Below are 144,179 nucleotides of genomic sequence, written 5' to 3'. Positions count from 1 at the left end.
GGCTTATTAAATAGGCTCAATAGATAGGCTTATTAAATAGGCTCAATAAAAAGGCTCATTAAATAGGCTCATTAAATACTTATTAAATAGGCTTATTAAATAGGCTCAATAAATAGGCTTATTAAATAGGCTCAATAAATAGGCTTATTAAATAGGCTCAATAAATAGGCTTATTAAATAGGCTCATTAAATACTTATTAAATAGTTTTCTTAAATATACTTATTAAATAGACTTATTAAATAGGCTTATTAAATAGGCTTATTAAATAGGCTTATTAAAAAGGCTTATTAAATAGACTTATTAAATAGGCTCATTAAATACTTATTAAATATGTTTATTAAATAGGCGTATTAAATAGGATTATTAAATAGGCTTATTAAATAGGCTTAATAAATACGCTTATTAAATAGACTTATTAAATAGCCTCATTAAATAGGCTTATTTGAGCAACTTAGGCTTATTAAATAGGTTTATTTCAGCAACTTAGACTTATTAAATAGCCTTATTAAATAGGCTTATTTCAGCAACTTTGGCTTATTAAATAAGCTTATTTCAGCAACTTATGCTTATTAAATAGCCTAATTAAACAGGTTTATTTCAGCAACTTAGGCTTATTAAATAGCATTTTTAAATAGGTTTATTTCAGCGACTTAGACTTATTAAATATACCTTTTTAAATAGGCTTAGTTCAGAAAGTTATGCTTATTAAATAGGCTTATTTCAGCAACTTAGGCTCATTAAGTAGCCGTATTAAATAGGCTTATTTCAGCAACTTAGCCTTATTAAATAGGCTTATTTCAGCAACTTAAACTTATTAAATACCCTTATTTCAGCAACTTAGGCTTATTAAATAGCCTTATTTCAGCAACTTAGACTTATTAAATAGGCTTCTTCAGCAACTTAGGCTTATTAAATAGCCTTATTAAATAGGCTTATTTCAGCAACTTAGACTTATTAAATAGGTTTATTCAGCAACTTAGGCTTATTAAATAGGCTTATTCAGCAACTTAGGCTTATTAAATAGGCTTATTTCAGCAACTTAGGCTTATTAAAAAGGCTCATTCATCAACTTAGGCTTATTAAATAGGCTTATTTCAGCAACTTAGACTCATGAAATAGGCCTATTAAATAGGCTTATTAAATAGGCTTATTTCAGCAACTTAGACTTATTAAATAGGCCTATTAAATAGGCTTATTAAATAGGCTTATTTAAGCAAGTTAGGCTTATTAAATAGGCTTATTAAATAGGATTATTTCAGCAACTAAGGCTTATTAAATAGGCTTATTTCAGCAACTTAGACTTATTAAAAAGCCTTATTTCAGCAACTTACGCTTATTAAATAGGCTTATTTCAGCAACTTAGGCTTATTAAATAGGCCTATTAAAAAGGCTTATTAAATATGCTTATTTCAGCAACTTAGACTTATTAAATAGGCCTATCAAATAGGCTTATTAAATAGGCTTATTTCAGCAAATTAGGCTCATTAAATAGCCTTATTAAATAGGCTTATTAAATAGACTTATTAAATAGGCTAATTAAATACTTATTAAATAGGCTTATTAAATAGACTTATTAAATAGGCTCAATAAATAGGCTTATTAAATAGGCTTATTAAATAGGCTCAATAAATAGGCATATTAAATAGGCTTATTAAATAGGCTTATTAAATAGACTTATTAAATAGGCTTATTAAATAGGCTCAATAAATAGGCTTATTAAATAGGCTCAATAAATAGGCTTATTAAATTATCTCAATAAATAGGCTTATTAAATAGGCTCAATAAATAGGCTTATTAAATAGGCTCATTAAATACTTATTAAATAGGCTTATTAAATAGACTTATTAAATAGACTTATTAAATAGGCTTATTAAATAGGCTTATTAAATAGGCTTATTAAAAAGGCTTATTAAATAGACTTATTAAATAGGCTCATTAAATACTTATTAAATATGTTTATTAAATAGGCGTATTAAATAGGCTTATTAAATAGGCTTATTAAATAGGCTTAATAAATAGGCTTATTAAATAGACTTATTAAATAGCCTCATTAAATAGGCTTATTATAGCAACTTAGGCTTATTAAATAGGTTTATTTCAGCAACTTAGACTTATTAAATAGCCTTATTAAATAGGCTTATTTCAGCAACTTAGGCTTATTAAATAAGCTTATTTCAGCAACTTATGCTTATTAAATAGCCTAATTAAACAGGTTTATTTCAGCAACTTAGGCTTATTAAATAGCATTTTTAAATAGGTTTATTTCAGCGACTTAGACTTATTAAATATACCTTTTTAAATAGGCTTAGTTCAGAAACTTATGCTTATTAAATAGGCTTATTTCAGCAACTTAGGCTCATTAAGTAGCCTTATTAAATAGGCTTATTTCAGCAACTTAGGCTTATTAAATAGGCTTATTTCAGCAACTTAAACTTATTAAATAGCCTTATTTCAGCAACTTAGGCTTATTAAATAGCCTTGTTTCAGCAACTTAGACTTATTAAATAGGCTTATTCAGCAACTTAGGCTTATTAAATAGCCTTATTAAATAGGCTTATTTCAGCAACTTAGACTTATTAAATAGGTTTATTCAGCAACTTAGGCTTATTAAATAGGCTTATTCAGCAACTTAGGCTTATTAAATAGGCTTATTTCAGCAACTTAGGCTTATTAAATAGGCTCATTCAGCAACTTAGGCTTTTTAAATAGGCTTATTTCAGCAACTTAGACTTATGAAATAGGCCTATTAAATAGGCTTATTAAATAGGCTTATTTCAGCAACTTAGACTTATTAAATAGGCCTATTAAATAGGCTTATTAAATAGGCTTATTTCAGCAAGTTAGGCTTATTAAATAGGCTTATTAAATAGGCTTATTTCAGCAACTTAGGCTTATTAAATAGGCTTATTTCAGCAACTTAGACTTATTAAATAGCCTTATTTCAGCAACTTACGCTTATTAAATAGGCTTATTTCAGAAACTTAGGCTTATTAAATAGCCTAATTAAGTAGGCTTATTTCAGCAACTTGGGCTTATTAAATAGGCCTATTTCAGCAACTTGGGCTTATTAAATAGGCTTATTTCAGCAACTTAGACTTATTAAATAGGCCTATTAAATAGGCTTATTAAATAGACTTATTAAATAGGCTCATTAAATACTTATTAAATAGGCTTATTAAATAGGCTTATTAAATAGACTTATTAAATAGGCTCAATAAATAGGCTTATTACATAGGCTTATTAAATAGGCTCAATAAATAGGCTTATTAAATAGGCTCAATAAATAGGCTTATTAAATAGGCTCAATAAATAGGCTTATTAAATAGGCTCAATAAATAGGCTTATTAAATAGGCTCATTAAATACTTATTAAATAGGCTTATTAAATAGACTTATTAAATAGGCTTATTAAATAAGTTTATTAAATAGGCTTATTAAATAGGCTTATAAAATAGACTTATTAAATAACCTCATTAAATAGGCTTATTTTAGCAACTTAGGCTTATTAAATAGGCTTATTAAATACTTATTAAATAGGCTTATTAAATAGGCTTATTAAATAGACTTATTAAATAGGCTCAATAAATAGGCTTATTACATAGGCTTATTAAATAGGCTCAATAGATAGGCTTATTAAATAGGCTCAATAAAAAGGCTCATTAAATAGGCTCATTAAATACTTATTAAATAGGCTTATTAAATAGGCTCAATAAATAGGCTTATTAAATAGGCTCAATAAATAGGCTTATTAAATAGGCTCAATAAATAGGCTTATTAAATAGGCTCATTAAATACTTATTAAATAGTTTTCTTAAATATACTTATTAAATAGACTTATTAAATAGGCTTATTAAATAGGCTTATTAAATAGGCTTATTAAAAAGGCTTATTAAATAGACTTATTAAATAGGCTCATTAAATACTTATTAAATATGTTTATTAAATAGGCGTATTAAATAGGATTATTAAATAGGCTTATTAAATAGGCTTAATAAATACGCTTATTAAATAGACTTATTAAATAGCCTCATTAAATAGGCTTATTTGAGCAACTTAGGCTTATTAAATAGGTTTATTTCAGCAACTTAGACTTATTAAATAGCCTTATTAAATAGGCTTATTTCAGCAACTTTGGCTTATTAAATAAGCTTATTTCAGCAACTTATGCTTATTAAATAGCCTAATTAAACAGGTTTATTTCAGCAACTTAGGCTTATTAAATAGCATTTTTAAATAGGTTTATTTCAGCGACTTAGACTTATTAAATATACCTTTTTAAATAGGCTTAGTTCAGAAAGTTATGCTTATTAAATAGGCTTATTTCAGCAACTTAGGCTCATTAAGTAGCCTTATTAAATAGGCTTATTTCAGCAACTTAGCCTTATTAAATAGGCTTATTTCAGCAACTTAAACTTATTAAATACCCTTATTTCAGCAACTTAGGCTTATTAAATAGCCTTATTTCAGCAACTTAGACTTATTAAATAGGCTTCTTCAGCAACTTAGGCTTATTAAATAGCCTTATTAAATAGGCTTATTTCAGCAACTTAGACTTATTAAATAGGTTTATTCAGCAACTTAGGCTTATTAAATAGGCTTATTCAGCAACTTAGGCTTATTAAATAGGCTTATTTCAGCAACTTAGGCTTATTAAAAAGGCTCATTCATCAACTTAGGCTTATTAAATAGGCTTATTTCAGCAACTTAGACTCATGAAATAGGCCTATTAAATAGGCTTATTAAATAGGCTTATTTCAGCAACTTAGACTTATTAAATAGGCCTATTAAATAGGCTTATTAAATAGGCTTATTTAAGCAAGTTAGGCTTATTAAATAGGCTTATTAAATAGGATTATTTCAGCAACTAAGGCTTATTAAATAGGCTTATTTCAGCAACTTAGACTTATTAAATAGCCTTATTTCAGCAACTTACGCTTATTAAATAGGCTTATTTCAGCAACTTAGGCTTATTAAATAGGCCTATTAAAAAGGCTTATTAAATATGCTTATTTCAGCAACTTAGACTTATTAAATAGGCCTATCAAATAGGCTTATTAAATAGGCTTATTTCAGCAAATTAGGCTCATTAAATAGCCTTATTAAATAGGCTTATTAAATAGACTTATTAAATAGGCTAATTAAATACGTATTAAATAGGCTTATTAAATAGACTTATTAAATAGGCTCAATAAATAGGCTTATTAAATAGGCTTATTAAATAGGCTCAATAAATAGGCATATTAAATAGGCTTATTAAATAGGCTTATTAAATAGACTTATTAAATAGGCTTATTAAATAGGCTCAATAAATAGGCTTATTAAATAGGCTCAATAAATAGGCTTATTAAATTATCTCAATAAATAGGCTTATTAAATAGGCTCAATAAATAGGCTTATTAAATAGGCTCATTAAATACTTATTAAATAGGCTTATTAAATAGACTTATTAAATAGACTTATTAAATAGGCTTATTAAATAGGCTTATTAAATAGGCTTATTAAAAAGGCTTATTAAATAGACTTATTAAATAGGCTCATTAAATACTTATTAAATATGTTTATTAAATAGGCGTATTAAATAGGCTTATTAAATAGGCTTATTAAATAGGCTTAATAAATAGGCTTATTAAATAGACTTATTAAATAGCCTCATTAAATAGGCTTATTATAGCAACTTAGGCTTATTAAATAGGTTTATTTCAGCAACTTAGACTTATTAAATAGCCTTATTAAATAGGCTTATTTCAGCAACTTAGGCTTATTAAATAAGCTTATTTCAGCAACTTATGCTTATTAAATAGCCTAATTAAACAGGTTTATTTCAGCAACTTAGGCTTATTAAATAGCATTTTTAAATAGGTTTATTTCAGCGACTTAGACTTATTAAATATACCTTTTTAAATAGGCTTAGTTCAGAAACTTATGCTTATTAAATAGGCTTATTTCAGCAACTTAGGCTCATTAAGTAGCCTTATTAAATAGGCTTATTTCAGCAACTTAGGCTTATTAAATAGGCTTATTTCAGCAACTTAAACTTATTAAATAGCCTTATTTCAGCAACTTAGGCTTATTAAATAGCCTTGTTTCAGCAACTTAGACTTATTAAATAGGCTTATTCAGCAACTTAGGCTTATTAAATAGCCTTATTAAATAGGCTTATTTCAGCAACTTAGACTTATTAAATAGGTTTATTCAGCAACTTAGGCTTATTAAATAGGCTTATTCAGCAACTTAGGCTTATTAAATAGGCTTATTTCAGCAACTTAGGCTTATTAAATAGGCTCATTCAGCAACTTAGGCTTTTTAAATAGGCTTATTTCAGCAACTTAGACTTATGAAATAGGCCTATTAAATAGGCTTATTAAATAGGCTTATTTCAGCAACTTAGACTTATTAAATAGGCCTATTAAATAGGCTTATTAAATAGGCTTATTTCAGCAAGTTAGGCTTATTAAATAGGCTTATTAAATAGGCTTATTTCAGCAACTTAGGCTTATTAAATAGGCTTATTTCAGCAACTTAGACTTATTAAATAGCCTTATTTCAGCAACTTACGCTTATTAAATAGGCTTATTTCAGAAACTTAGGCTTATTAAATAGCCTAATTAAGTAGGCTTATTTCAGCAACTTGGGCTTATTAAATAGGCCTATTTCAGCAACTTGGGCTTATTAAATAGGCTTATTTCAGCAACTTAGACTTATTAAATAGGCCTATTAAATAGGCTTATTAAATAGACTTATTAAATAGGCTCATTAAATACTTATTAAATAGGCTTATTAAATAGGCTTATTAAATAGACTTATTAAATAGGCTCAATAAATAGGCTTATTACATAGGCTTATTAAATAGGCTCAATAAATAGGCTTATTAAATAGGCTCAATAAATAGGCTTATTAAATAGGCTCAATAAATAGGCTTATTAAATAGGCTCAATAAATAGGCTTATTAAATAGGCTCATTAAATACTTATTAAATAGGCTTATTAAATAGACTTATTAAATAGGCTTATTAAATAAGTTTATTAAATAGGCTTATTAAATAGGCTTATAAAATAGACTTATTAAATAACCTCATTAAATAGGCTTATTTTAGCAACTTAGGCTTATTAAATAGGCTTATTTCAGCAACTTAGACTTATTAAATAGCCTTATTTCAGCAACTTAGGCTTATTAAATAGGCTTATTCAGCAACTTAGTCTTATGAAATAGGTTTATTCAGCAACTTAGGCTTATTAAATAGGCTTATTCAGCAACTTAGGCTTATTAAATAGGCTTATTTCAGCAACTTAGGCTTATTAAATAGGCTCATTCAGAAACTTAGGCTTATTAAATAGGCTTATTTCAGCAACTTAGACTTATTAAATAGGCCTATCAAATAGGCTTGTTAAATAGGCTTATTTCAGCAACTTAGGCTCATTAAATAGCTTTATTTAATAGGCTTATTAAATAGACTTATTAAATAGGCTCATTAAATACTTATTAAATAGGCCTATTAAATAGACTTATTAAATAGGCTCAATAAATAGGCTTATTAAATAGGCTTATTAAATAGGCTCAATAAATAGGCTTATTAAATAGGCTTATTAAATAGGCTTATTAAATAGACTTATTAAATAGGCTTATTAAATAGGCTCAATAAATAGGCTTATTAAATAGGCTCAATAAATAGGCTTATTAAATAGGCTCAATAAATAGGCTTATTAAATAGGCTCAATAAATAGGCTTATTAAATAGGCACATTAAATACTTATTAAATAGGCTTATTAAATAGACTTATTAAATAGACTTATTAAATAGGCTCATTAAATAGGCTTATTAAATAGGCTTATTAAAAAGGCTTATTAAATAGACTTATTAAATAGGCTCATTAAATACTTATTAAATATGTTTATTAAATAGGCGTATTAAATAGGCTTATTAAATAGGCTTATTAAATAGGCTTAATAAATAGGCTTATTAAATAGACTTATTAAATAGCCTCATTAAATAGGCTTATTTTAGCAACTTAGGCTTATTAAATAGGTTTATTTCAGCAACTTAGACTTATTAAATAGCCTTATTAGATAGGCTTATTTCAGCAACTTAGGCTTATTAAATAAGCTTATTTCAGCAACTTATGCTTATTAAATAGCCTAATTAAACAGGTTTATTTCAGCAACTTAGGCTTATTAAATAGCCAGTTTAACACGTAGGCTTTCGCGACCAATACCATTCATAATAAAGGTCCCTGGGTTAGATCGCGCCCATCTACAAATGTGTCGCAACCCTCCACCACCCGACACGGCCAATCAGCAAAAAAAGTGTCACGCCGACAAAAGACAAACAATTCACCACCTCAGCCCACCGGTGTGTTGAAGAGCCAATCCACATTTACAGTTTGAGTACGACGTTTCGCTGGTAAATACTTCCAGCATCATCGGGCAATTCGCCAGAATGGTAAAGCCCTCGCTTGCTCCCGGTTTTATATAGAGCAGCAGGGTGACGTCATCACTTAACTCATCAGGTGCAGTGATTAGAGGCGGAGGGGGGGGGGGTAATGTAATTATATAATCGATTAGTAATCAGTCATTGGTTATGATTAGTAATGAGTTGTAGATTAGTAATTCTTTAAATCAAAATGTAATGTGTATTATTTAATAATACGCTTCCAGGCCGCACTAAGCCGGTAGCTGTCAGAGCGATTAAAGTTATTCTTGTTCCTCTTAATTTCAATGGATTCTCTAATGAGTCTTTGCCAGTAATAATTAGTTTTACACACCACTGCAACATTGTCAAAATCAATTGAGTGTCCTTGTTGACAAGCATGTTCTGCCACTGCCGACAGTTGTGTTTGAGATAATTTAATATTTCTCTGATGTTCTTTTAGTCTTACGCTGATGTTACGTCCCGTCTGCCCAATGTAGCAGCTGCCACATGAACAATTAATCCGATATACACCTTCTGTTGATAGTTTAGGTAATGCGTCTTTAGTGCAAGATACTAGTTTTTGAATTTTGTGTACTGTACCAAATCTTACTGTAATGTTTTGCTTTTGCAAAACGCGGGCTAATTTGTCAGTTACTCCTGAGATATATGGAATTTTTATTGTTTTAACAATCTGGTCGCTTTCAGTAGTATTGCTTTGCGATCGTGATTTGGCATTCAGTGCTCTGTTAATTTGAGCATTATTGTAGCCATTCTGTCGTAGTGCGTCTTTAATGTATTTAATCTCTCTCACTAGACTCTCACCATCTGACACTGTTTTCGCCCGATGTACGAGCGTCTTGATAAGAGAGGATTTTTGAGCTGGATGATGATGTGATTCTGCATTCAGATAGCCATCAGTGTGCGTTTGCTTTCTGTAAACGCTGTGTGTTATTTTACCGTTTAGGCCATGTCCAAGCAAAATATCTAGGAATGGGAGTGTGTTATTCACCTCCATTTCCATGGTGAACTGGATGGCCGGGTTTTGTGCATTGAGATGATTTAGAAAATCATTAAGTGTATCTTTACCATGTGGCCAGACAACCAAAGTGTCATCCACATACCTAAACCAAAAGGATGGTTTTAATGTGCTCGAGGCAAGTGCTCTTATTTCAAAGTTTTCCATGTACAAATTTGCTATAGCAGGGGATAAAGGAGAACCCATTGCTGCTCCTTCCTTTTGTTTAAAGAAATCCCCTCTCCATAAGAAGTAAGTGTTATTTAAACAATGGCCAGCAAGTTTCGGAATATCTTTTTGTAAACCGGTATTCTTTACTAGTGTATCAAATAATTTAAGCGATTCGTCCACTGGAACCTTAGTGAATAGAGAAATCACATCAAAACTTACCAGAATATCATCAGGAGTAAGTTTAATATCTTTAATCACATTCACAAGATGTTCTGAATTTTTTATGAATGAAGATGTCTTACCGATGTAGGGCTGTATTTGTTTGGTTATATATTTTGCTAATTGATATGTGGCAGAGCCAATTGTACTGACTATGGGTCGTAATGGGATGCCGATTTTATGAATATTTGGTAGCCCATAGAGTCTAGGTGGTTTTGAGGCCCTTGGCTTAATTAGGTATTGCTCATTTTTAGGGATTAATGAATTTGCAATTATTGCAGTGGTCTTACGTTCTAAAGTATTAGTTGGATCTCGTTTAATTTTAATGTAGGTACTTTCCTCTAGTAAATTTCTAATTTTATTATCATAATCGGCTCGTGACATCACTACAGTAGTGCGGCCTTTATCAGCTGCTAGGATTTGGATATCCTTATTTACACGCAGCTCTCTTAAGGCTTTTGCCTCGTTAGAGCTAATATTTACTTTTGGAACTTTGCTATTCTCAATTATTTTAGCAACCTCATGTCTAGTCATCTCTGCCTCATTATGTGGAAGGAGTCTAACTGCTGATTCTACCTCAGCAATTATCTCATCCACTGGAATTGTGCGTGGGGTAACGGCAAAGTTAAGGCCTTTAGAAAGGATAGAGACCATGTCACCGGTTAATACAGTGTTGGTCAAGTTCAGTACAGTTTTGTTTTTACATTTTTGGTTTTCAGTAGGGATTTGTTTATTATGTAGTCTAGAAAATTTATTAATTTGGTTAGTTTTTGTTAGTTTAAACACATTATCAGCCGATTGTTGTGTTATGTTATCGATTATATTCCAATAATGCATAGATACACTATTGCTTATATCTAAGTGTAACTGCTTTAGCGATTCCGAAATGTAAGATAATTCACTCCTATTATTAAATAGCATTTTTAAATAGGTTTATTTCAGCGACTTAGACTTATTAAATATACCTTTTTAAATAGGCTTAGTTCAGAAACTTATGCTTATTAAATAGGCTTATTTCAGCAACTTAGGCTCATTAAGTAGCCTTATTAAATAGGCTTATTTCAGCAACTTAGGCTTATTAAATATGCTTATTTCAGCAACTTAAACTTATTAAATAGCCTTATTTCAGCAACTTAGGCTTATTAAATAGCCTTGTTTCAGCAACTTAGACTTATTAAATAGGCTTCTTCAGCAACGTAGGCTTATTAAATAGGCTTATTAAATAGGCTTATTTCAGCAACTTAGACTTATTAAATAGGTTTATTCAGCAACTTAGGCTTATTAAATAGGCTTATTCAGCAACTTAGGCTTATTAAATAGGCTTATTTCAGCAACTTAGGCTTATTAAATAGGCTCATTCAGCAACTTAGGCCTATTAAATAGGCTTATTTCAGCAACTTAGACTTATGAAATAGGCCTATTAAATAGGCGTATTAAATAGGCTTATTTCAGCAAGTTAGGCTTATTAAATAGGCTTATTAAATAGGCTTATTTCAGCAACTTAGGCTTATTAAATAGGCTTATTTCAGCAACTTAGACTTATTAAATAGCCTTATTTCAGCAACTTACGCTTATTAAATAGGCTTATTTCAGCAACTTAGGCTTATTAAATAGGTTTATTTCAGCAACTTAGACTTATTAAATAGCCTTATTAAATAGGCTTATTTCAGCAACTTAGGCTTATTAAATAAGCTTATTTCAGCAACTTATGCTTATTAAATAGCCTAATTAAACAGGTTTATTTCAGCAACTTAGGCTTATTAAATAGCCAGTTTAACACGTAGGCTTTCGCGACCAATACCATTCATAATAAAGGTCCCTGGGTTAGATCGCGCCCATCTACAAATGTGTCGCAACCCTCCACCACCCGACACGGCCAATCAGCAAAAAAAGTGTCACGCCGACAAAAGACAAACAATTCACCACCTCAGCCCACCGGTGTGTTGAAGAGCCAATCCACATTTACAGTTTGAGTACGACGTTTCGCTGGTAAATACTTCCAGCATCATCGGGCAATTCGCCAGAATGGTAAAGCCCTCGCTTGCTCCCGGTTTTATATAGAGCAGCAGGGTGACGTCATCACTTAACTCATCAGGTGCAGTGATTAGAGGCGGAGGGGGGGGGGGGGTAATGTAATTATATAATCGATTAGTAATCAGTCATTGGTTATGATTAGTAATGAGTTGTAGATTAGTAATTCTTTAAATCAAAATGTAATGTGTATTATTTAATAATACGCTTCCAGGCCGCACTAAGCCGGTAGCTGTCAGAGCGATTAAAGTTATTCTTGTTCCTCTTAATTTCAATGGATTCTCTAATGAGTCTTTGCCAGTAATAATTAGTTTTACACACCACTGCAACATTGTCAAAATCAATTGAGTGTCCTTGTTGACAAGCATGTTCTGCCACTGCCGACAGTTGTGTTTGAGATAATTTAATATTTCTCTGATGTTCTTTTAGTCTTACGCTGATGTTACGTCCCGTCTGCCCAATGTAGCAGCTGCCACATGAACAATTAATCCGATATACACCTTCTGTTGATAGTTTAGGTAATGCGTCTTTAGTGCAAGATACTAGTTTTTGAATTTTGTGTACTGTACCAAATCTTACTGTAATGTTTTGCTTTTGCAAAACGCGGGCTAATTTGTCAGTTACTCCTGAGATATATGGAATTTTTATTGTTTTAACAATCTGGTCGCTTTCAGTAGTATTGCTTTGCGATCGTGATTTGGCATTCAGTGCTCTGTTAATTTGAGCATTATTGTAGCCATTCTGTCGTAGTGCGTCTTTAATGTGTTTAATCTCTCTCACTAGACTCTCACCATCTGACACTGTTTTCGCCCGATGTACGAGCGTCTTGATAAGAGAGGATTTTTGAGCTGGATGATGATGTGATTCTGCATTCAGATAGCCATCAGTGTGCGTTTGCTTTCTGTAAACGCTGTGTGTTATTTTACCGTTTAGGCCATGTCCAAGCAAAATATCTAGGAATGGGAGTGTGTTATTCACCTCCATTTCCATGGTGAACTGGATGGCCGGGTTTTGTGCATTGAGATGATTTAGAAAATCATTAAGTGTATCTTTACCATGTGGCCAGACAACCAAAGTGTCATCCACATACCTAAACCAAAAGGATGGTTTTAATGTGCTCGAGGCAAGTGCTCTTATTTCAAAGTTTTCCATGTACAAATTTGCTATAGCAGGGGATAAAGGAGAACCCATTGCTGCTCCTTCCTTTTGTTTAAAGAAATCCCCTCTCCATAAGAAGTAAGTGTTATTTAAACAATGGCCAGCAAGTTTCGGAATATCTTTTTGTAAACCGGTATTCTTTACTAGTGTATCAAGTAATTTAAGCGATTCGTCCACTGGAACCTTAGTGAATAGAGAAATCACATCAAAACTTACCAGAATATCATCAGGAGTAAGTTTAATATCTTTAATCACATTCACAAGATGTTCTGAATTTTTTATGAATGAAGATGTCTTACCGATGTAGGGCTGTATTTGTTTGGTTATATATTTTGCTAATTGATATGTGGCAGAGCCAATTGTACTGACTATGGGTCGTAATGGGATGCCGATTTTATGAATATTTGGTAGCCCATAGAGTCTAGGTGGTTTTGAGGCCCTTGGCTTAATTAGGTATTGCTCATTTTTAGGGATTAATGAATTTGCAATTATTGCAGTGGTCTTACGTTCTAAAGTATTAGTTGGATCTCGTTTAATTTTAATGTAGGTACTTTCCTCTAGTAAATTTCTAATTTTATTATCATAATCGGCTCGTGACATCACTACAGTAGTGCGGCCTTTATCAGCTGCTAGGATTTGGATATCCTTATTTACACGCAGCTCTCTTAAGGCTTTTGCCTCGTTAGAGCTAATATTTACTTTTGGAACTTTGCTATTCTCAATTATTTTAGCAACCTCATGTCTAGTCATCTCTGCCTCATTATGTGGAAGGAGTCTAACTGCTGATTCTACCTCAGCAATTATCTCATCCACTGGAATTGTGCGTGGGGTAACGGCAAAGTTAAGGCCTTTAGAAAGGATAGAGACCATGTCACCGGTTAATACAGTGTTGGTCAAGTTCAGTACAGTTTTGTTTTTACATTTTTGGTTTTCAGTAGGGATTTGTTTATTATGTAGTCTAGAAAATTTATTAATTTGGTTAGTTTTTGTTAGTTTAAACACATTATCAGCCGATTGTTGTGTTATGTTATCGATTATATTCCAATAATGCATAGATACACTATTGCTTATATCTAAGTGTAACTGCTTTAGCGATTCCGAAATGTAAGATAATTCACTCCTATTATTAAATAGCATTTTTAAATAGGTTTATTTCAGCGACTTAGACTTATTAAATATACCTTTTTAAATAGGCTTAGTTCAGAAACTTATGCTTATTAAATAGGCTTATTTCAGCAACTTAGGCTCATTAAGTAGCCTTATTAAATAGGCTTATTTCAGCAACTTAGGCTTATTAAATATGCTTATTTCAGCAACTTAAACTTATTAAATAGCCTTATTTCAGCAACTTAGGCTTATTAAATAGCCTTGTTTCAGCAACTTAGACTTATTAAATAGGCTTCTTCAGCAACTTAGGCTTATTAAATAGGCTTATTAAATAGGCTTATTTCAGCAACTTAGACTTATTAAATAGGTTTATTCAGCAACTTAGGCTTATTAAATAGGCTTATTCAGCAACTTAGGCTTATTAAATAGGCTTATTTCAGCAACTTAGGCTTATTAAATAGGCTCATTCAGCAACTTAGGCCTATTAAATAGGCTTATTTCAGCAACTTAGACTTATGAAATAGGCCTATTAAATAGGCGTATTAAATAGGCTTATTTCAGCAAGTTAGGCTTATTAAATAGGCTTATTAAATAGGCTTATTTCAGCAACTTAGGCTTATTAAATAGGCTTATTTCAGCAACTTAGACTTATTAAATAGCCTTATTTCAGCAACTTACGCTTATTAAATAGGCTTATTTCAGCAACTTAGGCTTATTAAATAGCCTAATTAAGTAGGCTTATTTCAGCAACTTGGGCTTATTAAATAGGCCTATTTCAGCAACTTGGGCTTAATAAATAGGCTTATTTCAGCAACTTAGACTTATTAAATAGGCCTATTAAATAGGCTTATTAAATAGACTTATTAAATAGGCTCAATAAATAGGCTTATTACATAGGCTTATTAAATAGGCTCAATAGATAGGCTTATTAAATAGGCTTATTAAATAGGCTTATTAAATAGACTTATTAAATAGGCTCAATAAATAGGCTTATTAAATAGGCTCAATAAATAGGCTTATTAAATAGGCTCATTAAATACTTATTAAATAGGCTTATTAAATAGACTTATTAAATAGGCTTATTAAATAAGTTTATTAAATAGGCTTATTAAATAGGCTTATAAAATAGACTTATTAAATAACCTCATTAAATAGGCTTATTTTAGCAACTTAGGCTTATTAAATAGGCTTATTTCAGCAACTTAGACTTATTAAATAGCCTTATTTCAGCAACTTAGGCTTATTAAATAGGCTTATTCAGCAACTTAGTCTTATGAAATAGGTTTATTCAGCAACTTAGGCTTATTAAATAGGCTTATTCAGCAACTTAGGCTTATTAAATAGGCTTATTTCAGCAACTTAGGCTTATTAAATAGGCTCATTCAGAAACTTAGGCTTATTAAATAGGCTTATTTCAGCAACTTAGACTTATTAAATAGGCCTATCAAATAGGCTTGTTAAATAGGCTTATTTCAGCAACTTAGGCTCATTAAATAGCTTTATTTAATAGGCTTATTAAATAGACTTATTAAATAGGCTCATTAAATACTTATTAAATAGGCCTATTAAATAGACTTATTAAATAGGCTCAATAAATAGGCTTATTAAATAGGCTTATTAAATAGGCTCAATAAATAGGCTTATTAAATAGGCTTATTAAATAGGCTTATTAAATAGACTTATTAAATAGGCTTATTAAATAGGCTCAATAAATAGGCTTATTAAATAGGCTCAATAAATAGGCTTATTAAATAGGCTCAATAAATAGGCTTATTAAATAGGCTCAATAAATAGGCTTATTAAATAGGCACATTAAATACTTATTAAATAGGCTTATTAAATAGACTTATTAAATAGACTTATTAAATAGGCTCATTAAATAGGCTTATTAAATAGGCTTATTAAAAAGGCTTATTAAATAGACTTATTAAATAGGCTCATTAAATACTTATTAAATATGTTTATTAAATAGGCGTATTAAATAGGCTTATTAAATAGGCTTATTAAATAGGCTTAATAAATAGGCTTATTAAATAGACTTATTAAATAGCCTCATTAAATAGGCTTATTTTAGCAACTTAGGCTTATTAAATAGGTTTATTTCAGCAACTTAGACTTATTAAATAGCCTTATTAGATAGGCTTATTTCAGCAACTTAGGCTTATTAAATAAGCTTATTTCAGCAACTTATGCTTATTAAATAGCCTAATTAAACAGGTTTATTTCAGCAACTTAGGCTTATTAAATAGCCAGTTTAACACGTAGGCTTTCGCGACCAATACCATTCATAATAAAGGTCCCTGGGTTAGATCGCGCCCATCTACAAATGTGTCGCAACCCTCCACCACCCGACACGGCCAATCAGCAAAAAAAGTGTCACGCCGACAAAAGACAAACAATTCACCACCTCAGCCCACCGGTGTGTTGAAGAGCCAATCCACATTTACAGTTTGAGTACGACGTTTCGCTGGTAAATACTTCCAGCATCATCGGGCAATTCGCCAGAATGGTAAAGCCCTCGCTTGCTCCCGGTTTTATATAGAGCAGCAGGGTGACGTCATCACTTAACTCATCAGGTGCAGTGATTAGAGGCGGAGGGGGGGGGGGTAATGTAATTATATAATCGATTAGTAATCAGTCATTGGTTATGATTAGTAATGAGTTGTAGATTAGTAATTCTTTAAATCAAAATGTAATGTGTATTATTTAATAATACGCTTCCAGGCCGCACTAAGCCGGTAGCTGTCAGAGCGATTAAAGTTATTCTTGTTCCTCTTAATTTCAATGGATTCTCTAATGAGTCTTTGCCAGTAATAATTAGTTTTACACACCACTGCAACATTGTCAAAATCAATTGAGTGTCCTTGTTGACAAGCATGTTCTGCCACTGCCGACAGTTGTGTTTGAGATAATTTAATATTTCTCTGATGTTCTTTTAGTCTTACGCTGATGTTACGTCCCGTCTGCCCAATGTAGCAGCTGCCACATGAACAATTAATCCGATATACACCTTCTGTTGATAGTTTAGGTAATGCGTCTTTAGTGCAAGATACTAGTTTTTGAATTTTGTGTACTGTACCAAATCTTACTGTAATGTTTTGCTTTTGCAAAACGCGGGCTAATTTGTCAGTTACTCCTGAGATATATGGAATTTTTATTGTTTTAACAATCTGGTCGCTTTCAGTAGTATTGCTTTGCGATCGTGATTTGGCATTCAGTGCTCTGTTAATTTGAGCATTATTGTAGCCATTCTGTCGTAGTGCGTCTTTAATGTGTTTAATCTCTCTCACTAGACTCTCACCATCTGACACTGTTTTCGCCCGATGTACGAGCGTCTTGATAAGAGAGGATTTTTGAGCTGGATGATGATGTGATTCTGCATTCAGATAGCCATCAGTGTGCGTTTGCTTTCTGTAAACGCTGTGTGTTATTTTACCGTTTAGGCCATGTCCAAGCAAAATATCTAGGAATGGGAGTGTGTTATTCACCTCCATTTCCATGGTGAACTGGATGGCCGGGTTTTGTGCATTGAGATGATTTAGAAAATCATTAAGTGTATCTTTACCATGTGGCCAGACAACCAAAGTGTCATCCACATACCTAAACCAAAAGGATGGTTTTAATGTGCTCGAGGCAAGTGCTCTTATTTCAAAGTTTTCCATGTACAAATTTGCTATAGCAGGGGATAAAGGAGAACCCATTGCTGCTCCTTCCTTTTGTTTAAAGAAATCCCCTCTCCATAAGAAGTAAGTGTTATTTAAACAATGGCCAGCAAGTTTCGGAATATCTTTTTGTAAACCGGTATTCTTTACTAGTGTATCAAATAATTTAAGCGATTCGTCCACTGGAACCTTAGTGAATAGAGAAATCACATCAAAACTTACCAGAATATCATCAGGAGTAAGTTTAATATCTTTAATCACATTCACAAGATGTTCTGAATTTTTTATGAATGAAGATGTCTTACCGATGTAGGGCTGTATTTGTTTGGTTATATATTTTGCTAATTGATATGTGGCAGAGCCAATTGTACTGACTATGGGTCGTAATGGGATGCCGATTTTATGAATATTTGGTAGCCCATAGAGTCTAGGTGGTTTTGAGGCCCTTGGCTTAATTAGGTATTGCTCATTTTTAGGGATTAATGAATTTGCAATTATTGCAGTGGTCTTACGTTCTAAAGTATTAGTTGGATCTCGTTTAATTTTAATGTAGGTACTTTCCTCTAGTAAATTTCTAATTTTATTATCATAATCGGCTCGTGACATCACTACAGTAGTGCGGCCTTTATCAGCTGCTAGGATTTGGATATCCTTATTTACACGCAGCTCTCTTAAGGCTTTTGCCTCGTTAGAGCTAATATTTACTTTTGGAACTTTGCTATTCTCAATTATTTTAGCAACCTCATGTCTAGTCATCTCTGCCTCATTATGTGGAAGGAGTCTAACTGCTGATTCTACCTCAGCAATTATCTCATCCACTGGAATTGTGCGTGGGGTAACGGCAAAGTTAAGGCCTTTAGAAAGGATAGAGACCATGTCACCGGTTAATACAGTGTTGGTCAAGTTCAGTACAGTTTTGTTTTTACATTTTTGGTTTTCAGTAGGGATTTGTTTATTATGTAGTCTAGAAAATTTATTAATTTGGTTAGTTTTTGTTAGTTTAAACACATTATCAGCCGATTGTTGTGTTATGTTATCGATTATATTCCAATAATGCATAGATACACTATTGCTTATATCTAAGTGTAACTGCTTTAGCGATTCCGAAATGTAAGATAATTCACTCCTATTATTAAATAGCATTTTTAAATAGGTTTATTTCAGCGACTTAGACTTATTAAATATACCTTTTTAAATAGGCTTAGTTCAGAAACTTATGCTTATTAAATAGGCTTATTTCAGCAACTTAGGCTCATTAAGTAGCCTTATTAAATAGGCTTATTTCAGCAACTTAGGCTTATTAAATATGCTTATTTCAGCAACTTAAACTTATTAAATAGCCTTATTTCAGCAACTTAGGCTTATTAAATAGCCTTGTTTCAGCAACTTAGACTTATTAAATAGGCTTCTTCAGCAACGTAGGCTTATTAAATAGGCTTATTAAATAGGCTTATTTCAGCAACTTAGACTTATTAAATAGGTTTATTCAGCAACTTAGGCTTATTAAATAGGCTTATTCAGCAACTTAGGCTTATTAAATAGGCTTATTTCAGCAACTTAGGCTTATTAAATAGGCTCATTCAGCAACTTAGGCCTATTAAATAGGCTTATTTCAGCAACTTAGACTTATGAAATAGGCCTATTAAATAGGCGTATTAAATAGGCTTATTTCAGCAAGTTAGGCTTATTAAATAGGCTTATTAAATAGGCTTATTTCAGCAACTTAGGCTTATTAAATAGGCTTATTTCAGCAACTTAGACTTATTAAATAGCCTTATTTCAGCAACTTACGCTTATTAAATAGGCTTATTTCAGCAACTTAGGCTTATTAAATAGGTTTATTTCAGCAACTTAGACTTATTAAATAGCCTTATTAAATAGGCTTATTTCAGCAACTTAGGCTTATTAAATAAGCTTATTTCAGCAACTTATGCTTATTAAATAGCCTAATTAAACAGGTTTATTTCAGCAACTTAGGCTTATTAAATAGCCAGTTTAACACGTAGGCTTTCGCGACCAATACCATTCATAATAAAGGTCCCTGGGTTAGATCGCGCCCATCTACAAATGTGTCGCAACCCTCCACCACCCGACACGGCCAATCAGCAAAAAAAGTGTCACGCCGACAAAAGACAAACAATTCACCACCTCAGCCCACCGGTGTGTTGAAGAGCCAATCCACATTTACAGTTTGAGTACGACGTTTCGCTGGTAAATACTTCCAGCATCATCGGGCAATTCGCCAGAATGGTAAAGCCCTCGCTTGCTCCCGGTTTTATATAGAGCAGCAGGGTGACGTCATCACTTAACTCATCAGGTGCAGTGATTAGAGGCGGAGGGGGGGGGGGTAATGTAATTATATAATCGATTAGTAATCAGTCATTGGTTATGATTAGTAATGAGTTGTAGATTAGTAATTCTTTAAATCAAAATGTAATGTGTATTATTTAATAATACGCTTCCAGGCCGCACTAAGCCGGTAGCTGTCAGAGCGATTAAAGTTATTCTTGTTCCTCTTAATTTCAATGGATTCTCTAATGAGTCTTTGCCAGTAATAATTAGTTTTACACACCACTGCAACATTGTCAAAATCAATTGAGTGTCCTTGTTGACAAGCATGTTCTGCCACTGCCGACAGTTGTGTTTGAGATAATTTAATATTTCTCTGATGTTCTTTTAGTCTTACGCTGATGTTACGTCCCGTCTGCCCAATGTAGCAGCTGCCACATGAACAATTAATCCGATATACACCTTCTGTTGATAGTTTAGGTAATGCGTCTTTAGTGCAAGATACTAGTTTTTGAATTTTGTGTACTGTACCAAATCTTACTGTAATGTTTTGCTTTTGCAAAACGCGGGCTAATTTGTCAGTTACTCCTGAGATATATGGAATTTTTATTGTTTTAACAATCTGGTCGCTTTCAGTAGTATTGCTTTGCGATCGTGATTTGGCATTCAGTGCTCTGTTAATTTGAGCATTATTGTAGCCATTCTGTCGTAGTGCGTCTTTAATGTGTTTAATCTCTCTCACTAGACTCTCACCATCTGACACTGTTTTCGCCCGATGTACGAGCGTCTTGATAAGAGAGGATTTTTGAGCTGGATGATGATGTGATTCTGCATTCAGATAGCCATCAGTGTGCGTTTGCTTTCTGTAAACGCTGTGTGTTATTTTACCGTTTAGGCCATGTCCAAGCAAAATATCTAGGAATGGGAGTGTGTTATTCACCTCCATTTCCATGGTGAACTGGATGGCCGGGTTTTGTGCATTGAGATGATTTAGAAAATCATTAAGTGTATCTTTACCATGTGGCCAGACAACCAAAGTGTCATCCACATACCTAAACCAAAAGGATGGTTTTAATGTGCTCGAGGCAAGTGCTCTTATTTCAAAGTTTTCCATGTACAAATTTGCTATAGCAGGGGATAAAGGAGAACCCATTGCTGCTCCTTCCTTTTGTTTAAAGAAATCCCCTCTCCATAAGAAGTAAGTGTTATTTAAACAATGGCCAGCAAGTTTCGGAATATCTTTTTGTAAACCGGTATTCTTTACTAGTGTATCAAGTAATTTAAGCGATTCGTCCACTGGAACCTTAGTGAATAGAGAAATCACATCAAAACTTACCAGAATATCATCAGGAGTAAGTTTAATATCTTTAATCACATTCACAAGATGTTCTGAATTTTTTATGAATGAAGATGTCTTACCGATGTAGGGCTGTATTTGTTTGGTTATATATTTTGCTAATTGATATGTGGCAGAGCCAATTGTACTGACTATGGGTCGTAATGGGATGCCGATTTTATGAATATTTGGTAGCCCATAGAGTCTAGGTGGTTTTGAGGCCCTTGGCTTAATTAGGTATTGCTCATTTTTAGGGATTAATGAATTTGCAATTATTGCAGTGGTCTTACGTTCTAAAGTATTAGTTGGATCTCGTTTAATTTTAATGTAGGTACTTTCCTCTAGTAAATTTCTAATTTTATTATCATAATCGGCTCGTGACATCACTACAGTAGTGCGGCCTTTATCAGCTGCTAGGATTTGGATATCCTTATTTACACGCAGCTCTCTTAAGGCTTTTGCCTCGTTAGAGCTAATATTTACTTTTGGAACTTTGCTATTCTCAATTATTTTAGCAACCTCATGTCTAGTCATCTCTGCCTCATTATGTGGAAGGAGTCTAACTGCTGATTCTACCTCAGCAATTATCTCATCCACTGGAATTGTGCGTGGGGTAACGGCAAAGTTAAGGCCTTTAGAAAGGATAGAGACCATGTCACCGGTTAATACAGTGTTGGTCAAGTTCAGTACAGTTTTGTTTTTACATTTTTGGTTTTCAGTAGGGATTTGTTTATTATGTAGTCTAGAAAATTTATTAATTTGGTTAGTTTTTGTTAGTTTAAACACATTATCAGCCGATTGTTGTGTTATGTTATCGATTATATTCCAATAATGCATAGATACACTATTGCTTATATCTAAGTGTAACTGCTTTAGCGATTCCGAAATGTAAGATAATTCACTCCTATTATTAAATAGCATTTTTAAATAGGTTTATTTCAGCGACTTAGACTTATTAAATATACCTTTTTAAATAGGCTTAGTTCAGAAACTTATGCTTATTAAATAGGCTTATTTCAGCAACTTAGGCTCATTAAGTAGCCTTATTAAATAGGCTTATTTCAGCAACTTAGGCTTATTAAATATGCTTATTTCAGCAACTTAAACTTATTAAATAGCCTTATTTCAGCAACTTAGGCTTATTAAATAGCCTTGTTTCAGCAACTTAGACTTATTAAATAGGCTTCTTCAGCAACTTAGGCTTATTAAATAGGCTTATTAAATAGGCTTATTTCAGCAACTTAGACTTATTAAATAGGTTTATTCAGCAACTTAGGCTTATTAAATAGGCTTATTCAGCAACTTAGGCTTATTAAATAGGCTTATTTCAGCAACTTAGGCTTATTAAATAGGCTCATTCAGCAACTTAGGCCTATTAAATAGGCTTATTTCAGCAACTTAGACTTATGAAATAGGCCTATTAAATAGGCTTATTAAATAGGCTTATTTCAGCAAGTTAGGCTTATTAAATAGGCTTATTAAATAGGCTTATTTCAGCAACTTAGGCTTATTAAATAGGCTTATTTCAGCAACTTAGACTTATTAAATAGCCTTATTTCAGCAACTTACGCTTATTAAATAGGCTTATTTCAGCAACTTAGGCTTATTAAATAGCCTAATTAAGTAGGCTTATTTCAGCAACTTGGGCTTATTAAATAGGCCTATTTCAGCAACTTGGGCTTAATAAATAGGCTTATTTCAGCAACTTAGACTTATTAAATAGGCCTATTAAATAGGCTTATTAAATAGACTTATTAAATAGGCTCAATAAATAGGCTTATTACATAGGCTTATTAAATAGGCTCAATAGATAGGCTTATTAAATAGGCTTATTAAATAGGCTTATTAAATAGACTTATTAAATAGGCTCAATAAATAGGCTTATTAAATAGGCTCAATAAATAGGCTTATTAAATAGGCTTATTAAATAGGCTCAATAAAAAGGCTTATTAAATAGGCTCATTAAATACTTATTAAATAGGCTTATTAAATAGACTTATTAAATAGGCTTATTAAATAGGCTTATTAAATAAGCTTATTAAAAAGGCTTATTAAATAGACTTATTAAATAGGCTCATTAAATACTTATTAAATAGTTTTCTTAAATAGGCGTATTAAATAGGCTTATTAAATAGGCTTATTAAATAGGCTTATAAAATAGACTTATTAAATAGCCTCATTAAATAGGCTTATTTTAGCAACTTAGGCTTATTAAATAGGCTTATTTCAGCAACTTAGACTTAGTAAATAGCCTTATTTCAGCAACTTAGGCTTATTAAATAGGCTTATTCAGCAACTTAGTCTTATTAAATAGGTTTATTCAGCAACTAAGGCTTATTAAATAGGCTTATTCAGCAACTTAGGCTTATTAAATAGGCTTATTTCAGCAACTTAGGCTTATTAAATAGGCTCATTCAGAAACTTAGGCTTATTAAATAGGCTTATTTCAGCAACTTAGACTTATTAAATAGGCCTATCAAATAGGCTTATTAAATAGGCTTATTTCAGCAACTTAGGCTCATTAAATAGCTTTATTAAATAGGCTTATTAAATAGACTTATTAAATAGGCTCATTAAATACTTATTAAATAGGCTTATTAAATAGACTTATTAAATAGGCTCAATAAATAGGCTTATTAAATAGGCTCAATAAATAGGCTTATTAAATAGGCTCAATAAATAGGCTTATTAAATAGGCTCAATAAATAGGCTTATTAAATAGGCTCATTAAATACTTATTAAATAGGCTTATTAAATAGACTTATTAAATAGACTTATTAAATAGGCTTATTAAATAGGCTTATTAAATAGGCTTATTAAAAAGGCTTATTAAATAGACTTATTAAATAGGCTCATTAAATATTTATTAAATATGTTTATTAAATAGGCGTATTAAATAGGCTTATTAAATAGGATTATTAAATATGCTTAATAAATAGGCATATTAAATAGACTTATTAAATAGCCTCATTAAATAGGCTTATTTTAGCAACTTAGGCTTATTAAATAGGTTTATTTCAGCAACTTAGACTTATTAAATAGCCTTATTAAATAGGCTTATTTCAGCAACTTAGGCTTATTAAATAAGCTTATTTCAGCAACTTATGCTTATTAAATAGGCTTATTAAATAGGCTTATTTCAGCAACTTAGGCTTATTAAATAGGCTTATTTCAGCAACTTAGACTTATTAAATAGCCTTATTTCAGCAACTTACGCTTATTAAATAGGCTTATTTCAGCAACTTAGGCTTATTAAATAGCCTAATTAAGTAGGCTTATTTCAGCAACTTGGGCTTATTAAATAGGATTATTTCAGCAACTAAGGCTTATTAAATAGGCTTATTTCAGCAACTTAGACTTATTAAATAGCCTTATTTCAGCAACTTACGCTTATTAAATAGGCTTATTTCAGCAACTTAGGCTTATTAAATAGGCCTATTAAAAAGGCTTATTAAATATGCTTATTTCAGCAACTTAGACTTATTAAATAGGCCTATCAAATAGGCTTATTAAATAGGCTTATTTCAGCAAATTAGGCTCATTAAATAGCCTTATTAAATAGGCTTATTAAATAGACTTATTAAATAGGCTAATTAAATACTTATTAAATAGGCTTATTAAATAGACTTATTAAATAGGCTCAATAAATAGGCTTATTAAATAGGCTTATTAAATAGGCTCAATAAATAGGCATATTAAATAGGCTTATTAAATAGGCTTATTAAATAGACTTATTAAATAGGCTTATTAAATAGGCTCAATAAATAGGCTTATTAAATAGGCTCAATAAATAGGCTTATTAAATTATCTCAATAAATAGGCTTATTAAATAGGCTCAATAAATAGGCTTATTAAATAGGCTCATTAAATACTTATTAAATAGGCTTATTAAATAGGCTTATTAAATAGGCTTATAAAATAGACTTATTAAATAGCCTCATTAAATAGGCTTATTTTAGCAACTTAGGCTTATTAAATAGGCTTATTTCAGCAACTTAGACTTATTAAATAGCCTTATTTCAGCAACTTAGGCTTATTAAATAGGCTTATTCAGTAACTTAGTCTTATTAAATAGGTTCATTCAGCAACTTAGGCTTATTAAATAGGCTTATTCAGCAACTTAGGCTTATTAAATAGGCTTATTTCAGCAACTTAGGCTTATTAAATAGGCTCATTCAGAAACTTAGGCTTATTAAATAGGCTTATTTCAGCAACTTAGACTTATTAAATAGGCCTATCAAATAGGCTTATTAAATAGGCTTATTTCAGCAACTTAGGCTCATTAAATAGCTTTATTAAATAGGCTTATTAAATAGACTTATTAAATAGGCTCATTAAATACTTATTAAATAGGCTTATTAAATAGACTTATTAAATTGGCTCAATAAATAGGCTTATTAAATAGGCTTATTAAATAGGCTCAATAAATAGGCGTATTAAATAGGCTTATTAAATAGGCTTATTAAATAGGCTCAATAAATAGGCTTATTAAATAGACTTATTAAATTGGCTCAATAAATAGGCTTATTAAATAGGCTTATTAAATAGGCTCAATAAATAGGCGTATTAAATAGGCTTTTAAATAGGCTTATTAAATAGGCTCAATAAATAGGCTTATTAAATAGGCTTATTAAATAGGCTTATTAAATAGGCTTATTAAAAAGGCTTATTAAATAGACTTATTAAATAGGCTCATTAAATACTTATTAAATATGTTTATTAAATAGGCGTATTAAATAGGATTATTAAATAGGCTTATTAAATAGGCTTAATAAATAGGCTTATTAAATAGACTTATTAAATAGCCTCATTAAATAGGCTTATTTGAGCAACTTAGGCTTATTAAATAGGTTTATTTCAGCAACTTAGACTTATTAAATAGCCTTATTAAATAGGCTTATTTCAGCAACTTAGGCTTATTAAATAAGCTTATTTCAGCAACTTATGCTTATTAAATAGCCTAATTAAACAGGTTTATTTCAGCAACTTAGGCTTATTAAATAGCATTTTTAAATAGGTTTATTTCAGCGACTTAGACTTATTAAATATACCTTTTTAAATAGGCTTAGTTCAGAAACTTATGCTTATTAAATAGGCTTATTTCAGCAACTTAGGCTCATTAAGTAGCCTTATTAAATAGGCTTATTTCAGCAACTTAGCCTTATTAAATAGGCTTATTTCAGCAACTTAAACTTATTAAATACCCTTATTTCAGCAACTTAGGCTTATTAAATAGCATTATTTCAGCAACTTAGACTTATTAAATAGGCTTCTTCAGCAACTTAGGCTTATTAAATAGCCTTATTAAATAGGCTTATTTCAGCAACTTAGACTTATTAAATAGGTTTATTCAGCAACTTAGGCTTATTAAATAGGCTTATTCAGCAACTTAGGCTTATTAAATAGGCTTATTTCAGCAACTTAGGCTTATTAAAAAGGCTCATTCATCAACTTAGGCTTATTAAATAGGCTTATTTCAGCAACTTAGACTTATGAAATAGGCCTATTAAATAGGCTTATTAAATAGGCTTATTTCAGCAACTTAGACTTATTAAATAGGCCTATTAAATAGGCTTATTAAATAGGCTTATTTAAGCAAGTTAGGCTTATTAAATAGGCTTATTAAATAGGATTATTTCAGCAACTTAGGCTTATTAAATAGGCTTATTTCAGCAACTTAGACTTATTAAATAGCCTTATTTCAGCAACTTACGCTTATTAAATAGGCTTATTTCAGCAACTTAGGCTTATTAAATAGGCCTATTAAAAAGGCTTATTAAATATGCTTATTTCAGCAACTTAGACTTATTAAATAGGCCTATCAAATAGGCTTATTAAATAGGCTTATTTCAGCAACTTAGGCTCATTAAATAGCCTTATTAAATAGGCTTATTAAATAGACTTATTAAATAGGCTAATTAAATACTTATTAAATAGGCTTATTAAATAGACTTATTAAATAGGCTCAATAAATAGGCTTATTAAATAGGCTTATTAAATAGGCTCAATAAATAGGCGTATTAAATAGGCTTATTAAATAGGCTTATTAAATAGACTTATTAAATAGGCTTATTAAATAGGCTCAATAAATAGGCTTATTAAATAGGCTCAATAAATAGGCTTATTAAATTATCTCAATAAATAGGCTTATTAAATAGGCTCAATAAATAGGCATATTAAATAGGCTCATTAAATACTTATTAAATAGGCTTATTAAATAGACTTATTAAATAGACTTATTAAATAGGTTTATTAAATAGGCTTATTAAATAGGCTTATTAAAAAGGCTTATTAAATAGACTTATTAAATAGGCTCATTAAATACTTATTAAATATGTTTATTAAATAGGCGTATTAAATAGGCTTATTAAATAGGCTTATTAAATAGGCTTAATAAATAGGCTTATTAAATAGACTTATTAAATAGCCTCATTAAATAGGCTTATTATAGCAACTTAGGCTTATTAAATAGGTTTATTTCAGCAACTTAGACTTATTAAATAGCCTTATTAAATAGGCTTATTTCAGCAACTTAGGCTTATTAAATAAGCTTATTTCAGCAACTTATGCTTATTAATTTGCCTTATTAAACAGGTTTATTTCAGCAACTTAGGCTTATTAAATTGCATTTTTAAATAGGTTTATTTCAGCGACTTAGACTTATTAAATATACCTTTTTAAATAGGCTTAGTTCAGAAACTTATGCTTATTAAATAGGCTTATTTCAGCAACTTAGGCTCAATAAGTAGCCTTATTAAATAGGCTTATTTCAGCAACTTAGGCTTATTAAATAGGCTTATTTCAGCAACTTAAACTTATTAAATAGCCTTATTTCAGCAACTTAGGCTTATTAAATAGCCTTATTTCAGCAACTTAGACTTATTAAATAGGCTTCTTCAGCAACTTAGGCTTATTAAATAGGCTCATTTAGCAACTTAGACTTATTAAATAGGCTTATTAAATAGGCTTATTAAATAGGCTTATTTCAGCAACTTAGACTTATTAAATAGGTTTATTCAGCAACTTAGGCTTATTAAATAGGCTCATTTAGCAACTTAGGCTTATTAAATAGGCTTATTTCAGCAACTTAGACTTATTAAATAGGCCTATTAAATAGGCTTATTAAATAGGCTTATTTCAGCAACTTAGACTTATTAAATAGGCCTATTAAATAGGCTTATTAAATAGGCTTATTAAATAGGCTTATTTCAGCAACTTAGGCTTAGTAGTTAGGCTTATTAAATAGGCTTATTTCAGCAACTTATGCTTATTAAATAGGCTTATTTCAGCAACTTAGACTTATTAAATAGCCTTATTTCAGCAAATTACGCTTATTAAATAGGCTTATTTCAGCAACTCAGGCTTATTAAATAGCCTAATTAAGTAGGCTTATTTCAGCAACTTGGGCTTATTAAATAGGCTTATTTCAGCAACTTACGCTGATTAAAAAGGCTTATTTCAGCAACTTAGACTTATTAAATAGCCTTATTTCAGCAACTTAGACTCATTAAATAGGCTTATTTCAGCAACTTATGCTTATTAAATAGGCTTATTTCAGGAACTTAGACTTATTAAATAGCCTTATTTCAGCAACTTAGGCTTATTAAATCGGCTTATTTCAGCAACTTAGACTTATTAAATAGGTTTATTCAGCAACTTAGGCTTATTAAATAGGCTCATTTAGCAACTTAGGCTTATTAAATAGGCTTATTTCAGCAACTTAGACTTATTAAATAGGCCTATTAAATAGGCTTATTAAATAGGCTTATTTCAGCAACTTAGACTTATTAAATAGGCCTATTAAATAGGCTTATTAAATAGGCTTATTAAATAGGCTTATTTCAGCAACTTAGGCTTAGTAAATAGGCTTATTAAATAGGCTTATTTCAGCAACTTAGGCTTATTAAATAGGCTTATTTCATCAACTTAGACTTATTAAATAGCCTTATTTCAGCAAATTACGCTTATTAAATAGGCTTATTTCAGCAACTTAGGCTTATTAAATAGCCTAATTAAGTAGGCTTATTTCAGCAACTTGGGCTTATTAAATAGGCTTATTTCAGCAACTTACGCTGATTAAAAAGGCTTATTTCAGCAACTTAGACTTATTAAATAGCCTTATTTCAGCAACTTAGACTCATTAAATAGGCTTATTTCAGCAACTTAAGCTTATTAAATAGGCTTATTTCAGGAACTTAGACTTATTAAATAGCCTTATTTCAGCAACTTAGGCTTATTAAATAGGCTTATTTCAGCAACTTAGGCTTATTAAATAGGCTTATTCAGCAACTTAGGCTTATTAAATAGGCTTATTTCAGCAACTTAGGCTTATTAAATAGGCTCATTCAGAAACTTAGGCTTATTAAATAGGCTTATTTCAGCAACTTAGACTTATTAAATAGGCCTATTAAATAGGCTTATTAAATAGACTTATTAAATAGGCTCATTAAATACTTATTAAATAGGCTTATTAAATAGGCTTATTAAATAGACTTATTAAATAGGCTCAATAAATAGGCTTATTAAGTAGGCTTATTAAATAGGCTCAATAGATAGGCTTATTAAATAGGCTTATTAAATAGGCTTATTAAATAGACTTATTAAATAGGCTCAATAAATAGGCTTATTAAATAGGCTCAATAAATAGGCTTATTAAATAGGCTCAATAAATAGGATTATTAAATAGGCTCAATAAATAGGCTTATTAAATAGGCTCATTAAATACTTATTAAATAGGCTTATTAAATAGACTTATTAAATAGGCTTATTAAATAGGCTTATAAAATAAGCTTATTAAAAAGGCTTATTAAATAGACTTATTAAATAGGCTCATTAAATACTTATTAAATAGTTTTCTTAAATAGGCGTATTAAATAGGCTTATTAAATGGGCTTATTAAATAGGCTTATAAAATAAACTTATTAAATAGCCTCATTAAATAGGCTTATTTTAGCAACTTAGGCTTATTAAATAGGCTTATTTCAGCAACTTAGACTTATTAAATAGCCTTATTTCAGCAACTTAGGCTTATTAAATAGGCTTATTCAGCAACTTAGTCTTATTAAATAGGTTTATTCAGGAACTTAGGCTTATTAAATAGGCTTATTCAGCAACTTAGGCTTATTAAATAGGCTTATTTAAGCAACTTAGGCTTATTAAATTGGCTCATTCAGAAACTTAGGCTTATTAAATAGGCTTATTTCAGCAACTTAGACTTATTAAATAGGCCTATCAAATAGGCTTATTAAATAGGCTTATTTCAGCAACTTAGGCTCATTAAATAGCTTTATTAAATAGGCTTATTAAATAAACTTATTAAATAGGCTCATTAAATACTTATTAAATAGGCTTATTAAATAGACTTATTAAATAGGCTCAATAAATAGGCTTATTAAATAGGCTTATTAAATAGGCTCAATAAATAGGCGTATTAAAGAGGCTTATTAAATAGGCTTATTAAATAGACTTATTACATAGGCTTATTAAATAGGCTCAATAAATAGGCTTATTAAATAGGCTCAATAAATAGGCTTATTAAATAGGCTCAATAAGTAGGCTTATTAAATAGGCTCAATAAATAGGCTTATTAAATAGGCTCATTAAATACTTATTAAATAGGCTTATTAAATAGACTTATTAAATAGACTTATTAAATAGGCTTATTAAATAGGCTTATTAAATAGGCTTATTAAAAAGGCTTATTAAATAGACTTATTAAATAGGCTCATTAAATACTTATTAAATATGTTTATTAAATAGGCGTATTAAATAGGCTTATTAAATAGGCTTATTAAATAGGCTTAATAAATAGGCTTATTAAATAGACTGATTAAATAGCCTCATTAAATAGGCTTATTTTAGCAACTTAGGCTTATTAAATAGGTTTATTTCAGCAACTTAGACTTATTAAATAGCCTTATTAAATAGGCTTATTTCAGCAACTTAGGCTTATTAAATAAGCTTATTTCAGCAACTTATGCTTATTAAATAGCCTAATTAAACAGGTTTATTTCAGCAACTTAGGCTTATTAAATAGCATTTTTAAATAGGTTTATTTCAACGACTTAGACTTATTAAATATACCTTTTTAAATAGGCTTAGTTCAGAAACTTATGCTTATTAAATAGGCTTATTTCAGCAACTTAGGCTCATTAAGTAGCCTTATTAAATAGGCTTATTTCAGCAACTTAGGCTTATTAAATAGGCTTATTTCAGCAACTTAAACTTATTAAATAGCCTTGTTTCAGCAACTTAGACTTATTAAATAGGTTTATTCAGCAACTTAGGCTTATTAAATAGGCTTATTCAGCAACTTAGGCTTATTAAATAGGCATATTTCAGCAACTTAGGCTTATTAAATAGGCTCATTCAGCAACTTAGGCTTATTAAATAGGCTTATTTCAGCAACTTAGACTTATGAAATAGGCCTATTAAATAGGCTTATTAAATAGGCTTATTTCAGCAACTTAGACTTATTAAATAGGCCTATTAAATAGGCTTATTAAATAGGCTTATTTCAGCAAGTTAGGCTTATTAAATAGGCTTATTAAATAGGCTTATTTCAGCAATTTAGGCTTATTAAATAGGCTTATTTCAGCAACTTAGACTTATTAAATAGCCTTATTTCAGCAACTTACGCTTATTAAATAGGCTTATTTCAGCAACTTAGGCTTATTAAATAGCCTAATTAAGTAGGCTTATTTCAGCAACTTGGGCTTATTAAATAGGCCTATTTCAGCAACTTACGCTGATTAAAAAGGCTTATTTCAGCAACTTAGACTTATTAAATAGGCCTATTAAATAGGCTTAATAAATAGGCTTATTTCAGCAACTTAGACTTATTAAATAGGCCTATTAAATAGGCTTATTAAATAGACTTATTAAATAGGCTCATTAAATACTTATTAAATAGGCTTATTAAATAGGCTTATTAAATAGACTTATTAAATAGGCTCAATAAATAGGCATATTAAATAGGCTCAATAAATAGGCTCAATAAATAGGCTCATTAAATAGGCTTATTAAATAGGCTTATTAAATAGACTTATTAAATAGGCTTATTAAATAGGCTCAATAAATAGGCTTATTAAATAGGCTCAATAAATAGGCTTATTAAATAGGCTCAATAAATAGGCTTATTAAATAGGCTCAATAAATAGGCTTATTAAATAGGCTCATTAAATACTTATTAAATAGGCTTATTAAATAGACTTATTAAATAGACGTATTAAATAGGCTTATTAAATAGGCTTATTAAATAGGCTTAATAAATAGGCTTATTAAATAGACTTATTAAATAGCCTCATTAAATAGGCTTATTTTAGCAACTTAGGCTTATTAAATAGGTTTATTTCAGCAACTTAGACTTATTAAAGAGTCTTATTTAATAGGCTTATTTCAGCAACTTAGGCTTATCAAAAATAAGCTTATTTCAGCAACTTATGCTTATTAAATAGCCATATTAAACAGGTTTATTTCAGCAACTTAGGCTTATTAAATAGGCTTATTTCAGCAACTTAGGCTTATTAAATAGGCTTATTCAGCAACTTAGGCTTATTAAATAGGCTTATTTCAGCAACTTAGGCTTATTAAATAGGCTCATTCAGAAACTTAGGCTTATTAAATAGGCTTATTTCAGCAACTTAGACTTATTAAATAGGCCTATTAAATAGGCTTATTAAATAGACTTATTAAATAGGCTCATTAAATACTTATTAAATAGGCTTATTAAATAGGCTTATTAAATAGACTTATTAAATAGGCTCAATAAATAGGCTTATTAAGTAGGCTTATTAAATAGGCTCAATAGATAGGCTTATTAAATAGGCTTATTAAATAGGCTTATTAAATAGACTTATTAAATAGGCTCAATAAATAGGCTTATTAAATAGGCTCAATAAATAGGCTTATTAAATAGGCTCAATAAATAGGATTATTAAATAGGCTCAATAAATAGGCTTATTAAATAGGCTCATTAAATACTTATTAAATAGGCTTATTAAATAGACTTATTAAATAGGCTTATTAAATAGGCTTATAAAATAAGCTTATTAAAAAGGCTTATTAAATAGACTTATTAAATAGGCTCATTAAATACTTATTAAATAGTTTTCTTAAATAGGCGTATTAAATAGGCTTATTAAATGGGCTTATTAAATAGGCTTATAAAATAAACTTATTAAATAGCCTCATTAAATAGGCTTATTTTAGCAACTTAGGCTTATTAAATAGGCTTATTTCAGCAACTTAGACTTATTAAATAGCCTTATTTCAGCAACTTAGGCTTATTAAATAGGCTTATTCAGCAACTTAGTCTTATTAAATAGGTTTATTCAGGAACTTAGGCTTATTAAATAGGCTTATTCAGCAACTTAGGCTTATTAAATAGGCTTATTTCAGCAACTTAGGCTTATTAAATTGGCTCATTCAGAAACTTAGGCTTATTAAATAGGCTTATTTCAGCAACTTAGACTTATTAAATAGGCCTATCAAATAGGCTTATTAAATAGGCTTATTTCAGCAACTTAGGCTCATTAAATAGCTTTATTAAATAGGCTTATTAAATAAACTTATTAAATAGGCTCATTAAATACTTATTAAATAGGCTTATTAAATAGACTTATTAAATAGGCTCAATAAATAGGCTTATTAAATAGGCTTATTAAATAGGCTCAATAAATAGGCGTATTAAAGAGGCTTATTAAATAGGCTTATTAAATAGACTTATTACATAGGCTTATTAAATAGGTTCAATAAATAGGCTTATTAAATAGGCTCAATAAATAGGCTTATTAAATAGGCTCAATAAGTAGGCTTATTAAATAGGCTCAATAAATAGGCTTATTAAATAGGCTCATTAAATACTTATTAAATAGGCTTATTAAATAGACTTATTAAATAGACTTATTAAATAGGCTTATTAAATAGGCTTATTAAATAGGCTTATTAAAAAGGCTTATTAAATAGACTTATTAAATAGGCTCATTAAATACTTATTAAATATGTTTATTAAATAGGCGTATTAAATAGGCTTATTAAATAGGCTTATTAAATAGGCTTAATAAATAGGCTTATTAAATAGACTGATTAAATAGCCTCATTAAATAGGCTTATTTTAGCAACTTAGGCTTATTAAATAGGTTTATTTCAGCAACTTAGACTTATTAAATAGCCTTATTAAATAGGCTTATTTCAGCAACTTAGGCTTATTAAATAAGCTTATTTCAGCAACTTATGCTTATTAAATAGCCTAATTAAACAGGTTTATTTCAGCAACTTAGGCTTATTAAATAGCATTTTTAAATAGGTTTATTTCAACGACTTAGACTTATTAAATATACCTTTTTAAATAGGCTTAGTTCAGAAACTTATGCTTATTAAATAGGCTTATTTCAGCAACTTAGGCTCATTAAGTAGCCTTATTAAATAGGCTTATTTCAGCAACTTAGGCTTATTAAATAGGCTTATTTCAGCAACTTAAACTTATTAAATAGCCTTGTTTCAGCAACTTAGACTTATTAAATAGGTTTATTCAGCAACTTAGGCTTATTAAATAGGCTTATTCAGCAACTTAGGCTTATTAAATAGGCATATTTCAGCAACTTAGGCTTATTAAATAGGCTCATTCAGCAACTTAGGCTTATTAAATAGGCTTATTTCAGCAACTTAGACTTATGAAATAGGCCTATTAAATAGGCTTATTAAATAGGCTTATTTCAGCAACTTAGACTTATTAAATAGGCCTATTAAATAGGCTTATTAAATAGGCTTATTTCAGCAAGTTAGGCTTATTAAATAGGCTTATTAAATAGGCTTATTTCAGCAATTTAGGCTTATTAAATAGGCTTATTTCAGCAACTTAGACTTATTAAATAGGCCTATTAAATAGGCTTAATAAATAGGCTTATTTCAGCAACTTAGACTTATTAAATAGGCCTATTAAATAGGCTTATTAAATAGACTTATTAAATAGGCTCATTAAATACTTATTAAATAGGCTCATTAAATAGGCTTATTAAATAGACTTATTAAATAGGCTCAATAAATAGGCATATTAAATAGGCTCAATAAATAGGCTCAATAAATAGGCTCATTAAATAGGCTTATTAAATAGGCTTATTAAATAGACTTATTAAATAGGCTTATTAAATAGGCTCAATAAATAGGCTTATTAAATAGGCTCAATAAATAGGCTTATTAAATAGGCTCAATAAATAGGCTTATTAAATAGGCTCAATAAATAGGCTTATTAAATAGGCTCATTAAATACTTATTAAATAGGCTTATTAAATAGACTTATTAAATAGACGTATTAAATAGGCTTATTAAATAGGCTTATTAAATAGGCTTAATAAATAGGCTTATTAAATAGACTTATTAAATAGCCTCATTAAATAGGCTTATTTTAGCAACTTAGGCTTATTAAATAGGTTTATTTCAGCAACTTAGACTTATTAAAGAGTCTTATTTAATAGGCTTATTTCAGCAACTTAGGCTTATCAAAAATAAGCTTATTTCAGCAACTTATGCTTATTAAATAGCCATATTAAACAGGTTTATTTCAGCAACTTAGGCTTATTAAATAGCATTTTTAAATAGGTTTATTTCAGCAACTTAGACTTATTAATTATACCTTTTTAAATAGGCTTAGTTCAGAAACTTATGCTTATTAAATAGGCTTATTTCAGCAACTTAGGCTCATTAAGTAGCCTTATTAAATAGGCTTATTTCAGCAACTTAGGCTTATTAAATAGGCTTATTTCAGCAACTTAAACTTATTAAATAGCCTTGTTTCAGCAACTTAGACTTATTAAATAGGTTTATTCAGCAACTTAGGCTTATTAAATAGGCTTATTCAGCAACTTAGGCTTATTAAATAGGCATATTTCAGCAACTTAGGCTTATTAAATAGGCTCATTCAGCAACTTAGGCTTATTAAATAGGCTTATTTCAGCAACTTAGACTTATGAAATAGGCCTATTAAATAGGCTTATTAAATAGGCTTATTTCAGCAACTTAGACTTATTAAATAGGCCTATTAAATAGGCTTATTAAATAGGCTTATTTCAGCAAGTTAGGCTTATTAAATAGGCTTATTAAATAGGCTTATTTCAGCAATTTAGGCTTATTAAATAGGCTTATTTCAGCAACTTAGGCTTATTAAATAGCCTAATTAAGTAGGCTTATTTCAGCAACTTGGGCTTATTAAATAGGCATATTTCAGCAACTTACGCTGATTAAAAAGGCTTATTTCAGCAACTTAAACTTATTAAATAGCCTTGTTTCAGCAACTTAGACTTATTAAATAGGTTTATTCAGCAACTTAGGCTTATTAAATAGGCTTATTCAGCAACTTAGGCTTATTAAATAGGCATATTTCAGCAACTTAGGCTTATTAAATAGGCTCATTCAGCAACTTAGGCTTATTAAATAGGCTTATTTCAGCAACTTAGACTTATGAAATAGGCCTATTAAATAGGCTTATTAAATAGGCTTATTTCAGCAACTTAGACTTATTAAATAGGCCTATTAAATAGGCTTATTAAATAGGCTTATTTCAGCAAGTTAGGCTTATTAAATAGGCTTATTAAATAGGCTTATTTCAGCAATTTAGGCTTATTAAATAGGCTTATTTCAGCAACTTAGACTTATTAAATAGCCTTATTTCAGCAACTTACGCTTATTAAATAGGCTTATTTCAGCAACTTAGGCTTATTAAATAGCCTAATTAAGTAGGCTTATTTCAGCAACTTGGGCTTATTAAATAGGCCTATTTCAGCAACTTACGCTGATTAAAAAGGCTTATTTCAGCAACTTAGACTTATTAAATAGGCCTATTAAATAGGCTTAATAAATAGGCTTATTTCAGCAACTTAGACTTATTAAATAGGCCTATTAAATAGGCTTATTAAATAGACTTATTAAATAGGCTCATTAAATACTTATTAAATAGGCTTATTAAATAGGCTTATTAAATAGACTTATTAAATAGGCTCAATAAATAGGCATATTAAATAGGCTCAATAAATAGGCTCAATAAATAGGCTCATTAAATAGGCTTATTAAATAGGCTTATTAAATAGACTTATTAAATAGGCTTATTAAATAGGCTCAATAAATAGGCTTATTAAATAGGCTCAATAAATAGGCTTATTAAATAGGCTCAATAAATAGGCTTATTAAATAGGCTCAATAAATAGGCTTATTAAATAGGCTCATTAAATACTTATTAAATAGGCTTATTAAATAGACTTATTAAATAGACGTATTAAATAGGCTTATTAAATAGGCTTATTAAATAGGCTTAATAAATAGGCTTATTAAATAGACTTATTAAATAGCCTCATTAAATAGGCTTATTTTAGCAACTTAGGCTTATTAAATAGGTTTATTTCAGCAACTTAGACTTATTAAAGAGTCTTATTTAATAGGCTTATTTCAGCAACTTAGGCTTATCAAAAATAAGCTTATTTCAGCAACTTATGCTTATTAAATAGCCATATTAAACAGGTTTATTTCAGCAACTTAGGCTTATTAAATAGCATTTTTAAATAGGTTTATTTCAGCAACTTAGACTTATTAATTATACCTTTTTAAATAGGCTTAGTTCAGAAACTTATGCTTATTAAATAGGCTTATTTCAGCAACTTAGGCTCATTAAGTAGCCTTATTAAATAGGCTTATTTCAGCAACTTAGGCTTATTAAATAGGCTTATTTCAGCAACTTAAACTTATTAAATAGCCTTGTTTCAGCAACTTAGACTTATTAAATAGGTTTATTCAGCAACTTAGGCTTATTAAATAGGCTTATTCAGCAACTTAGGCTTATTAAATAGGCATATTTCAGCAACTTAGGCTTATTAAATAGGCTCATTCAGCAACTTAGGCTTATTAAATAGGCTTATTTCAGCAACTTAGACTTATGAAATAGGCCTATTAAATAGGCTTATTAAATAGGCTTATTTCAGCAACTTAGACTTATTAAATAGGCCTATTAAATAGGCTTATTAAATAGGCTTATTTCAGCAAGTTAGGCTTATTAAATAGGCTTATTAAATAGGCTTATTTCAGCAATTTAGGCTTATTAAATAGGCTTATTTCAGCAACTTAGACTTATTAAATAGCCTTATTTCAGCAACTTACGCTTATTAAATAGGCTTATTTCAGCAACTTAGGCTTATTAAATAGCCTAATTAAGTAGGCTTATTTCAGCAACTTGGGCTTATTAAATAGGCATATTTCAGCAACTTACGCTGATTAAAAAGGCTTATTTCAGCAACTTAGACTTATTAAATAGGCCTATTAAATAGGCTTAATAAATAGGCTTATTTCAGCAACTTAGACTTATTAAATAGGCCTATTAAATAGGCTTATTAAATAGACTTATTAAATAGGCTCATTAAATACTTATTAAATAGGCTTATTAAATAGGCTTATTAAATAGACTTATTAAATAGGCTCAATAAATAGGCATATTAAATAGGCTCAATAAATAGGCTCAATAAATAGGCTCATTAAATAGGCTTATTAAATAGGCTTATTAAATAGACTTATTAAATAGGCTTATTAAATAGGCTCAATAAATAGGCTTATTAAATAGGCTCAATAAATAGGCTTATTAAATAGGCTCAATAAATAGGCTTATTAAATAGGCTCAATAAATAGGCTTATTAAATAGGCTCATTAAATACTTATTAAATAGGCTTATTAAATAGACTTATTAAATAGACGTATTAAATAGGCTTATTAAATAGGCTTATTAAATAGGCTTAATAAATAGGCTTATTAAATAGACTTATTAAATAGCCTCATTAAATAGGCTTATTTCAGCAACTTAGGCTTATTAAATAGGTTTATTTCAGCAACTTAGACTTATTAAAGAGTCTTATTTAATAGGCTTATTTCAGCAACTTAGGCTTATCAAAAATAAGCTTATTTCAGCAACTTATGCTTATTAAATAGCCATATTAAACAGGTTTATTTCAGCAACTTAGGCTTATTAAATAGCATTTTTAAATAGGTTTATTTCAGCAACTTAGACTTATTAATTATACCTTTTTAAATAGGCTTAGTTCAGAAACTTATGCTTATTAAATAGGCTTATTTCAGCAACTTAGGCTCATTAAGTAGCCTTATTAAATAGGCTTATTTCAGCAACTTAGGCTTATTAAATAGGCTTATTTCAGCAACTTAAACTTATTAAATAGCCTTGTTTCAGCAACTTAGACTTATTAAATAGGTTTATTCAGCAACTTAGGCTTATTAAATAGGCTTATTCAGCAACTTAGGCTTATTAAATAGGCATATTTCAGCAACTTAGGCTTATTAAATAGGCTCATTCAGCAACTTAGGCTTATTAAATAGGCTTATTTCAGCAACTTAGACTTATGAAATAGGCCTATTAAATAGGCTTATTAAATAGGCTTATTTCAGCAACTTAGACTTATTAAATAGGCCTATTAAATAGGCTTATTAAATAGGCTTATTTCAGCAAGTTAGGCTTATTAAATAGGCTTATTAAATAGGCTTATTTCAGCAATTTAGGCTTATTAAATAGGCTTATTTCAGCAACTTAGACTTATTAAATAGCCTTATTTCAGCAACTTACGCTTATTAAATAGGCTTATTTCAGCAACTTAGGCTTATTAAATAGCCTAATTAAGTAGGCTTATTTCAGCAACTTGGGCTTATTAAATAGGCATATTTCAGCAACTTACGCTGATTAAAAAGGCTTATTTCAGCAACTTAGACTTATTAAATAGGCCTATTAAATAGGCTTAATAAATAGGCTTATTTCAGCAACTTAGACTTATTAAATAGGCCTATTAAATAGGCTTATTAAATAAACTTATTAAATAGGCTCATTAAATACTTATTAAATAGGCTTATTAAATAGGCTTATTAAATAGACTTATTAAATAGGCTCAATAAATAGGCATATTAAATAGGCTCAATAAATAGGCTCAATAAATAGGCTCATTAAATAGGCTTATTAAATAGGCTTATTAAATAGACTTATTAAATAGGCTTATTAAATAGGCTCAATAAATAGGCTTATTAAATAGGCTCAATAAATAGGCTTATTAAATAGGCTCAATAAATAGGCTTATTAAATAGGCTCAATAAATAGGCTTATTAAATAGGCACATTAAATACTTATTAAATAGGCTTATTAAATAGAATTATTAAATAGACGTATTAAATAGGCTTATTAAATAGGCTTATTAAATAGGCTTAATAAATAGGCTTATTAAATAGACTTATTAAATAGCCTCATTAAATAGGCTTATTTTAGCAACTTAGGCTTATTAAATAGGTTTATTTCAGCAACTTAGACTTATTAAAGAGTCTTATTTAATAGGCTTATTTCAGCAACTTAGGCTTATCAAAAATAAGCTTATTTCAGCAACTTATGCTTATTAAATAGCCATATTAAACAGGTTTATTTCAGCAACTTAGGCTTATTAAATAGCATTTTTAAATAGGTTTATTTCAGCAACTTAGACTTATTAATTATACCTTTTTAAATAGGCTTAGTTCAGAAACTTATGCTTATTAAATAGGCTTATTTCAGCAACTTAGGCTCATTAAGTAGCCTTATTAAATAGGCTTATTTCAGCAACTTAGGCTTATTAAATAGGCTTATTTCAGCAACTTAAACTTATTAAATAGCCTTGTTTCAGCAACTTAGACTTATTAAATTGGTTTATTCAGCAACTTAGGCTTATTAAATAGGCTTATTCAGCAACTTAGGATTATTAAATAGGCATATTTCAGCAACTTAGGCTTATTAAATAGGCTCATTCAGCAACTTAGGCTTATTAAATAGGCTTATTTCAGCAACTTAGACTTATGAAATAGGCCTATTAAATAGGCTTATTAAATAGGCTTATTTCAGCAACTTAGACTTATTAAATAGGCCTATTAAATAGGCTTATTAAATAGGCTTATTTCAGCAAGTTAGGCTTATTAAATAGGCTTATTTCAGCAATTTAGGCTTATTAAATAGGCTTATTTCAGCAACTTAGACTTATTAAATAGCCTTATTTCAGCAACTTACGCTTATTAAATAGGTTTATTTCAGCAACTTAGACTTATTAAAGAGTCTTATTTAATAGGCTTATTTCAGCAACTTAGGCTTATCAAAAATAAGCTTATTTCAGCAACTTATGCTTATTAAATAGCCATATTAAACAGGTTTATTTCAGCAACTTAGGCTTATTAAATAGCATTTTTAAATAGGTTTATTTCAGCAACTTAGACTTATTAATTATACCTTATTAAATAGTCTTATTTCAGCAACTTAGGCTCATTAAATAGCCTTATTAAATAGGCTTATTCAGCAACTTAGGCTTATTAAATAGCCTTATTAAATAGGCTTATTTCAGCAACTTAGACTTATTAAATAGGTTTATTCAGCAACTTAGGCTTATTAAATAGGCTTATTCAGCAAATTAGGCTTATTAAATAGGCTTATTTCAGCAACTTAGGCTTATTAAATAGGCTCATTCAGAAACTTAGGCTTATTACATAGGCTTATTTCAGCAACTTAGACTTATTAAATAGGCCTATTAAATAGGCTTATTAAATAGGCTTATTTCAGCAACTTAGGCTCATTAAATAGCTTATTAAATAGGCTTATTAAATAGACTTATTAAATAGGCTCATTAAATACGTATTAAATAGGCTTATTAAATAGGCTTATTAAATAGACTTATTAAATAGGCTCAATAAATAGGCTTATTAAATAGGCTTATTAAATAGGCTCAATAAATAGGCTTATTAAATAGGCTTATTAAATAGGCTTATTAAATAGACTTATTAAATAGGCTTATTAAATAGGCTCAATAAATAGGCTTATTAAATAGGCTCAATAAATAGGCTTATTAAATAGGCTCAATAAATAGGCTTATTAAATAGGCTCAATAAATAGGCTTATTAAATAGGCTCATTAAATACTTATTAAATAGGCTTATTAAATAGACTTATTAAATAGACTTATTAAATAGGCTTATTAAATAGGCTTATTAAATAGGCTTATTAAATAGGCTTATTAAGTAGACTTATTAAATAGCCTCATTAAATAGGCTTATTTTAGCAACTTAGGCTTATTAAATAGGTTTATTTCAGCAACTTAGACTTATTAAATAGCCTTATTAAATAGGCTTATTTCAGCAACTTAGACTTATTAAATAAGCTTATTTCAGCAACTTATGCTTATTAAATATACTTATTAAACAGGTTTATTTCAGCAACTTAGACTTATTAAATATACCTTTTTAAATAGGCTTAGTTCAGAAACTTAGGCTTATTAAATAGGCTTATTTCAGCAACTTAGGCTCATTAAATAGCCTTATTAAATAGGCTTATTTCAGCAACTTAGGCTTATTAAATAGGCTTATTTCAGCAACTTAAACTTATTAAATAGCCTTATTTCAGCAACTTAGGCTTATTAAATAGCCTTATTTCAGCAACTTAGACTTATTAAATGGGCTTATTCAGCAACTTAGGCTTATTAAATAGCCTTATTAAATAGGCTTATTTCAGCAACTTAGACTTATTAAATAGGTTTATTCAGCAACTTAGGCTTATTAAATAGGCTTATTCAGCAACTTAGGCTTATTAAATAGGCTTATTTCAGCAACTTAGGCTTATTAATTAGGCTCATTCAGCACCTTAGGCTTATTAAATAGGCTTATTTCAGCAACTTAGACTTATTAAATAGGCCTATTAAATAGGCTTATTAAATCGGCTTATTTCAACAAATTAGACTTATTAAATAGGCCTATTAAATAGGCTTATTAAATAGGCTTATTTCAGCAACTTACGCTTATTAAATAGGCTTATTAAATAGGCTTATTTCAGCAACTTAGGCTTATTAAATAGGCTTATTTCAGCAACTTAGACTTATTAAATAGCCTTATTTCAGCAACTTACGCTTATTAAATAGGCTTATTTCAGCAACTTAGGCTTATTAAATAGCCTAATTAAGTAGGCTTATTTCAGCAACTTGGGCTTATTAAATAGGCTTATTTCAGCAACTTACGCTGATTAAAAAGGCTTATTTCAGCAACTTAGACTTATTAAATAGGCGTATTAAATAGTCTGATTAAATAGGCTTATTTCAGCAACTTAGACTTATTAAATAGGCCTATTAAATAGGCTTATTAAATAGACTTATTAAATAGGCTCATTAAATATTTATTAAATAGGCTTATTAAACAGGCTTATTAAATAGACTTATTAAATAGGCTCAATAAATAGGCATATTAAATAGGCTTATTAAATAGGCTCAATAAATAGGCTTATTAAATAGGCATATTAAATAGGCTTATTAAAAAGACGTATTAAATAGGCTTATTAAATAGGCTCAATAAATAGGCTTATTAAATAGGCTCAATAAATAGGCTTATTAAATAGGCTCAATAAATAGGCTTATTAAATAGGCTCAATAAATAGGCTTATTAAATAGGCTCATTAAATACTTATTAAATAGGCTTATTAAATAGACTTATTAAATAGACGTATTAAATAGGCTTATTAAATAGACTTATTAAATAGGCTTTTTAAAAAGGCTTATTAAATAGACGTATTAAATAGGCTCATTAAATACTTATTAAATATGTTTATTAAATAGGCGATTTAAATAGGCTTATTAAATAGGCTTATTAAATAGGCTTATTAAATAGGCTTATTAAATAGACTTATTAAATAGCCTCATTAAATAGGCTTATTTTAGCAACTTAGGCTTATTAAATAGGTTTATTTCAGCAACTTAGACTTATTAAATAGCCTTATTAAATAGGCTTATTTCAGCAACTTAGGCTTATTAAATAAGCTTATTTCAGCAACTTATGCTTATTAAATATACTTATTAAACAGGTTTATTTCAGCAACTTAGACTTATTAAATATACCTTTATAAATAGGCTTAGTTCAGAAACTTAGGCTTATTAAATAGGCTTATTTCAGCAACTTAGGCTCATTAAATAGCCTTATTAAATAGGCTTATTTCAGCAACTTAGGCTTATTAAATAGGCTTATTTCAGCAACTTAAACTTATTAAATAGCCTTATTTCAGCAACTTAGGCTTATTAAATAGCCTTATTTCAGCAACTTAGACTTATTAAATAGGCTTATTCAGCAACTTAGGCTTATTAAATAGCCTTATTAAATAGGCTTATTTCAGCAACTTAGACTTATTAAATAGGTTTATTCAGCAACTTAGGCTTATTAAATAGGCTTATTCAGCAACTTAGGCTTATTAAATAGGCTTATTTCAGCAACTTAGGCTTATTAATTAGGCTCATTCAGCACCTTAGGCTTATTAAATAGGCTTATTTCAGCAACTTAGACTTATTAAATAGGCCTATGAAATAGGCTTATTAAATAGGCTTATTTCAGCAAATTAGACTTATTAAATAGGCCTATTAAATAGGCTTATTAAATAGGCTTATTTCAGCAACTTAGGCTTATTAAATAGGCTTATTAAATAGGCTTATTTCAGCAACTTAGGCTTATTAAATAGGCTTATTTCAGCAACTTAGACTTATTAAATAGCCTTATTTCAGCAACTTAGACTTATTAAATAGCCTTATTTCAGCAACTTACGCTTATTAAATAGGCTTATTTCAGCAACTTAGGCTTATTAAATAGCCTAATTAAGTAGGCTTATTTCAGCAACTTGGGCTTATTAAATAGGCTTATTTCAGCAACTTACGCTGATTAAAAAGGCTTATTTCAGCAACTTAGACTTATTAAATAGGCGTATTAAATAGGCTGATTAAATAGGCTTATTTCAGCAACTTAGACTTATTAAATAGGCCTATTAAATAGGCTTATTAAATAGACTTATTAAATAGGCTCATTAAATATTTATTAAATAGGCTTATTAAACAGGCTTATTAAATAGACTTATTAAATAGGCTCAATAAATAGGCATATTAAATAGGCTTATTAAATAGGCTCAATAAATAGGCTTATTAAATAGGCTTATTAAATAGGCTTATTAAAAAGACGTATTAAATAGGCTTATTAAATAGGCTCAATAAATAGGCTTATTAAATAGGCTCAATAAATAGGCTTATTAAATAGGCTCAATAAATAGGCTTATTAAATAGGCTCAATAAATAGGCTTATTAAATAGGCTCATTAAATACTTATTAAATAGGCTTATTAAATAGACTTATTAAATAGACGTATTAAATAGGCTTATTAAATAGACTTATTAAATAGGCTTTTTAAAAAGGCTTATTAAATAGACGTATTAAATAGGCTCATTAAATACTTATTAAATATGTTTATTAAATAGGCGATTTAAATAGGCTTATTAAATAGGCTTATTAAATAGGCTTATTAAATAGGCTTATTAAATAGACTTATTAAATAGCCTCATTAAATAGGCTTATTTTAGCAACTTAGGCTTATTAAATAGGTTTATTTCAGCAACTTAGACTTATTAAATATCCTTATTAAATAGGCTTATTTCAGCAACTTAGGCTTATTAAATAAGCTTATTTCAGCAACTTATGCTTATTAAATATACTTATTAAACAGGTTTATTTCAGCAACTTAGACTTATTAAATATACCTTTTTAAATAGGCTTAGTTCAGAAACTTAGGCTTATTAAATAGGCTTATTTCAGCAACTTAGGCTCATTAAATAGCCTTATTAAATAGGCTTATTTCAGCAACTTAGGCTTATTAAATAGGCTTATTTTAGCAACTTAAACTTATTAAATAGCCTTATTTCAGCAACTTAGGCTTATTAAATAGCCTTATTTCAGCAACTTAGACTTATTAAATAGGCTTATTCAGCAACTTAGGCTTATTAAATAGCCTTATTAAATAGGCTTATTTCAGCAACTTAGACTTATTAAATAGGTTTATTCAGCAACTTAGGCTTATTAAATAGGCTTATTCAGCAACTTAGGCTTATTAAATAGGCTTATTTCAGCAACTTAGGCTTATTAATTAGGCTCATTCAGCACCTTAGGCTTATTAAATAGGCTTATTTCAGCAATATAGACTTATTAAATAGGCCTATTAAATAGGCTTATTAAATAGGCTTATTTCAGCAAATTAGACTTATTAAATAGGCCTATTAAATAGGCTTATTAAATAGGCTTATTTCAGCAACTTAGGCTTATTAAATAGGCTTATTAAATAGGCTTATTTCAGCAACTTAGGCTTATTAAATAGGCTTATTTCAGCAACTTAGACTTATTAAATAGCCTTATTTCAGCAACTTACGCTTATTAAATAGGCTTATTTCAGCAACTTAGGCTTATTAAATAGCCTAATTAAGTAGGCTTATTTCAGCAACTTGGGCTTATTAAATAGGCTTATTTCAGCAACTTACGCTGATTAAAAAGGCTTATTTCAGCAACTTAGACTTATTAAATAGGCGTATTAAATAGGCTGATTAAATAGGCTTATTTCAGCAACTTAGACTTATTAAATAGGCCTATTAAATAGGCTTATTAAATAGACTTATTAAATAGGCTCATTAAATATTTATTAAATAGGCTTATTAAACAGGCTTATTAAATAGACTTATTAAATAGGCTCAATAAATAGGCATATTAAATAGGCTTATTAAATAGGCTCAATAAATAGGCTTATTAAATAGGCTCAATAAATAGGCTCATTAAATAGGCTCAATAAATAGGCTTATTAAATAGGCTCAATAAATAGGCTTATTAAATAGGCTCATTAAATACTTATTAAATAGGCTTATTAAATAGACTTATTAAATAGATGTATTAAATAGGCTTATTAAATAGACTTATTAAATAGGCTTTTTAAAAAGGCTTATTAAATAGACGTATTAAATAGGCTCATTAAATACTTATTAAATATGTTTATTAAATAGGCGATTTAAATAGGCTTATTAAATAGGCTTATTAAATAGGCTTATTAAATAGGCTTATTAAATAGACTTATTAAATAGACTAATTAAATAGGCTTATTTTAGCAACTTAGGCTTATTAAATAGGTTTATTTCAGCAACTTAGACTTATTAAATAGCCTTATTAAATAGGCTTATTTCAGCAACTTAGGCTTATTAAATAAGCTTATTTCAGCAACTTATGCTTATTAAATAGCCTTATTAAACAGGTTTATTTCAGCAACTTAGGCTTATTAAATAGCATTTTTAAATAGGTTTATTTCAGCAACTTAGACTTATTAAATATACCTTTTTAAATAGTCTTAGTTCAGAAACTTAGGCTTATTAAATAGGCTTATTTCAGCAACTTAGGCTCATTAAATAGCCTCATTAAATAGGCTTATTTCAGCAACTTAGGCTTATTAAATAGGCTTATTTCAGCAACTTAAACTTATTAAATAGCCTTATTTCAGCAACGTAGGCTTATTAAATAGCCTTATTTCAGCAACTTAGACTTATTAAATAGACTTATTCAGCAACTTAGGCTTATTAAATAGCCTTATTAAATAGGCTTATTTCAGCAACTTAGACTTATTAAATAGGCTTATTCAGCAACTTAGGCTTATTAAATAGGCTTATTTCAGCAACTTAGGTTTATTAAATAGGCTCATTCAGCAACTTAGGCTTATTAAATAGGCTTATTTCAGCAACTTAGACTTATTAAATAGGCCTATTAAATAGGCTTATTAAATAGGCTTATTTCAGCAACTTAGACTTATTAAATAGGCCTATTAAATAGGCTTATTAAATAGGCTTATTAAATAGGCTTATTTCAGCAACTTAGGCTTAGTAAATAGGCTTATTAAATAGGCTTATTTCAGCAACTTAGGCTTATTAAATAGGCTTATTTCAGCAACTTAGACTTATTAAATAGCCTTATTTCAGCAACTTACGCTTATTAAATAGGCTTATTTCAGCAACTTAGGCTTATTAAATAGCCTAATTAAGTAGGCTCATTTCAGCAACTTGGGCTTATTAAATAGGCTTATTTCAGCAACTTACGCTGATTAAAAAGGCTTATTTCAGCAACTTATGCTTATTAAATATACTTATTTCAGCAACTTAGGCTTATTAAATAGGCTTATTTCAGCAACTTAGACTTATTAAATAGGCCTATTAAATAGGCTTATTAAATATACTTATTAAATAGGCTCATTAAATATTTATTAAATAGGCTTATTAAACAGGCTTATTAAATAGACTTATTAAATAGGCTCAATAAATAGGCATATTAAATAGGCTTATTAAATAGGCTCAATAAATAGGCTTATTAAATAGGCTTATTAAATAGGCTTATTAAAAAGACGTATTAAATAGGCTTATTAAATAGGCTCAATAAATAGGCTTATTAAATAGGCTCAATAAATAGGCTTATTAAATAGGCTCAATAAATAGGCTTATTAAATAGGCTCAATAAATAGGCTTATTAAATAGGCTCATTAAATACTTATTAAATAGGCTTATTAAATAGACTTATTAAATAGACGTATTAAATAGGCTTATTAAATCGACTTATTAAATAGGCTTTTTAAAAAGGCTTATTAAATAGACGTATTAAATAGGCTCATTAAATACTTATTAAATATGTTTATTAAATAGGCGATTTAAATAGGCTTATTAAATAGGCTTATTAAATAGGCTTATTAAATAGGCTTATTAAATAGACTTATTAAATAGACTAATTAAATAGGCTTATTTTAGCAACTTAGGCTTATTAAATAGGTTTATTTCAGCAACTTAGACTTATTAAATAGCCTTATTAAATAGGCTTATTTCAGCAACTTAGGCTTATTAAATAAGCTTATTTCAGCAACTTATGCTTATTAAATAGCCTTATTAAACAGGTTTATTTCAGCAACTTAGGCTTATTAAATAGCATTTTTAAATAGGTTTATTTCAGCAACTTAGACTTATTAAATATACCTTTTTAAATAGTCTTAGTTCAGAAACTTAGGCTTATTAAATAGGCTTATTTCAGCAACTTAAACTTATTAAATAGCCTTATTTCAGCAACGTAGGCTTATTAAAAAGCCTTATTTCAGCAACTTAGACTTATTAAATAGGCTTATTCAGCAACTTAGGCTTATTAAATAGCCTTATTAAATAGGCTTTTTTCAGCAACTTAGACTTATTAAATAGGCTTATTCAGCAACTTAGGCTTATTAAATAGGTATATTTCAGCAACTTAGGTTTATTAAATAGGCTCATTCAGCAACTTAGGCTTATTAAATAGGCTTATTTCAGCAACTTAGACTTATTAAATAGGCCTATTAAATAGGCTTATTAAATAGGCTTATTAAATAGGCTTATTTCAGCAACTTAGGCTTAGTAAATAGGCGTATTAAATAGGCTTATTTCAGCAACTTAGGCTTATTAAATAGGCTTATTTCAGCAACTTAGACTTATTAAATAGCCTTATTTCAGCAACTTACGCTTATTAAATAGGCTTATTTCAGCAACTTAGGCTTATTAAATAGCCTAATTAAGTAGGCTCATTTCAGCAACTTGGGCTTATTAAATAGGCTTATTTCAGCAACTTACGCTGATTAAAAAGGCTTATTTCAGCAACTTATGCTTATTAAATATACTTATTTCAGCAACTTAGGCTTATTAAATAGGCTTATTTCAGGAACTTAGACTTATTAAATAGCCTTATTTCAGCAACTTAGGCTTATTAAATAGGCTTATTTCAGCAACTTAGGCTTATTAAATTGCCTCATTTCAGCAACTTAGACTTATTAAATAGGCTTATTTCAGCAACTTAGGCTTATTAAATAGGCTTATTCAGCAACTTAGGCTTATTAAATAGGCTTATTTCAGCAACTTAGGCTTATTAAATAGGCCTATTAAATAGGCTTATTAAATAGACTTATTAAATAGGCTCAATAAATACGCTTATTAAATAGGCTTATTAAATAGGCTCAATAGATAGGCTTATTAAATAGGCTTATTAAATAGGCTTATTAAATAGACTTATTAAATAGGCTTATTAAATAGGCTCAATAAATAGGCTTATTAAATAGGCTCAATAAATAGGCTTATTAAATAGGCTCAATAAATAGGCTTATTAAATAGGCTCAATAAATAGGCTTATTAAATAGGCTCATTAAATACTTATTAAATAGGCTTATTAAATAGACTTATTAAATAGGCTTATTAAATAGGCTTATTAAATAGGCTTATTAAATAAGCTTATTAAAAATGCTTATTAAATAGACTTATAAAATAGGCTCATTAAATACTTATTAAATAGTTTTCTTAAATAGGCGTATTAAATAGGCCTTTTTAAATAGGCTTATTAAATAGGCTTATAAAATAGACTTATTAAATAGCCTCATTAAATAGGCTTATTTTAGCAACTTAGGCTTATTAAATAGGCTTATTTCAGCAACTTAGACTTATTAAATAGCCTTATTTCAGCAACTTAGGCTTATTAAATAGGCTTATTTCAGCAACTTAGGCTTATTAAATAGCCTTATTTCAGCAACTTAGACTTATTAAATAGGCTTATTTCAGCAACTTAGACTTATTAAATAGGTTTATTCAGCAACTTAGGCTTATTAACTAGGCTTATTCAGCAACTTAGGCTTATTAAATAGGCTTATTTCAGCAACTTAGGCTTGTTAAATAGGCTCATTCAGAAACTTAGGCTTATTAAATAGGCTTATTTAAGCAACTTAGACTTATTAAATAGGCCTATCAAATAGGCTTATTAAATAGGCTTATTTCAGCAACTTAGGCTCATTAAATAGGCTCATTAAATACTTATTAAATAGGATTATTAGATAGACTTATTAAATAGGCTCAATAAATAGGCTTATTAAATAGGCTTATTAAATAGGCTTATTAAATAGACTTATTAAATAGGCTTATTAAATAGGCTCAATAAATAGGCTTATTAAATAGGCTCAATAAATAGGCTTATTAAATAGGCTCAATAAATAGGCTTATTAAATAGGCTCAATAAATAGGCTTATTAAATAGGCTCATTAAATACTTATTAAATAGGCTTATTAAATAGACTTATTAAATAGACTTATTAAATAGGCTTATTAAATAGACTTATTAAATAGGCTTATTAAAAAGGCTTATTAAATAGACTTATTAAATAGGCCCATTAAATACTTATTAAATAGGTTTATTAAATAGGCGTATTAAATAGGCTTATTAAATAGGCTTATTAAATAGGCTTATTAAATATACTTATTAAATAGTCTCATTAAATAGGCTTATTTTAGCAACTTAGACTTATTAAATAGCCTTATTTCAGCAACTTAGGCTTATTAAATAGGCTTATTTCAGCAACTTAGGCTTATTAAATAGCCTTATTTCAGCAACTTAGACTTATTAAATAGGCTTATTTCAGCAACTTAGGCTTATTAAATAGGCTTATTCAGCAACTTAGGCTTATTAAATAGGCTTATTTCAGCAACTTAGGCTTATTAAATAGGCTCATTCAGAAATTTAGGCTTATTAAATAGGCTTATTCAGCAACTTAGACTTATTAAATAGGCCTATTAAATAGGCTTATTAAATAGGCTTATTTCAGCAACTTAGGCTTATTAAATAGCCTTATTTCAGCAACTTATACTTATTAAATATGCTTATTTCAGCAACTTAGGCTTATTAAATAGGCTTATTCAGCAACTTAGGCTTATTAAATAGGCTTATTTCAGCAACTTAGGCTTATTAAATAGCCTTATTAAATAGGCTTATTAAATAGACGCATTAAATAGGCTCATTAAATACTTATTAAATAGGCTTATTAAATAGACTTATTAAATAGGCTCAATAAATAGGCTTATTAAATAGGCTTATTAAATAGGCTCAATAAATAGGCATATTAAATAGGCTTATTAAATAGGCTTATTAAATAGACTTATTAAATAGGCTTATTAAATAGGCTCAATAAATAGGCTTATTAAATAGGCTCAATAAATAGGCTTATTAAATAGGCTCAATAAATAGGCTTATTAAATAGGCTCAATAAATAGGCTTATTAAATAGGCTCTTTAAATACTTATTAAATAGGCTTATTAAATAGACTTATTAAATAGACTTATTAAATAGGCTTATTAAATAGACTTATTAAATAGGCTTATTAAATAGGCTTATTAAATAAGCTTATTAAAAATGCTTATTAAATAGACTTATAAAATAGGCTCATTAAATACTTATTAAATAGTTTTCTTAAATAGGCGTATTAAATAGGCCTTTTTAAATAGGCTTATTAAATAGGCTTATAAAATAGACTTATTAAATAGCCTCATTAAATAGGCTTATTTTAGCAACTTAGGCTTATTAAATAGGCTTATTTCAGCAACTTAGACTTATTAAATAGCCTTATTTCAGCAACTTAGGCTTATTAAATAGGCTTATTTCAGCAACTTAGGCTTATTAAATAGCCTTATTTCAGCAACTTAGACTTATTAAATAGGCTTATTTCAGCAACTTAGACTTATTAAATAGGTTTATTCAGCAACTTAGGCTTATTAACTAGGCTTATTCAGCAACTTAGGCTTATTAAATAGGCTTATTTCAGCAACTTAGGCTTGTTAAATAGGCTCATTCAGAAACTTAGGCTTATTAAATAGGCTTATTTAAGCAACTTAGACTTATTAAATAGGCCTATCAAATAGGCTTATTAAATAGGCTTATTTCAGCAACTTAGGCTCATTAAATAGGCTCATTAAATACTTATTAAATAGGATTATTAAATAGACTTATTAAATAGGCTCAATAAATAGGCTTATTAAATAGGCTTATTAAATAGGCTTATTAAATAGACTTATTAAATAGGATTATTAAATAGTCTCAATAAATAGGCTTATTAAATAGGCTCAATAAATAGGCTTATTAAATAGGCTCAATAAATAGGCTTATTAAATAGGCTCAATAAATAGGCTTATTAAATAGGCTCATTAAATATTTATTAAATAGGCTTATTAAATAGACTTATTAAATAGACTTATTAAATAGGCTTATTAAATAGACTTATTAAATAGGCTTATTAAAAAGGCTTATTAAATAGACTTATTAAATAGGCCCATTAAATACTTATTAAATAGGTTTATTAAATAGGCGTATTAAATAGGCTTATTAAATAGGCTTATTAAATAGGCTTATTAAATATACTTATTAAATAGTCTCATTAAATAGGCTTATTTTAGCAACTTAGACTTATTAAATAGCCTTATTTCAGCAACTTAGGCTTATTAAATAGGCTTATTTCAGCAACTTAGGCTTATTAAATAGCCTTATTTCAGCAACTTAGACTTATTAAATAGGCTTATTTCAGCAACTTAGGCTTATTAAATAGGCTTATTCAGCAACTTAGGCTTATTAAATAGGCTTATTTCAGCAACTTAGGCTTATTAAATAGGCTCATTCAGAAATTTAGGCTTATTAAATAGGCTTATTCAGCAACTTAGACTTATTAAATAGGCCTATTAAATAGGCTTATTAAATAGGCTTATTTCAGCAACTTAGGCTTATTAAATAGCCTTATTTCAGCAACTTAGACTTATTAAATATGCTTATTTCAGCAACTTAGGCTTATTAAATAGGCTTATTCAGCAACTTAGGCTTATTAAATAGGCTTATTTCAGCAACTTAGGCTTATTAAATAGCCTTATTAAATAGGCTTATTAAATAGACGCATTAAATAGGCTCATTAAATACTTATTAAATAGGCTAATTAAATAGACTTATTAAATAGGCTCAATAAATAGGCTCAATAAATAGGCTTATTAAATAGGCTCAATAAATAGGCTTATTAAATAGGCTCATTAAATACTTATTAAATAGGCTTATTAAATAGACTTATTAAATAGACTTATTAAATAGGCTTATTAAATAGACTTATTAAATAGGCTTATTAAAAAGGCTTATTAAATAGACTTATTAAATAGGCCCATTAAATACTTATTAAATAGGTTTATTAAATAGGCGTATTAAATAGGCTTATTAAATAGGCTTATTAAATAGGCTTATTAAATATACTTATTAAATAGTCTCATTAAATAGGCTTATTTTAGCAACTTAGACTTATTAAATAGCCTTATTTCAGCAACTTAGGCTTATTAAATAGGCTTGTTTCAGCAACTTAGGCTTATTAAATAGCCTTATTTCAGCAACTTAGACTTATTAAATAGGCTTATTTCAGCAACTTAGGCTTATTAAATAGGCTTATTCAGCAACTTAGGCTTATTAAATAGGCTTATTTCAGCAACTTAAGCTTATTAAATAGGCTCATTCAGAAATTTAGGCTTATTAAATAGGCTTATTCAGCAACTTAGACTTATTAAATAGGCCTATTAAATAGGCTTATTAAATAGGCTTATTTCAGCAACTTAGGCTTATTAAATAGCCTTATTTCAGCAACTTAGACTTATTAAATATGCTTATTTCAGCAACTTAGGCTTATTAAATAGGCTTATTCAGCAACTTAGGCTTATTAAATAGGCTTATTTCAGCAACTTAGGCTTATTAAATAGCCTTATTAAATAGGCTTATTAAATAGACGCATTAAATAGGCTCATTAAATACTTATTAAATAGGCTTATTAAATAGACTTATTAAATAGGCTCAATAAATAGGCTTATTAAATAGGCTTATTAAATAGGCTCAATAAATAGGCATATTAAATAGGCTTATTAAATAGGCTTATTAAATAGACTTATTAAATAGGCTTATTAAATAGGCTCAATAAATAGGCTTATTAAATAGGCTCAATAAATAGGCTTATTAAATAGGCTCAATAAATAGGCTTATTAAATAGGCTCAATAAATAGGCTTATTAAATAGGCTCTTTAAATACTTATTAAATAGGCTTATTAAATAGACTTATTAAATAGACTTATTAAATAGGCTTATTAAATAGACTTATTAAATAGGCTTATTAAATAGGCTTATTAAATAAGCTTATTAAAAATGCTTATTAAATAGACTTATAAAATAGGCTCATTAAATACTTATTAAATAGTTTTCTTAAATAGGCGTATTAAATAGGCCTTTTTAAATAGGCTTATTAAATAGGCTTATAAAATAGACTTATTAAATAGCCTCATTAAATAGGCTTATTTTAGCAACTTAGGCTTATTTCAGCAACTTAGACTTATTAAATAGCTTTATTTCAGCAACTTAGGCTTATTAAATAGGCTTATTTCAGCAACTTAGGCTTATTAAATAGCCTTATTTCAGCAACTTAGACTTATTACATAGGCTTATTTCAGCAACTTAGACTTATTAAATAGGTTTATTCAGCAACTTAGGCTTATTAACTAGGCTTATTCAGCAACTTAGGCTTATTAAATAGGCTTATTTCAGCAACTTAGACTTATTAAATAGGCCTATCAAATAGGCTTATTAAATAGGCTTATTTCAGCAACTTAGGCTCATTAAATAGGCTCATTAAATACTTATTAAATAGGATTATTAAATAGACTTATTAAATAGGCTCAATAAATAGGCTTATTAAATAGGCTTATTAAATAGGCTTATTAAATAGACTTATTAAATAGGCTTATTAAATAGGCTCAATAAATAGGCTTATTAAATAGGCTCAATAAATAGGCTTATTAAATAGGCTCAATAAATAGGCTTATTAAATAGGCTCAATAAATAGGCTTATTAAATAGGCTCATTAAATACTTATTAAATAGGTTTATTAAATAGACTTATTAAATAGACTTATTAAATAGGCTTATTAAATAGACTTATTAAATAGGCTTATTAAAAAGGCTTATTAAATAGACTTATTAAATAGGCCCATTAAATACTTATTAAATAGGTTTATTAAATAGGCGTATTAAATAGGCTTATTAAATAGGCTTATTAAATAGGCTTATTAAATATACTTATTAAATAGCCTCATTAAATAGGCTTATTTTAGCAACTTAGACTTATTAAATAGCCTTATTTCAGCAACTTAGGCTTATTAAATAGGCTTATTTCAGCAACTTAGGCTTATTAAATAGCCTTATTTCAGCAACTTAGACTTATTAAATAGGCTTATTTCAGCAACTTAGGCTTATTAAATAGGCTTATTCAGCAACTTAGGCTTATTAAATAGGCTTATTTCAGCAACTTAGGCTTATTAAATAGGCTCATTCAGAAATTTAGGCTTATTAAATAGGCTTATTCAGCAACTTAGACTTATTAAATAGGCCTATTAAATAGGCTTATTAAATAGGCTTATTTCAGCAACTTAGGCTTATTAAATAGCCTTATTTCAGCAACTTAGACTTATTAAATATGCTTATTTCAGCAACTTAGGCTTATTAAATAGGCTTATTCAGCAACTTAGGCTTATTAAATAGGCTTATTTCAGCAACTTAGGCTTATTAAATAGCCTTATTAAATAGGCTTATTAAATAGACGCATTAAATAGGCTCATTAAATACTTATTAAATAGGCTTATTAAATAGACTTATTAAATAGCCTCAATAAATAGGCTTATTAAATAGGCTTATTAAATAGGCTCAATAAATAGGCATATTAAATAGGCTTATTAAATAGGCTTATTAAATAGACTTATTAAATAGGCTTATTAAATAGGCTCAATAAATAGGCTTATTAAATAGGCTCAATAAATAGGCTTATTAAATAGGCTCAATAAATAGGCTTATTAAATAGGCTCAATAAATAGGCTTATTAAATAGGCTCTTTAAATACTTATTAAATAGGCTTATTAAATAGACTTATTAAATAGACTTATTAAATAGGCTTATTAAATAGACTTATTAAATAGGCTTATTAAAAAGGCTTATTAAATAGACTTAATAAATAGGCCCATTAAATACTTATTAAATAGGTTTATTAAATAGGCGTATTAAATAGGCTTATTAAATAGGCTTATTAAATAGGCTTATTAAATAGGCTTATTAAATATACTTATTAAATAGCCTCATTAAATAGGCTTATTTTAGCAACTTAGGCTTATTAAATAGGCTTATTTCAGCAACTTAGACTTATTAAATAGCCTTATTTCAGCAACTTAGGCTTATTAAATAGGCTTATTTCAGCAACTTAGGCTTATTAAATAGCCTTATTTCAGCAACTTAGACTTATTAAATAGGCTTATTTCAGCAACTTAGGCTTATTAAATAGGCTTATTCAGCAACTTAGGCTTATTAAATAGGCTTATTTCAGCAACTTAGGCTTATTAAATAGGCTCATTCAGAAACTTAGGCTTATTAAATAGGCTTATTCAGCAACTTAGACTTATTAAATAGGCCTATTAAATAGGCTTATTAAATAGGCTTATTTCAGCAACTTAGGCTTATTAAATAGCCTTATTTCAGCAACTTAGACTTATTAAATAGGCTTATTTCAGCAACTTAGGCTTATTAAATAGGCTTATTCAGCAACTTAGGCTTATTAAATAGGCTTATTTCAGCAACTTAGGCTTATTAAATAGGCTCATTCAGAAACTTAGGCTTATTAAATAGGCTTATTCAGCAACTTAGACTTATTAAATTGGCCTATTAAATAGGCTTATTAAATAGGCTTATTTCAGCAACTTAGACTTATTAAATAGGCCTATTAAATAGGCTTATTAAATAGACTTATTAAATTGGCTCATTAAATACTCGTTAAATAGGCTTATTAAATAGGCTTATTAAATAGACTTATTAAATAGGCTCAATAAATAAGCTTATTAAATGGGCTTATTAAATAGGCTCAATAAATAGGCTTATTAAATAGGCTTATTAAATAGGCTTATTAAATAGACTTATTAAATGGGCTTATTAAATAGGCTCAATAAATAGGCTAATTAAATAGGCTCAATAAATAGGCTTATTAAATAGGCTCATTAAATACTTATTAAATAGGCTTATTAAATAGACTTATTAAATAGGCTTATTAAATAGGCTTATTAAATAAGCTTATTAAAAATGCTTATTAAATAGACTTATTAAATAGGCTCATTAAATACGTATTAAATAGTTTTCTTAAATAGGCGTATTAAATAGGCTTATTAAATAGGCTTATTAAATAGGCCTATAAAATAGACTTATTAAATAGCCTCATTAAATAGGCTTATTTTAGCAACTTATGCTTATTAAATAGGCTTATTTCAGCAACTTAGACTTATTAAATAGCCTTATTTCAGCAACTTAGGCTTATTAAATAGGCTTATTTCAGCAACTTAGGCTTATTAAATAGCCTTATTTCAGCAACTTAGACTTATTAAATAGGCTTATTTCAGCAACTTAGGCTTATTAAATAGGCTTATTCAGCAACTTAGACGTATTAAATAGGTTTATTCAGCAACTTAGGCTTATTAACTAGGCATATTCAGCAACTTAGGCTTATTAAATAGGCTTATTTCAGCAACTTAGGCTTATTAAATAGGCTCATTCAGAAACTTAGGCTTATTAAATAGGCTTTTTTCAGCAACTTAGACTTATTAAATAGGCCTATCAAATAGGCTTATTAAATAGGCTTATTTCAGCAACTTAGGCTCATTAAATAGCCTTATTAAATAGGCTTATTAAATAGATGCATTAAATAGGCTCATTAAATACTTATTAAATAGGCTTATTAAATAGACTTATTAAATAGACTTATTAAATAGGCTTATTAAATAGACTTATTAAATAGGCTTATTAAAAAGGCTTATTAAATAGACTTATTAAATATGCCCATTAAATACTTATTAAATAGGTTTATTAAATAGGCGTATTAAATAGGCTTATTAAATAGGCTTATTAAATAGACTTATTAAATAGACTTATTAAATAGGCTTATTAAATAGACTTATTAAATAGGCTTATTAAAAAGGCTTATTAAATAGACTTATTAAATAGGCCCATTAAATACTTATTAAATAGGTTTATTAAATAGGCGTATTAAATAGGCTTATTAAATAGGCTTATTAAATAGGCTTATTAAATATACTTATTAAATAGCCTCATTAAATAGGCTTATTTTAGCAACTTAGACTTATTAAATAGCCTTATTTCAGCAACTTAGGCTTATTAAATAGGCTTATTTCAGCAACTTAGGCTTATTAAATAGCCTTATTTCAGCAACTTAGACTTATTAAATAGGCTTATTTCAGCAACTTAGGCTTATTAAATAGGCTTATTCAGCAACTTAGGCTTATTAAATAGGCTTATTTCAGCAACTTAGGCTTATTAAATAGGCTCATTCAGAAATTTAGGCTTATTAAATAGGCTTATTCAGCAACTTAGACTTATTAAATAGGCCTATTAAATAGGCTTATTAAATAGGCTTATTTCAGCAACTTAGGCTTATTAAATAGCCTTATTTCAGCAACTTAGACTTATTAAATATGCTTATTTCAGCAACTTAGGCTTATTAAATAGGCTTATTCAGCAACTTAGGCTTATTAAATAGGCTTATTTCAGCAACTTAGGCTTATTAAATAGCCTTATTAAATAGGCTTATTAAATAGACGCATTAAATAGGCTCATTAAATACTTATTAAATAGGCTTATTAAATAGACTTATTAAATAGCCTCAATAAATAGGCTTATTAAATAGGCTTATTAAATAGGCTCAATAAATAGGCATATTAAATAGGCTTATTAAATAGGCTTATTAAATAGACTTATTAAATAGGCTTATTAAATAGGCTCAATAAATAGGCTTATTAAATAGGCTCAATAAATAGGCTTATTAAATAGGCTCAATAAATAGGCTTATTAAATAGGCTCAATAAATAGGCTTATTAAATAGGCTCTTTAAATACTTATTAAATAGGCTTATTAAATAGACTTATTAAATAGACTTATTAAATAGGCTTATTAAATAGACTTATTAAATAGGCTTATTAAAAAGGCTTATTAAATAGACTTAATAAATAGGCCCATTAAATACTTATTAAATAGGTTTATTAAATAGGCGTATTAAATAGGCTTATTAAATAGGCTTATTAAATAGGCTTATTAAATAGGCTTATTAAATATACTTATTAAATAGCCTCATTAAATAGGCTTATTTTAGCAACTTAGGCTTATTAAATAGGCTTATTTCAGCAACTTAGACTTATTAAATAGCCTTATTTCAGCAACTTAGGCTTATTAAATAGGCTTATTTCAGCAACTTAGGCTTATTAAATAGCCTTATTTCAGCAACTTAGACTTATTAAATAGGCTTATTTCAGCAACTTAGGCTTATTAAATAGGCTTATTCAGCAACTTAGGCTTATTAAATAGGCTTATTTCAGCAACTTAGGCTTATTAAATAGGCTCATTCAGAAACTTAGGCTTATTAAATAGGCTTATTCAGCAACTTAGACTTATTAAATAGGCCTATTAAATAGGCTTATTAAATAGGCTTATTTCAGCAACTTAGGCTTATTAAATAGCCTTATTTCAGCAACTTAGACTTATTAAATAGGCTTATTTCAGCAACTTAGGCTTATTAAATAGGCTTATTCAGCAACTTAGGCTTATTAAATAGGCTTATTTCAGCAACTTAGGCTTATTAAATAGGCTCATTCAGAAACTTAGGCTTATTAAATAGGCTTATTCAGCAACTTAGACTTATTAAATTGGCCTATTAAATAGGCTTATTAAATAGGCTTATTTCAGCAACTTAGACTTATTAAATAGGCCTATTAAATAGGCTTATTAAATAGACTTATTAAATTGGCTCATTAAATACTCGTTAAATAGGCTTATTAAATAGGCTTATTAAATAGACTTATTAAATAGGCTCAATAAATAAGCTTATTAAATGGGCTTATTAAATAGGCTCAATAAATAGGCTTATTAAATAGGCTTATTAAATAGGCTTATTAAATAGACTTATTAAATGGGCTTATTAAATAGGCTCAATAAATAGGCTAATTAAATAGGCTCAATAAATAGGCTTATTAAATAGGCTCATTAAATACTTATTAAATAGGCTTATTAAATAGACTTATTAAATAGGCTTATTAAATAGACTTATTAAATAGGCTTATTAAATAGGCTTATTAAATAAGCTTATTAAAAATGCTTATTAAATAGACTTATTAAATAGGCTCATTAAATACGTATTAAATAGTTTTCTTAAATAGGCGTATTAAATAGGCTTATTAAATAGGCTTATTAAATAGGCTTATAAAATAGACTTATTAAATAGCCTCATTAAATAGGCTTATTTTAGCAACTTATGCTTATTAAATAGGCTTATTTCAGCAACTTAGACTTATTAAATAGCCTTATTTCAGCAACTTAGGCTTATTAAATAGGCTTATTTCAGCAACTTAGGCTTATTAAATAGCCTTATTTCAGCAACTTAGACTTATTAAATAGGCTTATTTCAGCAACTTAGGCTTATTAAATAGGCTTATTCAGCAACTTAGACGTATTAAATAGGTTTATTCAGCAACTTAGGCTTATTAACTAGGCATATTCAGCAACTTAGGCTTATTAAATAGGCTTTTTTCAGCAACTTAGGCTTATTAAATAGGCTCATTCAGAAACTTAGGCTTATTAAATAGGCTTTTTTCAGCAACTTAGACTTATTAAATAGGCCTATCAAATAGGCTTATTAAATAGGCTTATTTCAGCAACTTAGGCTCATTAAATAGCCTTATTAAATAGGCTTATTAAATAGATGCATTAAATAGGCTCATTAAATACTTATTAAATAGGCTTATTAAATAGACTTATTAAATAGACTTATTAAATAGGCTTATTAAATAGACTTATTAAATAGGCTTATTAAAAAGGCTTATTAAATAGACTTATTAAATATGCCCATTAAATACTTATTAAATAGGTTTATTAAATAGGCGTATTAAATAGGCTTATTAAATAGGCTTATTAAATAGGCTTATTAAATATACTCATTAAATAGCCTCATTAAATAGGCTTATTTTAGCAACTTAGGCTTATTAAATAGGCTTATTTCAGCAACTTAGACTTATTAAATAGCCTTATTTCAGCAACTTAGGCTTATTAAATAGGCTTATTTCAGCAACTTAGGCTTATTAAGTAGCCTTATTTCAGCAACTTAGACTTATTAAATAGGCTTATTTCAGCAACTTAGGCTTATTAAATAGGCTTATTCAGCAACTTAGGCTTATTAAATAGGCTTATTTCAGCAACTTAGGCTTATTAAATAGGCTCATTCAGAAACTTAGGCTTATTAAATAGGCTTATTCAGCAACTTAGACTTATTAAATAGGCCTATTAAATAGGCTTATTAAATAGGCTTATTTCAGCAACTTAGGCTTATTAAATAGCCTTATTTCAGCAACTTAGACTTATTAAATAGGCTTATTTCAGCAACTTAGGCTTATTAAATAGGCTTATTCAGCAACTTAGGCTTATTAAATAGGCTTATTTCAGCAACTTAGGCTTATTAAATAGGCTCATTCAGAAACTTAGGCTTATTAAATAGGCTTATTCAGCAACTTAGACTTATAAAATTGGCCTATTAAATAGGCTTATTAAATAGGCTTATTTCAGCAACTTAGACTTATTAAATAGGCCTATTAAATAGGCTTATTAAATAGACTTATTAAATTGGCTCATTAAATACTTATTAAATAGGCTTATTAAATAGGCTTATTAAATAGACTCATTAAATAGGCTCAATAAATAAGCTTATTAAATGGGCTTATTAAATAGGCTCAATAAATAGGCTTATTAAATAGGCTTATTAAATAGGCTTATTAAATAGACTTATTAAATGGGCTTATTAAATAGGCTCAATAAATAGGCTAATTAAATAGGCTCAATAAATAGGCTTATTAAATAGGTTCATTAAATACTTATTAAATAGGCTTATTAAATAGACTTCTTAAATAGGCTTATTAAATAGGCTTATTAAATAAGCTTATTAAAAATGCTTATTAAATAGACTTATTAAATAGGCTCATTAAATACGTATTAAATAGTTTTCTTAAATAGGCGTATTAAATAGGCTTATTAAATAGGCTTATTAAATAGGCTTATAAAATAGACTTATTAAATAGCCTCATTAAATAGGCTTATTTTAGCAACTTAGGCTTATTAAATAGGCTTATTTCAGCAACTTAGACTTATTAAATAGCCTTATTTCAGCAACTTAGGCTTATTAAATAGGCTTATTTCAGCAACTTAGGCTTATTAAATAGCCTTATTTCAGCAACTTAGACTTATTAAATAGGCTTATTTCAGCAACTTAGGCTTATTAAATAGGCTTATTCAGCAACTTAGACTTATTAAATAGGTTTATTCAGCAACTTAGGCTTATTAACTAGGCTTATTCAGCAACTTAGGCTTATTAAATAGGCTTATTTCAGCAACTTAGGCTTATTAAATAGGCTCATTCAGAAACTTAGGCTTATTAAATAGGCTTATCAAATAGGCTTATTAAATAGGCTTATTTCAGCAACTTAGGCTCATTAAATAGCCTTATTAAATAGGCTTATTAAATAGATGCATTAAATAGGCTCATTAAATACTTATTAAATAGGCTTATTAAATAGGCTCAATAAATAGGCTTATTAAATAGGCTTATTAAATAGGCTTATTAAATAGGCTTATTAAATAGGCTTATTAAATAGGCTCAATAAATAGGCTTATTAAATAGGCTCAATAAATAGGCTTATTGAATAGGCTCATAAATAGGCTTATTAAATAGGCTCAATAAATAGGCTTATTAAATAGGCTCATTAAATACTTATTAAATAGGCTTATTAAATAGACTTATTAAATAGACTTATTAAATAGGCTTATTAAATAGACTTATTAAATAGGCTTATTAAAAAGGCTCATTAAATAGACTTATTAAATAGGCTCATTAAATACTTATTAAATATGTTTATTAAATAGGCGTATTAAATAGGCTTATTAAATAGGCTTATTAAATAGGCTTATTAAATAGACTTATTAAATAGCCTCATTAAATAGGCTTATTTTAGCAACTTAGGCTTATTAAATAGGTTTATTTCAGCAACTTAGGGTTATTAAATAGCCTTATTAAATAGGCTTATTTCAGCAACTTAGGCTTATTAAATAAGCTCATTTCAGCAACTTATGCTTATTAAATAGCCTTATTAAACAGGATTATTTCAGCAACTTAGGCTTATTAAATATCATTTTTAAATAGGTTTATTTCAGGAACTTAGACTTATTAAATATACCTTTTTAAATAGGCTTAGTTCAGAAACTTAGGCTTATTAAATAGGCTTATTTCAGCAACTTAGGCTCATTAAATAGCCTCATTAAATAGGCTTATTTCAGCAACTTAGGCTTATTAAATAGGCTTATTTCAGCAACTTAAACTTATTAAATAGCCTTATTTCAGCAACTTAGGCTTATTAAATGGCCTTATTTCAGCAACTTAGACTTATTAAATAGGCTTATTCAGCAACTTAGGCTTATTAAATAGCCTTATTAAATAGGCTTATTTCAGCAACTTAGACTTATTAAATAGGTTTATTCAGCAACTTAGGCTTATTAAATAGGCTTATTCAGCAACTTAGGCTTATTAAATAGGCTTATTTCAGCAACTTAGGCTTATTAAATAGGCTCATTCAGCAACTTAGGCTTATTAAATAGGCTTATTTCAGCAACTTAGACTTATTAAATAGGCCTATTAAATAGGCTTATTAAATAGGCTTATTTCACCAAATTAGACTTATTAAATAGGCCTATTAAATTGGCTTATTAAATAGGCTTATTTCAGCAACTTAGGCTTATTAAATAGGCTTATTTCAGCAACTTAGACTTATTAAATAGCCTTTTTCAGCAACTTACGCTTATTAAATAGGCTTATTTCAGCAACTTAGGCTTATTAAATAGCCTAATTAAGTAGGCTTATTTCAGCAACTTGGGCTTATTAAATAGGCTTATTTCAGCAACTTAGACTTATTAAATAGCCTAATTTAAGTAGGCTTATTTCAGCAACTTAGGCTTATTAAATAGGCTTATTTCAGCAACTTAGACTTATTAAATAGGCTTATTTCAGCAACTTACGCTGATTAAAAAGGCTTATTTCAGCAACTTAGACTTATTAAATAGGCGTATTAAATAGGCTGATTAAATAGGCTTATTTCAGCAACTTAGACTTATTAAATAGGCTTATTTCAGCAACTTAAACTTATTAAATAGCCTTATTTCAGCAACTTAGGCTTATTAAATGGCCTTATTTCAGCAACTTAGACTTATTAAATAGGCTTATTCAGCAACTTAGGCTTATTAAATAGCCTTATTAAATAGGCTTATTTCAGCAACTTAGAATTATTAAATAGGTTTATTCAGCAACTTAGGCTTATTAAATAGGCTTATTTCAGCAACTTAGGCTCATTAAATAGCCTCATTAAATAGGCTTATCTCAGCAACTTAGGCTCATTAAATAGCCTTATTAAATAGGCTTATGTCAGCAACTTAGACTTATTAAATAGGTTTATTCAGCAACTTAGGCTTATTAAATAGGCTTATTCAGCAACTTAGGCTTATTAAATAGGCTTATTTCAGCAACTTAGGCTTATTAAATAGGCTCATTCAGCAACTTAGGCATATTAAATAGGCTTATTTCAGCAACATAGACTTATTAAATAGGCCTATTAAATAGGCGTATTAAATAGGCTTATTTAAGCAAATTAGACTTATTAAATAGGCCTATTAAATAGGCTTATTAAATAGGCTTATTTCAGCAACTTAGGCTTATTAAATAGGCTTATTTCAGCAACTTAGACTTATTAAATAGCCTTTTTCAGCAACTTACGCTTATTAAATAGGCTTATTTCAGCAACTTAGGCTTATTAAATAGCCTAATTAAGTAGGCTTATTTCAGCAACTTGGGCTTATTAATTAGGCTTATTTCAGCAACTTAGACTTATTAAATAGGCGTATTAAATAGGCTTATTAAATAGGCTTATTTCAGCAAATTAGACTTATTAAATAGGCCTATTAAATAGGCTTATTAAATAGACGTATTAAATAGGCTCATTAAATACTTATTAAATAAGCTTATTAAATAGGCTTATTAAATAGACTTATTAAATAGGCTCAATAAATAGGCTCAATAAATAGTCTTATTAAATAGGCTCAATAAATAGGCTTATTAAATAGGCTCAATAAATAGGCTTATTAAATAGGCTCAATAAATAGGCTTATTAAATAGGCTCATTAAATACTTATTAAATAGGCTTATTAAATAGACTTATTAAATAGACGTATTAAATAGGCTTATTAAATAGACTTATTAAATAGGCTTTTTAAAAAGGCTTATTAAATAGGCTTATTAAATAGGCTTATTAAATAGGCTTATTAAATAGACTTATTAAATAGACTAATAAAATAGGCTTATTTTAGCAACTTAGGCTTATTAAATAGGTTTATTTCAGCAACTTAGACTTATTAAATAGCCTTATTAAATAGGCTTATTTCAGCAACTTAGGCTTATTAAATAAGCTTATTTCAGCAACTTATGCTTATTAAATAGCCTTATTAAACAGGTTTATTTCAGCAACTTAGGCTTATTAAATAGCATTTTTAAATAGGTTTATTTCAGCAACTTAGACTTATTAAATATACCTTTTTAAATAGGCTTAGTTCAGAAACTTAGGCTTATTAAATAGGCTTATTTCAGCAACTTAGGCTCATTAAATAGCCTCATTAAATAGGCTTATTTCAGCAACTTAGGCTTATTAATTAGGCTTATTTCAGCAACTTAAACTTATTAAATAGCCTTATTTCAGCAACGTAGGCTTATTAAATAGCCTTATTTCAGCAACTTAGACTTATTAAATAGGCTTATTCAACAACTTAGGCTTATTAAATAGCCTTATTAAACAGGTTTATTTCATCAACTTAGGCTTATTAAATATCATTTTTAAATAGGTTTATTTCAGCAACTTAGACTTATTAAATATACCTTTTTAAATAGGCTTAGTTCAGAAACTTAGGCTTATTAAATAGGCTTATTTCAGCAACTTAGGCTCATTAAATAGCCTCATTAAAAAGGCTTATTTCAGCAACTTAGGCTTATTAAATAGGCTTATTTCAGCAACTTAAACTTATTAAATAGCCTTATTTCAGCAACTTAGGCTTATTAAATGGCCTTATTTCACCAACTTAGACTTATTAAATAGGCTTATTCAGCAACTTAGACTTATTAAATAGGTTTATTCAGCAACTTAGGCTTATTAAATAGGCTTATTCAGCAACTTAGGCTTATTAAATAGGCTTATTTCAGCAACTTAGCCTTATTAAATAGGCTCATTCAGCAACTTAGGCTTATTAAATAGGCTTATTTCAGCAACTTAGACTTATTAAATAGGCCTATTAAATAGGCTTATTAAATAGGCTTATTTCAGCAAATTAGACTTATTAAATAGGCCTATTAAATAGGCTTATTAAATAGGCTTATTTCAGCAACTTAGGCTTATTAAATAGGCTTGTTTCAGCAACTTAGACTTATTAAATAGACTTTTTCAGCAACTTATGCTTATTAAATAGGCTTATTTCAGCAACTTAGGCTTATTAAATAGCCTAATTAAGTAGGCTTATTTCAGCAACTTGGGCTTATTAAATAGGCTTATTTCAGCAACTTACGCTGATTAAAAAGGCTTATTTCAGCAACTTAGACTTATTAAATAGGCGTATTAAATAGGCTGATTAAATAGGCTTATTTCAGCAACTTAGACTTATTAAATAGGCCTATTAAATAGGCTTATTAAATAGACGTATTAAATAGGCTCATTAAATACTTATTAAATAGGCTTATTAAATAGACTTATTAAATAGGCTCAATAAATAGGCTTATTAAATAGGCTCAATAAATAGGCTTATTAAATAGGCTTATTAAATAGGCTTATTAAATAGGCTTATTAAATAGGCTTATGAAATAGGCTTATTAAATAGGCTCAATAAATAGGCTTATTAAATAGGCTCAATAAATAGGCTTATTGAATAGGCTCAATAAATAGGCTTATTAAATAGATGTATTAAATAGGCTCATTAAATACTTATTAAATAGGCTTATTAAATAGACTTATTAAATAGGCTCATTAAATACTTATTAAATAGGCTTATTAAATAGGCTTATTAAATAGACTTATTAAATAGGCTCAATAAATAGGCTTATTAAATAGGCTTATTAAATAGGCTCAATAAATAGGCTTATTAAATAGGCTTATTAAATAGGCTTATTAAATAGGCTTATGAAATAGGCTTATTAAATAGGCTCAATAAATAGGCTTATTAAATAGGCTCAATAAATAGGCTTATTGAATAGGCTCAATAAATAGGCTTATTAAATAGGCTCAATAAATAGGCTTATTAAATAGGCTCATTAAATACTTATTAAATAGGCTTATTAAATAGACTTATTAAATAGATTTATTAAATAGGCTTATTAAATAAACTTATTAAATAGGCTTATTAAAAAGGCTTATTAAATAGACTTATTAAATAGGCTCATTAAATACTTATTAAATATGTTTATTAAATAGGCATATTAAATAGGCTTATTAAATAGGCTTATTAAATAGGCTTATTAAATAGACTTATTAAATAGCCTCATTACATAGGCTTATTTTAGCAACTTAGGCTTATTAAATAGGTTTATTTCAGCAACTTAGGCTCATTAAATAGCCTTATTAAATAGGCTTATTTCAGCAACTTAGGCTTATTAAATAGGCTTATTTCAGCAAATTAAACTTATTAAATAGCCTTATTTCAGCAACTTAAGCTTATTAAATGGCCTTATTTCAGCAACTTAGACTTATTAAATAGGCTTATTCAGCAACTTAGGCTTATTAAATAGCCTTATTAAATAGGCTTATTTCAGCAACTTAGACTTATTAAATAGGTTTATTCAGCAACTTAGGCTTATTAAACAGGCTTATTCAGCAACTTAGGCTTATTAAATAGGCTCATTCAGCAACTTAGGCTTATTAAATAGGCTTATTTCAGCAACTTAGACTTATTAAATAGGCCTATTAAATAGGCTTATTAAATAGGCTTATTTCAGCAAATTAGACTTATTAAATAGGCCTATTAAATAGGCTTATTAAATAGGCTTATTTCAGCAACTTACGCTTATTAAATAGGCTTATTTCAGCAACTTAGACTTATTAAATAGCCTTTTTCAGCAACTTACGCTTATTAAATAGGCTTATTTCAGCAACTTAGGCTTATTAAATAGCCTAATTAAGTAGGCTTATTTCAGCAACTTGGGCTTATTAATTAGGCTTATTTCAGCAACTTAGACTTATTAAATAGGCGTATTAAATAGGCTGATTAAATAGGCTTATTTCAGCAACTTAGACTTATTAAATAGGCCTATTAAATAGGCTTATTAAATAGACATATTAAATAGGCTCATTAAATACTTATTAAATAGGCTTATTAAATAGGCTTATTAAATAGACTTATTAAATAGGCTCAATAAATAGGCTCAATAAATAGTCTTATTCAATAGGCTCAATAAATAGGCTTATTAAATAGGCTCAATAAATAGGCTTATTAAATAGACTTATTAAATAGACGTATTAAATAGGCTTATTAAATAGACTTATTAAATAGGCTTTTTAAAAAGGCTTATTAAATAGACGTATTAAATAGGCTCATTAAATACTTATTAAATATGTTTATTAAATAGGTGATTTAAATAGGCTTATTAAATAGGCTTATTAAATAGGCTTATTAAATAGGCTTATTAAATAGACTTATTAAATAGACTAATTAAATAGGCTTATTTTAGCAACTTAGGCTTATTAAATAGGTTTATTTCAGCAACTTAGACTTATTAAATAGCCTTATTAAATAGGCTTATTTCAGCAACTTAGGCTTATTAAATAAGCTTATTTCAGCAACTTATGCTTATTAAATAGCCTTATTAAACAGGTTTATTTCAGCAACTTAGGCTTATTAAATAGCATTTTTAAATAGGTTTATTTCAGCAACTTAGACTTATTAAATATACCTTTTTAAATAGGCTTAGTTCAGAAACTTAGGCTTATTAAATAGGCTTATTTCAGCAACTTAGGCTCATTAAATAGCCTCATTAAATAGGCTTATTTCAGCAACTTAGGCTTATTAATTAGGCTTATTTCAGCAAATTAAACTTATTAAATAGCCTTATTTCAGCAACGTAGGCTTATTAAATAGCCTTATTTCAGCAACTTAGACTTATTAAATAGGCTTATTCAGCAACTTAGGCTTATTAAATAGCCTTATTAAACAGGTTTATTTCAGCAACTTAGGCTTATTAAATATCATTTTTAAATAGGTTTATTTCAGCAACTTAGACTTATTAAATATACATTTTTAAATAGGCTTAGTTCAGAAACTTAGGCTTATTAAATAGGCTTATTTCAGCAACTTAGGCTCATTAAATAGCCTCATTAAATAGGCTTATTTCAGCAACTTAGGCTTATTAAATAGGCTTATTTCAGCAACTTAAACTTATTAAATAGCCTTATTTCAGCAACTTAGGCTTATTAAATGGCCTTATTTCAGCAACTTAGACTTATTAAATAGGCTTATTCAGCAACTTAGGCTTATTAAATAGCCTTATTAAATAGGCTTATTTCAGCAACTTAGACTTATTAAATAGGTTTATTCAGCAACTTAGGCTTATTAAATAGGCTTATTCAGCAACTTAGGCTTATTAAATAGGCTTATTTCAGCACCTTAGACTTATTAAATAGGCCTATTAAATAGGCTTATTAAATAGGCTTATTTCAGCAAATTAGACTTATTAAATAGGCCTATTAAATAGGCTTATTAAATAGGCTTATTTCAGCAACTTAGGCTTATTAAATAGGCTTATTTCAGAAACTTAGACTTATTAAATAGCCTTTTTCAGCAACTTACGCATATTAAATAGGCTTATTTCAGCAACTTAGGCTTATTAAATAGCCTAATTAAGTAGGCTTATTTCAGCAACTTGGGCTTATTAAATAGGCTTATTTCAGCAACTTAGACTTATTAAATAGCCTAATTAAGTAGGCTTATTTCAGCAACTTAGGCTTATTAAATAGGCTTATTTCAGCAACTTAGACTTATTAAATAGGCTTATTTCAGCAACTTACGCTGATTAAAAAGGCTTATTTCAGCAACTTAGACTTATTAAATAGGCGTATTAAATAGGCTGATTAAATAGGCTTATTTCAGCAACTTAGACTTATTAAATAGGCTTATTTCAGCAACTTAAACTTATTAAATAGCCTTATTTTAGCAACTTAGGCTTTTTAAATGGCCTTATTTCAGCAACTTAGACTTATTAAATAGCTTATTCAGCAACTTAGGCTTATTAAATAGCCTTATTAAATAGGCTTATTTCAGCAACTTAGACTTATTAAATAGGTTTATTCAGCAACTTAGGCTTATTAAATAGGCTTATTTCAGCAACTTAGGCTTATTAAATAGGCTTATTTCAGCAACTTAGGCTTATTAAATAGGCTCATTCAGCAACTTAGGCTTATTAAATAGGCTTATTTCAGCAACATAGACTTATTAAATAGGCCTATTAAATAGGCGTATTAAATAGGCTTATTTCAGCAAATTAGACTTATTAAATAGGCCTATTAAATAGGCTTATTAAATAGGCTTATTTCAGCAACTTAGGCTTATTAAATAGGCTTATTTCAGCAACTTAGACTTATTAAATAGCCTTTTTCAGCAACTTACGCTTATTAAATAGGCTTATTTCAGCAACTTAGGCTTATTAAATAGAATAATTAAGTAGGCTTATTTCAGCAACTTGGGCTTATTAATTAGGCTTATTTCAGCAACTTAGACTTATTAAATAGGCGTATTAAATAGGCTGATTAAATAGGCTTATTTCAGCAACTTAGACTTATTAAATAGGCCTATTAAATAGGCTTATTAAATAGACATATTAAATAGGCTCATTAAATACTTATTAAATAGGCTTATTAAATAGGCTTATTAAATAGACTTATTAAATAGGCTCAATAAATAGGCTCAATAAATAGTCTTATTAAATAGGCTCAATAAATAGGCTTATTAAATAGGCTCAATAAATAGGCGTATTAAATAGGCTCAATAAATAGGCTTATTAAATAGGCTCATTAAATACTTATTAAATAGGCTTATTAAATAGACTTATTAAATAGACGTTTTAAATAGGCTTATTAAATAGACTTATTAAATAGGCTTTTTAAAAAGGCTTATTAAATAGGCTTATTAAATAGGCTTATTAAATAGGCTTATTAAATAGACTTATTAAATAGACTAATTAAATAGGCTTATTTTAGCAACTTAGGCTTATTAAATAGGTTTATTTCAGCAACTTAGACTTATTAAATAGCCTTATTAAATAGGCTTATTTCAGCAACTTAGGCTCATTAAATAAGCTTATTTCAGCAACTTATGCTTATTAAATAGCCTTATTAAACAGGTTTATTTCAGCAACTTAGGCTTATTAAATAGCATTTTTAAATAGGTTTATTTCAGCAACTTAGACTTATTAAATATACCTTTTTAAATAGGCTTAGTTCAGAAACTTAGGCTTATTAAATAGGCTTATTTCAGCAACTTAGGCTCATTAAATAGCCTCATTAAATAGGCTTATTTCAGCAACTTAGGCTTATTAATTAGGCTTATTTCAGCAACTTAAACTTATTAAATAGCCTTATTTCAGCAACGTAGGCTTATTAAATAGCCTTATTTCAGCAACTTAGACTTATTAAATAGGCTTATTCAGCAACTTAGGCTTATTAAATAGCCTTATTAAACAGGTTTATTTCAGCAACTTAGGCTTATTAAATATCATTTTTAAATAGGTTTATTTCAGCAACTTAGACTTATTAAATATACCTTTTTAAATAGGCTTAGTTCAGAAACTTAGGCTTATTTCAGCAACTTAGGCTCATTAAATAGCCTCATTAAATAGGCTTATTTCAGCAACTTAGGCTTATTAAATAGGCTTATTTCAGCAACTTAAACTTATTAAATAGCCTTATTTCAGCAACTTAGGCTTATTAAATGGCCTTATTTCAGCAACTTAGACTTATTAAATAGGCTTATTCAGCAACTTAGGCTTATTAAATAGCCTTATTAAATAGGCTTATTTCAGCAACTTAGACTTATTAAATAGGTTTATTCAGCAACTTAGGCTTATTAAATAGGCTTATTCAGCAACTTAGGCGTATTAAATAGGCTTATTTCAGCAACTTAGCCTTATTAAATAGGCTCATTCAGCAACTTAGGCTTATTAAATAGGCTTATTTCAGCAACTTAGACTTATTAAATAGGCCTATTAAATAGGCTTATTAAATAGGCTTATTTCAGCAAATTAGACTTATTAAATAGGCCTATTAAATAGGCTTATTAAATAGGCTTATTTCAGCAACTTAGGCTTATTAAATAGGCTTGTTTCAGCAACTTAGACTTATTAAATAGACTTTTTCAGCAACTTACGCTTATTAAATAGGCTTATTTCAGCAACTTAGGCTTATTAAATAGCCTAATTAAGTAGGCTTATTTCAGCAACTTGGGCTTATTAAATAGGCTTATTTCAGCAACTTACGCTGATTAAAAAGGCTTATTTCAGCAACTTAGACTTATTAAATAGGCGTATTAAATAGGCTGATTAAATAGGCTTATTTCAGCAACTTAGACTTATTAAATAGGCCTATTAAATAGGCTTATTAAATAGACGTATTAAATAGGCTCATTAAATACTTATTAAATAGGCTTATTAAATAGGCTTATTAAATAGACTTATTAAATAGGCTCAATAAATAGGCTCAATAAATAGGCTTATTAAATAGGCTCAATAAATAGGCTTATTAAATAGGCTTATTAAATAGGCTTATTAAATAGGCTTATTAAATAGGCTTATGAAATAGGCTTATTAAATAGGCTCAATAAATAGGCTTATTAAATAGGCTCAATAAATAGGCTTATTGAATAGGCTCAATAAATAGGCTTATTAAATAGACGTATTAAATAGGCTCATTAAATACTTATTAAATAGGCTTATTAAATAGGCTTATTAAATAGACTTATTAAATAGGCTCAATAAATAGGCTTATTAAATAGGCTTATTAAATAGGCTCAATAAATAGGCTTATTAAATAGGCTTATTAAATAGGCTTATTAAATAGGCTTATGAAATAGGCTTATTAAATAGGCTCAATAAATAGGCTTATTAAATAGGCTCAATAAATAGGCTTATTGAATAGGCTCAATAAATAGGCTTATTAAATAGGCTCAATAAATAGGCTTATTAAATAGGCTCATTAAATACTTATTAAATAGGCTTATTAAATAGACTTATATAATAGACTTATTAAATAGGCTTATTAAATAAACTTATTAAATAGGCTTATTAAAAAGGCTTATTAAATAGACTTATTAAATAGGCTCATTAAATACTTATTAAATATGTTTATTAAATAGGCGTATTAAATAGGTTTATTAAATAGGCTTATTAAATAGGCTTATTAAATAGACTTATTAAATAGCCTCATTAAATAGGCTTATTTTAGCAACTTAGGCTTATTAAATAGGTTTATTTCAGCAACTTAGGCTTATTAAATAGCCTTATTAAATAGGCTTATTTCAGCAACTTAGGCTTATTAAATAAGCTTATTTCAGCAAACTTATGCTTATTAAATAGCCTTATTAAACAGGTTTGTTTCAGCAACTTAGGCTTATTAAATATCATTTTTAAATAGGTTTATTTCAGCAACTTAGACTTATTAAATATACATTTTTAAATAGGCTTAGTTCAGAAACTTAGGCTTATTAAATAGGCTTATTTCAGCAACTTAGGCTCATTAAATAGCCTCATTAAATAGGCTTATTTCAGCAACTTAGGCTTATTAAATAGGCTTATTTCAGCAACTTAAACTTATTAAATAGCCTTATTTCAGCAACTTAGGCTTATTAAATGGCCTTATTTCAGCAACTTAGACTTATTAAATAGGCTTATTCAGCAACTTAGGCTTATTAAATAGCCTTATTAAATAGGCTTATTTCAGCAACTTAGACTTATTAAATAGGTTTATTCAGCAACTTAGACTTATTAGATAGGTTTATTCATCAACTTAGGCTTATTAAATAGGCTTATTTCAGCAACTTAGGCTCATTAAATAGGCTTATTTCAGCAACTTAGACTTATTAAATAGGCCTATTAAATAGGCTTATTAAATAGGCTTATTTCAGCAAATTAGACTTATTAAATATGCCTATTAAATAGGCTTATTAAATAGGCTTATTTCAGCAACTTAAGCTTATTAAATAGGCTTATTTCAGCAACTTAGACTTATTAAATAGCCTTTTTCAGCAACTTACGCTTATTAAATAGGCTTATTTCAGCAACTTAGGCTTATTAAATAGCCTAATTAAGTAGGCTTATTTCAGCAACTTGGGCTTATTAATTAGGCTTATTTCAGCAACTTAGACTTATTAAATAGGCATATTAAATAGGCTGATTAAATAGGCTTATTTCAGCAACTTAGACTTATTAAATAGGCCTATTAAATAGGCTTATTAAATAGACGTATTAAATAGGCTCATTAAATACTTATTAAATAGGCTTATTAAATAGGCTTATTAAATAGACTTATTAAATAGGCTCAATAAATAGGCTCAATAAATAGTCTTATTAAATAGGCTCAATAAATAGGCTTATTAAATAGACGTATTAAATAGACTAATTAAATAGGCTTATTTTAGCAACTTAGGCTTATTAAATAGGTTTATTTCAGCAACTTAGACTTATTAAATATCCTTATTAAATAGGCTTATTTCAGCAACTTAGGCTTATTAAATAAGCTTATTTCAGCAACTTATGCTTATTAAATAGCCTTATTAAACAGGTTTATTTCAGCAACTTAGGCTTATTAAATAGCATTTTTAAATAGGTTTATTTCAGCAACTTAGACTTATTAAATATACCTTTTTAAATAGGCTTAGTTCAGAAACTTAGGCTTATTAAATAGGCTTATTTCAGCAACTTAGGCTCATTAAATAGCCTCATTAAATAGGCTTATTTCAGCAACTTAGGCTTATTAATTAGGCTTATTTCAGCAACTTAAACTTATTAAATAGCCTTATTTCAGCAACGTAGGCTTATTACATAGCCTTATTTCAGCAACTTAGACTTATTAAATAGGCTTATTCAGCAACTTAGGCTTATTAAATAGCCTTATTAAACAGGTTTATTTCAGCAACTTAGGCTTATTAAATATAATTTTTAAATAGGTTTATTTCAGCAACTTAGACTTATTAAATATACCTTTTTAAATAGGCTTAGTTCAGAAACTTAGGCTTATTAAATAGGCTTATTTCAGCAACTTAGGCTCATTAAATAGCCTCATTAAATAGGCTTATTTCAGCAACTTAGGCTTATTAAATAGGCTTATTTCAGCAACTTAAACTTATTAAATAGCCTTATTTCAGCAACTTAGGCTTATTAAATGGCCTTATTTCAGCAACTTAGACTTATTAAATAGGCTTATTCAGCAACTTAGGCTTATTAAATAGCCTTATTAAATAGGCTTATTTCAGCAACTTAGACTTATTAAATAGGTTTATTCAGCAACTTAAGCTTATTAAATAGGCTTATTCAGCAACTTAGGCTTATTAAATAGGCTTATTTCAGCAACTTAGGCTTATTAAATAGGCTTATTTCAGCAACTTAGACTTATTAAATAGGCTTATTTCAGCAACTTAGACTTAATAAATAGGCCTATTAAATAGGCTTATTAAATAGGCTTATTTCAGCAAATTAGACTTATTAAATAGGCCTATTAAATAGGCTTATTAAATAGGCTTATTTCAGCAACTTAGACTTATTAAATAGCCTTTTTCAGCAACTTACGCTTATTAAATAGGCTTATTTCAGCAACTAAGGCTTATTAAATAGCCTAATTAAGTAGGCTTATTTCAGCAAATTGGGCTTATTAAATAGGCTTATTTCAGCAACTTACGCTGATTAAAAAGGCTTATTTCAGCAACTTAGACTTATTAAATAGGCGTATTAAATAGGCTGATTAAATAGGCTTATTTCAGCAACTTAGACTTATTAAATAGGCCTATTAAATAGGCTTATTAAACAGACGTATTAAATAGGCTCATTAAATACTTATTAAATAGGCTTATTAAATAGGCTTATTAAATAGACTTATTAAATAGGTGCAATAAATAGGCTCAATAAATACTTATTAAATAGGCTTATTAAATAGACTTATTAAATAGGCTCATTAAATACTTATTAAATAGGCTTATTAAATAGGCTTATTAAATAGACTTATTAAATAGGCTCAATAAATAGGCTTATTAAATAGGCTTATTAAATAGGCTCAATAAATAGGCTTATTAAATAGGCTTATGAAATAGGCTTATTAAATAGGCTCAATAAATAGGCTTATTAAATAGGCTCAATAAATAGGCTTATTGAATAGGCTCAATAAATAGGCTTATTAAATAGGCTCAATAAATAGGCTTATTAAATAGGCTCATTAAATACTTATTAAATAGGCTTATTAAATAGACTTATTAAATAGACTTATTAAATAGGCTTATTAAATAAACTTATTAAATAGTTTTATTAAAAAGGCTTATTAAATAGACTTATTAAATAGGCTCATTAAATACTTATTAAATATGTTTATTAAATAGGCGTATTAAATAGGCTTATTAAATAGGCTTATTAAATAGGCTTATTAAATAGACTTATTAAATAGCCTTATTAAATAGGCTTATTTTAGCAACTTAGACTTATTAAATAGGTTTATTCAGCAACTTAGGCTTATTAAATAGGCTTATTCAGCAACTTAGGCTTATTAAATAGGCTTATTTCAGCAACTTAGGCTTATTAAATAGGCTCATTCAGCAACTTAGGCTTATTAAATAGGCTTATTTCAGCAACTTAGACTTATTAAATAGGCCTATTAAATAGGCTTATTAAATAGGCTTATTTCAGCAACTTAGGCTTATTAAATAGGCTTATTTCAGCAACTTAGACTTATTAAATAGCCTTTTTAGCAACTTACGCTTATTAAATAGGCTTATTTCAGCAACTTAGGCTTATTAAATAGCCTAATTAAGTAGGCTTATTTCAGCAACTTGGGCTTATTAAATAGGCTTATTTCAGCAACTTACGCTGATTAAAAAGGCTTATTTCAGCAACTTAGACTTATTAAATAGGCGTATTAAATAGGCTGATTAAATAGGCTTATTTCAGCAACTTAGACTTATTAAATAGGCCTATTAAATAGGCTTATTAAATAGACGTATTAAATAGGCTCATTAAATACTTATTAAATAGGCTTATTAAATAGGCTTATTAAATGGACTTATTAAATAGGCTCAATAAATAGGCTCAATAAATAGGCTTATTAAATAGGCTCAATAAATAGGCTTATTAAATAGGCTTATTAAATAGGCTTATTAAATAGGCTTATTAAATAGGCTTATGAAATAGGCTTATTAAATAGGCTCAATAAATAGGCTTATTAAATAGGCTCAATAAATAAGCTTATTGAATAGGCTCAATAAATAGGATTATTAAATAGACGTATTAAATAGGCTCATTAAATACTTATTAAATAGGCTTATTAAATAGACTTATTAAATAGGCTCATTAAATACTTATTAAATAGGGTTATTAAATAGGCTTATTAAATAGACTTATTAAATAGGCTCAATAAATAGGCTTATTAAATAGGCTTATTAAATAGGCTTATTAAATAGGCTTATGAAATAGGCTTATTAAATAGGCTCAATAAATAGGCTTATTAAATAGGCTCAATAAATAGGCTTATTGAATAGGCTCAATAAATAGGCTTATTAAATAGGCTCAATAAATAGGCTTATTAAATAGGCTCATTAAATACTTATTAAATAGGCTTATTAAATAGACTTATTAAATAGACTTATTAAATAGGCTTATTAAATAAACTTATTAAATAGGCTTATGAAAAAGGCTTATTAAATAGACTTATTAAATAGGCTCATTAAATACTTATTAAATATGTTTATTAAATAGGCGTATTAAATAGGCTTATTAAATAGGCTTATTAAATAGGCTTATTAAATAGACTTATTAAATAGCCTCATTAAATAGGCTTATTTTAGCAACTTAGGCTTATTAAATAGGTTTATTTCAGCAACTTAGGCTTATTAAATAGCCTTATTAAATAGGCTTATTTCAGCAACTTAGGCTTATTAAATAAGCTTATTTCAGCAACTTATGCTTATTAAATAGCCTTAATAAACAGGTTTGTTTCAGCAACTTAGGCTTATTAAATATCATTTTTAAATAGGTTTATTTCAGCAACTTAGACTTATTAAATATACCTTTTTAAATAGGCTTAGTTCAGAAACTTAGGCTTATTAAATAGGCTTATTTCAGCAACTTAGGCTCATTAAATAGCCTCATTAAATAGGCTTATTTCAGCAACTTAGGCTTATTAAATAGGCTTATTTCAGCAACTTAAACTTATTAAATAGCCTTATTTCAGCAACTTAGGCTTATTAAATGGCCTTATTTCAGCAACTTAGACTTATTAAATAGGCTTATTCAGCAACTTAGGCTTATTAAATAGCCTTATTAAATAGGCTTATTTCAGCAACTTAGACTTATTAAATAGGTTTATTCAGCAACTTAGGCTTATTAAATAGGCTTATTCAGCAACTTAGGCTTATTAAATAGGCTTATTTCAGCAACTTAGGCTTATTAAATAGGCTCATTCAGCAACTTAGGCTTATTAAATAGGCTTATTTCAGCAACTTAGACTTATTAAATAGGCCTATTAAATAGGCTTATTAAATAGGCTTATTTCAGCAAATTAGACTTATTAAATAGGCCTATTAAATAGGCTTATTAAATAGGCTTATTTCAGCAACTTAGGCTTATTAAATAGGCTTATTTCAGCAACTTAGACTTATTAAATAGCCTTTTTCAGCAACTAATGCTTATTAAATAGGCTTATTTCAGCAACTTAGGCTTATTAAATAGCCTAATTAAGTAGGCTTATTTCAGCAACTTGGGCTTATGAATTAGGCTTATTTCAGCAACTTCGACTTATTAAATAGGCGTATTAAATAGGCTGATTAAATGGGCTTATTTCAGCAACTTAGACTTATTAAATAGGCCTATTAAATAGGCTTATTAAATAGACGTATTAAATAGGCTCATTAAATACTTATTAAATAGGCTTATTAAATAGGCTTATTAAATAGACGTATTAAATAGGCTTATTAAATAGGCTCAATAAATAGGCTTATTAAATAGGCTTATTAAATAGGCTTATGAAATAGGCTTATTAAATAGGCTCAATAAATAGGCTTATTAAATAGGCTCAATAAATAGGCTTATTGAATAGGCTCAATAAATAGGCTTATTAAATAGGCTCAATAAATAGGCTTATTAAATAGGCTCATTAAATACTTATTAAATAGGCTTATTAAATAGACTTATTAAATAGACTTATTAAATAGGCTTATTAAATAAACTTATTAAATAGGCTTATTAAAAAGGCTTATTAAATAGACTTATTAAATAGGCTCATTAAATACTTATTAAATATGTTTATTAAATAGGCGTATTAAATAGGTTTATTAAATAGGCTTATTAAATAGGCTTATTAAATAGACTTATTAAATAGCCTCATTAAATAGGCTTATTTTAGCAACTTAGGCTTATTAAATAGGTTTATTTCAGCAACTTAGGCTTATTAAATAGCCTTATTAAATAGGCTTATTTCAGCAACTTAGGCTTATTAAATAAGCTTATTTCAGCAAACTTATGCTTATTAAATAGCCTTATTAAACAGGTTTGTTTCAGCAACTTAGGCTTATTAAATATCATTTTTAAATAGGTTTATTTCAGCAACTTAGACTTATTAAATATACATTTTTAAATAGGCTTAGTTCAGAAACTTAGGCTTATTAAATAGGCTTATTTCAGCAACTTAGGCTCATTAAATAGCCTCATTAAATAGGCTTATTTCAGCAACTTAGGCTTATTAAATAGGCTTATTTCAGCAACTTAAACTTATTAAATAGCCTTATTTCAGCAACTTAGGCTTATTAAATGGCCTTATTTCAGCAACTTAGACTTATTAAATAGGCTTATTCAGCAACTTAGGCTTATTAAATAGCCTTATTAAATAGGCTTATTTCAGCAACTTAGACTTATTAAATAGGTTTATTCAGCAACTTAGACTTATTAGATAGGTTGATTCATCAACTTAGGCTTATTAAATAGGCTTATTTCAGCAACTTAGGCTTATTAAATAGGCTTATTTCAGCAACTTAGACTTATTAAATAGGCCTATTAAATAGGCTTATTAAATAGGCTTATTTCAGCAAATTAGACTTATTAAATATGCCTATTAAATAGGCTTATTAAATAGGCTTATTTCAGCAACTTGGGCTTATTAATTAGGCTTATTTCAGCAACAAAGACTTATTAAATAGGCTTATTAAATAGACGTATTAAATAGGCTCATTAAATACTTATTAAATAGGCTTATTAAATAGGCTTATTAAATAGACTTATTAAATAGGCTCAATAAATAGGCTCAATAAATAGTCTTATTAAATAGGCTCAATAAATAGGCTTATTAAATAGGCTCAATAAATAGGCTTATTAAATAGGCTCAATAAATAGGCTTATTAAATAGGCTCATTAAATACTTATTAAATAGGCTTATTAAATAGACTTATTAAATAGACGTATTAAATAGGCTTATTAAATAGACTTATTAAATAGGCTTTTTAAAAAGGCTTATTAAATAGACGTATTAAATAGACTAATTAAATAGGCTTATTTTAGCAACTTAGGCTTATTAAATAGGTTTATTTCAGCAACTTAGACTTATTAAATAGCCTTATTAAATAGGCTTATTTCAGCAACTTAGGCTTATTAAATAAGCTTATTTCAGCAACTTATGCTTATTAAATAGCCTTATTAAACAGGTTTATTTCAGCAACTTAGGCTTATTAAATAGCATTTTTAAATAGGTTTATTTCAGCAACTTAGACTTATTAAATATACCTTTTTAAATAGGCTTAGTTCAGAAACTTAGGCTTATTAAATAGGCTTATTTCAGCAACTTAGGCTCATTAAATAGCCTCATTAAATAGGCTTATTTCAGCAACTTAGGCTTATTAATTAGGCTTATTTCAGCAACTTAGGCTTATTAAATAGCCTTATTAAACAGGTTTATTTCAGCAACTTAGGCTTATTAAATATCATTTTTAAATAGGTTTATTTCAGCAACTTAGACTTATTAAATATACCTTTTTAAATAGGCTTAGTTCAGAAACTTAGGCTTATTAAATAGGCTTATTTCAGCAACTTAGGCTCATTAAATAGCCTCATTAAATAGGCTTATTTCAGCAACTTAGGCTTATTAAATAGGCTTATTTCAGCAACTTAAACTTATTAAATAGCCTTATTTCAGCAACTTAGGCTTATTAAATGGCCTTATTTCAGCAACTTAGACTTATTAAATAGGCTTATTCAGCAACTTAGGCTTATTAAATAGCCTTATTAAATAGGCTTATTTCAGCAACTTAGACTTATTAAATAGGTTTATTCAGCAACTTAACTTATTAGATAGGTTTATTCAGCAACTTAGGCTTATTAAATAGGCTTATTTCAGCAACTTAGGCTTATTAAATAGGCTTATTTCAGCAACTTAAACTTATTAAATAGGCCTATTAAATAGGCTTATTAAATAGGCTTATTTCAGCAAATTAGACTTATTAAATATGCCTATTAAATAGGCTTATTAAATAGGCTTATTTCAGCAACTTAGGCTTATTAAATAGGCTTATTTCAGCAACTTAGACTTATTAAATAGCCTTTTTCAGCAACTTACGCTTATTAAATAGGCTTATTTCAGCAACTTAGGCTTATTAAATAGCCTAATTAAGTAGGCTTATTTCAGCAACTTGGGCTTATTAATTAGGCTTATTTCAGCAACTTAGACTTATTAAATAGGCGTATTAAATAGGCTGATTAAATAGGCTTATTTCAGCAACTTAGACTTATTAAATAGGCCTATTAAATAGGCTTATTAAATAGACGTATTAAATAGGCTCATTAAATACTTATTAAATAGGCTTATTAAATAGGCTTATTAAATAGACTTATTAAATAGGCTCAATAAATAGGCTCAATAAATAGTCTTATTAAATAGGCTCAATAAATAGGCTTATTAAATAGGCTCAATAAATAGGCTTATTAAATAGGCTCAATAAATAGGCTTATTAAATAGGCTCATTAAATACTTATTAAATAGGCTTATTAAATAGACTTATTAAATAGACGTATTAAATAGGCTTATTAAATAGACTTATTAAATAGGCTTTTTAAAAAGGCTTATTAAATAGACGTATTAAATAGACTAATTAAATAGGCTTATTTTAGCAACTTAGGCTTATTAAATAGGTTTATTTCAGCAACTTAGACTTATTAAATAGCCTTATTAAATAGGCTTATTTCAGCAACTTAGGCTTATTAAATAAGCTTATTTCAGCAACTTATGCTTATTAAATAGCCTTATTAAACAGGTTTATTTCAGCAACTTAGGCTTATTAAATAGCATTTTTAAATAGGTTTATTTCAGCAACTTAGACTTATTAAATATACCTTTTTAAATAGGCTTAGTTCAGAAACTTAGGCTTATTAAATAGGCTTATTTCAGCAACTTAGGCTCATTAAATAGCCTCATTAAATAGGCTTATTTCAGCAACTTAGGCTTATTAATTAGGCTTATTTCAGCAACTTAGGCTTATTAAATAGCCTTATTAAACAGGTTTATTTCAGCAACTTAGGCTTATTAAATATCATTTTTAAATAGGTTTATTTCAGCAACTTAGACTTATTAAATATACCTTTTTAAATAGGCTTAGTTCAGAAACTTAGGCTTATTAAATAGGCTTATTTCAGCAACTTAGGCTCATTAAATAGCCTCATTAAATAGGCTTATTTCAGCAACTTAGGCTTATTAAATAGGCTTATTTCAGCAACTTAAACTTATTAAATAGCCTTATTTCAGCAACTTAGGCTTATTAAATGGCCTTATTTCAGCAACTTAGACTTATTAAATAGGCTTATTCAGCAACTTAGGCTTATTAAATAGCCTTATTAAATAGGCTTATTTCAGCAACTTAGACTTATTAAATAGGTTTATTCAGCAACTTAACTTATTAGATAGGTTTATTCAGCAACTTAGGCTTATTAAATAGGCTTATTTCAGCAACTTAGGCTTATTAAATAGGCTTATTTCAGCAACTTAAACTTATTAAATAGGCCTATTAAATAGGCTTATTAAATAGGCTTATTTCAGCAAATTAGACTTATTAAATATGCCTAATAAATAGGCTTATTAAATAGGCTTATTTCAGCAACTTAGGCTTATTAAATAGGCTTATTTCAGCAACTTAGACTTATTAAATAGCCTTTTTCAGCAACTTACGCTTATTAAATAGGCTTATTTCAGCAACTTAGGCTTATTAAATAGCCTAATTAAGTAGGCTTATTTCAGCAACTTGGGCTTATTAATTAGGCTTATTTCAGCAACTTAGACTTATTAAATAGGCGTATTAAATAGGCTGATTAAATAGGCTTATTTCAGCAACTTAGACTTATTAAATAGGCCTATTAAATAGGCTTATTAAATAGACGTATTAAATAGGCTCATTAAATACTTATTAAATAGGCTTATTAAATAGGCTTATTAAATAGACTTATTAAATAGGCTCAATAAATAGGCTCAATAAATAGTCTTATTAAATAGGCTCAATAAATAGGCTAATTAAATAGGCTCAATAAATAGGCTTATTAAATAGGCTCAATAAATAGGCTTATTAAATAGGCTCATTAAATACTTATTAAATAGGCTTATTAAATAGACTTATTAAATAGACGTATTAAATAGGCTTATTAAATAGACTTATTAAATAGGCTTTTTAAAAAGGCTTATTAAATAGACGTATTAAATAGACTAATTAAATAGGCTTATTTTAGCAACTTAGGCTTATTAAATAGGTTTATTTCAGCAACTTAGACTTATTAAATAGCCTTATTAAATAGGCTTATTTCAGCAACTTAGGCTTATTAAATAAGCTTATTTCAGCAACTTATGCTTATTAAATAGCCTTATTAAACAGGTTTATTTCAGCAACTTAGGCTTATTAAATAGCATTTTTAAATAGGTTTATTTCAGCAACTTAGACTTATTAAATATACCTTTTTAAATAGGCTTAGTTCAGAAACTTAGGCTTATTAAATAGGCTTATTTCAGCAACTTAGGCTCATTAAATAGCCTCATTAAATAGGCTTATTTCAGCAACTTAGGCTTATTAATTAGGCTTATTTCAGCAACTTAAACTTATTAAATAGCCTTATTTCAGCAACGTAGGCTTATTACATAGCCTTATTTCAGCAACTTAGACTTATTAAATAGGCTTATTCAGCAACTTAGGCTTATTAAATAGCCTTATTAAACAGGTTTATTTCAGCAACTTAGGCTTATTAAATATCATTTTTAAATAGGTTTATTTCAGCAACTTAGACTTATTAAAAATACCTTTTTAAATAGGCTTAGTTCAGAAACTTAGGCTTATTAAATAGGCTTATTTCAGCAACTTAGGCTCATTAAATAGCCTCATTAAATAGGCTTATTTCAGCAACTTAGGCTTATTAAATAGGCTTATTTCAGCAACTTAAACTTATTAAATAGCCTTATTTCAGCAACTTAGGCTTATTAAATGGCCTTATTTCAGCAACTTAGACTTATTAAATAGGCTTATTCAGCAACTTAGGCTTATTAAATAGCCTTATTAAATAGGCTTATTTCAGCAACTTAGACTTATTAAATAGGTTTATTCAGCAACTTAAGCTTATTAAATAGGCTTATTCAGCAACTTAGGCTTATTAAATAGGCTTATTTCAGCAACTTAGGCTTATTAAATAGGCTCATTCAGCAACTTAGGCTTATTAAATAGGCTTATTTCAGCAACTTAGACTTATTAAATAGGCCTATTAAATAGGCTTATTAAATAGGCTTATTTCAGCAAATTAGACTTATTAAATAGGCCTATTAAATAGGCTTATTAAATAGGCTTATTTCAGCAACTTAGACTTATTAAATAGCCTTTTTCAGCAACTTACGCTTATTAAATATGCTTATTTCAGCAACTAAGGCTTATTAAATAGCCTAATTAAGTAGGCTTATTTCAGCAACTTACGCTGATTAAAAAGGCTTATTTCAGCAACTTAGACGTATTAAATAGGGGTATTAAATAGGCTGATTAAATAGGCTTATTTCAGCAACTTAGACTTATTAAATAGGCCTATTAATTAGGCTTATTAAATAGACGTATTAAATAGGCTCATTAAATACTTATTAAATAGGCTTATTAAATAGGCTTATTAAATAGACTTATTAAATAGGTGCAATAAATAGGCTCAATAAATACTTATTAAATAGGCTTATTAAATAGACTTATTAAATAGGCTCATTAAATACTTATTAAATAGGCTTATTAAATAGGCTTATTAAATAGACTTATTAAATAGGCTCAATAAATAGGCTTATTAAATAGGCTTATTAAATAGGCTCAATAAATAGGCTTATTAAATAGGCTTATTAAATAGGCTTATTAAATAGGCTTATGAAATAGGCGTATTAAATAGGCTCAATAAATAGGCTTATTAAATAGGCTCAATAAATAGGCTTATTGAATAGGCTCAATAAATAGGCTTATTAAATAGGCTCAATAAATAGGCTTATTAAATAGGCTCATTAAATACTTATTAAATAGGCTTATTAAATAGACTTATTAAATAGACTTATTAAATAGGCTTATTAAATAAACTTATTAAATAGTCTTATTAAAAAGGCTTATTAAATAGACTTATTAAATAGGCTCATTAAATACTTATTAAATATGTTTATTAAATAGGCGTATTAAATAGGCTTATTAAATAGGCTTATTAAATAGGCTTATTAAATAGACTTATTAAATAGCCTCATTAAATAGGCTTATTTTAGCAACTTAGGCTTATTAAATAGGTTTATTTCAGCAACTTAGGCTTATTAAATAGCCTTATTAAATAGGCTTATTTCAGCAACTTAGACTTATTAAATAGGTTTATTCAGCAACTTAGGCTTATTAAATAGGCTTATTCAGCAACTTAGGCTTATTAAATAGGCTTATTTCAGCAACTTAGGCTTATTAAATAGGCTCATTCAGCAACTTAGGCTTATTAAATAGGCTTATTTCAGCAACTTAGACTTATTAAATAGGCCTATTAAATAGGCTTATTAAATAGGCTTATTTCAGCAAATTAGACTTATTAAATAGGCCTATTAAATAGGCTTATTAAATAGGCTTATTTCAGCAACTTAGGCTTATTAAATAGGCTTATTTCAGCAACTTAGACTTATTAAATAGCCTTTTTAGCAACTTACGCTTATTAAATAGGCTTATTTCAGCAACTTAGGCTTATTAAATAGCCTAATTAAGTAGGCTTATTTCAGCAACTTGGGCTTATTAAATAGGCTTATTTCAGCAACTTACGCTGATTAAAAAGGCTTATTTCAGCAACTTAGACTTATTAAATAGGCGTATTAAATAGGCTGATTAAATAGGCTTATTTCAGCAACTTAGACTTATTAAATAGGCCTATTAAATAGGCTTATTAAATAGGCTTATTTCAGCAAATTAGACTTATTAAATAGGCCTATTAAATAGGCTTATTAAATAGGCTTATTTCAGCAACTTAGACTTATTAAATAGCCTTTTTCAGCAACTTACGCTTATTAAATATGCTTATTTCAGCAACTAAGGCTTATTAAATAGCCTAATTAAGTAGGCTTATTTCAGCAACTTACGCTGATTAAAAAGGCTTATTTCAGCAACTTAGACGTATTAAATAGGGGTATTAAATAGGCTGATTAAATAGGCTTATTTCAGCAACTTAGACTTATTAAATAGGCCTATTAATTAGGCTTATTAAATAGACGTATTAAATAGGCTCATTAAATACTTATTAAATAGGCTTATTAAATAGGCTTATTAAATAGACTTATTAAATAGGTGCAATAAATAGGCTCAATAAATACTTATTAAATAGGCTTATTAAATAGACTTATTAAATAGGCTCATTAAATACTTATTAAATAGGCTTATTAAATAGGCTTATTAAATAGACTTATTAAATAGGCTCAATAAATAGGCTTATTAAATAGGCTTATTAAATAGGCTCAATAAATAGGCTTATTAAATAGGCTTATTAAATAGGCTTATTAAATAGGCTTATGAAATAGGCTTATTAAATAGGCTCAATAAATAGGCTTATTAAATAGGCTCAATAAATAGGCTTATTGAATAGGCTCAATAAATAGGCTTATTAAATAGGCTCAATAAATAGGCTTATTAAATAGGCTCATTAAATACTTATTAAATAGGCTTATTAAATAGACTTATTAAATAGACTTATTAAATAGGCTTATTAAATAAACTTATTAAATAGTCTTATTAAAAAGGCTTATTAAATAGACTTATTAAATAGGCTCATTAAATACTTATTAAATATGTTTATTAAATAGGCGTATTAAATAGGCTTATTAAATAGGCTTATTAAATAGGCTTATTAAATAGACTTATTAAATAGCCTCATTAAATAGGCTTATTTTAGCAACTTAGGCTTATTAAATAGGTTTATTTCAGCAACTTAGGCTTATTAAATAGCCTTATTAAATAGGCTTATTTCAGCAACTTAGACTTATTAAATAGGTTTATTCAGCAACTTAGGCTTATTAAATAGGCTTATTCAGCAACTTAGGCTTATTAAATAGGCTTATTTCAGCAACTTAGGCTTATTAAATAGGCTCATTCAGCAACTTAGGCTTATTAAATAGGCTTATTTCAGCAACTTAGACTTATTAAATAGGCCTATTAAATAGGCTTATTAAATAGGCTTATTTCAGCAAATTAGACTTATTAAATAGGCCTATTAAATAGGCTTATTAAATAGGCTTATTTCAGCAACTTAGGCTTATTAAATAGGCTTATTTCAGCAACTTAGACTTATTAAATAGCCTTTTTAGCAACTTACGCTTATTAAATAGGCTTATTTCAGCAACTTAGGCTTATTAAATAGCCTAATTAAGTAGGCTTATTTCAGCAACTTGGGCTTATTAAATAGGCTTATTTCAGCAACTTACGCTGATTAAAAAGGCTTATTTCAGCAACTTAGACTTATTAAATAGGCGTATTAAATAGGCTGATTAAATAGGCTTATTTCAGCAACTTAGACTTATTAAATAGGCCTATTAAATAGGCTTATTAAATAGACGTATTAAATAGGCTCATTAAATACTTATTAAATAGGCTTATTAAATAGGCTTATTAAATAGACTTATTAAATAGGCTCAATAAATAGGCTCAATAAATAGGCTTATTAAATAGGCTCAATAAATAGGCTTATTAAATAGGCTTATTAAATAGGCTTATTAAATAGGCGTATTAAATAGGCTTATGAAATAGGCGTATTAAATAGGCTCAATAAATAGGCTTATTAAATAGGCTCAATAAATAGGCTTATTGAATAGGCTCAATAAATAGGCTTATTAAATAGACGTATTAAATAGGCTCATTAAATACTTATTAAATAGGCTTATTAAATAGACTTATTAAATAGGCTCATTAAATACTTATTAAATAGGGTTATTAAATAGGCTTATTAAATAGACTTATTAAATAGGCTCAATAAATAGGCTTATTAAATAGGCTTATTAAATAGGCTTATTAAATAGGCTTATGAAATAGGCTTATTAAATAGGCTCAATAAATAGGCTTATTAAATAGGCTCAATAAATAGGCTTATTGAATAGGCTCAATAAATAGGCTTATTAAATAGGCTCAATAAATAGGCTTATTAAATAGGCTCATTAAATACTTATTAAATAGGCTTATTAAATAGACTTATTAAATAGACTTATTAAATAGGCTTATTAAATAAACTTATTAAATAGGCTTATGAAAAAGGCTTATTAAATAGACTTATTAAATAGGCTCATTAAATACTTATTAAATATGTTTATTAAATAGGCGTATTAAATAGGCTTATTAAATAGGCTTATTAAATAGGCTTATTAAATAGACTTATTAAATAACCTCATTAAATAGGCTTATTTTAGCAACTTAGGCTTATTAAATAGGTTTATTTCAGCAACTTAGGCTTATTAAATAGCCTTATTAAATAGGCTTATTTCAGCAACTTAGGCTTATTAAATAAGCTTATTTCAGCAACTTATGCTTATTAAATAGCCTTAATAAACAGGTTTGTTTCAGCAACTTAGGCTTATTAAATATCATTTTTAAATAGGTGTATTTCAGCAACTTAGACTTATTAAATATACCTTTTTAAATAGGCTTAGTTCAGAAACTTAGGCTTATTAAATAGTCTTATTTCAGCAACTTAGGCTCATTAAATAGCCTCATTAAATAGGCTTATTTCAGCAACTTAGGCTTATTAAATAGGCTTATTTCAGCAACTTAAACTTATTAAATAGCCTTATTTCAGCAACTTAGGCTTATTAAATGGCCTTATTTCAGCAACTTAGACTTATTAAATAGGCTTATTCAGCAACTTAGGCTTATTAAATAGCCTTATTAAATAGGCTTATTTCAGCAACTTAGACTTATTAAATAGGTTTATTCAGCAACTTAGGCTTATTAAATAGGCTTATTCAGCAACTTAGGCTTATTAAATAGGCTTATTTCAGCAACTTAGGCTTATTAAATAGGCTCATTCAGCAACTTAGGCTTATTAAATAGGCTTATTTCAGCAACTTAGACTTATTAAATAGGCCTATTAAATAGGCTTATTAAATAGGCTTATTTCAGCAACTTAGGCTTATTAAATAGGCTTATTTCAGCAACTTAGACTTATTAAATAGCCTTTTTCAGCAACTTACGCTTATTAAATAGGATTATTACAGCAACTTAGGCTTATTAAATAGCCTAATTAAGTAGGCTTATTTCAGCAACTTGGGCTTATTAATTAGGCTTATTTCAGCAACTTCGACTTATTAAATAGGCGTATTAAATAGGCTGATTAAATGGGCTTATTTCAGCAACTTAGACTTATTAAATAGGCTTATTTCAGCAACTTAAACTTATTAAATAGCCTTATTTCAGCAACTTAGGCTTATTAAATGGCCTTATTTCAGCAACTTAGACTTATTAAATAGGCTTATTCAGCAACTTAGGCTTATTAAATAGCCTTATTAAATAGGCTTATTTCAGCAACTTAGACTTATTAAATAGGTTTATTCAGCAACTTAGGCTTATTAAATAGGCTTATTCAGCAACTTAGGCTTATTAAATAGGCTTATTTCAGCAACTTAGGCTTATTAAATAGGCTCATTCAGCAATTTAGGCTTATCAAATAGGCTTATTTCTGCAACTTAGACTTATTAAATAGGCCTATTAAATAGGCTTATTAAATAGGCTTATTTCAGCAACTTAGACTTATTAAATAGGCCTATTAAATAGGCTTATTAAATAGGCTTATTAAATTGGCTATTTCAGCAACTTAGGCTTATTAAATAGGCTTATTTCAGCAACTTAGACTTATTAAATAGCCTTATTTCAGCAACTTACGCTTATTAAATAGGCTTATTTCAGCAACTTAGGCTTATTAAATAGCCTAATTAAGTAGGCTTATTTCAGCAACTTGGGCTTATTAAATAGGCTTATTTCAGCAACTTACGCTGATTAAAAAGGCTTATTTCAGCAACTTAGACTTATTAAATAGCCTTATTTCAGCAACTTAGACTCATTAAATAGTCTTATTTCAGCAACTTATGCTTATTAAATATACTTATTTCAGCAACTTGGCCTTATTAAATAGGCTTTTTCAGCAACTTAGGCTTATTAAATAGGCTTATTCAGCAACTTAGACTTATTAAATGGGCCTATTAAATAGGCTTATTAAATAGACTTATTAAATAGGCTCATTAAATACTTATTAAATAGGCTTATTAAATAGGCTTATTAAATAGACTTATTAAATAGGCTCAATAAATAGGCTTATTAAATAGGCTTATTAAATAGGCTCAATAGATAGGCTTATTAAATAGGCTTATTAAATAGGGTCATTAAATACTTATTAAATAGGCTTATTAAATAGACTTATTAAATAGGCTTATTAAATAGGCTTATTAAATAAGCTTATAAAAAGGCTTATTAAATAGACTTATTAAATAGGCTCATTAAATACTTATTAAATAGTTTTCTTAAATAGGCGTATTAAATAGGCTTATTAAATAGGCTTATAAAATAGACTTATTAAATAGCCTCATTAAATAGGCTTATTTTAGCAACTTAGGCTTATTAAATAGGCTTATTTCAGCAACTTAGACTTATTAAATAGGCGTATTAAATAGGCTGATTAAATAGGCTTATTTCAGCAACTTAGACTTATTAAATAGGCCTATTAAATAGGCTTATTAAATAGACGTATTAAATAGGCTCATTAAATACTTATTAAATAGGCTTATTAAATAGGCTTATTAAATAGACTTATTAAATAGGCTCAATAAATAGGCTCAATAAATAGGCTTATTAAATAGGCTCAATAAATAGGCTTATTAAATAGGCTTATTAAATAGGCTTATTAAATAGGCTTATTAAATAGGCTTATGAAATAGGCTTATTAAATAGGCTCAATAAATAGGCTTATTAAATAGGCTCAATAAATAGGCTTATTGAATAGGCTCAATAAATAGGCTTATTAAATAGACGTATTAAATAGGCTCATTAAATACTTATTAAATAGGCTTATTAAATAGACTTATTAAATAGGCTCATTAAATACTTATTAAATAGGGTTATTAAATAGGCTTATTAAATAGACTTATTAAATAGGCTCAATAAATAGGCTTATTAAATAGGCTTATTAAATAGGCTCAATAAATAGGCTTATTAAATAGGCTTATTAAATAGGCTTATTAAATAGGCTTATTAAATAGGCTTATTAAATAGGCTCAATAAATAGGCTTATTAAATAGGCTCAATAAATAGGCTTATTGAATAGGCTCAATAAATAGGCTTATTAAATAGGCTCAATAAATAGGCTTATTAAATAGGCTCATTAAATACTTATTAAATAGGCTTATTAAATAGACTTATTAAATAGACTTATTAAATAAGCTTATTAAATAAACTTATTAAATAGGCTTATTAAAAAGGCTTATTAAATAGACTTATTAAATAGGCTCATTAAATACTTATTAAATATGTTTATTAAATAGGCGTATTAAATAGGCTTATTAAATAGGCTTATTAAATAGGCTTATTAAATAGCCTTATTAAATAGCCTCATTAAATAGGCTTATTTTAGCAACTTAGGCTTATTAAATAGGTTTATTTCAGCAACTTAGGCTTATTAAATAGCCTTATTAAATAGGCTTATTTCAGCAACTTAGGCTTATTAAATAAGCTTATTTCAGCAACTTATGCTTATTAAATAGCCTTAATAAACAGGTTTGTTTCAGCAACTTAGGCTTATTAAATATCATTTTTAAATAGGTTTATTTCAGCAACTTAGACTTATTAAATATACCTTTTTAAATAGGCTTAGTTCAGAAACTTAGGCTTATTAAATAGGCTTATTTCAGCAACTTAGGCTCATTAAATAGCCTCATTAAATAGGCTTATTTCAGCAACTTAGGCTTATTAAATAGGCTTATTTCAGCAACTTAAACTTATTAAATAGCCTTATTTCAGCAACTTAGGCTTATTAAATGGCCTTATTTCAGCAACTTAGACTTATTAAATAGGCTTATTCAGCAACTTAGGCTTATTAATTAGCCTTATTAAATAGGCTTATTTCAGCAACGTAGACTTATTAAATAGGTTTATTCAGCAACTTAGGCTTATTAAATAGGCTTATTCAGCAACTTAGGCTTATTAAATAGGCTTATTTCAGCAACTTAGGCTTATTAAATAGGCTCATTCAGCAACTTAGGCTTATTAAATAGGCTTATTTCAGCAACTTAAACTTATGACATACGCCTATTAAATAGGCTTATGAAATAGGCTTATTTCAGCAAATTAGACTTATTAAATAGGCCTATTAAAAAGGCTTATTAATTAGGCTTATTTCAGCAACTTAGGCTTATTAAATAGGCTTATTTCAGCAACTTAGACTTATTAAATAGCCTTTTTCAGCAACTTATGCTTATTAAATAGGCTTATTTCAGCAACTTAGGCTTATTAAATAGCCTAATTCAGTAGGCTTATTTCAGCAACTTGGGCTTATTAATTAGGCTTATTTCAGCAACTTCGACTTATTAAATAGGCGTATTAAATAGGCTGATTAAATGGGCTTATTTCAGCAACTTAGACTTATTAAATAGGCCTATTAAATAGGCTTATTAAATAGACGTATTAAATAGGCTCATTAAATACTTATTAAATAGGCTTATTAAATAGGCTTATTAAATAGACGTATTAAATAGGCTCAATAAATAGGCTCAATAAATAGTCTTATTAAATAGGCTCAATAAATAGGCTTATTAAATAGGCTCAATAAATAGGCTTATTAAATAGGCTCAATAAATAGGCTTATTAAATAGGCTCATTAAATACTTATTAAATAGGCTTATTAAATAGACTTATTAAATAGACGTATTAAATAGGCTTATTAAATAGACTTATTAAATAGGCTTTTTAAAAAGGCTTATTAAATAGACGTATTAAATAGGCTCATTAAATACTTATTAAATATGTTTATTAAATAGGCGATTTAAATAGGCTTATTAAATAGGCTTATTAAATAGGCTTATTAAATAGACTTATTAAATAGCCTCATTAAATAGGCTTATTTTAGCAACTTAGGCTTATTAAATAGGTTTATTTCAGCAACTTAGGCTTATTAAATAGCCTTATTAAATAGGATTATTTCAGCAACTTAGGCTTATTAAATAAGCTTATTTCAGCAACTTATGCTTATTAAATAGCCTTAATAAACAGGTTTGTTTCAGCAACTTAGGCTTATTAAATATCATTTTTAAATAGGTTTATTTCAGCAACTTAGACTTATTAAATATACCTTTTTAAATAGGCTTAGTTCAGAAACTTAGGCTTATTAAATAGGCTTATTTCAGCAACTTAGGCTCATTAAATAGCCTCATTAAATAGGCTTATTTCAGCAACTTAGGCTTATTAAATAGGCTTATTTCAGCAACTTAAACTTATTAAATAGCCTTATTTCAGCAACTTAGGCTTATTAAATGGCCTTATTTCAGCAACTTAGACTTATTAAATAGGCTTATTCAGCAACTTAGGCTTATTAATTAGCCTTATTAAATAGGCTTATTTCAGCAACGTAGACTTATTAAATAGGTTTATTCAGCAACTTAGGCTTATTAAATAGGCTTATTCAGCAACTTAGGCTTATTAAATAGGCTTATTTCAGCAACTTAGGCTTATTAAATAGGCTCATTCAGCAACTTAGGCTTATTAAATAGGCTTATTTCAGCAACTTAGACTTATTACATAGGCCTATTAAATAGGCTTATTAAATAGGCTTATTTCAGCAAATTAGACTTATTAAATAGGCCTATTAAATAGGCTTATTAATTAGGCTTATTTCAGCAACTTAGGCTTATTAAATAGGCTTATTTCAGCAACTTAGACTTATTAAATAGCCTTTTTCAGCAACTTACGCTTATTAAATAGGCTTATTTCAGCAACTTAGGCTTATTAAATAGCCTAATTAAGTAGGCTTATTTCAGCAACTTGGGCTTATTAATTAGGCTTATTTCAGCAACTTCGACTTATTAAATAGGCGTATTAAATAGGCTGATTAAATGGGCTTATTTCAGCAACTTAGACTTATTAAATAGGCCTATTAAATAGGCTTATTAAATAGACGTATTAAATAGGTTCATTAAATACTTATTAAATAGGCTTATTAAATAGGCTTATTAAATAGACGTATTAAATAGGCTCAATAAATAGGCTCAATAAATAGTCTTATTAAATAGGCTCAATAAATAGGCTTATTAAATAGGCTCAATAAATAGGCTTATTAAATAGGCTTATTTCAGCAACTTAGACTTATTAAATAGCCTTTTTCAGCAACTTACGGTTATTAAATAGGCTTATTTCAGCAACTTAGGCTTATTAAATAGCCTAATTAAGTAGGCTTATTTCAGCAACTTGGGCTTATTAATTAGGCTTATTTCAGCAACTTCGACTTATTAAATAGGCATATTAAATAGGCTGATTAAATGGGCTTATTTCAGCAACTTAGACTTATTAAATAGGCCTATTAAATAGGCTTATTAAATAGACGTATTAAATAGGCTCATTAAATACTTATTAAATAGGCTTATTAAATAGGCTTATTAAATAGACGTATTAAATAGGCTCAATAAATAGGCTCAATAAATAGTCTTATTAAATAGGCTCAATAAATAGGCTTATTAAATAGGCTCAATAAATAGGCTTATTAAATAGGCTCAATAAATAGGCTTATTAAATAGACTCATTAAATACTTATTAAATAGGCTTATTAAATAGACTTATTAAATAGACGTATTAAATAGGCTTATTAAATAGACTTATTAAATAGGCTTTTTAAAAAGGCTTATTAAATAGACGTATTAAATAGGCTCATTAAATACTTATTAAATATGTTTATTAAATAGGCGATTTAAATAGGCTTATTAAATAGGCTTATTAAATAACCTTATTAAATAGACTTATTAAATAGACTAATTAAATAGGCTTATTTTAGCAACTTAGGCTTATTAAATAGGTTTATTTCAGCAACTTAGACTTATTAAATAGCCTTATTAAATAGGCTTATTTCAGCAACTTAGGCTTATTAAATAAGCTTACTTCAGCAACTTATGCTTATTAAATAGCCTTATTAAACAGGTTTATTTCAGCAACTTAGGCTTATTAAATAGCATTTTTAAATAGGTTTATTTCAGCAACTTAGACTTATTAAATATACCTTTTTAAATAGGCTTAGTTCAGAAACTTAGGCTTATTAAATAGGCTTATTTCAGCAACTTAGGCTCATTAAATAGCCTCATTAAATAGGCTTATTTCAGCAACTTAGGCTTATTAAATAGGCTTATTTCAGCAACTTAGGCTCATTAAATAGCCTCATTAAATAGGCTTATTTCAGCAACTTAGGCTTATTAATTAGGCTTATTTCACCAACTTAAACTTATTAAATAGCCTTATTTCAGCAACGTAGGCTTATTAAATAGCCTTATTTCAGCAACTTTGACTTATTAAATAGGCTTATTCAGCAACTTAGACTTATTAAATAACCTTATTAAATAGGCTTATTTCAGCAACTTAGACTTATTAAATAGGCTTATTCAGCAACTTAGGCTTATTAAATAGGCTTATTTCAGCAACTTAGGCTTATTAAATAGGCTCATTCAGCAATTTAGGCTTATCAAATAGGCTTATTTCTGCAACTTAGACTTATTAAATAGGCCTATTAAATAGGCTTATTAAATAGGCTTATTTCAGCAACTTAGACTTATTAAATAGGCCTATTAAATAGGCTTATTAAATAGGCTTATTAAATAGGCTTATTTCAGCAACTTAGGCTTATTAAATAGGCTTATTTCAGCAACTTAGACTTATTAAATAGCTTATTTCAGCAACTTACGCTTATTAAATAGGCTTATTTCAGCAACTTAGGCTTATTAAATAGCCTAATTAAGTAGGCTTATTTCAGCAACTTGGGCTTATTAAATAGGCTTATTTCAGCAACTTACGCTGATTAAAAAGGCTTATTTCAGCAACTTAGACTTATTAAATAGCCTTATTTCAGCAACTTAGACTCATTAAATAGTCTTATTTCAGCAACTTATGCTTATTAAATATACTTATTTCAGCAACTTGGCCTTATTAAATAGGCTTTTTCAGCAACTTAGGCTTATTAAATAGGCTTATTCAGCAACTTAGACTTATTAAATGGGCCTATTAAATAGGCTTATTAAATAGACTTATTAAATAGGCTCATTAAATACTTATTAAATAGGCTTATTAAATAGACTTATTAAATAGACTTATTAAATAGGCTTATTTTAGCAACTTAGGCTTATTAAATAGGTTTATTTCAGCAACTTAGACTTATTAAATAGCCTTATTAAATAGGCTTATTTCAGCAACTTAGGCTTATTAAATAAGCTTACTTCAGCAACTTATGCTTATTAAATAGCCTTATTAAACAGGTTTATTTCAGCAACTTAGGCTTATTAAATAGCATTTTTAAATAGGTTTATTTCAGCAACTTAGACTTATTAAATATACCTTTTTAAATAGGCTTAGTTCAGAAACTTAGGCTTATTAAATAGGCTTATTTCAGCAACTTAGGCTCATTAAATAGCCTCATTAAATAGGCTTATTTCAGCAACTTAGGCTTATTAATTAGGCTTATTTCACCAACTTAAACTTATTAAATAGCCTTATTTCAGCAACGTAGGCTTATTAAATAGCCTTATTTCAGCAACTTTGACTTATTAAATAGGCTTATTCAGCAACTTAGACTTATTAAATAACCTTATTAAATAGGCTTATTTCAGCAACTTAGACTTATTAAATAGGCTTATTCAGCAACTTAGGCTTATTAAATAGGCTTATTTCAGCAACTTAGGCTTATTAAATAGGCTCATTCAGCAATTTAGGCTTATCAAATAGGCTTATTTCTGCAACTTAGACTTATTAAATAGGCCTATTAAATAGGCTTATTAAATAGGCTTATTTCAGCAACTTAGACTTATTAAATAGGCCTATTAAATAGGCTTATTAAATAGGCTTATTAAATAGGCTTATTTCAGCAACTTAGGCTTATTAAATATGCTTATTTCAGCAACTTAGACTTATTAAATAGCCTTATTTCAGCAACTTACGCTTATTAAATAGGCTTATTTCAGCAACTTAGGCTTATTAAATAGCCTAATTAAGTAGGCTTATTTCAGCAACTTGGGCTTATTAAATAGGCTTATTTCAGCAACTTACGCTGATTAAAAAGGCTTATTTCAGCAACTTAGACTTATTAAATAGCCTTATTTCAGCAACTTAGACTCATTAAATAGTCTTATTTCAGCAACTTATGCTTATTAAATATACTTATTTCAGCAACTTGGCCTTATTAAATAGGCTTTTTCAGCAACTTAGGCTTATTAAATAGGCTTATTCAGCAACTTAGACTTATTAAATGGGCCTATTAAATAGGCTTATTAAATAGACTTATTAAATAGGCTCATTAAATACTTATTAAATAGGCTTATTAAATAGGCTTATTAAATAGACTTATTAAATAGGCTCAATAAATAGGCTTATTAAATAGGCTTATTAAATAGGCTCAATAGATAGGCTTATTAAATAGGCTTATTAAATAGGCTCATTAAATACTTATTAAATAGGCTTATTAAATAGACTTATTAAATAGGCTTATTAAATAGGCTTATTAAATAAGCTTATTAAAAAGGCTTATTAAATAGACTTATTAAATAGGCTCATTAAATACTTATTAAATAGTTTTCTTAAATAGGCGTATTAAATAGGCTTATTAAATAGGCTTATAAAATAGACTTATTAAATAGCCTCATTAAATAGGCTTATTTTAGCAACTTAGGCTGATTAAATAGACTTATTTCAGCAACTTAGACTTATTAAATAGGCCTATTAAATAGGCTTATTAAATAGACGTATTAAATAGGCTCATTAAATACTTATTAAATAGGCTTATTAAATAGGCTTATTAAATAGACTTATTAAATAGGCTCAGTAAATAGGCTCAATAAATAGGCTTATTAAATAGGCTCAATAAATAGGCTTATTGAATAGGCTCAATAAATAGGCTTATTAAATAGACGTATTAAATAGGCTCATTAAATACTTATTAAATAGGCTTATTAAATAGACTTATTAAATAGGCTCATTAAATACTTATTAAATAGGGTTATTAAATAGGCTTATTAAATAGACTTATTAAATAGGCTCAATAAATAGGCTTATTAAATAGGCTTATTAAATAGGCTCAATAAATAGGCTTATTAAATAGGCTTATTAAATAGGCTTATTAAATAGGCTTATGAAATAGGCTTATTAAATAGGCTCAATAAATAGGCTTATTAAATAGGCTCAATAAATAGGCTTATTGAATAGGCTCAATAAATAGGCTTATTAAATAGGCTCAATAAATAGGCTTATAAAATAGGCTCAATGAATAGGCTTATTAAATAGGCTCATTAAATACTTATTAAATATGTTTATTAAATAGGCTTATTAAATAGACTTATTAAATAGGCTCAATAAATAGGCTTATTAAATAGGCTTATTAAATAGGCTCAATAGATAGGCTTATTAAATAGGCTTATTAAATAGGCTCATTAAATACTTATTAAATAGGCTTATTAAATAGACTTATTAAATAGGCTTATTAAATAGGCTTATTAAATAAGCTTATTAAAAAGGCTTATTAAATAGACTTATTAAATAGGCTCATTAAATATTTATTAAATAGTTTTCTTAAATAGGCGTATTAAATAGGCTTATTAAATAGGCTTATAAAATAGACTTATTAAATAGCCTCATTAAATAGGCTTATTTTAGCAACTTAGGCTTATTAAATAGGCTTATTTCAGCAACTTAGACTTATTAAATAGGCGTATTAAATAGGCTGATTAAATAGGCTTATTTCAGCAACTTAGACTTATTAAATAGGCCTATTAAATAGGCTTATTAAATAGACATATTAAATAGGCTCATTAAATACTTATTAAATAGGCTTATTAAATAGGCTTATTAAATAGACTTATTAAATAGGCTCAGTAAATAGGCTCAATAAATAGGCTTATTAAATAGGCTCAATAAATAGGCTTATTAAATAGAATCATTAAATACTTATTAAATAGGCTTATTAAATAGACTTATTAAATAGGCTCAGTAAATAGGCTCAATAAATAGACTTATTAAATAGGCTCATTAAATACTTATTAAATATGTTTATTAAATAGGCTTATTAAATAGACTTATTAAATAGGCTCAATAAATAGGCTTATTAAATAGGCTTATTAAATAGGCTCAATAGATAGGCTTATTAAATAGGCTTATTAAATAGGCTCATTAAATACTTATTAAATAGGCTTATTAAATAGACTCATTAAATAGGCTTATTAAATAGGCTTATTAAATAAGCTTATTAAAAAGGCTTATTAAATAGACTTATTAAATAGGCTCATTAAATACTTATTAAATAGTTTTCTTAAATAGGCGTATTAAATAGGCTTATTAAATAGGCTTATAAAATAGACTTATTAAATAGCCTCATTAAATAGGCTTATTTTAGCAACTTAGGCTTATTAAATAGGCTTATTTCAGCAACTTAGACTTATTAAATAGGCGTATTAAATAGGCTGATTAAATAGGCTTATTTCAGCAACTTAGACTTATTAAATAGGCCTATTAAATAGGCTTATTAAATAGACGTATTAAATAGGCTCATTAAATACTTATTAAATAGGCTTATTAAATAGGCTTATTAAATAGACTTATTAAATAGGCTCAGTAAATAGGCTCAATAAATAGGCTTATTAAATAGGCTCAATAAATAGGCTTATTGAATAGGCTCAATAAATAGGCTTATTAAATAGACGTATTAAATAGGCTCATTAAATACTTATTAAATAGGCTTATTAAATAGACTTATTAAATAGGCTCATTAAATACTTATTAAATAGGGTTATTAAATAGGCGTATTAAATAGACTTATTAAATAGGCTCAATAAATAGGCTTATTAAATAGGCTTATTAAATAGGCTCAATAAATAGGCTTATTAAATAGGCTTATTAAATAGGCTTATTAAATAGGCTTATGAAATAGGCTTATTAAATAGGCTCAATAAATAGGCTTATTAAATAGGCTCAATAAATAGGCTTATTGAATAGGCTCAATAAATAGGCTTATTAAATAGGCTCAATAAATAGGCTTATTAAATAGGCTCATTAAATACTTATTAAATAGGCTTATTAAATAGACTTATTAAATAGACTTATTAAATAAGCTTATTAAATAAACTTATTAAATAGGCTTATTAAAAAGGCTTATTAAATAGACTTATTAAATAGGCTCATTAAATACTTATTAAATATGTTTATTGAATAGGCGTATTAAATAGGCTTATTAAATAGGCTTATTAAATAGGCTTATTAAATAGACTTATTAAATAGCCTCATTAAATAGGCTTATTTTAGCAACTTAGGCTTATTAAATAGGTTTATTTCAGCAACTTAGGCTTATTAAATAGCCTTATTAAATAGGCTTATTTCAGCAACTTAGGCTTATTAAATAAGCTTATTTCAGCAACTTATGCTTATTAAATAGCCTTAATAAACAGGTTTGTTTCAGCAACTTAGGCTTATTAAATATCATTTTTAAATAGGTTTATTTCAGCAACTTAGACTTATTAAATATACCTTTTTAAATAGGCTTAGTTCAGAAACTTAGGCTTATTAAATAGGCTTATTTCAGCAACTTAGGCTCATTAAATAGCCTCATTAAATAGTCTTATTTCAGCAACTTAGGCTTATTAAATAGGCTTATTTCAGCAACTTAAACTTATTAAATAGCCTTATTTCAGCAACTTAGGCTTATTAAATGGCCTTATTTCAGCAACTTAGACTTATTAAATAGGCTTATTCAGCAACTTAGGCTTATTAAATAGCCTTATTAAATAGGCTTATTTCAGCAACTTAGACTTATTAAATAGGTTTATTCAGCAACTTAGGCTTATTAAATTGGCTTATTCAGCAACTTAGGCTTATTAAATAGGCTTATTTCAGCAACTTAGGCTTATTAAATAGGCTCATTCAGCAACTTAGGCTTATTAAATAGGCTTATTTCAGCAACTTAGACTTATTACATAGGCCTATTAAATAGGCTTATTAAATAGGCTTATTTCAGCAAATTAGACTTATTAAATAGGCCTATTAAATAGGCTTATTAATTAGGCTTATTTCAGCAACTTAGGCTTATTAAATAGGCTTATTTCAGCAACTTAGACTTATTAAATAGCCTTTTTCAGCAACTTACGCTTATTAAATAGGCTTATTTCAGCAACTTAGGCTTATTAAATAGCCTAATTAAGTAGGCTTATTTCAGCAACTTGGGCTTATTAATTAGGCTTATTTCAGCAACTTCGACTTATTAAATAGGCGTATTAAATAGGCTGATTAAATGGGCTTATTTCAGCAACTTAGACTTATTAAATAGGCCTATTAAATAGGCTTATTAAATAGACGTATTAAATAGGCTCATTAAATACTTATTAAATAGGCTTATTAAATAGGCTTATTAAATAGACGTATTAAATAGGCTCAATAAATAGGCTCAATAAATAGTCTTATTAAATAGGCTCAATAAATAGGCTTATTAAATAGGCTCAATAAATAGGCTTATTAAATAGGCTCAATAAATAGGCTTATTAAATAGGCTCATTAAATACTTATTAAATAGGCTTATTAAATAGACTTATTAAATAGACGTATTAAATAGGCTTATTAAATAGACTTATTAAATAGGCTTTTTAAAAAGGCTTATTAAATAGACGTATTAAATAGGCTCATTAAATACTTATTAAATATGTTTATTAAATAGGCGATTTAAATAGGCTTATTAAATAGGCTTATTAAATAGGCTTATTAAATAGACTTATTAAATAGACTAATTAAATAGGCTTATTTTAGCAACTTAGGCTTATTAAATAGGTTTATTTCAGCAACTTAGACTTATTAAATAGCCTTATTAAATAGGCTTATTTCAGCAACTTAGGCTTATTAAATAAGCTTACTTCAGCAACTTATGCTTATTAAATAGCCTTATTAAACAGGTTTATTTCAGCAACTTAGGCTTATTAAATAGCATTTTTAAATAGGTTTATTTCAGCAACTTAGACTTATTAAATATACCTTTTTAAATAGGCTTAGTTCAGAAACTTAGGCTTATTAAATAGGCTTATTTCAGCAACTTAGGCTCATTAAATAGCCTCATTAAATAGGCTTATTTCAGCAACTTAGGCTTATTAATTAGGCTTATTTCACCAACTTAAACTTATTAAATAGCCTTATTTCAGCAACGTAGGCTTATTAAATAGCCTTATTTCAGCAACTTTGACTTATTAAATAGGCTTATTCAGCAACTTAGACTTATTAAATAACCTTATTAAATAGGCTTATTTCAGCAACTTATACTTATTAAATAGGCTTATTCAGCAACTTAGGCTTATTAAATAGGCTTATTTCAGCAACTTAGGCTTATTAAATAGGCTCATTCAGCAATTTAGGCTTATCAAAAAGGCTTATTTCTGCAACTTAGACTTATTAAATAGGCCTATTAAATAGGCTTATTAAATAGGCTTATTTCAGCAACTTAGACTTATTAAATAGGCCTATTAAATAGGCTTATTAAATAGGCTTATTAAATAGGCTTATTTCAGCAACTTAGGCTTATTAAATAGGCTTATTTCAGCAACTTAGACTTATTAAATAGCCTTATTTCAGCAACTTACGCTTATTAAATAGGCTTATTTCAGCAACTTAGGCTTATTAAATAGCCTAATTAAGTAGGCTTATTTCAGCAACTTGGGCTTATTAAATAGGCTTATTTCAGCAACTTACGCTGATTAAAAAGGCTTATTTCAGCAACTTAGACTTATTAAATAGCCTTATTTCAGCAACTTAGACTCATTAAATAGTCTTATTTCAGCAACTTATGCTTATTAAATATACTTATTTCAGCAACTTGGCCTTATTAAATAGGCTTTTTCAGCAACTTAGGCTTATTAAATAGGCTTATTCAGCAACTTAGACTTATTAAATGGGCCTATTAAATAGGCTTATTAAATAGACTTATTAAATAGGCTCATTAAATACTTATTAAATAGGCTTATTAAATAGGCTTATTAAATAGACTTATTAAATAGGCTCAATAAATAGGCTTATTAAATAGGCTTATTAAATAGGCTCAATAGATAGGCTTATTAAATAGGCTTATTAAATAGGCTCATTAAATTCTTATTAAATAGGCTTATTAAATAGACTTATTAAATAGGCTTATTAAATAGGCTTATTAAATAAGCTTATTAAAAAGGCATATTATATAGACTTATTAAATAGGCTCATTAAATACTTATTAAATAGTTTTCTTAAATAGGCGTATTAAATAGGCTTATTAAATAGGCTTATAAAATAGACTTATTAAATAGCCTCATTAAATAGGCTTATTTTAGCAACTTAGGCTTATTAAATAGGCTTATTTCAGCAACTTAGACTTATTAAATAGGCGTATTAAATACGCTGATTAAATAGGCTTATTTCAGCAACTTAGACTTATTAAATAGGCCTATTAAATAGGCTTATTAAATAGACGTATTAAATAGGCTCATTAAATACTTATTAAATAGGCTTATTAAATAGGCTTATTAAATAGACTTATTAAATAGGCTCAATAAATAGGCTCAATAAATAGGCTTATTAAATAGGCTCAATAAATAGGCTTATTGAATAGGCTCAATAAATAGGCTTATTAAATAGACGTATTAAATAGGCTAATTAAATACTTATTAAATAGGCTTATTAAATAGACTTATTAAATAGGCTCATTAAATACTTATTAAATAGGGTTATTAAATAGGCTTATTAAATAGACTTATTAAATAGGCTCAATAAATAGGCTTATTAAATAGGCTTATTAAATAGGCTCAATAAATAGGCTTATTAAATAGGCTTATTAAATAGGCTTATTAAATAGGCTTATGAAATAGGCTTATTAAATAGGCTCAATAAATAGGCTTATTAAATAGGCTCAATAAATAGGCTTATTGAATAGGCTCAATAAATAGGCTTATTAAATAGGCTCAATAAATAGGCTTATTAAATAGGCTCATTAAATACTTATTAAATAGGCTTATTAAATAGACTTATTAAATAGACTTATTAAATAAGCTTATTAAATAAACTTATTAAATAGGCTTATTAAAAAGGCTTATTAAATAGACTTATTAAATAGGCTCATTAAATACTTATTAAATATGTTTATTAAATAGGCGTATTAAATAGGCTTATTAAATAGGCTTATTAAATAGGCTTATTAAATAGACTTATTAAATAGCCTCATTAAATAGGCTTATTTTAGCAACTTAGGCTTATTAAATAGGTTTATTTCAGCAACTTAGGCTTATTAAATAGCCTTATTAAATAGGCTTATTTCAGCAACTTAGGCTTATTAAATAAGCTTATTTCAGCAACTTATGCTTATTAAATAGCCTTAATAAACAGGTTTGTTTCAGCAACTTAGGCTTATTAAATATCATTTTTAAATAGGTTTATTTCAGCAACTTAGACTTATTAAATATACCTTTTTAAATAGGCTTAGTTCAGAAACTTAGGCTTATTAAATAGGCTTATTTCAGCAACTTAGGCTCATTAAATAGCCTCATTAAATAGGCTTATTTCAGCAACTTAGGCTTATTAAATAGGCTTATTTCAGCAACTTAAACTTATTAAATAGCCTTATTTCAGCAACTTAGGCTTATTAAATGGCCTTATTTCAGCAACTTAGACTTATTAAATAGGCTTATTCAGCAACTTAGGCTTATTAAATAGCCTTATTAAATAGGCTTATTTCAGCAACTTAGACTTATTAAATAGGTTTATTCAGCAACTTAGGCTTATTAAATAGGCTTGTTTCAGCAACTTAGGCTTATTAAATAGGCTCATTCAGCAACTTAGGCTTATTAAATAGGCTTATTTCAGCAACTTAGACTTATTACATAGGCCTATTAAATAGGCTTATTAAATAGGCTTATTTCAGCAAATTAGACTTATTAAATAGGCCTATTAAATAGGCTTATTAATTAGGCTTATTTCAGCAACTTAGGCTTATTAAATAGGCTTGTTTCAGCAACTTAGACTTATTAAATAGCCTTTTTCAGCAAATTACGCTTATTAAATAGGCTTATTTCAGCAACTTAGGCTTATTAAATAGCCTAATTAAGTAGGCTTATTTCAGCAACTTGGGATTATTAATTAGGATTATTTCAGCAACTTCGACTTATTAAATAGGCGTATTAAATAGGCTGATTAAATGGGCTTATTTCAGCAACTTAGACTTATTAAATAGGCCTATTAAATAGGCTTATTAAATAGACGTATTAAATAGGCTCATTAAATACTTATTAAATAGGCTTATGAAATAGGCTTATTAAATAGACGTATTAAATAGGCTCAATAAATAGGCTCAATAAATAGTCTTATTAAATAGGCTCAATAAATAGGCTTATTAAATAGGCTCAATAAATAGGCTTATTAAATAGGCTCAATAAATAGGCTTATTAAATAGGCTCATTAAATACTTATTAAATAGGCTTATTAAATAGACTTATTAAATAGACGTATTAAATAGGCTTATTAAATAGACTTATTAAATAGGCTTTTTAAAAAGGCTTATTAAATAGACGTATTAAATAGGCTCATTAAATACTTATTAAATATGTTTATTAAATAGGCGATTTAAATAGGCTTATTAAATAGGCTTATTAAATAGGCTTATTAAATAGACTTATTAAATAGACTAATTAAATAGGCTTATTTTAGCAACTTAGGCTTATTAAATAGGTTTATTTCAGCAACTTAGACTTATTAAATAGCCTTATTAAATAGGCTTATTTCAGCAACTTAGGCTTATTAAATAAGCTTATTTCAGCAACTTATGCTTATTAAAAAGCCTTATTAAACAGGTTTATTTCAGCAACTTAGGCTTATTAAATAGCATTTTTAAATAGGTTTATTTCAGCAACTTAGACTTATTAAATATACCTTTTTAAATAGGCTTAGTTCAGAAACTTAGGCTTATTAAATAGGCTTATTTCAGCAACTTAGGCTCATTAAATAGCCTCATTAAATAGGCTTATTTCAGCAACTTAGGCTTATTAATTAGGCTTATTTCAGCAACTTAAACTTATTAAATAGCCTTATTTCAGCAACGTAGGCTTATTAAATAGCCTTATTTCAGCAACTTAGATTTATTAAATAGGCTTATTCAGCAACTTAGGCGTATTAAATAACCTTATTAAATAGGCTTATTTCAGCAACTTAGACTTATTAAATAGGCTTATTCAGCAACTTAGGCTTATTAAATAGGCTTATTTCAGCAACTTAGGCTTATTAAATAGGCTCATTCAGCAACTTAGGCTTATAAAAAAGGCTTATTTCTGCAACTTAGACTTATTAAATAGGCCTATTAAATAGGCTTATTAAATAGGCTTATTTCAGCAACTTAGACTTATTAAATAGGCCTATTAAATAGGCTTATTAAATAGGCTTATTAAATAGGCTTATTTCAGCAACTTAGGCTTATTAAATAGGCTGATTTCAGCAACTTAGACTTATTAAATAGCCTTATTTCAGCAACTTACGCTTATTAAATAGGCTTATTTCAGCAACTTAGGCTTATTAAATAGCCTAATTAAGTAGGCTTATTTCAGCAACTTGGGCTTATTAAATAGGCTTATTTCAGCAACTTACGCTGATTAAAAAGGCTTATTTCAGCAACTTAGACTTATTAAATAGCCTTATTTCAGCAACTTAGACTCATTAAATAGTCTTATTTCAGCAACTTATGCTTATTAAATATACTTATTTCAGCAACTTAGCCTTATTAAATAGACTTTTTCAGCAACTTAGGCTTATTAAATAGGCTTATTCAGCAACTTAGACTTATTAAATAGGCCTATTAAATAGGCTTATTAAATAGACTTATTAAATAGGCTCATTAAATACTTATTAAATAGGCTTATTAAATAGGCTTATTAAATAGACTTATTAAATAGGCTCAATAAATAGGCTTATTAAATAGGCTTATTAAATAGGCTCAATAGATAGGCTTATTAAATAGGCTTATTAAATAGGCTCATTAAATACTTATTAAATAGGCTTATTAAATAGACTTATTAAATAGGCTTATTAAATAGGCTTATTAAATAAGCTTATTAAAAAGGCTTATTAAATAGACTTATTAAATAGGCTCATTAAATACTTATTAAATAGTTTTCTTAAATAGGCGTATTAAATAGGCTTATTAAATAGGCTTATTAAATAGGCTTATAAAATAGACTTATTAAATAGCCTCATTAAATAGGCTTATTTTAGCAACTTAGACTTATTAAATAGGCTCATTAAATACTTATTAAATAGTTTTCTTAAATAGGCGTATTAAATAGGCTTATTAAATAGGCTTATTAAATAGGCTTATAAAATAGACTTATTAAATAGCCTCATTAAATAGGCTTATTTTAGCAACTTAGGCTTATTAAATAGGCTTATTTCAGCAACTTAGACTCATTAAATAGCCTTATTTCAGCAACTTAGGCTTATTAAATAGGCTTATTTCAGCAACTTAGGCTTATTAAATAGCCTTATTTCAGCAACTTAGACTTATTAAATAGGCCTATTAAATAAGATTATTAAATAGGCTTATTTCAGCAACTTAGGCTTATTAAATAGGCTCAATAAATAGGCTTATTAAATAGGCTCATTAAATACTTATTAAATAGGCTTATTAAGTAGACTTATTAAATAGACTCATTAAAAAGGCTTATTAAATAGGCTTATTTCAGCAACTTAGGCTTATTAAATAAGCTTATTTCAGCAACTTATGCTTATTAAATAGCCTTATTAAACAGGTTTATTTCAGCAACTTAGACTTATTAAATAGCATTTTTAAATAGGCTTAGTTCAGAAACTTAGGCTTATTAAATAGTCTTATTACAGCAACTTAGGCTCATTAAATAGCCCTATTAAATAGGCTTATTCATCAACTTAGGCTTATTAAATAGCCTTATTAAATAGGCTTATTTCAGCAACTTAAACTTATTAAATAGGTTTATTCAGCAACTTAGACTTATTAAATAGGCCTATTAAATAGGCTTATTAAATAGACTTATTAAATAGGCTCATTAAATACTTATTAAATAGGCTTATTAAATAGGCTTATTAAATATACTTATTAAATAGGCTCAATAAATAGGCTTATTAAATAGGCTTATTAAATAGGCTCAATAGATAGGCTTATTAAATAGGCTTATTAAATAGGCTCATTAAATACTTATTAAATAGGCTTATTAAATAGACTTATTAAATAGGCTTATTAAATAAGCTTATTAAATAAGCTTATTAAAAAGGCTTATTAAATAGACTTATTAAATAGGCTCATTAAATACTTATTAAATAGTTTTCTTAAATAGGCGTATTAAATAGGCTTATTAAATAGGCTTATTAAATGGGCTTATAAAATAGACTTATTAAATAGCCTCATTAAATAGGCTTATTTGAGCAACTTATGCTTATTAAATAGGCTTATTTCAGCAACTTAGACTTATAAATAGCCTTATTTCAGCAACTTAGGCTTATTAAATAGGCTTATTTCAGCAACTTAGGCTTATTAAATAGCCTTATTTCAGCAACTTAGACTTATTAAATAGGCTTATTTCAGCAACTTAGGCTTATTAAATAGGCTTATTCAGCAACTTAGACTTATTAAATAGGCTTATTTCAGCAACTTAGGCTTATTAAATAGGCTCAATAAATAGGCTTATTAAATAGGCTCATTAAATACTTATTAAATAGGCTTATTAAATAGACTTATTAAATAGACTCATTAAAAAGGCTTATTAAATAGGCTTATTTCAGCAACTTAGGCTTATTAAATAAGCTTATTTCAGCAACTTATGCTTATTAAATAGCCTTATTAAACAGGTTAATTTCAGCAACTTAGGCTTATTAAATAGCATTTTTAAATAGGTTTATTTCAGCAACTTAGACTTATTAAATATACCTTTTTAAATAGGCTTAGTTCAGAAACTTAGGCTCATTAAATAGCCTTATTAAATAGGCTTATTCAGCAACTTAGGCTTATTAAATAGCCTTATTAAATAGGCTTATTTCAGCAACTTAAACTTATTAAATAGGTTTATTCAGCAACTTAGGCTTATTAAATAGGCTTATTCAGCAACTTAGGCTTATTAAATAGGCTTATTTCAGCAACTTAGGCTTATTAAATAGGCTCATTCAGAAACTTAGGCTTATTAAATAGGCTTATTTCAGCAACTTAGACTTATTAAATAGGCCTATTAAATAAGATTATTAAATAGGCTTATTTCAGCAACTTAGACTTATTAAATAGGCCTATTAAATAGGCTTATTAAATAGACTTATTAAATAGGCTCATTAAATACTTATTAAATAGGCTTATTAAATAGGCTTATTAAATAGACTTATTAAATAGGCTCAATAAATAGGCTTATTAAATAGGCTTATTAAATAGGCTCAATAGATAGGCTTATTAAATAGGCTTATTAAATAGGCTCATTAAATACTTATTAAATAGGCTTATTAAATAGACTTATTAAATAGGCTTATTAAATAGGCTTATTAAATAAGCTTATTAAAAAGGCTTATTAAATAGACTTATTAAATAGGCTCATTAAATACTTATTAAATAGTTTTCTTAAATAGGCGTATTAAATAGGCTTATTAAATAGGCTTATTAAATAGGCTTATAAAATAGACTTATTAAATAGCCTAATTAAATAGGCTTATTTTAGCAACTTAGGCTTATTAAATAGGCTAATTTCAGCAACTTAGACTTATTAAATAGCCTTATTTCAGCAACTTAGGCTTATTAAATAGGCTTATTTCAGCAACTTAGGCTTATTAAATAGCCTTATTTCAGCAACTTAGACTTATTAAATAGGCTTATTTCAGCAACTTAGGCTTATTAAATAGGCTTATTCAGCAACTTAGACTTATTAAATAGGCTTATTTCAGCAACTTAGGTTTATTAAATAGGCTCAATAAATAGGCTTATTAAATAGGCTCATTAAATACTTATTAAATAGGCTTATTAAATAGACTTATTAAATAGACTCATTAAAAAGGCTTATTAAATAGGCTTATTTCAGCAACTTAGGCTTATTAAATAAGCTTATTTCAGCAACTTATGCTTATTAAATAGCCTTATTAAACAGGTTTATTTCAGCAACTTAGACTTATTAAATAGCATTTTTAAATAGGCTTAGTTCAGAAACTTAGGCTTATTAAATAGTCTTATTACAGCAACTTAGGCTCATTAAATAGCCTTATTAAATAGGCTTATTCAGTAACTTAGGCTTATTAAATAGCCTTATTAAATAGGCTTATTTCAGCAACTTAAACTTATTAAATAGGTTTATTCAGCAACTTAGACTTATTAAATAGGCTTATTAAATAGGCTTATTAAATAGACTTATTAAATAGGCTCAATAAATAGGCTTATTAAATAGGCTTATTAAATAGGCTCAATAGATAGGCTTATTAAATAGACTTATTAAATAGGCTTATTAAATAGGCTTATTAAATAAGCTTATTAAAAAGGCTTATTAAATAGACTTATTAAATAGGCTCATTAAATACTTATTAAATAGTTTTCTTAAATAGGCGTATTAAATAGGCTTATTAAATAGGCTTATTAAATGGGCTTATAAAATAGACTTATTAAATATCCTCATTAAATAGGCTTATTTTAGCAACTTATGCTTATTAAATAGGCTTATTTCAGCAACTTAGACTTATTAAATAGCCTTATTTCAGCAACTTAGGCTTATTAAATAGGCTTATTTCAGCAACTTAGGCTTATTAAATAGCCATATTTCAGCAACTTAGACTTATTAAATAGGCTTATTTCAGCAACTTAGGCTTATTAAATAGGCTTATTCAGCAACTTAGACTTATTAAATAGGCTTATTTCAGCAACTTAGGCTTATTAAATAAGCTTATTTCAGCAACTTATGCTTATTAAATAGCCTTATTAAACAGGTTAATTTCAGCAACTTAGGCTTATTAAATAGCATTTTTAAATAGGTTTATTTCAGCAACTTAGACTTATTAAATATACCTTTTTAAATAGGCTTAGTTCAGAAACTTAGGCTTATTAAATAGTCTTATTACAGCAACTTAGGCTCATTAAATAGCCTTATTAAATAGGCTTATTCAGCAACTTAGGCTTATTAAATAGCCTTATTAAATAGGCTTATTTCAGCAACTTAAACTTATTAAATAGGTTTATTCAGCAACTTAGGCTTATTAAATAGGCTTATTTCAGCAACTTAGGCTTATTAAATAGGCTCATTCAGAAACTTAGGCTTATTAAATAGGCTTATTTCAGCAACTTAGACTTATTAAATAGGCCTATTAAATAGGATTATTAAATAGGCTTATTTCAGCAACTTAGACTTATTAAATAGGCCTATTAAATAGGCTTATTAAATAGACTTATTAAATAGGCTCATTAAATACTTATTAAATAGGCTTATTAAATAGGCTTATTAAATAGACTTATTAAAAAGGCTCAATAAATAGGCTTATTAAATTGGCTTATTAAATAGGCTCAATAAATAGGCTTATTAAATAGGCTTATTAAATAGGCTTATTAAATAGACGTATTAAATAGGCTTATTAAATAGGCTCAATAAATAGGCTTATTAAATAGGCTCAATAAATAGGCTTTTTAAATAGGCTCAATAAATAGGCGCATTAAATAGGCTCAATAAATAGGCTTATTAAATAGGCTCATTAAATACTTATTAAATAGGCTTATTAAATAGACTTATTAAATAGACTTATTAAATAGGCTTATTAAATAGACTTATTAAATAGGCTTATTAAACAGGCTTATTAAATAGACTTATTAAATAGGCTCATTAAATACTTATTAAATATGTTTATTAAATAGGCGTATTAAATAGGCTTATTAAATAGGCTTTTAAATAGGCTTATTAAATAGGCTTATTAAATAGACTTATTAAATAGCCTCATTAAATAGGCTTATTTTAGCAACGTAGGCTTATTAAATAGGTTTATTTCAGCAACTTAGACTTATTAAAGAGCCTTATTAAATAGGATTATTTCAGCAACTTAGGCTTATTAAATAAGCTTATTTCAGCAACTTATGCTTATTAAATAGCCTTATTAAACAGGTTAATTTCAGCAACTTAGGCTTACTAAATAGCATTTTTAAATAGGTTTATTTCAGCAACTTAGACTTATTAAATATACCTTTTTAAATAGGCTTAGTTCAGAAACTTAGGCTTATTAAATAGTCTTATTTCAGCAACTTAGGCGCATTAAATAGCCTTATTAAATAGGCTTATTCAGCAACGTAGGCTTATTAAATAGCCTTATTAAATAGGCTTATTTCAGCAACTTAGACTTATTAGATAGGTTTATTCAGCAACTTAGGGTTATTAAATAGGCTTATTTCAGCAACTTAGGCTCATTAAATAGGCTCATTCAGAAACTTAGGCTTATTAAATAGGCTTATTTCAGCAACTTAGACTTATTAAATAGGCCTATTAAATAGGCTTATTAAATAGGCTTATTTCAGCAACTTAGACTTATTAAATAGGCCTATTAAATAGGCTTATTAAATAGACTTATTAAATAGGCTCATTAAATACTTATTAAATAGGCTTATTAAATAGGCTTATTAAATAGACTTATTAAAAAGGCTCAATGAATAGACTTATTAAATTGGCTTATTAAATAGGCTCAATAAATAGGCTTATTAAATAGGCTTATTAAATAGGCTTATTAAATAGACTTATTAAATAGGCTTATTAAATAGGCTCAATAAATAGGCTTATTAAATAGGCTCAATAAATAGGCTTATTAAATAGGCTCAATAAATAGGCTCATTAAATAGGCTCAATAAATAGGCTTATTAAATAGGCTCATTAAATACTTATTAAATAGGCTTATTATATAAACTTCTTAAATAGACTTATTAAATAGGCTTATTAAATAGACTTATTAAATAGGCTTATTAAACAGGCTTATTAAATAGACTTATTAAATAGGCTCATTAAATACTTATTAAATATGTTTATTAAATAGGTGTATTAAATAGGCTTATTAAATAGGCTTATTAAATAGGCTTATTAAATAGCCTCATTAAATACTTATTAAATAGGCTTATTAAATAGGCTTATTAAATAGGCTTATTTCAGCAACTTAGGCTTATTAAATAGCCTTATTAAATAGGCTTATTTCAGCAACTTAGACTTATTAAATAGGTTTATTCAGCAACTTAGGCTTATTAAATAGGCTTATTCAGCAACTTGGGCTTATTAAATAGGCTTATTTCAGCAACTTAGGCTTATTAAATAGGATCATTCAGAAACTTAGGCTTATTAAATAGGCTTATTTCAGCAACTTAGACTTATTAAATAGGCCTATTAAATGGGCTTATTAAATTGGCTTATTTCAGCAACTTAGACTTTTTAAATAGGCCTATTAAATAGGCTTATTAAATAGACTTATTAAATAGGCTCAGTAAATACTTATTAAATAGGCTTCTTAAATAGGCTTATTAAATAGACTTATTAAATAGGCTCAATAAATAGGCATATTAAATAGACTTATTAAATAGGCTCAATAAATAGGCTTATTAAATAGGCTTATTAAATAGGCTCATTAAATAGGCTTATGAAATAGGCTTATTAAATAGGCTCAATAAATATGCTTATTAAATAGGCTCAATAAATAGGCTTATTAAATAGGCTCAATAAATAGGCTTATTAAATAGGCTCAATAAATAGGCTTATTAAATAGGCTCATTAAATACTTATTAAATAGGCTTATTAAATAGACTTATTAAATAGACTCATTAAATAGGCTTATTAAATAGGCTTATTAAATAGACTTATTAAATAGCCTCATTAAATAGGCTTATTTTAGCAACGTAGGCTTATTAAATAGGTTTATTTCAGCAACTTAGACTTATTAAAGAGCCTTATTAAATAGGCTTATTTCAGCAACTTAGGCTTATTAAATAAGCTTATTTCAGCAACTTATGCTTATTAAATAGCCTTATTAAACAGGTTAATTTCACAAACTTAGGCTTATTAAATAGCATTTTTAAATAGGTTTATTTCAGCAACTTAGACTTATTAAATATACCTTTTTAAATAGGCTTGGTTCAGAAACTTAGGCTTATTAAATAGGCTTATTTCAGCAACTTAGGCTCATTAAATAGCCTTATTAAATAGGCTTATTCAGCAACTTAGGCTTATTAAATAGCCTTATTAAATAGTCTTATTTCAGCAACTTAGACTTATTAGATAGGTTTATTCAGCAACTTAGGCTTATTAAATAGGCTTATTCAGCAACTTAGGTTTATTAAATAGGCTTATTTCAGCAACTTAGGCTTATTAAATAGGCTCATTCAGAAACTTAGGCTTATTAAATAGGCTTATTTCAGCAACTTAGACTTATTAAATAGGCCTATTAAATAGGCTTATTAAATAGGCTTATTTCAGCAACTTAGACTTATTAAATAGGCCTATTAAATAGGCTTATTAAATAGACTTATTAAATAGGCTCATTAAATACTTATTAAATAGGCTTATTAAATAGGCTTATTAAATAGACTTATTAAAAAGGCTCAATAAATAGACTTATTATATTGGCTTATTAATTAGGCTCAATAAATAGGCTTATTAAATAGGCTTATTAAATAGGCTTATTAAATAGACTTATTAAATAGGCTTATTAAATAGGCTCAATAAATAGGCTTAAAAAATAGGCTCAATAAATAGGCTTATTAAATAGGCTCAATAAATAGGCTCATTAAATAGGCTCAATAAATAGGCTTATTAAATAGGCTCATTAAATACTTATTAAATAGGCTTATTGAATAGGCTTATTAAATAGGCTTATTTCAGCAACTTAGGCTTATTATATAGCCTTATTAAATAGGCTTATTTCAGCAACTTAGACTTATTAAATAGGTTTATTCAGCAACTTAGGCTTATTAAATAGGCTTATTCAGCAACTTTGGCTTATTAAATAGGCTTATTTCAGCAACTTAGGCTTATTAAATAGGATCATTCAGAAACTTAGGCTTATTAAATAGGCTTATTTCAGCAACTTAGACTTATTAAATAGGTTCATTCAGCAACTTAGGCTTATTAAATAGGCTTATTCAGCAACTTAGGCTTATTAAATAGGCTTATTTCAGCAACTTAGGCTTATTAAATAGGATCATTCAGAAACTTAGGCTTATTAAATAGGCTTATTTCAGCAACTTAGACTTATTAAATAGGCCTATTAAATGGGCTTATTAAATAGGCTTATTTCAGCAACTTAGACTTTTTAAATAGGCCTATTAAATAGGCTTATTAAATAGACTTATTAAATAGGCTCATTAAATACTTATTAAATAGGCTTATTAAATAGGCTTATTAAATAGACTTATTAAATAGGCTCAATAAATAGGCATATTAAATAGACTTATTAAATAGGCTCAATAAATAGGCTTATTAAATAGGCTTATTAAATAGGCTTATGAAATAGGCTTATTAAATAGGCTCAATAAATAGGCTTATTAAATAGGCTCAATAAATAGGCTTATTAAATAGGCTCAATAAATAGGCTTATTAAATAGGCTCAATAAATAGGCTTATTAAATAGGCTCATTAAATACTTATTAAATAGGCTTATTAAATAGACTTTTTAAATAGACTCATTAAATAGGCTTATTAAATAGGCTTATTAAATAGACTTATTAAATAGCCTCATTAAATAGGCTTATTTTAGCAACGTAGGCTTATTAAATAGGTTTATTTCAGCAACTTAGACTTATTAAAGAGCCTTATTAAATAGGCTTATTTCAGCAACTTAGGCTTATTAAATAAGCTTATTTCAGCAACTTATGCTTATTAAATAGCCTTATTAAACAGGTTAATTTCACAAACTTAGGCTTATTAAATAGCATTTTTAAATAGGTTTATTTCAGCAACTTAGACTTATTAAATATACCTTTTTAAATAGGCTTGGTTCAGAAACTTAGGCTTATTAAATAGTCTTATTTCAGCAACTTAGGCTCATTAAATAGCCTTATTAAATAGGCTTATTCAGCAACTTAGGCTTATTAAATAGCCTTATTAAATAGGCTTATTTCAGCAACTTAGACTTATTAGATAGGTTTATTCAGCAACTTAGGCTTATTAAATAGGCTTATTCAGCAACTTAGGCTTATTAAATAGGCTTATTTCAGCAACTTAGGCTTATTAAATAGGCTCATTCAGAAACTTAGGCTTATTAAATAGGCTTATTTCAGCAACTTAGACTTATTAAATAGGCCTATTAAATAGGCTTATTAAATAGGCTTATTTCAGCAACTTAGGCTTATTAAATAGCCTTATTAAATAGGCTTATTTCAGCAACTTAGACTTATTAAATAGGTTTATTCAGCAACTTAGGCTTATTAAATAGGCTTATTCAGCAACTTAGGCTTATTAAATAGGCTTATTTCAGCAACTTAGGCTTATTAAATAGGATCATTCAGAAACTTAGGCTTATTAAATAGGCTTATTTCAGCAACTTAGGCTTATTAAATAGCCTTATTAAATAGGCTTATTTCAGCAACTTAGACTTATTAAATAGGTTTATTCAGCAACTTAGGCTTATTAAATAGGCTTATTCAGCAACTTAGGCTTATTAAATAGGCTTATTTCAGCAACTTAGGCTTATTAAATAGGATCATTCAGAAACTTAGGCTTATTAAATAGGCTTATTTCAGCAACTTAGACTTATTAAATAGGCCTATTAAATGGGCTTATTAAATAGGCTTATTTCAGCAACTTAGACTTTTTAAATAGGCCTATTAAATAGGCTTATTAAATAGACTTAATAAATAGGCTCATTAAATACTTATTAAATAGGCTTATTAAATAGACTTATTAAATAGACTCATTAAATAGGCTCAATAAATAGGCTTATTAAATAGGCTCATTAAATACTTATTAAATAGGCTTATTAAATAGACTTATTAAATAGACTCATTAAATAGGCTTATTAAATAGGCTTATTAAATAGACTTATTAAATAGCCTCATTAAATAGGCTTATTTTAGCAACGTAGGCTTATTAAATAGGTTTATTTCAGCAACTTAGACTTATTAAAGAGCCTTATTAAATAGGCTTATTTCAGCAACTTAGGCTTATTAAATAAGCTTATTTCAGCAACTTATGCTTATTAAATAGCCTTATTAAACAGGTTAATTTCACAAACTTAGGCTTATTAAATAGCATTTTTAAATAGGTTTATTTCAGCAACTTAGACTTATTAAATATACCTTTTTAAATAGGCTTGGTTCAGAAACTTAGGCTTATTAAATAGCCTTATTAAATAGGCTTATTCAGCAACTTAGGCTTATTAAATAGCCTTATTAAATAGGCTTATTTCAGCAACTTAGACTTATTAGATAGGTTTATTCAGCAACTTAGGCTTATTAAATAGGCTTATTCAGCAACTTAGGCTTATTAAATAGGCTTATTTCAGCAACTTAGGCTTATTAAATAGGCTCATTCAGAAACTTAGGCTTATTAAATAGGCTTATTTCAGCAACTTAGACTTATTAAATAGGCCTATTAAATAGGCTTATTAAATAGGCTTATTTCAGCAACTTAGACTGATTAAATAGGCCTATTAAATAGGCTTATTAAATAGACTTATTAAATAGGCTCATTAAATACTTATTAAATAGGCTTATTAAATAGGCTTATTAAATAGACTTATTAAAAAGGCTCAATAAATAGACTTATTATATTGGCTTATTAAATAGGCTCAATAAATAGGCTTATTAAATAGGCTTATTAAATAGGCTTATTAAATAGACTTATTAAATAGGCTTATTAAATAGGCTCAATAAATAGGCTTATTAAATAGGCTCAATAAATAGGCTCATTAAATAGGCTCAATAAATAGGCTTATTAAATAGGCTCATTAAATACTTTTTAAATAGGCTTATTGAATAGGCTTTTTAAATAGGCTTATTTCAGCAACTTAGGCTTATTAAATAGCCTTATTAAATAGGCTTATTTCAGCAACTTAGACTTATTAAATAGGTTTATTCAGCAACTTAGGCTTATTAAATAGGCTTATTCAGCAACTTAGGCTTATTAAATAGGCTTATTTCAGCAACTTAGGCTTATTAAATAGGATCATTCAGAAACTTAGGCTTATTAAATAGGCTTATTTCAGCAACTTAGGCTTATTAAATAGCCTTATTAAATAGGCTTATTTCAGCAACTTAGACTTATTAAATAGGTTTATTCAGCAACTTAGGCTTATTAAATAGGCTTATTCAGCAACTTAGGCTTATTAAATAGGCTTATTTCAGCAACTTAGGCTTATTAAATAGGATCATTCAGAAACTTAGGCTTATTAAATAGGCTTATTTCAGCAACTTAGACTTATTAAATAGGCCTATTAAATGGGCTTATTAAATAGGCTTATTTCAGCAACTTAGACTTTTAAATAGGCCTATTAAATAGGCTTATTAAATAGACTTATTAAATAGGCTCATTAAATACTTATTAAATAGGCTTATTAAATAGGCTTATTAAATAGACTTATTAAATAGGCTCAATAAATAGGCATATTAAATAGACTTATTAAATAGGCTCAATAAATAGGCTTATTCAATAGGCTTATTAAATAGGCGTATTAAATAGGCTTATGAAATAGGCTTATTAAATAGGCTCAATAAATAGGCTTATTAAATAGGCTCAATAAATAGGCTTATTAAATAGGCTCAATAAATAGGCTTATTAAATAGGCTCAATAAATAGGCTTATTAAATAGGCTCATTAAATACTTATTAAATAGGCTTATTAAATAGACTTATTAAATAGACTCATTAAATAGGCTTATTAAATAGGCTTATTAAATAGACTTATTAAATAGCCTCATTAAATAGGCTTATTTTAGCAACGTAGGCTTATTAAATAGGTTTATTTCAGCAACTTAGACTTATTAAAGAGCCTTAATAAATAGGCTTATTTCAGCAACTTAGGCTTATTAAATAAGCTTATTTCAGCAACTTATGCTTATTAAATAGCCTTATTAAACAGGTTAATTTCACAAACTTAGGCTTATTAAATAGCATTTTTAAATAGGTTTATTTCAGCAACTTAGACTTATTAAATATACCTTTTTAAATAGGCTTGGTTCAGAAACTTAGGCTTATTAAATAGTCTTATTTCAGCAACTTAGGCTCATTAAATAGCCTTATTAAATAGGCTTATTCAGCAACTTAGGCTTATTAAATAGCCTTATTAAATAGGCTTATTTCAGCAACTTAGACTTATTAGATAGGTTTATTCAGCAACTTAGGCTTATTAAATAGGCTTATTCAGCAACTTAGGCTTATTAAATAGGCTTATTTCAGCAACTTAGGCTTATTAAATAGGCTCATTCAGAAACTTAGGCTTATTAAATAGGCTTATTTCAGCAACTTAGACTTATTAAATAGGCCTATTAAATAGGCTTATTAAATAGGCTTATTTCAGCAACTTAGACTTATTAAATAGGCCTATTAAATAGGCTTATTAAATAGACTTATTAAATAGGCTCATTAAATACTTATTAAATAGGCTTATTAAATAGGCTTATTAAATAGACTTATTAAAAAGGCTCAATAAATAGACTTATTATATTGGCTTATTAAATAGGTTCAATAAATAGGCTTATTAAATAGGCTTATTAAATAGGCTTATTAAATAGACTTATTAAATAGGCTTATTAAATAGGCTCAATAAATAGGCTTATTAAATAGGCTCAATAAATAGGCTTATTAAATAGGCTCAATAAATAGGCTCATTAAATAGGCTCAATAAATAGGCTTATTAAATAGGCTCATTAAATACTTATTAAATAGGCTTATTGAATAGGCTTATTAAATAGGCTTATTTCAGCAACTTAGGCTTATTAAATAGCCTTATTAAATAGGCTTATTTCAGCAACTTAGACTTATTAAATAGGTTTATTCAGCAACTTAGGCTTATTAAATAGGCTTATTCAGCAACTTAGGCTTATTAAAAAGGCTTATTTCAGCAACTTAGGCTTATTAAATAGGATCATTCAGAAACTTAGGCTTATTAAATAGGCTTATTTCAGCAACTTAGGCTTATTAAATAGCCTTATTAAATAGGCTTATTTCAGCAACTTAGACTTATTAAATAGGTTTATTCAGCAACTTAGGCTTATTAAATAGGCTTATTCAGCAACTTAGGCTTATTAAATAGGCTTATTTCAGCAACTTAGGCTTATTAAATAGGATCATTCAGAAACTTAGGCTTATTAAATAGGCTTATTTCAGCAACTTAGACTTATTAAATAGGCTTATTTCAGCAACTTAGACTTTTTAAATAGGCCTATTAAATAGGCTTATTAAATAGGCTTATTAAATAGGCTTATTAAATAGGCTTATGAAATAGGCTTATTAAATAGGCTCAATAAATAGGCTTATTAAATAGGCTCAATAAATAGGCTTATTAAATAGGCTCAATAAATAGGCTTATTAAATAGGCTCAATAAATAGGCTTATTAAATAGGCTCATTAAATACTTATTAAATAGGCTTATTAAATAGACTTATTAAATAGACTCATTAAATAGGCTTATTAAATAGGCTTATTAAATAGACTTATTAAATAGCCTCATTAAATAGGCTTATTTTAGCAACGTAGGCTTATTAAATAGGTTTATTTCAGCAACTTAGACTTATTAAAGAGCCTTATTAAATAGGCTTATTTCAGCAACTTAGGCTTATTAAATAAGCTTATTTCAGCAACTTATGCTTATTAAATAGCCTTATTAAACAGGTTAATTTCACAAACTTAGGCTTATTAAATAGCATTTTTAAATAGGTTTATTTCAGCAACTTAGACTTATTAAATATACCTTTTTAAATAGGCTTGGTTCAGAAACTTAGGCTTATTAAATAGTCTTATTTCAGCAACTTAGGCTCATTAAATAGCCTTATTAAATAGGCTTATTCAGCAACTTAGGCTTATTAAATAGCCTTATTAAATAGGCTTATTTCAGCAACTTAGACTTATTAGATAGGTTTATTCAGCAACTTAGGCTTATTAAATAGGCTTATTCAGCAACTTAGGCTTATTAAATAGGCTTATTTCAGCAACTTAGGCTTATTAAATAGGCTCATTCAGAAACTTAGGCTTATTAAATAGGCTTATTTCAGCAACTTAGACTTATTAAATAGGCCTATTAAATAGGCTTATTAAATAGGCTTATTTCAGCAACTTAGGCTTATTAAATAGCCTTATTAAATAGGCTTATTTCAGCAACTTAGACTTATTAAATAGGTTTATTCAGCAACTTAGGCTTATAAAATAGGCTTATTCAGCAACTTAGGCTTATTAAATAGGCTTATTTCAGCAACTTAGGCTTATTAAATAGGATCATTCAGAAACTTAGGCTTATTAAATAGGCTTATTTCAGCAACTTAGGCTTATTAAATAGCCTTATTAAATAGGCTTATTTCAGCAACTTAGACTTATTAAATAGGTTTATTCAGCAACTTAGGCTTATTAAATAGGCTTATTCAGCAACTTAGGCTTATTAAATAGGCTTATTTCAGCAACTTAGGCTTATTAAATAGGATCATTCAGAAACTTAGGCTTATTAAATAGGCTTATTTCAGCAACTTAGACTTATTAAATAGGCCTATTAAATGGGCTTATTAAATAGGCTTATTTCAGCAACTTAGACTTTTTAAATAGGCCTATTAAATAGGCTTATTAAATAGACTTATTAAATAGGCTCATTAAATACTTATTAAATAGGCTTATTAAATAGGCTTATTAAATAGACTTATTAAATAGGCTCAATAAATAGGCATATTAAATAGACTTATTAAATAGGCTCAATAAATAGGCTTATTAAATAGGCTTATTAAATAGGCTTATTAAATAGGCTTATGAAATAGGCTTATTAAATAGGCTCAATAAATAGGCTTATTAAATAGGCTCAATAAATAGGCTTATTAAATAGGCTCAATAAATAGGCTTATTAAATAGGCTTATTAAATAGGCTTATTAAATAGGCTTATGAAATAGGCTTATTAAATAGGCTTATTAAATAGACTTATTAAATAGACTCATTAAATAGGCTTATTAAATAGGCTTATTAAATAGACTTATTAAATAGCCTCATTAAATAGGCTTATTTTAGCAACGTAGGCTTATTAAATAGGTTTATTTCAGCACCTTAGACTTATTAAAGAGCCTTATTAAATAGGCTTATTTCAGCAACTTAGGCTTATTAAATAAGCTTATTTCAGCAACTTATGCTTATTAAATAGCCTTATTAAACAGGTTAATTTCACAAACTTAGGCTTATTAAATAGCATTTTTAAATAGGTTTATTTCAGCAACTTAGACTTATTAAATATACCTTTTTAAATAGGCTTGGTTCAGAAACTTAGGCTTATTAAATAGTCTTATTTCAGCAACTTAGGCTCATTAAATAGCCTTATTAAATAGGCTTATTCAGCAACTTAGGCTTATTAAATAGCCTTATTAAATAGGCTTATTTCAGCAACTTAGACTTATTAGATAGGTTTATTCAGCAACTTAGGCTTATTAAATAGGCTTATTCAGCAACTTAGGCTTATTAAATAGGCTTATTTCAGCAACTTAGGCTTATTAAATAGGCTCATTCAGAAACTTAGGCTTATTAAATAGGCTTATTTCAGCAACTTAGACTTATTAAATAGGCCTATTAAATAGGCGTATTAAATAGGCTTATTTCAGCAACTTAGGCTTATTAAATAGGCTTATTTCAGCAACTTAGGCTTATTAAATAGGCTTATTTCAGCAACTTAGACTTATTAAATAGGCCTATTAAATAGGCGTATTAAATAGGCTTATTTCAGCAACTTAGGCTTATTAAATAGGCTTATTTCAGCAACTTAGGCTTATTAAATAGGATCATTCAGAAACTTAGGCTTATTAAATAGGCTTATTTCAGCAACTTAGGCTTATTAAATAGCCTTATTAAATAGGCTTATTTCAGCAACTTAGACTTATTAAATAGGTTTATTCAGCAACTTAGGCTTATTAAATAGGCTTATTCAGCAACTTAGGCTTATTAAATAGGCTTATTTCAGCAACTTAGGCTTATTAAATAGGATCATTCAGAAACTTAGGCTTATTAAATAGGCTTATTTCAGCAACTTAGACTTATTAAATAGGCCTATTAAATGGGCTTATTAAATAGGCTTATTTCAGCAACTTAGACTTTTTAAATAGGCCTATTAAATAGGCTTATTAAATAGACTTATTAAATAGGCTCATTAAATACTTATTAAATAGGCTTATTAAATAGGCTTATTAAATAGACTTATTAAATAGGCTCAATAAATAGGCATATTAAATAGACTTATTAAATAGGATCAATAAATAGGCTTATTAAATAGGCGTATTAAATAGGCTTATTAAATAGGCTTATGAAATAGGCTTGTTAAATAGGCTCAATAAATAGGCTTATTAAATAGGCTCAATAAATAGGCTTATTAAATAGGCTCAATAAATAGGCTTATTCAATAGGCTCAATAAATAGGCTTATTAAATAGGCTCATTAAATACTTATTAAATAGGCTTATTAAATAGACTTATTAAATAGACTCATTAAATAGGCTTATTAAATAGGCTTATTAAATAGACTTATTAAATAGCCTCATTAAATAGGCTTATTTTAGCAACGTAGGCTTATTAAATAGGTTTATTTCAGCAACTTAGACTTATTAAAGAGCCTTATTAAATAGGCTTATTTCAGCAACTTAGGCTTATTAAATAAGCTTATTTCAGCAACTTATGCTTATTAAATAGCCTTATTAAACAGGTTAATTTCACAAACTTAGGCTTATTAAATAGCATTTTTAAATAGGTTTATTTCAGCAACTTAGACTTATTAAATATACCTTTTTAAATAGGCTTGGTTCAGAAACTTAGGCATATTAAATAGTCTTATTTCAGCAACTTAGGCTCATTAAATAGCCTTATTAAATAGGCTTATTCAGCAACTTAGGCTTATTAAATAGCCTTATTAAATAGGCTTATTTCAGCAACTTAGACTTATTAGATAGGTTTATTCAGCAACTTAGGCTTATTAAATAGGCTTATTCAGCAACTTAGGCTTATTAAATAGGCTTATTTCAGCAACTTAGGCTTATTAAATAGGCTCATTCAGAAACTTAGGCTTATTAAATAGGCTTATTTCAGCAACTTAGACTTATTAAATAGGCCTATTAAATAGGCTTATTAAATAGGCTTATTTCAGCAACTTAGACTGATTAAATAGGCCTATTAAATAGGCTTATTAAATAGACTTATTAAATAGGCTCATTAAATACTCATTAAATAGGCTTATTAAATAGGCTTATTAAATAGACTTATTAAAAAGGCTCAATAAATAGACTTATTATATTGGCTTATTAAATAGGCTCAATAAATAGGCTTATTAAATAGGCTTATTAAATAGGCTTATTAAATAGACTTATTAAATAGGCTTATTAAATAGGCTCAATAAATAGGCTTATTAAATAGGCTCAATAAATAGGCTCATTAAATAGGCTCAATAAATAGGCTTATTAAATAGGCTCATTAAATACTTTTTAAATAGGCTTATTGAATAGGCTTATTAAATAGGCTTATTTCAGCAACTTAGGCTTATTAAATAGCCTTATTAAATAGGCTTATTTCAGCAACTTAGACTTATTAAATAGGTTTATTCAGCAACTTAGGCTTATTAAATAGGCTTATTCAGCAACTGAGGCTTATTAAATAGGCTTATTTCAGCAACTTAGGCTTATAAATAGGATCATTCAGAAACTTAGGCTTATTAAATAGGCTTATTTCAGCAACTTAGGCTTATTAAATAGCCTTATTAAATAGGCTTATTTCAGCAACTTAGACTTATTAAATAGGTTTATTCAGCAACTTAGGCTTATTAAATAGGCTTATTCAGCAACTTAGGCTTATTAAATAGGCTTATTTCAGCAACTTAGGCTTATTAAATAGGATCATTCAGAAACTTAGGCTTATTAAATAGGCTTATTTCAGCAACTTAGACTTATTAAATAGGCCTATTAAATGGGCTTATTAAATAGGCTTATTTCAGCAACTTAGACTTTTTAAATAGGTCTATTAAATAGGCTTATTAAATAGACTTATTAAATAGGCTCATTAAATACTTATTAAATAGGCTTATTAAATAGGCTTATTAAATAGACTTATTAAATAGGCTCAATAAATAGGCATATTAAATAGGCTTATTAAATAGGCTTATGAAATAGGCTTATTAAATAGGCTCAATAAATAGGCTTATTAAATAGGCTCAATAAATAGGCTTATTAAATAGGCTCAATAAATAGGCTTATTAAATAGGCTCAATAAATAGGCTTATTAAATAGGCTCATTAAATACTTATTAAATAGGCTTATTAAATAGACTTATTAAATAGACTCATTAAATAGGCTTATTAAATAGGCTTATTAAATAGACTTATTAAATAGCCTCATTAAATAGGCTTATTTTAGCAACGTAGGCTTATTAAATAGGTTTATTTCAGCAACTTAGACTTATTAAAGAGCCTTATTAAATAGGCTTATTTCAGCAACTTAGGCTTATTAAATAAGCTTATTTCAGCAACTTATGCTTATTAAATAGCCTTATTAAACAGGTTAATTTCACAAACTTAGGCTTATTAAATAGCATTTTTAAATAGGTTTATTTCAGCAACTTAGACTTATTAAATATACCTTTTTAAATAGATTAGTTCAGAAACTTAGGCTTATTAAATAGTCTTATTTCAGCAACTTAGGCTCATTAAATAGCCTTATTAAATAGGCTTATTCAGCAACTTAGGCTTATTAAATAGCCTTATTAAATAGGCTTATTTCAGCAACTTAGACTTATTAGATAGGTTTATTCAGCAACTTAGGCTTATTAAATAGGCTTATTCAGCAACTTAGGCTTATTAAATAGGCTTATTTCAGCAACTTAGGCTTATTAAATAGGCTCATTCAGAAACTTAGGCTTATTAAATAGGCTTATTTCAGCAACTTAGACTTATTAAATAGGCCTATTAAATAGGCTTATTAAATAGGCTTATTTCAGCAACTTAGACTTATTAAATAGGCCTATTAAACAGGCTTATTAAATAGACTTATTAAATAGGCTCAATAAATACTTATTAAATAGGCTTATTAAATAGGCTTATTAAATAGACTTATTAAAAAGGCTCAATAAATAGACTTATTATATTGGCTTATTAAATAGGCTCAATAAATAGGCTCATTAAATAGGCTTATTAAATAGGCTTATTAAATAGACTTATTAAATAGGCTTATTAAATAGGCTCAATAAATAGGCTTATTAAATAGGCTCAATAAATAGGCTTATTAAATAGGCTCAATAAATAGGCTCATTAAATAGGCTCAATAAATAGGCTTATTAAATAGGCTCATTAAATACTTATTAAATAGGCTTATTAAATAGACTTCTTAAATAGACTTATTAAATAGGCTTATTAAATAGACTTATTAAATAGGCTTATTAAACAGGCTTATTAAATAGACTTATTAAATAGCCTCATTAAATACTTATTAAATCGGCTTATTGAATAGGCTTATTAAATAGGCTTATTTCAGCAACTTAGGCTTATTAAATAGCCTTATTAAATAGGCTTATTTCAGCAACTTAGACTTATTAAATAGGTTTATTCAGCAACTTAGGCTTATTAAATAGGCTTATTCAGCAACTTAGGCTTATTAAATAGGCTTATTTCAGCAACTTAGGCTTATTAAATAGGATCATTCAGAAACTTAGGCTTATTAAATAGGCTTATTTCAGCAACTTAGACTTATTAAATAGGCCTATTAAATGGGCTTATTAAATAGGCTTATTTCAGCAACTTAGACTTTTTAAATAGGCCTATTAAATAGGCTTATTAAATAGACTTATTAAATAGGCTCAATAAATAGGCATATTAAATAGGCTTATTAAATAGGCTCAATAAATAGGCTTATTAAATAGGCTTATTAAATAGGCTTATTAAATAGGCTTATGAAATAGGCTTATTAAATAGGCTCAATAAATAGGCTTATTAAATAGGCTCAATAAATAGGCTTATTAAATAGGCTCAATAAATAGGCTTATTAAATAGGCTCAATAAATAGGCGTATTAAATAGGCTCATTAAATACTTATTAAATAGGCTTATTAAATAGACTTATTAAATAGACTCATTAAATAGGCTTATTAAATAGGCTTATTAAATAGACTTATTAAATAGCCTCATTAAATAGGCTTATTTTAGCAACGTAGGCTTATTAAATAGGTTTATTTCAGCAACTTAGACTTATTAAAGAGCCTTATTAAATAGGCTTATTTCAGCAACTTAGGCTTATTAAATAGGCCTATTAAATAGGCTTATTAAATAGGCTTATTTCAGCAACTTAGACTGATTAAATAGGCCTATTAAATAGGCTTATTAAATAGACTTATTAAATAGGCTCATTAAATACTTATTAAATAGGCTTATTAAATAGGCTTATTAAATAGACTTATTAAAAAGGCTCAATAAATAGACTTATTATATTGGCTTATTAAATAGGCTCAATAAATAGGCTTATTAAATAGGCTTATTAAATAGGCTTATTAAATAGACTTATTAAATAGGCTTATTAAATAGGCTCAATAAATAGGCTTATTAAATAGGCTCAATAAATAGGCTCATTAAATAGGCTCAATAAATAGGCTTATTAAATAGGCTCATTAAATACTTTTTAAATAGGCTTATTGAATAGGCTTATTAAATAGGCTTATTTCAGCAACTTAGGCTTATTAAATAGCCTTATTAAATAGGCTTATTTCAGCAACTTAGACTTATTAAATAGGTTTATTCAGCAACTTAGGCTTATTAAATAGGCTTATTCAGCAACTGAGGCTTATTAAATAGGCTTATTTCAGCAACTTAGGCTTATTAAATAGGATCATTCAGAAACTTAGGCTTATTAAATAGGCTTATTTCAGCAACTTAGGCTTATTAAATAGCCTTATTAAATAGGCTTATTTCAGCAACTTAGACTTATTAAATAGGTTTATTCAGCAACTTAGGCTTATTAAATAGGCTTATTCAGCAACTTAGGCTTATTAAATAGGCTTATTTCAGCAACTTAGGCTTATTAAATAGGATCATTCAGAAACTTAGGCTTATTAAATAGGCTTATTTCAGCAACTTAGACTTATTAAATAGGCCTATTAAATGGGCTTATTAAATAGGCTTATTTCAGCAACTTAGACTTTTTAAATAGGTCTATTAAATAGGCTTATTAAATAGACTTATTAAATAGGCTCATTAAATACTTATTAAATAGGCTTATTAAATAGGCTTATTAAATAGACTTATTAAATAGGCTCAATAAATAGGCATATTAAATAGGCTCAATAAATAGGCTTATTAAATAGGCTTATTAAATAGGCTTATGAAATAGGCTTATTAAATAGGCTCAATAAATAGGCTTATTAAATAGGCTCAATAAATAGGCTTATTAAATAGGCTCAATAAATAGGCTTATTAAATAGGCTCAATAAATAGGCTTATTAAATAGGCTCATTAAATACTTATTAAATAGGCTTATTAAATAGACTTATTAAATAGACTCATTAAATAGGCTTATTAAATAGGCTTATTAAATAGACTTATTAAATAACCTCATTAAATAGGCTTATTTTAGCAACGTAGGCTTATTAAATAGGTTTATTTCAGCAACTTAGACTTATTAAATATACCTTTTTAAATAGATTAGTTCAGAAACTTAGGCTTATTAAATAGTCTTATTTCAGCAACTTAGGCTCATTAAATAGCCTTATTAAATAGGCTTATTCAGCAACTTAGGCTTATTAAATAGCCTTATTAAATAGGCTTATTTCAGCAACTTAGACTTATTAGATAGGTTTATTCAGCAACTTAGGCTTATTAAATAGGCTTATTCAGCAACTTAGGCTTATTAAATAGGCTTATTTCAGCAACTTAGGCTTATTAAATAGGCTCATTCAGAAACTTAGGCTTATTAAATAGGCTTATTTCAGCAACTTAGACTTATTAAATAGGCCTATTAAATAGGCTTATTAAATAGGCCTATTTCAGCAACTTAGACTTATTAAATAGGCCTATTAAACAGGCTTATTAAATAGACTTATTAAATAGGCTCATTAAATATTATTAAATAGGCTTATTAAATAGGCTTATTAAATAGACTTATTAAAAAGGCTCAATAAATAGACTTATTATATTGGCTTATTAAATAGGCTCAATAAATAGGCTCATTAAATAGGCTTATTAAATAGGCTTATTAAATAGACTTATTAAATAGGCTTATTAAATAGGCTCAATAAATAGGCTTATTAAATAGGCTCAATAAATAGGCTTATTAAATAGGCTCAATAAATAGGCTCATTAAATAGGCTCAATAAATAGGCTTATTAAATAGGCTCATTAAATACTTATTAAATAGGCTTATTAAATAGACTTCTTAAATAGACTTATTAAATAGGCTTATTAAATAGACTTATTAAATAGGCTTATTAAACAGGCTTATTAAATAGACTTATTAAATAGCCTCATTAAATACTTATTAAATCGGCTTATTGAATAAGCTTATTAAATAGGCTTATTTCAGCAACTTAGGCTTATTAAATAGCCTTATTAAATAGGCTTATTTCAGCAACTTAGACTTATTAAATAGGTTTATTCAGCAACTTAGGCTTATTAAATAGGCTTATTCAGCAACTTAGGCTTATTAAATAGGCTTATTTCAGCAACTTAGGCTTATTAAATAGGATCATTCAGAAACTTAGGCTTATTAAATAGGCTTATTTCAGCAACTTAGACTTATTAAATAGGCCTATTAAATGGGCTTATTAAATAGGCTTATTTCAGCAACTTAGACTTTTTAAATAGGCCTATTAAATAGGCTTATTAAATAGACTTATTAAATAGGCTCAATAAATAGGCATATTAAATAGGCTTATTAAATAGGCTCAATAAATAGGCTTATTAAATAGGCTTATTAAATAGGCTTATTAAATAGGCTTATGAAATAGGCTTATTAAATAGGCTCAATAAATAGGCTTATTAAATAGGCTCAATAAATAGGCTTATTAAATAGGCTCAATAAATAGGCTTATTAAATAGGCTCAATAAATAGGCTTATTAAATAGGCTCATTAAATACTTATTAAATAGGCTTATTAAATAGACTTATTAAATAGACTCATTAAATAGGCTTATTAAATAGGCTTATTAAATAGACTTATTAAATAGCCTCATTAAATAGGCTTATTTTAGCAACGTAGGCTTATTAAATAGGTTTATTTCAGCAACTTAGACTTATTAAAGAGCCTTATTAAGTAGGCTTATTTCAGCAACTTAGGCTTATTAAATAAACTTATTTCAGCAACTTATGCTTATTAAATAGCCTTATTAAACAGGTTAATTTCACAAACTTAGGCTTATTAAATAGCATTTTTAAATAGGTTTATTTCAGCAACTTAGACTTATTAAATATACCTTTTTAAATATGCTTAGTTCAGAAACTTAGACTTATTAAATAGGCCTATTAAATGGGCTTATTAAATAGGCTTATTTCAGCAACTTAGACTTTTTAAATAGGCCTATTAAATAGGCTTATTAAATAGACTTATTAAATAGGCTCATTAAATACTTATTAAATAGGCTTATTAAATAGGCTTATTAAATAGACTTATTAAATAGGCTCAATAAATAGGCATATTAAATAGGCTTATTAAATAGGCTCAATAAATAGGCTTATTAAATAGGCTTATTAAATAGGCTTATTAAATAGGCTTATGAAATAGGCTTATTAAATAGGCTCAATAAATAGGCTTATTAAATAGGCTCAATAAATAGGCTTATTAAATAGGCTCAATAAATAGGCTTATTAAATAGGCTCAATAAATAGGCTTATTAAATAGGCTCATTAAATACTTATTAAATAGGCTTATTAAATAGACTTATTAAATAGACTCATTAAATAGGCTTATTAAATAGGCTTATTAAATAGACTTATTAAATAGCCTCATTAAATAGGCTTATTTTAGCAACGTAGGCTTATTAAATAGGTTTATTTCAGCAACTTAGACTTATTAAAGAGCCTTATTAAATAGGCTTATTTCAGCAACTTAGGCTTATTAAATAAGCTTATTTCAGCAACTTATGCTTATTAAATAGCCTTATTAAACAGGTTAATTTCACAAACTTAGGCTTATTAAATAGCATTTTTAAATAGGTTTATTTCAGCAACTTAGACTTATTAAATATACCTTTTTAAATAGGCTTAGTTCAGAAACTTAGGCTTATTAAATAGTCTTATTTCAGCAACTTAGGCTCATTAAATAGCCTTATTAAATAGGCTTATTCAGCAACTTAGGCTTATTAAATAGCCTTATTAAATAGGCTTATTTCAGCAACTTAGACTTATTAGATAGGTTTATTCAGCAACTTAGGCTTATTAAATAGGCTTATTCAGCAACTTAGGCTTATTAAATAGGCTTATTTCAGCAACTTAGGCGTATTAAATAGGCTCATTCAGAAACTTAGGCTTATTAAATAGGCTTTTTTCAGCAACTTAGACTTATTAAATAGGCCTATTAAATAGGCTTATTAAATAGGCTTATTTCAGCAACTTAGACTTATTAAATAGGCCTATTAAATAGGCTTATTAAATAGACTTATTAAATAGGCTCATTAAATACTTATTAAATAGGCTTATTAAATAAGCTTATTAAATAGACTTATTAAAAAGGCTCAATAAATAGACTTATTAAATTGGCTTATTAAATAGGCTCAATAAATAGGCTTATTAAATAGGCTTATTAAATAGGCTTATTAAATAGACTTATTAAATAGGCTTATTAAATAGGCGCAATAAATAGGCTTATTAAATAGGCTCAATAAATAGGCTTATTAAATAGGCTCAATAAATAGGCTCATTAAATAGGCTCAATAAATAGGCTTATTAAATAGGCTCATTAAATACTTATTAAATAGGCTTATTAAATAGACTACTTAAATAGACTTATTAAATAGGCTTATTAAATAGACTTATTAAAAAGGCTTATTAAACAGGCTTATTAAATAGACTTATTAAATAGGCTCATTAAATACTTATTAAATATGTTTATTAAATAGGCGTATTAAATAGGCTTATTAAATAGGCTTATTAAATAGGCTTATTCAATAGGCTTATTAAATAGCCTCATTAAATACTTATTAAATAGGCTTATTAAATAGGCTTATTAAATAGGCTTATTTCAGCAACTTAGGCTTATTAAATAGCCTTATTAAATAGGCTTATTTCAACAACTTAGACTTATTAAATAGGTTTATTCAGCAACTTAGGCTTATTAAATAGGCTTGTTCAGCAATTTAGGCTTATTAAATAGGCTTATTTCAGCAACTTAGGCTTATTAAATAGGATCATTCAGAAACTTAGGCTTATTAAATAGGCTTATTTCAGCAACATAGACTTTTTAAATAGGCCTATTAAATAGGCTTATTAAATAGACTTATTAAATAGGCTCATTAAATACTTCTTAAATAGGCTTATTAAATAGGCTTATTAAATAGACTTATTAAATAGGCTCAATAAATAGGCTTATTAAATAGGCTTATTAAATAGGCTCAATAAATAGGCTTATTAAATAGGCTTATTAAATAGGCTTATGAAATAGGCTTATTAAATAGGCTCAATAAATAGGCTTATTAAATAGGCTCAATAAATAGGCTTATTGAATAGGCTCAATAAATAGGCTTATTAAATAGGCTCAATAAATAGGCTTATTAAATAGGCTCATTAAATACTTATTAAATAGGCTTATTAAATAGACTTCTTAAATAAACTTATTAAATAGGCTTATTAAATAGACTTATTAAATAGGCTTATTAAACAGGCTTATTAAATAGACTTATTAAATAGGCTCATTAAATACTTATTAAATATGTTTATTAAATAGGCGTATTAAATAGGCTTATTAAATAGGCTTATTAAATAGGCTTATTAAATAGGCTTATTAAATAGCCTCATTAAATACTTATTAAATAGGCTTATTAAATAGGCTCATTAAATAGGCTTATTTCAGCAACTTAGGCTTATTAAATAGCCTTATTAAATAGGCTTATTTCAGCAACTTAGACTTATTAAATAGGTTTAATCAGCAATTTAGGCTTATTAAATAGGCTTATTTCAGCAACTTAGCCTTATTAAATAGGATCATTCAGAAACTTAGGCTTATTAAATAGGCTTATTTCAGCAACTTAGACTTATTAAATAGGCCTATTAAATAGGCTTATTAAATAGGCTTATTTCAGCAACTTAGACTTTTTAAATAGGCCTATTAAATAGGCTTATTAAATAGACTTATTAAATAGGCTCGTTAAATACTTATTAAATAGGCTTATTAAATAGGCTTATTAAATAGACTTATTAAATAGGCTCAATAAAAAGGCTTATTAAATAGGCTTATTAATTAGGCTCAATAAATAGGCTTATTAAATAGGCTTATTAAATAGGCTTATTAAATAGGCTTATGAAATAGGCTTATTAAATAGGCTCAATAAATAGGCTTATTAAATAGGCTCAATAAATAGGCTTATTGAATAGGCTCAATAAATAGGCTTATTAAATAGGCTCAATAAATAGGCTTATTAAATAGGCTCATTAAATACTTATTAAATAGGCTTATTAAATAGACTTATTAAATAGACTCATTAAATAGGCTTATTAAATAGACTTATTAAATAGGCTTATTAAAAAGGCTTATTAAATAGACTTATTAAATAGGCTCATTAAATACTTATTAAATATGTTTATTAAATAGGCGTATTAAATAGGCTTATTAAATAGGCTTATTAAATAGGCTTATTAAATAGGCTTATTAAATAGACTTATTAAATAGCCTCATTAAATAGGCTTATTTTAGCAACTTAGGCTTATTAAATAGGTTTATTTCAGCAACTTAGGCTTATTAAATAAGCTTATTTCAGCAACTTATGCTTATTAAATAGCCTTATTAAACAGGTTTATTTCAGCAACTTAGGCTTATTAAATATCATTTTTAAATAGGTTTATTTCAGCAACTTAGACTTATTAAATATACCTTTTTAAATAGGCTTAGTTCAGAAACTTAGGCTTATTAAATAGGCTTATTTCAGAAACTTAGGCTCATTAAATAGCCTTATTAAATAGCCTTATTTCAGCAACTTAGACTTATTAAATAGGCTTAATCAGCAACTTAGGCTTATTAAATAGCCTTATTAAATAGGCTTATTTCAGAAACTTAGACTTATTAAATAGGTTTATTCAGCAACTTAGGCTTATTAAATAGGCTTATTCAGCAACTTAGGCTTATTAAATAGGCTTATTTCAGCAACTTAGGCTTATTAAATGGGCTCATTCAGCAACTTAGGCTTATTAAATAGGCTTATTTCAGCAACTTAGACTTATTAAATAGGCCTATTAAATATGCTTATTAAATAGGCTTATTTCAGCAACTTAGACTTATTAAATATGCCTATTAAATAGGCTTATTAAATAGGCTTACTTCAGCAACTTAGGCTTATTAAATAGGCTTATTAAATAGGCTTATTTCAGCAACTTAGGCTTATTAAATAGGCTTATTTCAGCAACTTAGACTTATTAAATAGCCTTATTTCAGCAACTTACGCTTATTAAATAGGCTTATTTCATCAACTTAGGCTTATTAAATAGCCTAATTAAGTAGGCTTATTTCAGCAACTTGGGCTTATTAAATAGGCTTATTTCAGCAACTTACGCTGATTAAAAAGGCTTATTTCAGCAACTTAGACTTATTAAATAGCTTTATTTCAGCAACTTAGACTTATTAAATACGCTTATTTCAGCAACTTATGCTTATTAAATATACTTATTTCAGCAACTTAGGCTTATTAAATAGGCTTATTTCAGCAACTTACGCTGATTTAAAAGGCTTATTTCAGCAACTAAGACTTATTAAATTGCCTTATTTCAGCAACTTAGACTTATTAAATAGGCTTATTTCAGCAACTTATGCTTATTAAATATACTTATTTCAGCAACTTAGGCTTATTAAATAGGCTTATTTCAGCAACTTAGACTTATTAAACAGCCTTATTTCAGCAACTTAGGCTTATTAAATAGGCTTATTTCAGCAACTTAGGCTTTTTAAATAGCCTTATTTCAGCAACTTAGACTTATTAAATATGCTTATTTCAACAACTTAGGCTTATTAAATAGGCCTATTAAATAGGCCTATTAAATAGGCTTATTTCAGCAACTTAGACTTATTAAATAGGCCTATTAAATAGGCTCAATAAATAGACTTATTAAATAGGCTCATTAAATACTTATTAAATAGGCTCAATAAATATACTTATTAAATAGGCTCATTAAATACTTATTAAATAGGCTTATTAAATAGACTTATTAAATATACTTATTAAATAGGCTTATTAAATAGACTTATTAAATAGGCTTATTAAAAAGGCTTATTAAATAGGCTTATTTCAGCAACTTATGCTTATTAAATAGGCTCATTCAGAAACTTAGGCTTTTTAAATAGGCTTATTTCAGCAACTTAGACTTATTAAATAGGCCTATTAAATAGGCGTATTAAATAGGCTTATTTCAGCAACTTAGGCTCATTAAATAGCCTTATTAAACAGGCTTATTAAATAGACTTATTAAATAGGCTCATTAAACACTTATTAAATAGGCTTATTAAATAGGCTTATTAAATAGACTTATTAAATAGGCTCAATAAATAGGCTTATTAAATAGGCTTATTAAATAGGCTCAATACATAGGTTTTTATATAGGCTTATTAAATAGGCTTATTAAATAGACTTATTAAATAGGCTTATTAAATAGGCTCAATAAATAGGCGTTTTAAATAGGCTCAATAAATAGGCTTATTAAATAGGCTCAATAAATAGGCTTATTAAATAGGCTCAATAAATACTTATTAAATAGGCTTATTAAATAGACTTATTGAAAAGACTTATTAAATAGGCTTATTAAATAGGCTTATTAAATAGGCTTATTAAATAGGCTTATTAAATAGACTTATTAAATAGCCTCATTAAATAGGCTTATTTCAGCAACTTAGGCTTATTAAATAGTCTTATTTCAGCAACTTAGGCTCATTAAATAGCCTTATTAAATAGGCTTATTCAGCAACTTAGGCTTATTAAATAGCCTTATTAAATAGGCTTATTTCAGCAACTTAGACTTATTAGATAGGTTTATTCAGCAACTTAGGCTTATTAAATAGGCTTATTCAGCAACTTAGGCTTATTAAATAGGCTTATTTCAGCAACTTAGGCTTATTAAATAGGCTCATTCAGAAACTTAGGCTTATTAAATAGGCTTATTTCAGCAACTTAGACTTATTAAATAGGCCTATTAAATAGGCTTATTAAATAGGCTTATTTCAGCAACTTAGACTTATTAAATAGGCCTATTAAATAGGCTTATTAAATAGACTTATTAAATAGGCTCATTAAATACTTATTAAATAGGCTTATTAAATAGGCTTATTAATTAGACTTATTAAAAAGGCTCAATAAATAGACTTATTAAATTGGCTTATTAAAAAGGCTCAATAAATAGGCTTATTAAATAGGCTTATTAAATAGACTTATTAAATAGGCTTATTAAATAGGCTCAATAAATAGGCTTATTAAATAGGCTCAATAAATAGGCTTATTAAATAGGCTCAATAAATAGGCTCATTAAATAGGCTCAATAAATAGGCTTATTAAATAGGCTCATTAAATACTTATTAAATAGGCTTATTAAATAGACCTCTTAAATAGACTTATTAAATAGGCTTATTAAATAGACTTATTAAATAGGCTTATTAAACAGGCTTATTAAATAGACTTTTTAAATAGGCTCATTAAATACTTATTAAATATGTTTATTAAATAGGCGTATTAAATAGGCTTATTAAAAAGGCTTATTAAATAGCCTAATTAAATAGCCTCATTAAATACTTATTAAATAGGCTTATTAAATAGGTGTATTAAATAGGCTTATTTCAGCAACTTAGGCTTATTAAATAGCCTTATTAAATAGGCTTATTTCAGCAACTTAGACGTATTAAATAGGCTTATTCAGCAACTTAGGCTTATTAAATAGGCTTATTTCAGCAACTTAGGCTCATTAAATAGGATCATTCAGAAACTTTGGCTTATTAAATAGGCTTATTTCAGCAACTTAGACTTATTAAATAGGCCTATTAAATAGGCTTATTAAATAGGCTTATTTCAGCAACTTAGACTTTTTAAATAGGCCTATTAAATAGGCTTATTAAATAGACTTATTAAATAGGCTTATTAAATAGGCTCAATAAATAGGCTTATTAATTGGCTTATTAAATAGGCTTATTAAATAGGCTTATGAAATAGGCGTATTAAATAGGCTCAATAAATAGGCTTATTAAATAGGCTCAATAAATAGGCTTATTGAATAGGCTCAATAAATAGGCTTATTAAATAGGCGTATTAAATAGGCTCAATAAATAGGCTTATTAAATAGGCTCAATAAATAGGCTTATTGAATAGGCTCAATAAATAGGCTTATTAAATAGGCTCAATAAATAGGTTTATTAAATAGGCTCATTAAATATTTATTAAATAGGCTTATTAAATAGACTTATTAAATAGACTTATTAAATAGGCTTATTAAATAGACTTATTAAATAGGCTTATTAAAAAGGCTTATTAAATAGACTTATTAAATAGGCTCATTAAATACTTATTAAATAGGCTTATTAAATAGACTTATTAAATAGACTTATTAAATAGGCTTATTAAATAGACTTATTAAATAGGCTTATTAAATAGGCTTATTAAATAGACTTATTAAATAGCCTCATTAAATAGGCTTATTTTAGCAACTTAGGCGTATTAAATAGGTTTATTTCAGCAACTGAGGCTTATTAAATAGCCTTATTAAATAGGCTTATTTCAGCAACTTAGGCTTATTAAATAAGCTTATTTCAGCAACTTATGCTTATTAAATAGCCTTATTAAACAGGTTTATTTCAGCAACTTAGGCTTATTAAATATCATTTTTAAATAGGTTTATTTCAGCAACTTAGACTTATTAAATATACCTTTTTAAATAGGCTTAGTTCAGAAACTTAGGCTTATTAAATAGGCTTATTTCAGCAACTTAGGCTCATTAAATAGCCTTATTAAATAGGCTTATTTCAGCAACTTAAACTTATTAAATTGCCTTATTTCAGCAACTTAGACTTATTAAATAGGCTTATTCAGCAACTTAGGCTTATTAAATAGCCTTATTAAATAGGCTTATTTCAGAAACTTAGACTTATTAAATAGGTTTATTCAGCAACTTAGGCTTATTAAATAGGCTTATTCAGCAACTTAGGCTTATTAAATAGGCTTATTTCAGCAACTTAGGCTTATTAAATGGACTCATTCAGCAACTTAGGCTTATTAAATAGGCTTATTTCAGCAACTTAGACTTATTAAATAGGCCTATTAAATATGCTTATTAAATAGGCTTATTTCAGCAACTTAGGCTCATTAAATAGGATCATTCAGAAACTTAGGCTTATTAAATAGGCTTATTTCAGCAACTTAGACTTATTAAATAGGCCTATTAAATTGGCTTATTAAAAAGGCTCAATAAACAGGCTTATTAAATAGGCTTATTAAATAGACTTATTAAATAGGCTTATTAAATAGGCTCAATAAATAGGCTTATTAAATAGGCTCAATAAATAGGCTTATTAAATAGGCTCAATAAATAGGCTCATTAAATAGGCTCAATAAATAGGCTTATTAAATAGGCTCATTAAATACTTATTAAATAGGCTTATTAAATAGACCTCTTAAATAGACTTATTAAATAGGCTTATTAAATAGACTTATTAAATAGGCTTATTAAACAGGCTTATTAAATAGACTTTTTAAATAGGCTCATTAAATACTTATTAAATATGTTTATTAAATAGGCGTATTAAATAGGCTTATTAAAAAGGCTTATTAAATAGCCTAATTAAATAGCCTCATTAAATACTTATTAAATAGGCTTATTAAATAGGTGTATTAAATAGGCTTATTTCAGCAACTTAGGCTTATTAAATAGCCTTATTAAATAGGCTTATTTCAGCAACTTAGACGTATTAAATAGGCTTATTCAGCAACTTAGGCTTATTAAATAGGCTTATTTCAGCAACTTAGGCTCATTAAATAGGATCATTCAGAAACTTTGGCTTATTAAATAGGCTTATTTCAGCAACTTAGACTTATTAAATAGGCCTATTAAATAGGCTTATTAAATAGGCTTATTTCAGCAACTTAGACTTTTTAAATAGGCCTATTAAATAGGCTTATTAAATAGACTTATTAAATAGGCTCATTAAATACTTATTAAATAGGCTTATTAAATAGGCTTATTAAATAGACTTATTAAATAGGCTCAATAAATAGGCTTATTAAATAGGCTTATTAAATAGGCTCAATAAATAGGCTTATTAATTGGCTTATTAAATAGGCTTATTAAATAGGCTTATGAAATAGGCGTATTAAATAGGCTCAATAAATAGGCTTATTAAATAGGCTCAATAAATAGGCTTATTGAATAGGCTCAATAAATAGGCTTATTAAATAGGCTCAATAAATAGGTTTATTAAATAGGCTCATTAAATATGTATTAAATAGGCTTATTAAATAGACTTATTAAATAGACTTATTAAATACGCTTATTAAATAGACTTATTAAATAGGCTTATTAAAAAGGCTTATTAAATAGACTTATTAAATAGGCTCATTAAATACTTATTAAATAGGCTTATTAAATAGACTTATTAAATAGACTTATTAAATAGGCTTATTAAATAGACTTATTAAATAGGCTTATTAAATAGGCTTATTAAATAGACTTATTAAATAGCCTCATTAAATAGGCTTATTTTAGCAACTTAGGCTTATTAAATAGGTTTATTTCAGCAACTTAGGCTTATTAAATAAGCTTATTTCAGCAACTTATGCTTATTAAATAGCCTTATTAAACAGGTTTATTTCAGCAACTTAGGCTTATTAAATATCATTTTTAAATAGGTTTATTTCAGCAACTTAGACTTATTAAATATACCTTTTTAAATAGGCTTAGTTCAGAAACTTAGGCTTATTAAATAGGCTTATTTCAGCAACTTAGGCTCATTAAATAGTCTTATTAAATAGGCTTATTTCAGCAACTTAAACTTATTAAATTGCCTTATTTCAGCAACTTAGACTTATTAAATAGGCTTATTCAGCAACTTAGGCTTATTAAATAGCCTTATTAAATAGGCTTATTTCAGAAACTTAGACTTATTAAATAGGTTTATTCAGCAACTTAGGCTTATTAAATAGGCTTATTCAGCAACTTAGGCTTATTAAATAGGCTTATTTCAGCAACTTAGGCTTATTAAATGGACTCATTCAGCAACTTAGGCTTATTAAATAGGCTTATTTCAGCAACTTAGACTTATTAAATAGGCCTATTAAATATGCTTATTAAATAGGCTTATTTCAGCAACTTAGACTTATTAAATATGCCTATTAAATAAGCTTATTAAATAGGCTTACTTCAGCAACTTAGGCTTATTAAATGGGCTTATTAAATAGGCTTATTTCAGCAACTTAGGCTTATTAAATAGGCTTATTTCAGCAACTTAGACTTATTAAATAGCCTTATTTCAGCAACTTACGCTTATTAAATAGGCTTATTTCAGCAACTTAGGCTTATTAAATAGCCTAATTAAGTAGGCTTATTTCAGCAACTTGGGCTTATTAAATAGGCTTATTTCAGAAACTTACGCTGATTAAAAAGGCTTATTTCAGCAACTTAGACTTATTAAATAGCTTTATTTCAGCAACTTAGACTTATTAAATAGGCTTATTTCAGCAACTTATGCTTATTAAATATACTTATTTCAGCAACTTAGGCTTATTAAATAGGCTTATTTCAGCAACTTACGCTGATTTAAAAGCCTTATTTCAGCAACTTAGACTTATTAAATAGCCTTATTTCAGCAACTTAGACTTATTAAATAGGCTTATTTCAGCAACGTATGCTTATTAAATATACTTATTTCAGCAACTTAGGCTTATTAAATAGGCTTATTTCAGCAACTTAGACTTATTAAACAACCTTATTTCAGCAACTTAGGCTTATTAAATAGGCTTATTTCAGCAACTTAGACTTATTAAATAGCCTTATTTCAGCAACTTACGCTTATTAAATAGGCTTATTTCAGCAACTTAGGCTTATTAAATAGCCTAATTAAGTAGGCTTATTTCAGCAACTTGGGCTTATTAAATAGGCTTATTTCAGAAACTTACGCTGATTAAAAAGGCTTATTTCAGCAACTTAGACTTATTAAATAGCTTTATTTCAGCAACTTAGACTTATTAAATAGGCTTATTTCAGCAACTTATGCTTATTACATATACTTATTTCAGCAACTTAGGCTTATTAAATAGGCTTATTTCAGCAACTTACGCTGATTTAAAAGCCTTATTTCAGCAACTTAGACTTATTAAATAGCCTTATTTCAGCAACTTAGACTTATTAAATAGGCTTATTTCAGCAACGTATGCTTATTAAATATACTTATTTCAGCAACTTAGGCTTATTAAATAGGCTTATTTCAGCAACTTAGACTTATTAAACAACCTTATTTCAGCAACTTAGGCTTATTAAATAGGCTTATTTCAGCAACTTAGGCTTTTTAAATAGCCTTATTTCAGCAACTTAGACTTATTAAATAGGCTTATTTCAGCAACTTAGGCTTATTAAATAGGCCTATTAAATAGGC

Source organism: Petromyzon marinus, unplaced genomic scaffold, assembly GCF_048934315.1.
Source record: "Petromyzon marinus isolate PM22_M1 ecotype Great Lakes invasive population unplaced genomic scaffold, UKy_Petmar_22M1.pri1.0 PM_G_Scaffold_10, whole genome shotgun sequence".
NCBI lineage: Eukaryota > Metazoa > Chordata > Hyperoartia > Petromyzontiformes > Petromyzontidae > Petromyzon > Petromyzon marinus.
The sequence above is the reverse complement of the archived record's forward strand: the minus strand, read 5'-3'. Positions refer to the sequence as shown.